Source organism: Microcaecilia unicolor, chromosome 3 (assembly GCF_901765095.1).
Source record: "Microcaecilia unicolor chromosome 3, aMicUni1.1, whole genome shotgun sequence".
Lineage (NCBI taxonomy): Eukaryota > Metazoa > Chordata > Amphibia > Gymnophiona > Siphonopidae > Microcaecilia > Microcaecilia unicolor.
The window spans coordinates 190,929,226-191,067,499 of record NC_044033.1 but is presented as its reverse complement, the minus strand read 5'-3'; the positions used below and the strand labels follow the sequence as shown (position 1 = coordinate 191,067,499).

At 44.6% G+C, this 138,274-nt stretch overlaps 1 protein-coding gene across 3 annotated transcripts; it reads right to left on the bottom strand.

The window, feature by feature from the left end:
- Positions 1–28,132: 28,132 nt before the first annotated feature.
- NCKAP5L (NCK associated protein 5 like) lies at positions 28,133–127,700 on the bottom strand. 3 transcript variants are annotated; one of them, XM_030196842.1, is made up of 13 exons: positions 127,541–127,700; positions 82,461–82,605; positions 82,001–82,108; positions 80,686–80,754; positions 76,362–76,400; positions 74,611–74,730; positions 71,267–71,380; positions 64,777–68,048; positions 49,690–49,840; positions 34,570–34,648; positions 33,887–34,186; positions 30,755–30,897; positions 28,133–29,060 (listed from the first exon to the last, which is right to left on the bottom strand). In XM_030196842.1, exons 3-13 carry the CDS (start codon positions 82,103–82,105, stop codon positions 28,836–28,838), a joined length of 4,617 nt encoding a protein of 1,538 aa, XP_030052702.1. In that variant the 5' UTR covers positions 82,106–82,108; positions 82,461–82,605; positions 127,541–127,700; the 3' UTR covers positions 28,133–28,835. The 3 variants fall into 3 exon arrangements, with proteins under 3 accessions (XP_030052702.1, XP_030052704.1, XP_030052703.1); XM_030196844.1 differs by having other exon boundaries at positions 34,570–34,645; XM_030196843.1 differs by lacking the exons at positions 82,461–82,605; positions 127,541–127,700 and having other exon boundaries at positions 82,001–82,453.
- Between the last annotated feature and the right edge of the window lie 10,574 nt (positions 127,701–138,274).

The following is a 138,274-nucleotide window of genomic DNA, read 5'->3' as shown; positions in this document are numbered from 1 at the left end:
AGGCGCAGGTACTATTATGTCAAAGTGGGAAAAGATAATTATGACTCGAAGGTATTATATCATCTCTTAAATAAGCTAATTGACACCAACACGGTTGTCTCTTCGACCATTGACCACCCGTCTGCTGCTCAGCTTGCACAGTACTTTAAAGACAAAATTGCAAACCTCCGTTAATCACTGCCACCTCTGCTTTTGATGATTTCCTAGCTGTTTTTGAGCCCACCACGGATGCTTTTTCGGCAGGCAGATTCTGGACTACCTTTGCACCAGTCACCATTGACACAGTTTCTAAGGCGCTCTGCAAATTCTCCAGAAAGTATTGTCGTCTAGACACATGTCCGAATTATCTAGTGAAATCAGCCCCATCCTGCTTTCTCGATCACCTAACATCCTATGTCAACAATATGCTTCAGTGTGGCTTATTTCCAGGGGATTATGAAAACATTGTTTTAACACCCATACCGAAAGACTGCAAGAAAAAGGTTGCCGATGTGACTAATTATAGGCCAGTAGCATTCATTCCACTTCTAGTCAAACTAATGGAAAGTGTGGTCACCAGTCAACTCGCGGAGTATATACTAAATTTCAATCTGCTTGCAAATTCTCAGTCAGGCTTCCATGCAGGGCACAGCACGGAAACAGCACTGCTCACTCTACTTACAAAGCTCAGGCAGGAACTTGCTACCGGCAAGAACATACTGCTCCTTCAATTCGATATGTCGAGTGCATTTGATATGATCAATCACCATGTTCTTTTAAGACTGCTAGATGAGTTGGGAGTAGGTGGCAACGTACTCAAGTGGGTGAGGGGTTTCCTCACGCTTAGAACATATCAGGTCAAAGTGAATTTGCACTTATCAACGGCATGGAGTGCAGATTGTGGCGTGCCTCAAGGTTCTCTCCGTCCCCTATCTTTTTCAACCTGATGATGACCCCATTGGAACACACATTAGCTCATCTGGGACTAAATCTGTTTATGCCGATGATGATGTAGTATATATTCCATTCTATTCTACAATATTAGAGATTACGTCCATCGAAAACGTCTTGCAAGTAATGGACTCTTGGGCAAACGCTTTCAAGCTGAAACTTAATGCAGACAAAACACACTGCCTTGTTTTGGCTTCCCAGCGCAAGTACATCCATCCCACTTCTATTGTGGTCAATAGTCTAACCCTTCCTATCTCTGATAGTTTTAAAATTTTGGGAGTAATATTTTACTAATATTTAACATTCGAAAGTCAAGCAAAGGCGCAAGCCAAGATGTTCATCATGTTGTGAAAGCTAAAGTGAGTATGCCACCTCTTCCCGAGACCACTCTTTAGAAATATGGTACAATCTTTGGTGCTTTGTCATACGGACTACTGCAATGGTACATTAGCAGGGTGTAAGGACTATGTTTTGAGGAAACTACAGACTGTCCAAAATATGGCAGCGAGACATGTCTTCAATAAAGCCCGGTTCGATAGCGCGAAGCCTCTTCTTGCTAAACTTCACTGGCTTCCGATCAAGGAGCTCATTGAATTCAAAATTTGCACCATGGTTCACAAAGTCATCAATGGGGATGTCCCAAGTTACATGCTGAATTTGATTGACTTGCCATCCAGAAATGCTGACCAGTCCTCAAGATTATATTTCACCCTGCACTACCCCAGCTGGAAAGGCTGTAAGCACGGATCTATTCAGGCTTCAAGCTTTCCCTTTTTTATCAGTGTGCAACTGTGGAATGCACTCCCTAGAGACATAACCAGTCTGGGAGACTACCTTACCTTTTGCAAGGCATTAAAAACGCACCTGTTTACCAGAGCATTTTCTCCGGGAACAATGTAGAACTATAGCCTCTGCCAGCTGGCATATGTGGGTCCTGATTAACCCTATTCTTATGTACTGTTATATGTAAAGTATCCTTTCTTTCTTGCCCTTCTACTCTACTATTCTCATTTGTATCTGATATCACCCGGAGTCCTCTCTCTCTCACTCCGGTTTATGTAAGCCACATTGAGCCTGCATGTTTGTGGGGATAATGTGGGGGTATAAATACATTAATAAATAAATTATTTGTACCAAATGTAGGCAGGGGAAGCCCTTTGTTTAAATGTCATCTTCCCCTAGAGGGTGCTGAAAGTTTGTAATCTTTGATGAGATGCACAGGAATTTGAACATTATGAACTTGCTTTTCTCATCAATTATCAGAAATCAATGATGAATCCTATGCAATGTCTCCAATTCATTGTGGCAACAATACAAACCATTGTTGTAATTACCACCCTTCCAACAGACTGAACATCATCAATTAGGGATATAGTTTCAATTTCCTATCGCTCAGAATAACAACTGCCAAACCTCTTTTTACATTGAGATCTTTATAATGCCTTTTCAAGGGTTTTTAGAACCAGCAAATACAACCTCTGTCAATACACATTCAGTTGTCTCACAGGCTGAATAAACCCTTTCTCTGGTGGCTTAATGGGCATCAACTTCACAATAAGGAAGTTTTGCCACCCAACCATTCCAATCATAAATCTGACTACAAATGTGTCAATGACGTAGTGAAGGAGCTCACATAACGATCGCCAAACCTGGGGCAGTGAACATCCTGGAAACAGTTTTTGTCACATAAATTCATTAGAACTAAGTGCAAACAGAAACGTCTTCCAGAATTTTAAGCCACCTGCTTCAAGATCAAATGGCCTGAATTCAAACAATCAGGTGGCAATGTTTTATTTAAACAAGCAAGTTGGGACAGGGTCCAAACATCTACATCAAGAGACTAGCCATATATGGAACAAAGCACTACAATTGATTGCATTCTTGATTACTTCATACCTTCCAGGAGTTTGCACAAGATAATGTACAGCCTGAGTCAACAGCTACAGCTCACCAATGGTTCTTACATTCAATTCCTCTTCAAAAATTAGGGTGTCCTGAGCATACTCACCATTTACATCTTGAATATTCAGTATCTACAATACTGGACTATTCATTTAACTTTCTAATACTGGCCTTGCAATTTCTTCAATGAGATCACATTTGCCTGCACTGGAAGAATATCACAAATTTGTAAATAATATCCAAACATCAAGTTACAAGATGTTTCATGACAGGACTCATGAATTGGAGCCCACCAAGATGTCCTCTCCCACTGGCGTGGGATTTCAACTTGTTTCTTCAGCAATTAACCTTACATTCTAAGCAAGTGGCAGGGAAGCAGAGAGAACAAGCTGGGCCCAGGGCAAACAATCTTGAGGGCGGCCCCCCTGCAGGCCCCTCCTTCCGCAGTAGCTTTCTGCTCGCTTGGTCTGTCTCCTGCTCCTGTGCCGGGTTATCGCGTTAACTCTGCTCTGCCAGCCATGGTCCTTCTCAAGGTCTATCAATGTCTGTCTCCTGTACTTTTCCTCATTGGCAGCTACTGGGCTACAAGAACTTCCTCTTCCCTCTGCAGTCTATTGGTCAGACACAGCCAACAGACTGCAGGGGGAAGCGGGAGCTGTAACTAGGATACAGAGGCACTTCCTTTTTCAGCAGCTTGGAGCTTTCTGCCCCAGATCGACAGATTTACAGAAACAAATATTGGGAGTGCTCAGGCACCCACAGAGCTAGTGCCTATGTGGGAGAAGACTTTGGGGGCAGAATTTACAGAATTAGGGGTCTTGTTGGCAGTTAGAGGGAGAGAGAACTGCAGTTGTTGAAGTGAGAGGGAGCTGGGGAGGCTGGAGCCTGGAGCCTGAGGAGATTACAGGCCTTATGATGGGGGAAATTGCACAAAATTACTACAAATAAGCTATGTAGAATTTTAAATTTTGAGCAGAATTGTTTGGGGTTTTTTTTTGCACAGAATTTCCCCCCAGGAATAAATCATAGAAGAAGCAAATGAGTCCTGATATTTTGATGTGTACCATCCAGTGTTTCTACTGACTTGCCCATGTTTGAGAAATGAAAGGGGTTGATATTAGACAAGTCAGAGTCTGAGCAGCACAATGGCAATTGTGGTTGACTGTGCTGGAAGAGTTGAGCAGAGTCTGTACTGTTGGGACAGCTGCAGGAAGAGCATCGTAGTAGCTGATGCAGGCAGAGGCAACTTTTCTGAAGCAAAAGAAGGCCGGATCCTCTGCAAAGTCAATCAGAGAAGCATGGGGCTTTCAGTGCATGACATTTATAAGAGCACAATAGCAGCATGACATGTGAGCAACTAAAGTGGCCCTCGGTCAGGTCATATTCATTGCACAAGTGACTTGAAAAACCAGTTTTGTATCTGGCTCTAGTGGAAACCACTCAAACATGTCTTTGCATGCCTTTCCTTCTCCATTTCCTTCTTAATGAACCTCTTGTGACATGAATGATCAATTCATTTGGATATTTATAATTAGAAGCAGCTGTTGTCCTTCTACCACATCTGCAACACTTTCCACTAACTTTTCATCTTATAAAATGACTTGGCTCCTATGAAAGACATTTTTATAAGATTTGGAAATGTTCCAGGAGGGAATGTATTACAGATGGCAGACAGTTTGGAGAGGAGGTGGTGTCATCAATTAGGATTTGGAAATTTTAGTTCCAATAATGCTCCAGAACTGTCTGATTTCGTGATACAGATTATTTTCAGTAAGAGAGAGTTGGTTACAGGAAAGCTAGTGTGCAGAAGTGAGTGTTGACTTGTAATGAGCTAAATGTTAGGATAAGATTTTGTAAAACTTACAATACCCTTTTTTATATGACGAAATGTAGTACCTCTTGTTGCTTGTGATAGTTTGGTGCCTTCATCCTTGTTGGAGTGCAAGTTGTACCAGGCTTGTTAAATGTAATGTAACTTCCTCCTCCCTTCCTAATCCTTCCCCAGCTATAATCCTATCGAGACAATGGAAACGGTTCCATATTCACACAGGGATCCTGTTGTGTATAGCATTTTCCTTTCACTAGAAGTCCCTTTGTGGTTTTACTTTTACTTTTTAACGTTTTTTGTTTTTACTTTTTAACGTTTTTAAGCAAAAGGGATCCACAAGTATAGTTCAAAAACAGAATTCCAGCTTCCATTCCTGAGGGGGGTAATGAGAAAGCCTAAGTAGGCTGTACAGACTTCGTGAGGATTAGTTCCTTGATCATCCAGAACATTTAACTGTAGCTATTCCTCCAAATGTGGGGCTAATAGTGATCCCTGAGCTGGGTATTTTTATTTTTCTGTGACTTAAAAATCATGCTCTGTTCCACCAATCTGTTCCTAAACACACAGAATAAAGATAAAGGGTCCCTGCCAGGTGACTGAGGACACTCTCAGCAACCCTTGGGTGGAAGCAACCTACACAAACTGAGTAAAAAATGAGAGAGGTTAGTAGTGATTTATATAAATATAGCTGTTTAATGTGCACTCCCCAGGTGAACAAGAATGTACAAAGGCCAATTAAAAAAAAAAAAGACATACAGACCACAAGAAAAAAGTTAAATGATAAATTATAACCAAAAAGGGTAAAGTTTGCCCACAGTTTTGGTTTCAGTAGGTCTTTCTCATGAGTTACCTCTCCTGCTCTCTAGCATCTGTCCTCTGTGCTGCACCTACTACTACTACTTATCACTTCTATAGCGCTACAAGGCATATGCAGAACTGTACACCATACATGAAAAGACAGTCCCTGCTCAAAGAGCTCACAATCTAAATAGGACAGACAAACAGAACAACTAAGAGGTAAGGGAATTAAAGAAGTGGGGATAAAAGGGTACAGGGCAAGTGAGTAGTGGTTAGGAGTCAAAAGCAGCGTCAAAGAGGTGGGCTTTTAGCCTGGACTTGAAAACGGCCAAAGACAGGGCTAGACGTACAAGCTCGGGAAGTCTATTCCAGGCATGAGGTGCAGCGAGATAAAAGGAACAGAGTCTGGAATTAGCAGTAGAGGAGAAGGGGACAGACGAGAGATTTATCCACAGAACGGAGTACACGAGGGGGGGGGGGGGGGCGTAGGGAGAGACAAGAGTGGAGAGGTACTGGGGAGCACCTCCTGGATCTCTTTGTTCCCCCTGTTTTTGGAAGTCATTAGGGTCCCTATTAAATCAATCCTGGTTCTCTTACCTTTCCTGTTTCAGCAGTTGCTCTTCACTAAGTGCCCCTTTTACAAAGCTGTGGTAAGAGGGGCCCTGCAGTGGCGTCAGTGTGTGGATTCACTGTGGGTCAAGGCCCCCTTTTAATGCAGCAGGTGAAAGGCTTTTTTTAAAAAAGGGAAATGGCCCTGCTGTAAGTGAACCACTTGCCGCAAGGCCAATTATCAGGGGAGCCCTTACCACCACCCACTGAGGAGTCTATAAGGGCTCTAGCGCTCACCCGGTGGTGACCGGGCAGGGCGGAAGGCTGCTCGATTATGACCAGGTAAGCCATGGCAGTAGGTCCAATTTGCCACATGCCAACAACGCAGCAATAGCCCTACATCCCTTTAGTGAAAATTTCTCTAAGGTTGCTAAATGGATCCAGGTTCACCCAACTGGGTTGATCTAATCCTGGGTTTACCCCATTGCATACAGGGACTTGTAGTCTTGCTTTCCATTTTTTCCTTAACGTTTAGAAAATAGAACATAATTAATACAACAAAAGCAGATGTCACAGAACATGGTGTTCAAACCGAGTTTGATTTCATTGGTGATTTCTGTTAGGTCATGTCTGAAGGGAATGTATATTGTGACATTGTCTGCATAAATGAACGGGTTGAGGCCTTGCTTTGATAAGGCCTTGGCCAGTGGGATCATCATTATGTTGAAGAGTGTTGGTGATAGTGGTGATCCTTGAGGTACTCCACAGTCTGCTTTCCAAGGAGGTGATATGTTTAATTTTGATTTCACTTGGTATGTTCTGGTGGTAAGAAAACCCTTGATCCAGCTAAGTATATTTCCACCAATCCCGAAGTAGTCTAAGAGTCTTAGTAGTATGTTGTGGTTTACCATGTCGAATGCACTCGATATATCGAATTGGAGGAGAAGTATGCTCTTGCCTGTAGCTATTTCCTGCTTGAATTTGGCCATGAGAGTGATTAGCACAGTTTCGGTACTATGGAGGGGGTGAAATCCCGATTGTGATTCATGTAATAATGAGAACTTGTCCATGTAGTCAGTAATCTGTTTGCACCATGCTCTCCATCAGTTTGACTGCTAGTGGGATAGATGCAACTGGGCGATAATTGGCGAGTTCAGTTGTTTTTTTCTTGGAATCTTTTGGGATTGGGGTGAGAAGGATGTTGCCATATTCCGCAGGGAAAAGACCTTGTTGGAGCAAGTAGTTTAGGTGGGAGTTAAGGTCTGTTATGAAGCGGTCAGGGGCAAATTTTAGCAGGTGGCTGGGGCAGGTATCCAGTTTGCAGTGGGTGCTGGAGAACCTTTTGATCGCCTGGGCAACTCCTCGACAGTGAGAAGCGTGAAGTTTGACCAAGTTCGGTCAGCTGGGTATTCTCCAGGGTTTGGGTCCAAGCTATTGATAAAGTTTTTGGTATCAGTATTGTCCTGAGGTAATGTTTTGCGTAAGTTTGTGATTTTTTTCATTGAAGTATTTAGCGAGTTTGTCTGCAGATGGAATGTCTGTATTGGTTGCAGTGACCGCTGTAGGGTCTAGTAATTTGCTTACAAGTTGGTATAGTTTCTTCGTGTCTTTGAAGTCAGGCCCTATTTTAGTTTAAAGTATGTCCTTTTGGTTTGTCTTATTGCGTATTTGTATTTTCTGTGTATCTGTTTCCATGCATTGAGCGTGTGTTCATCTTTTATTTTTTTCCATGCTTGTTCAAGTTTCCTGGATTGTGTTTTTAGTTTTTCCAGTTCATCGTTGAACCATGGTATAGAGTTATGCCTACGTGAGCTTCTTGTTCGTAAGGGCGCTATTTCATCTAGTATGCTTCTACATCTCTTGTCCCATTCTGTGAGATAATGTGTGGAATCCATTTGTGCTGTCCGTTCATTATTGTATATCTGTAACCAGAAGGTTTCTGGGTTTATTTGGCCTCTGGTGCTGTAGGTTGTGTGATCTTGTGTGCGGTGTGAGCTGGGAAAATAGATCCTCCTATGTGTTTTAAAAGTATTTCTATGTAATTTAATTGAATGTCGCCTGGTCTTTGTACGCTTTGAAAGAGGGAGAAATCAATTTACTTCTACCCATTCTACACCATTCAGGATTTTGTAGACCTCAGTCCTATCCCCCCTCAGCTGTCTCTTCCAAGCTGAAGAGCCCAAACCGCTTTAGCCTTTCCTCATACGGGAGGAGTTCTATCCCCATGATCATTTTGGTCACTCTTCTTTGAATCTTTTCTAATTCCACTATATCTTTTTTGAGATACGGCAACCAGAATTGAATGCAGTACTTCAAGGTGAGGTCACACCATGGACCAATACTGAGGCATAATAATATCTTATTTTGCATCCCTTTCCTAATTCCTTGCATCCTGTTTGGTTTATTGGCTTCTGTCACACACTGGGCAGAAGATTTCAGCGTATTGTATTGACTCCTAAGGTGGACACTAGCATCACGTAACTATGATTCGGATTATTCTTCCCAATATGCATCACTTTGCATTTGTCCACATTAAGTTTTATCTGCCATTTGGATGCCCAGTCTTCCTGCAATTTTTCACAATCTCATGTGTTTTGACAACTTTGAATAGTTTTGTGTCATCTGCAAATGTAATCATCTCACTCTTCATTCTGTTTTCCAGATAATTTATAAATATGTTAAATAGCATTGGGCCCAGTACAGATCCCTGTAGCACTCTACTATTCACCCTCCTCCATTGAGAAAAATGGCCATTTAACCCTACCCAATGACCAATTCCTAATTCACAGAAGGGCATTGCCTCCTATCCTAGGACTTTTTAATTTTCTCAGGAGTCTCTCATGAGGAACTTTGTCAAAAGCTTTCTGAAAAGCCAGATACACTACATCAACTGGCTCACCTTTATCTAAATGTTTATTTACACCTTCAAAGAAATGAAGCAAATTGGTGAAGCAAGACTTCCCTTGGCTGAACCCATATTGACTCTGCCCCATTGTCTATGTGTTCTGTAATTTTATTCTTTCTGTTTCCACTATTTTTCCCAGCACTGAAGTCAGGCTTACCGATCTGTAAATTTCTCAGCTCACCCCTGGAACCCTTTATAAAAATCAGCATTACATTGGCCACCCTACAATGTTCAAGTACTATGGATGATTTTAATGACAGGTTACAGATCACTAAAACAGATCAGCAATTTGATGTTAGAGTTCTTTCAGTACCTTGGGGTGTATGCCATCCGGTCCAAGTGATTAATCACTCTTTAACTTGTCCATTTGGCTCAGTTCGTCTTCAAGGTTCACCGAGATTTCTTTCAGTTCCTCTGGCTCATCGTTCTTAAAAAAACATTTCCAGTACAGGTAGATCTCTTACATCTTCTTTCAAAAAGACCAAAGCAAAGAATTCATTCAATCTCTCCGCTATGGCCTTGTCCTCCCTGAGTGTCCCTTTTGTTCCTTCATGATCTAATGGTCCCACAGATTCCTTCACAGGCTTTCTGCTTCTGATATACCTGAAAAAAGTGTTACTATGAGTTTTTGTCTTCACGACAAGTTTTTCTTCATATTCTCTTTTAGACTTTTTTTTATCAATGCTTTGCATCTAGCTTGACATTGCTTCTGTTGCTTCTTATTTTCATTTGGGTCCTTTTTCCAGTCTTTGAAGGATGCTCTTTTGGTTCTAATAGCTTCTTTCACTACACCTTTTAACACACTGGCTGTCGTTTGCTCTTCTTTCTACTTTTGTTAATATGTGGAATACATCTTGTCTGGGCTTCCACTATGGTATTTTTTAAACAACGTTCATGCCTGATTTAAAGTCTTAACCTTTGCGGCCGACCCTTTCAGCTTCTTTTTAACCATTTTCCTCATTTTGTCATAGTCACCTTTTTGAAAATTGAATGCTTCTACAGTAGATTTTAGTGACTTCACTCCAGATATCAGCTCAAATTTGATCATGTTAAGATCATTCTTTCCCAGCGGATCCAACACCGTTACCTCTCATACCATTCCCTGCATTCCACTAAGGACTAGATCTAAAATAATTCTCCTTCTCAAGAAGCAGTCATTTATTACATCTAAGAATTTTACCTTCTTAGCGCGTCCTGATGTAGCATTTGTCCAGTCAATTTTGGGTAATTGAAAATCACCCATTATTATAATTTTGCCCAATTTGCCAGCTTTCCTAATTTCTATAAATATTTGTTCATCTGTTTGTTCTGTCCCGGTGGATGGTAGTGCAGTTAAAGTAAGAAGACTTAGGAAGATTAAATTGGCGGGTTAATTCTTCAAATGTGAGAAAAGCCTTGCTGTTTAATTTATTATAATGGCCAAATTCCAGCACTTTGCCAATATTTCCAGGATAGACTGAATTGATCTATTTTAAATTTTGGATTGTTCCATATAGAAATATTAGAGGATTACTATCTATTGATTTTTAAATGTTTATTAAATTCTAAAAGAGCAAGACGGCTATCTAGTATTGTTTTATTATATATTGAAAGGAGGGTTAAGGCTGCAGTTAATATAAGTTGCATAAGACTGAAGTTTAGTAATTCATTTTCTATTTCTAACCAAACTGGTTTGGAAGAAAGATTTTGATCAAAATTTAACTACTACTACTACTACTTAACATTTCTAAAGCGCTACTAGGGTTACGCAGCGCTGTACAATTTAACTTAAAAGGACAGTCCCTGCTCAAAGAGCTTACAATCTAAAGGACAAGTGAATAGTCAGTTCGATAGGGGCAGTCTGGATATCCTGAAGGTAAGAGTTAGGTGCCGAAAGCAGCATTGAAGAGGTGGGCTTTAAGCAAAGACTTGATGGGCAGGGAGGGGGCTTGGCGTAAGGGCTCAGGAAGGTTGTTCCAGGCATAGGGTGAGGCGAGGCAGAATGAGCGGAGCCTGGAGTTGGCGGTGGTAGAGAAGGGTACTGAGAGGAGGGATTTGTCCTGTGAACGGAGGTTTTAGGCTGGAACGTAAGGGGAGATGAGGGTAGAGAGGTAGTGAGGCGCAGCAGACTGAGTGCATTTGTAGGTAAGAAGGAGAAGCTTGAACTGAATGCAGTATCTGATTGGAAGCCAGTGAAGTGAACTGAGGAGAGGGGTGATATGAGTATATCGGTTCTAGCGGAATATAAGACGTGCAGCAGAGTTCTGAACAGATTGAAGGGGGGATAGATGGCTAAGTTGGAGGTCGGTGAGGAGTAAGTTGCAGTAGTCAAGGCGAGAGGTAATGAGAGCGTGGACGAGAGTTTGGGTGGTGTGTTCAGAGAGGAAAAGGCGAATTTTGCTGATGTTGAAGAGGAAGAAGCGACAGGTCTTGGCTATCTGCTGGATGTGTGCAGAGAAGGAGAGGGAGGAGTCGAAGATGACTCCGAGGTTGCGGGCAGATGAGACGGGGAGGATGAGGGTGTTATCAACTGAGATAGAAAGTGGAGGAAGAGGAGAAGTGGGTTTTGGTGGAAAGACGATGAGCTCAGTCTTGGACATGTTCAGTTTCAGGTGGCGGTTGGACATCCATGCAGCAATGTCGGTTAAGCAGGCCGATACCTTTGCTTGGGTCTCCGCAGTGATGTCTGGTATGGACAGATACAGCTGGGTGTCGTCAGCATAGAGATGATACTGGAAGCCATGAGATGAGGGAGCCCAGGGAAGAGGTGTAGATTGAGAAGAGAAGGGGTCCAAGGACAGATCCCTGGGGAACACCAACAGATAGCGGGATGGGGGTGGAGGAAGATCCATGAGAGTGAACTCTGAAGATGCGGTGGGAGAGATAGGAGGAGAACCAGGAGAGGACAGAGCTCTGGAACCCAAATGAGGACAGTGGGGCAAGGAGTAAATCATGATTGACAGTGTCAAAAGCGGCGGATAGATCGAGGAGGATGAGGATGGAGTAGTGGCCTCTGGATTTGGCAAGGAACAGGTCATTACAGACTTTAGAGAGTGCTGTTTCTGTCGAGTGTAGAGGGCGAAAACCGGATTGAAGTGGATCGAGGATGGCATGAGAGGAGAGAAAATCAAGGCAGCGGCTGTGAACGGCACGCTCAAGTATTTTGGAGAGGAAGGGTAGGAGGGAGATGGGGCGGTAGTTGGAGGGACAGGTAGGATCAAGTGATGGTTTTTTGGTTAACCAGAAAGAGCCAAAATGGGCAAGGACAAAAATGGGTAAGGAAGGCCCAATGATATGAATAAAAATCAAGGAAACCTACTCTCCCATTTGTCTTTGGATGCTTTTAACATTTTTAATGAGTCTTGCTTTCTTTTGGGAAAATTGAATCTACAAGTCCCTACATGCAATGGGGTAAACCCAGGACTGGATCAACCCTGTCAGGTGAATCTATTGGCAACCTTACTCTTCACAGACACATAAGTCCCTCCTTTTTCTTACAAAGTTTTCCCCTCACAGTCCACATTACTCACAACCCCTCTCTTCCCAAGGCTAGCAGGATGCACCCAGGGGCTGCTCTCTTGGATTGCACCATCCAGAGAGACTCTCAGACTTCTCAACTCCACTTCTCTTCCACTTCCTTGGATGTGGAACACTTCAGCAGCTTTACTTTCCTTCTCAGCTACGAAATCCTTCCTACTGATCCCAACTCCTCCTTCTGGACCCTGTGACCCTGGGATGTTAAACTTTTGGCTTAAACCAGGACTGTCCAACCTCAGCCCTCTCCGTGTCAGGTTTTCAGGATTTTCCCAATGAATAGGCATGAAATCTATTTGCATACAATGGAGGCAGTGCATCAAATAGATCTCATGCATATTCATTGGAAAAATCCCCAAAACCCAACTGGATTGCGGCCCTCTCCTTTCTTATGGAAAAGGTACACTTGCCTTTTTTTTTTCTCCGCTTTGCCTTTGGTAGAAAAGGTCCAATCTCCTCACTGGTCCTTTGGGTAGGCAGCCCACTTCCAGCACCTCTTAAATCTTTGGACTCACTGGGCGGAAGGCACCTAATTCTTCCTTACACTAATTTTTATACTGCTTTCCAGTTTTATAGAAAACCTAGTACTGGGGTTTCCCAGGCTAGCCCACCTTCGCACTATTTGTGAGTGCACTGCTCTGGAATAGAGACTCGGAACATTCCTCCTGTTACTGCCAGGGAGGCACATTTTGACATCCTGCTACACACTCATGAATGGAATTGACAGTAAGGTTCAGAATCCACCCTAGGGTTTACTTTTCCTCTTGGTATTAGTCTTAGTATTCATGACCTTTCAAGTTCAGGTTTATTTAATTTTTGATACACTGCCCTAGGGAAACAGGTCTTTGGAGCAATTTATGTAACTAGGTTCAGTAGAGAGTTAAAAAAAAGTAAATAAGAGGAACTCCATTAATCATAGGCTAGAGAAGAACAGAGCTGAACAAGAAAAGGCACTAAATGCTGAATACTCACAAAACCCCAGCTGTACCACAATACGGTCTTCGTCAGGCCCATGAGAAGGTAACTGACCCTTGACAGAGATAAACAGGGAACGTAGTGGATATAGACCTCCTTGAAAAGGAAGGTTTTAAGAGCAGAGCAGAAATCTATTTAACTGGACATCAGTCTTGGGGGCGGGGGGAGCAGTGCATTCCAAAGATGGGGGCCAAACACAGAAAGCTTTAGAGTGAACAGCATTATGACGTATTTCCCAAAGGCAGGAAATCTGCAGCAGACTGGCTTACGATGAGCGTAAAATCCTAGATGGAGCATATGGAGTCAAACAATGTAAAAGACAGGATGGTGATCTCAAATTGAGAACTTCGTAGATCAAAGTCAAGGTTTTAAAGATAATGCAATGTAGCACAGGAAGCCATTTTTCCTCTTTTAAAATGGGAGCGACATGATCAAATCTTCTTGAGTTAATCAAAAGTTTCATGGCCGTGCTCTGTATCAATTGAAGACAAAGTTTTTCCAAGAGGGTTAACCCATATAGGAGACTTGTTAAAATATTCAAAGTTAGTGATGACAAGGGAATGAATGAATACACCAAGTGCTTCTTTAGTGAATAGATGACGAGCTGAAGAGATCAACCTAAGCTTGTAAAAACAGCGTTAAATGACAGTTGAAATGTGGGAGTGGTAAGAAAGGGTAGAATCAAAAGTGACCAAGAATCTTCAAGGTAGGTTGAAATGAGACCGGGGACCCAGCCAGGTTGATAGAAAGGTTCAAATTGGTAGTAGATACTCAATAAGAAGGAGTGCATGTGTTTTCTCCGGATTAGGTTTCAGCTTCATGGAAAACAACCTATCGGCTATTACAAGTAGATTGTTTTTTAGAGCAGTAATGAAAGAAAGGTTGGTATTATCTAAGGAAGCCACAATTTGATTGTCGTTTGCAAAGATGTAGACTGTCAAGCTGAAGGACAATGTGTTAGGTGAGTTTAGAAACAAAAAGTAGCTGCAATATTGGACAATAATTTGAGAGAAGATAAGGGCATCATTTGGGTCCTTTTGTTTAGGGTAAATACAGGCAACCTTCCATGTTGTAGTAGGGAGCTGGAGTGAAAGTTTTTGTAGGTCATAGAATGAAGGGGTGGCAATAGCAAGGTAGAAAATGTTTATTTGAAAAGGGAAGGAATAGGGTCAATAAAGAAGGTCATTGTTCTAACCTTCTGAAGAGTCACTTTCACATCAGAGAGGGATGGAAGGGAAAAAGAAGTCATGCAGTCATCAGAAGATGGATCCCATATGGGGGGAGGGGAGAGATTGAGGAGGAAGGGAAAGAGAAAGGGGGTTGATTGCAGATCTGAGCACAGTTATCTTGTTATGAAAATGTGCAGCGACGTCAGAAGCAGTAGGGAAGGAGGAAAGAGAGGTATCAGGAGGGGTAGTTAGGAATCTAAATATGTGATAGATTCTAGTTGAGTGAGATGCATTAGTTACCTGAGCCAAGTAGTAGCATTTCTTGGATTGGTATTTAGCTTTTTTATAGTGCGAAGCTAAAATTTAGTAAATACGCCTTGAGGAAGAAGATCAAGACTTGCCAGGCTGTCTCCTGATGGCGTAGTAACGCGGGGGTAAACCAAGAATCTTTACATTTCCTAGAGGTGAAAACAGAGGAAGCATGGATGGGAGCCAGGCTACCATATGCAGTTTGGAGTTCTCTTCATTGCAGAGGAGGGACTGATTTTGTAAGGAAAGCTGTGCAAAAGCATCCTCAGTGAGAGTCATTTGGTCTAGGAGATTAGGTTCAGTATGGTTACTGAAGTTGTGAGCGAGAGTAAGAGTTGGATCTAAGGGCAAGGAGGACTTAGGGACATTCAGGAAGAAGCAGACAAGAAGATGATCTGTCCATGGAAAGACATCAGACAGGTGAAGGGTCGGATGTGAGGAAAGAGCAGGTGAGGATATCACTTTGTCCAGAATAGGACTGGATTGATGTGTAGGTGAGACAACATGTTAAGAGGAGATTGCTAAGGAGATCCAGAAAGCTGGAAGTAAGTGCAACAGTCTGGGAATCAAGATGTATGTTAAGATCTCCCAGAATTATAAAATTATGGGATAAGGTGTTAGTTTGGGCTATAAGTGAAGAAAGGAGCTGGGGGGAAGGGGGAGCAGATAGAGCAAGAAAATTAGGAGGAGAAATAGATTGAAGGGGAAGAGAAGATCTATACAAGACAGCCAAGCCACCTCTCTTTTTATAGGAAGGTGGAGTCTGAAAATTTTCCATTCTCTATACTTCCACGCCTAATACATTTCCTTTGTCCTTCGTGAATAAACATGTGGATAAAGGTGAGCCAGTTGATGTAGTGTATCTAGATTTTCAGAAAGCTTTTGATAAAGTTCCTCATGAGTGGCTCCTGAGAAAATTAAGGAATCATGGGATAGGAGGCAAGGTTCTGGTATGGATTAAGAATTGGTTATTGGACAGAAAACAGATTGTAGGGTTAAATGGTCATTTCTCTCAATGGAGAAGGGTTCAAAGAAGAGCAATCAAAATGATAAAGGGGATGGAACTCCTCTGTTATGAGGAAAGGCTAAAGAGGTTAGGGCTGTTCAGCCTGAGATGGCTGAGATGATTGAGGTCTACAAAATCCTGATTGTACTTTTGGAACAAGTAAAAAAAATTAAGTTACTTCTACTCGTTCTACACCAAAGACTAGGGGACACTTGAGGAAGTTAAATGCAAATAACCTTTAAAACAAATAGGAGGAAATATTTTTTCACTCAATGAATAGTTAAGCTCTGGAACTCATTACCGGAGGATGTGGTAACAGCATATCTCGGTTTTAAAAAGGTTTGGACAAATTCCTGTAGGAAAAGTCCATAGTCTGCTATTGAGACAGACATGGGAAGCAACTGCTTGCCCTGGGATTTGTAGTATGGAGTGTTGTCACAATTTGGTTTTCTTTCTGACCTAGCTTGGCCACTGTTTGGAAAACAGGATACTGGGCTAGATGGACCATTGGTCTGAACCAGTATGGTTACTCTTTTGTTCAGTCCTAGACTTTATTTTTTTTTAACATGTCAAGAGAGGTGAGAGAATGTTTTTCCACTTGGAAATCTCACATTACTCAACAATCAACTTCAGAAACCTCCTTTTACATACTATTCATTTCTCTTAAATTTTACAGGAAAACAAAGACCAGATTCATTCAACTATTTCCTTTAGAGCTCTCCCCACTCATAAGTACATAAGTAGTGCCATACTGGGAAAGACCAAAGGTCCATCTAGCCCAGCATCCTGTCACCGACAGTGGCCAATCCAGGTCAAGGGCACCTGGCACGCTCCCCAAACGTAAAAACATTCCAGACAAGTTATACCTAAAAATGAGGAATTTTTCCAGTCCATTTAATAGCGGTCTATGGACTTGTCCTTTAGGAATCTATCTAACCCCTTTTTAAACTCCGTCAAGCTAACCGCCCGTACCACGTTCTCCGGCAATGAATTCCAGAGTCTAATTACACGTTGGGTGAAGAAAAATTTTCTCCGATTCGTTTTAAATTTACCACACTGTAGCTTCAACTCATGCCCTCTAGTCCTAGTATTTTTGGATAGCGTGAACAGTCGCTTCACATCCACCCGATCCATTCCACTCATTATTTTATACACTTCTATCATATCTCCCCTCAGCCGTCTCTTCTCCAAGCTGAAAAGCCCTAGCCTTCTCAGCCTCTCTTCATAGGAAAGTCGTCCCATCCCCACTATCATTTTCGTCGCCCTTCGCTGTACCTTTTCCAATTCTACTATATCTTTTTTGAGATACGGAGACCAGTACTGAACACAATACTCCAGGTGCGGTCGCACCATGGAGCGATACAACGGCATTATAACATCCGCACACCTGGACTCCATACCCTTCCTAATAACACCCAACATTCTATTCGCTTTCCTAGCCGCAGCAGCACACTGAGCAGAAGGTTTCAGCGTATCATCGACGACGACACCCAGATCCCTTTCTTGATCCGTAACTCCTAACGCGGAACCTTGCAAGACGTAGCTATAATTCGGGTTCCTCTTACCCACATGCATCACTTTGCACTTGTCAACATTGAACTTCATCTGCCACTTGCACGCCCATTCTCCCAGTCTCGCAAGGTCCTCCTGTAATCGTTCACATTCCTCCTGCGACTTGACGACCCTGAATAATTTTGTGTCATCGGCGAATTTAATTACCTCACTAGTTATTCCCATCTCTAGGTCATTTATAAATACATTAAAAAGCAACGGACCCAGCACAGACCCCTGCGGGACCCCACTAACTACCCTCCTCCACTGAGAATACTGGCCACGCAATCCTACTCTCTGCTTCCTATCTTTCAACCAGTTCTTAATCCATAATAATACCCTACCTCCGATTCCATGACTCTGCAATTTCTTCAGGAGTCTTTCGTGCGGCACTTTGTCAAACGCCTTCTGAAAATCCAGATATACAATATCAACCGGCTCCCCATTGTCCACATGTTTGCTTACCCCCTCAAAAAAATGCATTAGATTGGTGAGGCAAGACTTCCCTTCACTAAATCCGTGCTGACTTTGTCTCATCAGTCCATGTTTTTGTATATGCTCTGCAATTTTATTCTTAATAATAGCCTCCACCATCTTGCCCGGCACCGACGTCAGACTCACCGGTCTATAATTTCCCGGATCTCCTCTGGAACCTTTCTTAAAAATCGGAGTAACATTGGCTACCCTCCAGTCTTCCGGTATTACACTCGATTTTAGGGACAGATTGCATATTTCTAACAGTAGCTCCGCAAGTTCATTTTTTAGTTCTATTAATACTCTGGGATGAATACCATCAGGTCCCGGTGATTTACTACTCTTCAGCTTGCTGAACTGACCCATTACATCCTCCAAGGTTACAGAGAATTTGTTTAGTTTCTCCGACTCCCCCGCTTCAAATATTCTTTCCGGCACCGGTGTCCCCCCCAAATCCTCCTCGGTGAAGACCGAAGCAAAGAATTCATTTAATTTCTCCGCTACGGCTTTGTCCTCCTTGATCGCCCCTTTAACACCATTTTCGTCCAGCGGCCCAACCGACTCTTTGGCCGGTTTCCTGCTTTTAATGTATTCACTTCTTGAAACGCAGGCTTGCGCTAGGCATCGCAGCTCTTGACACAAGTTACCATTCCTAAATCTCTCTTCTATCACTCTCTGACTAAAAACATTTCATAGCCCTTATATACCTTTTATCTGCTACCATCTGCTGACTAAAAGGAAATATTACATTCCTTTTCCTTCTCTTCACTACCTGCTATTCCACATTTGGGAATAATACTCGTATTCCTAGTTGAAAGAAACAAATTAATGTGCTTTTAGAGTATTTGACACATTTGATGCACCCCCTAACTTAAGATCTTGTGTTCTTGTAAAAGCTTTTTGTAGAAACATGTATAAATACACATTAACAATATCCTCATTTTATAACGTATAGGACTAGATTCTGTATATGACGCCTAAAAAATCAGCACTGAAAAACATATACCTTGACTTATGCCTAAATTTAAAAATATTTTATAGTATACACCTAAATTTCCATGCGGTTTATAGAATATGGAGCGCCTGTCCGCACGACTTAATGTAGTCATGGACAGTTACTTGGGTGTAAATCCCATCACCTAAATTAGGTGCGGACTGGGTGTATTCTATAACAACATCCATAGATAATAATAAAAATACTGAGGGGCCCTTTTTACAGAGTGGCGGTAAGCCCAACATGGACTTACCGCACGCTCTTCCAGGACTACCACCAGTCCAATGCGGCCGCTGGTGGTAGTCCTGCTCTGAGCACGCACCATTTCCAGGGGAAAAAGAAAACCCTCTGAAATGGCTTGCACAGCAGTAACCCGGCGGCAATCGGGCATCACCGTGCACTGCCCAGTTACCACTGGGTTAAGGTGGGAGCCCTTATCTCCACCTCAATGGGTGGTGGTAAGGGCTTTCCATCGCATGGCCATGTGGTAAGAGTTCTCTCACCGCATGCCCAGTGTGCCTGGGGTCTTTTTACTCACTGTGGTAAAAGGGGCCCTGGCATGCAGGAAAAAAACGGCCCCCACCGTTAGCGCAGGGCCCGTTTCCCCACAGCTTGGTAAAAGGACCCCTGAAAGAGATGAGTGTATTCTATGCAGATGACATCACCATGATTCCTCTTAATTCCTCTTAAAAATAAATTATGGCCCATATTCAAGAGTATTAGATAACGTTGAAAATTGGGCATTAAATATTTAAGTTAAACATGGAAAAGACCAAATTAATTTGGTTCGGTCCTACTGTGTTGGTGTTTCCGTCCAAAAAGATAATGACACGGAATTTGATATTACTCACTCTTTACGAGTATTGACGGTTATTCTAGACTCTAAATTGACCTTTAAAGATCAAATTAAAAGTTAGTCAGGTTTTTGGTTTTTTTTACAAATTAAAATTACTGATACATGTTAGAAATTATTTTCTTTTGATCATTTGAAACTTCTTACTCAAGCCCTGATTTTATCCTTCCTAGATTATTGCAACCTTCTATACCTGGGCTGCACTGAAACTTCCTTCATCCATTTACAGGTTCTCCAAAATACTGCGTCCAAGTTACTTTATCGTGCACACCATATGGAACGAGCTTCTCCATTCTAGATTAGACTCCATTGACTTCCTGTTTGTGCCCAATTTTTTTTTAACCTGTAATTTTTAGAATTCTACATGATTTGACATAAGGAAGCCACTGCTTTCCCTTTGATTGGTAGCATGGAATGTAGCTACTATTTGGGATTCTGTCAGATACTTGTGACCCAGATTGGCCACTGTTGGAAACAGGATACTGGGCTAGATGGACCATTGGTCTGACCCAGTATGGCTATTCTTATGTTACCTGTCTAGGATAATTCTTTCTAGAATTTTATGTGGACGTAATTCTTTAGTGCTACATTTCCCTGCTATCAAAAATATTAGCTAACACCTGAGTGTTTACTGCTTCCTTTTCGTATCAGCTGTCAAACTCTGGAATTCTTTACCACTTGAGATCAGACAGGAGCCCTCCTATCTTAAATTTAGGAAGATTTTGAAAGCTTTCTTTAAGATATTTTTATTGTAATGTTAAGCAAACTTTGTGTTTCCTATATACTTCAGAGAATATTTTTCTCTTTTGCAATTTTTATTGTAATTTGCTCTAAACCTTATGCTATGTAGCAAAAAATAAGTACCTGTATTATCACAGTTTCCCTCCAACATGGGTCTCCTCCGACCATGTCAATCACTGGTCAAGAGAGCCCTCCCCTTGTTCCACAATCTGTGGGGATATTTACAAATCAAAATCTAGTGTCTTAAGAGAGTCACTAGAGGGCTTTGTGATCCTTAAGAAAGCAGAACCCAAAGGGTCTCTATATTAGGGGTCCTTTTGCAAAGCAGCAGTAAAAAGTAGCCTGCATGGGTACATCTTTTAGGCATGCGCGGGCCTTTTTTTTTACCACGGCTGGGAAAAAGGCTATTTTTTTTTAATGGGCTGGGAAATGGGCCTGCACTAATATTAAAACTAGCACGCACCTATTTACAGCCTGAGCCTTTACCGCCACTCACTGACCTAGCGGTATGGGCTCACACATGCGGTTATTTTCTACCACAGGATTCGGTGCACGCACTACCCCGGCAGTAGTGCCAATTGGGCATACGCTACCTGTGCGATAGCCCTCCTGCACCTTTGTAAAAGGGCCCCTTAGTGTTGTGGAGGCCAATCACAACCTGTTTAAGTTGTCCAGGACTGAGTTAATGGTCCGAGCCAATTGGTCTTTTTCTATAGAAATGATTATGATGCAAAGAGAAGATTCATTAACATATGATCCCTAGCCTCAACCCACCTTTCATGCAGTCACCGCCCGGATTCCCTTTCCCAATTAGCACATTTTCAAACTTCTCTTGCTGACCTTTAAATGCATCCATTCTGCAGCTCCCCATTAACTCTCCACTCTCATCTCTCCCTACATTCCTCCCCGTGAACTCCGCTCACAGGACAAAGCTCTCTTGTCGTCCTTCTCCTCCATTGCTAACTCCTGGCTTCGCTCCTTTTCCCTCGTGGCACCTTATGCCTGGAACAGACTTCCTGAGCCTATACGTCTAGCTCCATCTCTACCTGTTTTCAAATCTATGCTGAAAACCCACCTTTTCACCACTGCTTTTAGCTCCTAGCTACTACTCGATTGCCTTGTTCCTTCTCGTACTTCCCTCCCCCTTAACTGTCTTGTCTGTCTGTATTTTTTAGATTGTAAGCTCTATTGAGCAGGGACTGTCTCTTTATGTCAGGTGTTCAGTGCTGCGTGCATCTGGTAGCGCTATACAAATGTTAATAATATTTCTACGGGACCAAAAATAATAATGACCATGTAATCATTTCCTTTTCACTTGGCTAATTTCATTCCCAATCCTGGATTCTGGAAACAAAACAGAACTCTTTCATATTCACAGCTTTCAAAGGAAAGCAGAACAAATTTGCCAAGGATCCTCAGCAACACTCAAATCAATGTTACCTTTTTTGTAACTTCATCCATGTGGAAGGTTCTCGTAGACATCAACTTAGAAACCAACGAGTTAACAGGGCTGTAGGTCCTTACACAAACCCATAACTTAAACACATATAATTAGGATCACATGATGCTGAGCTAAAAAGTGGAGAAGTGAGCTCTCTCCCCCCCCCCCCCCCTTCAAGGCAACTTACTATTTCAAATCTCAGACACGTTTCAAGTGGAAACTTTTGCAATCCAGGTGATATCTTTTGGAACCATAAAAACACTACAATGACTTCCAAAATCCTGAGGAAGGAGAGAGACTGAGGCTGCACTGGGGACAAGATGGTGGAGGAAGAATTTAGCAGGCCCACCATCAGTCAGTTTGGCCTGGGCTGCCGAAATAGCAGTGGAAGTCTGTGCATTACTGGAGAGTGGATCAAAAACTACATCACATAGCAGACAAATTAGACTCTGTGGACAGTAGATTAGAAACGTTGCATAAGGAACTGCAGACTTAACAACAACTTTCAGATGTGGAAGATAAAAGTGCAATTTCAGGAGACCCATAATATGATGTGCAATTACCAGGCTGGAAGAGAAAGTAGATGATCTACAGCAGTGGTTCCCAAACCTGGTCATGGAGGCACCCCAGCCAGTCAGGTTTTCAGGATACCCACAATGAATATTCATGAAAGAGATTTGCATGCACTACCACCACTGCATATAAATCCCTCTCATGAATATTCATTGTAGGTATCCTGAAAACCTGACTGGCTGGGGTGCCTCCAGGACCAGGTTTGGGAACCACTGATCTCAAAAACAGCTCATCATTGTTACCTCCACATGGTGGGCCTTCTGGAATCTGTCCGAGACTTGAATTTATATGAATTTTTGGAAAAATGGCTTCCTTGGGCCCTGAAGCTTCAATTCTTTACAGGGGTCTTGCAGATAGAGCGAGCTCATAGACTTGATCAGCTCAGGTCCACTGAATCTTGACTGAGGACCATTATCTTTAAATTATTAACTTTGTCTACAAACAGGATATTTTGAGAGTTAAACGTGTACTAGATTCTCTTCCATATGAAAATCAAAAAATGATGTGCTTCCAAGATTTTTTGGCTGCAGCATTGACAAAGCACAAAGTTTTTGCCACTGTGTGCTCTCTCTTACATGCTGTCATATTCAGGAGGTGGCTCATGTCCCAGCCTATGAATCTGACCCCAAGATGCCTTTCCCACAAAGGGCAAGAGTTCCTGAAACACCGAGTGCACCAGGGGACAAGGAATTCACGGGCTAGAGGGGAGGGGAGGTTACAGATGCCCAGTAAACTTTGCAGGGGTAGGGTTAGTGAAGAGAGAAGCCCTGAGGAAGATGAGCCTCTCTGGATCCACAACCAGTATGTAACGGCTCCCAGCAGGTTCAAGGGGGTGGAGTTCCTAACAAGACCTGAAAGGCTGGAGGAACCTACTCCTATGGAGATGGAAGGGCCTGTGATACAAGGGGAGGATCAAATGTTAGAAGCAGAGTTTATGGACTGCTCTGATGCAGCCAATTGGATAGAAGCCCAAAGTATGGCGATGTAGCAGGTAACTGGCAATCTCCTTTTCTCACTCACAACTTACAACTTTCTGGTTGACAGCTATGGCGAGGGATAGTGCCTGTTGTGTAAGAACTATCCAAATGGTAGGAGCTGTCAGGAGTCCCCTAGAACTCATAAAGCTGGGAAAGCCCAAACCAGAGAAGAACTGGATTTTTCCAGCCTTGATTTGCATATGACTTGTGGACCATTAAAATCCCTGGATTATAAATTGTTAGGGAAGGAATCCAGGGGTTGGAACTTATCTTCTCGACTTTACAAACTAATTTTAAAGTATACAATATCTTGCTGATGATGATTGGATGCTGAATTTGCCTGGGTGTTGCTCTCATTGGTTGATGAGTCCCAAGTCGATTGTATGAAAGCCAAATGGCAACAAAGAATGGCAATTCTAGCATCTGTGGAGATGGTCCAAAGACAGGGCTTGCCTTTTCTGCTCATTACTTTTTATGCAGAGAAGGCTTTTGACTGCGTTTCATGGGAATTTTTAGTTGCCGTCTTGCAGAAAAAAATGTATAGATTTTTTTTTTAGGGATGCAGTGGGAATCTTGCACTCAAACCCTCGGGTCATTGAATGTGAATGGGGTGCACTTGAGACACTTCAACATAAGAAGGGGCAAAAGACAGAGATGTCCACTCTCCCCACTATTATTTGTTCTTACCTTGGATTCCTTGACTATGGATATTACAGTAAACTCTGTGATTCAAGGAGTACAATTTAAAAACTCTAATTTTAAGATTTCAGCATTCTCTGATGACCTCCTCCTCCTGGTGTATATAGTTAACCCTCAAGTCTCCTTGCCTGCTTTGATGGAGACACCAAGAAAGCATTAGAACAATTATGTGAACCTAGTCAATATTCCCCTGTACAAAGTTAGCCAAATACTGGTGTGAGAAATGCTGCATCAAAACGCTTTCTCAGTGTCTCTTTATGAAGTACTGAGCAGACCTGTCTTTTTCAAGACAAGATTTTCAATCATTGGATTACCTGTTATTTTGATGGAAACATTTGTGGAATATGGAGATTACTCAGGCTTTAAATTACATTTTGCTAAATCTCTGGTACTGACTTCTAAGGATCTGAGTCTATTGAATCTTAAAGGTTTACTGTCAATAAGAGAGACTTTTTGAACTTTTTTTGCACATTTGTGTTCAGTTATTTTTTTAAATAAATTGGTTACCTGTGTGTTGGAATAAGATTAGTTGTCCCCCATTTTTTCTTTTTTTTTCTCAAAATCCAGTCTTCCAGCTGATAGAGCAGGCATGCCTGGTTGTATTTTGTAATATCCTTATCCCATCTTTTTTGCCAGGAGCCCAAAAGCATTCACAAGGGTGTTTTTAGTTTCATGCCTCCCCAACAAAATTTTGCTAATTTGTGTACAGCAATTTCAAAGGTAAAATTCGAAGCGTATAAAACATCTGGCAACTCCATCATCTGGAATAATGAATTCTATAATGTAGGCTCAAAGGAAGATGCTTCCATCCAGACAACATCTTGGATGTAGCCTCAAGAAGATTAGTGATGTTTAGACAGTACTGATGTCATCATACACCTCTAAATATCTAAAAGATTGGGATGCCCATTAAAGCAGGAATTTGTCATTCTAGGTGCGCTGGATATTATCCTTAGAAGGTCAGTGACAGAGTGTAATCTCCATATTCCCTTTTGTTGGAATAAGATTGGTTATCCCCCATTTTTTCTTTGTTGGTTTGCTTTGGGTGTTTCTTTTTTGCTTTTAGATTGGATTTTGGAACATCAGGATTACATACCATTGTTGCTTGAGAAGGATTATTTTGGCCCCTGGAACATGTTATTTGTTGGAGGGGGGAAGCACCGCTGAAGCGGAGGGCTGTGATGCACTATGTCTAAGAGCACACAGGAAACACAAAAAATGTAAAAAGAGGGGGAATTACCAGCTGTACTGTCTTACTGTCCTTACAATATCTATAGCCGTACATCAGTTGCTGCTACTTTCATTCAGCAGTATGCTACTTTCATTCAGCAGTAGCTCTAACCTTTTAGCATCTAGAAGTTATTTCAAATGACTGGGTTGAAAGAACATATATAGAGGGGAAATTACCGATATGGGCTACTTTTAAGTCATATATATATATATATATATATATATATTCATTGCTTATATGGTCTCCCAAAACTTTTAAAATTATTTATAAATAATATAACACTTATCTTTATCTGCTCAGGGGTCAGTTGTCCAACATGAATCATGTTTCACAATATGCTTTATCAAGGACAAACCCCCTCCTATTTAGCCAGACTCATCCTGCTGACATGTTACTTTGTCAAGACTGTTATTTGTGGTGTTTGGAGGAGGGGAATCTTTTGCACTTTGAAGGATGGTCTATGTAGCTGTTAGTTTTGCTTTCAAGTGCTTGGACCTGTGGTCAGTGCTATGGTTTTGTCTGTGATGGCTTCTTGACATATGCCCATCCTTGGGGTGATGGAGTATGGCCGACTCCCTGCAGTCTGCTGTATAAGGACCTCAGGTGATGCCTACTATTGTCTTCAGTGCTGTGTGGGTGGGCTCCAGGATGTTCCATAGAACCACAGAGTTGAACTTTCCTTGGGAAGGAGCATTTTCCCTGTTGCATGGGAACCTTCATTAAATGGCAAGGAGGGAAGCTCTCTGGCACTGTGGTGACAGCCAGTAGATTGAACAGAGGTGGTCTTCCTTTTATGGTCCAGGGTTGCACCAGAACAGGACTTGAGAAGAAGCCAGAGTGCTTGGAGCCACGCTAAGAAGAGTCAGCATGAGGATGCTGATGGAGTGACCTTCCAGAACGAGCGTAGCAGCAGGGCTGATGATGGAAGATGACACGAGCACATCCTGGGTTGCTCCTGTCATCCTCCACCCCTTCTCTAATCAGGTGAGGTTGAGGACAGCAAGGGCCATGTCAGAAGTGGCCTGGACGAATGCCGTCAAGGCCTTGATGGTGTGACAATGTTGCAGAGGGCTTATGAGAGGTGGCATGCCTGGAGACAGTGTAGGCCTTATCTGAAGAGCAAGGCCAGAGGGGTAATCTCAGAGTATGGTTCCTCAAATCTCATGTCTAGGGAGACATTCTTGCACAGTGACAACAAAACTGCACATGTTGGGAAGGTCCCCCCCCCCCCCCCTTACTATTTTGCTGTTCTATGGATCCATTTATGTAGGGGTTGTTTTCTCCTATCTTTGTGTTTTGGGAAGATCCCAGGCACCAGAGGCAGCAATTGTGTGAGTCTGTCATATTCAACTTCTTGCCACATCAGGAGCATTTTTTGAATTTGGGTTTTGTGTTGATCATGTTCAGTGTTGGGCCTGTGTTGGTAGAATGGAGAATAGTTGAGGAGAGCAAGAAAGGATCCATCCGTTAAGGCTATCCATCTTCTTGCACAAAGTTGTGACCATATTTCCCCCCTCCTGTTCAAACACTGGCTCCCAGTCTTTTTACTGTATTGCTCTGACACTCTGGAATGCTCTCCCTCTACCTTCACACTGAATCTTCCCTATCCCCATTTTTGAGCCACATTGAAGACGTATCTCTTCTGCAAATCCTGCAACAGGTTGATGGTGGCTGGTCAGTATGAATAAGCTGCTGATCTTTTTTTCCCCTTATTTTCTTTTGTGATTTCCCCTTTCCCATCATATTTGTCATTCCGTTCCAGTTTATTACATTTTACTGTTACCTGCTTTGATTGTTTGAGAAAGGTGGTATATCAAGTACATAAACATTAACATGGGTATGGCGGATAAAACAAAACTGGACTGGAAATGGATTGACAATGCTTTGGGGGGGGGGGGGGGGCGGGGGTGATCAATACATGCTCAGAAAGGACTCTCTTTTTAAACCTTTCTAAACTTTAGCAGAGCTATTCCATCCATGGCGCCAACATCCCATTTGTTCATGGAAAAATTTTATTTGTCAAACAAAACACCTTGTTTCATTGCATTTTTTAAACAAATGCACAACCTTAATTATTCCTAATGTGAAGCCAGAACACATGATGTGTTTGCTGTCTTTATTTCAGAAGAACTAATCTGAATCATAGTCCCAGTGTTGGCTCTTACAGAAACTAGTATTTTACTCTGGGATGTTGGTGCTTCAACTTAAAGACTACCACTTGATTCTTATTCTTTAGCCTCACTGTGCATTTGGAATTCCTACATAACTTTACTATATGTTAAGTATTAAAATATAAATATCTACCACCAGAACTAGGAAGCACATTGTTTTCAAATGCTTTCATACAACCACAGAAAAGATGCAATTTAACATGGAGTTCACTTTAATTCCTGTTTAAAAGGAAAAAAGCAGAGACAACTGGCTGTTTCACAATAACTTATATAAATAAAAATAAGAGCATCAGTAAAATCAAAATACAAACAAATATAAGAGTCTGAAAGCTTAAAGTCTTGGCAGGATTTATGAATGACTTTTTCCATAGGCACAAAATGGGAGAAAAACAGTTTATAAATGAAGCTGTGCATGTCAGATAGCACCATATGATGGGCCTCAGGACAGAGAGAAGGCTGAGGGCCCACCAGCACCCAAGAGAAGGGCCTGCAGTGCTTGTGAACAACAGAAGCAAATCTCCAGGCCGCAGACAAGGGGGCTCTCCTGCAGGTAAGAAACGAAGGTAGAGGCAGAAAGGACCTGAGATAAATGTAAAATAATTCTTTGTGGAGAACAGCACCAGGTAAGGAGAGGCAAACGGCTAGTGAGGGAGGCAGGCAAGGGAAAGCTAGTAGTGACAGAGCAGCCCACCAAAGTTAATCTTTAAGATGTGACTGGAGTCCAGCTCTCGTAGGATCAGAGCAGATCTCTCATCTGTATTTGAGCCTGGAGCCAACATTGGCAAATATCTTGACAAGAGAAGTAAGACTCGCTTATATTCCGGTGGCAGTAAATTAATTGCTATCAAATTTCTGGTGTGATATTAGCCTGTAGTATCAAGCCTGCAAAACTGATCTGTTGCTGTTGAAAACATAAAATAAAAGTTAACAAGCTTTCCTTTTGATAGGCTAGCACTCCGACCCCTGTTGCATGGGTCTTTACAAGACAACTTACTCTGGTTAACGTAAAACAACCCATTGCAGTCATCAATCTTGCCATTTAACAAGACACCTTGAAGGAGGAGGAGGAAGAAGAACAGACGCTACCAGGGTGAAGCAGCCTTTACATCCCCAAGAGAGGCAGCATTACAGGAACCATGTCTTAGGTTTTCATCCCTGAACTAGCGACTGGTGCTCTGCTATTGTGACATTGTCTGGGCTGTGTCCAGGGCATTATGAGTGAAACAGCCAAGGAGACCAAGGCGCACTAGCCTTGGCTCCCACAGGACGAGAGGCTGTCATACAGGGAGTCACTTAAGGATTCAGAGTTCTCTAACCCAGCCTGTCCCTGGCCTGTGTCTGTAGACCTCATATCAGCGCCTCCTTCCTCTCCCACATCAGATGTGCTGGGGGTTCTGCTGCCAGGAAAGTGGGGTGCTAAATGCAACATGTCACTGGACCTCTTCGCCTCCGATGGGCTTCCTTTGGTGCTCTGTTGGGACAAAAATAATTTTGTAAAGAGGTTTCAGCCACAGACTCCCAGCTTGCCACACAGAGATGAGGCTCTGCTCCCAACTGCCCCTTTTTATGCTGCTGCTGTTTTTGAACTTGGTAAGCTATTATGCTGAGGAAAACGGTTTGCACTATAACTATTCCAGAGACAAATGCAATGGAATAGCATTTCTTTCCCATACAGAGAATCTTTAATTCAGCTTTAATGAATTAACGCATTATTTTCATACCAAAATTTGGAATAAACTGATCTCTGTTATTTGAATTTCAGTGCTGTTAAATGTTTATATTTTTGATTCTGTTTCACGTTAGTCCTATTATTAGGTTTCAATTTGCTATTTTCAAGTTTACCTCATTCACTGTATTTATGTTTATATTTGGTCATTTTACTATTGTTATGCTGTTATCAAAATTGTAAGTTCTATGTTAACTGTACCTGCTGTACCCCACCTTGGGTGAATCTCTTCATAAATCCCAAATAAATAAATAAATAATATAAAACCTAAACTCAATTTAAAAGGACATTTTTAGTAGCGTAAAACACAACACCAAATACAAAAGACCCACAAAAGCCCAGAAATTCAGAAACCTCCATCTTAGGGCAGGAGCAGATATGTACAAACAGGAGGATGTTTTGGGTGTTCTACTCAAAGGAACAGAGGTGAGATGAAGGAGACTGGCAAACTGGAGTACAGACTTGAGCAGAGAATAACTGAAGGGAGATACATCATGATGGTGGGGACAGGCGTTGTGGTGCAGTGGCTGTACAGGAGTGCTTCCCCTAGCTGTTGAGGAGCTGTAGGATTCCCTGGTTTCTCCTCCGACAAGGAACCTTTTGCCATTTAGGTTACGACAGCATGACCCGTAGCTGCAGTACTGCAAGGCTACTGCTAGGGGTCGCAGTCGCCCTTTTCAACCCAGTGCCAGCAGGGGAATAAAGCAACTGGGGATTGCTCTTGTTCATCCCCAGTAGACCTCAAGGATTTCAAATGATTGCCCCTTTCCTGGAAGGCCCCCCTATCATATACCCCCTTTCCAGGGCCTATCAGCCATTACTGGCCTGTCCCTTTAAGATGTGGCCTGGGAGCAATGGGCCATGGTTTAGTGGCCTGATGTTCTTGGACAGGAAAAATAATGCATGCTTTTTGCTGGCATTAATTTTCCAGGAATAACGCAAGCTGCATTATAAAATTTAAATAGCAATGAGGTGTCTGCATGCATCTGCGTGATTTGCATCTTATTACTATGTATCCTGTAGTATCTTAAATGAAACTGTGTTACGGTAATATAATGCACATTTAACGCACAATAAGGGGCAGGTAACACATATTATGGCCATAACATACCTTAATAAACTACCCCCTTAAATGTTCAATAAAACCTTTAAACTAGTATCCTTTTCAAACAAATGTAATACTTAAAGACATTGGGTGTGTCTTGTTATAGACAAAAAGTGCCAACAAATACTACAAAATGTAAAAACAAACATTCCAAAAATCAAGCTCCTACAGCATGCAGCATCCATCTATAGTACATTTTTTTTTTTTTTTAAGAAATGTGTGTGGCGATTCTCCTTCAGACTCCCTGCATCGATTGTCTCCTGGAATTAATTTCTGCTTATCCCAAAGCATCCCACTTCTCCCCCACTCCACTGTGCTCTTCCATGGCTCTTACCCCCAGAGAGCTGTGCAGCACCTCCTCATCTCTGCTGCTGGACAAGAACGTGTCTGTGGAACCAGCTGAGGCTTTCAAGTTGGGGAAGGTCCAGTTGTTGCTGTGTTGGATGCGCTTGGGCTGTGCCAGATGTCTGCTGCACGCTGGCCATAAATACAAGCAGTGAAGGGTTAATACCAAACGCACAGCTCAAATACCCAGCTTAGGTGCTTCCAAAAGGAGAAATAAAAATTGAAGAAAAGGGGACAGAAAATAAAAAAAGACAGCATGAGGAAGAAAAGAAAGGTGGGGAGGAAGGTAAGCATACCATTGAAAGATACAGTTAAGCCACTTGTAGCCCACTAATACCATATCCAAATAGTTCTCAGCAGGTTACAGCAAGACAATAGGACACAATTCGCCTAGGATGTCACAACTTGGCAAGAAAAGAAGATCAAATCATTCTTAAAATTAACAACTGTGTATTTGTTGATCATATATCTACTAAATAAGAAAGCTTTAAGGTTCTTTTTAAGAAGGCCATAGCTGGGTAAGAAATCTCAAACTTGATGGTAAAAATTCCCAGAATCTAACTGCTTGATATGCAAATAGACCTGATAAAAGTTTCTTGGAAGTGATACCCTGGGTACTTGGAAAAGCAAATAGGAGCTGCTATCCTACACCCTAGGTTATCTTCCACAACAGACATCCTAATTTAAAAATGATCCTTGCCTCAACTTTAGGCCAATGAAGCTTGATAAAATAATCTGTAATTTTATCTGATTTCTTAAGCGAGAAGATTAAATGAACAGCAACATTCTGGATAGTCTGGATTTTCTTCAGCAAATATTTTGGCAACCCCAAATAGACAATGTTGCAATAATCCAGTTTACTAAGAATCAGAGACTGCACTACCAGTCGAAAAAATTCTACTGGAAGATATTTACAAATAGCCCATAACTTTCTCATAGTATAGAACAAACTTTTAATTAGTGACTTTATTTATCAGTGGTTCCATGGAAAGTTTATTATTCAGGGTAATATGTAAAATTTTAATAGGTGAGGAATGTTTCATTTTAGACCAATTATCAGATCTGATATTAAATCCTGATTATGTTTAGTTCCCACAAAAAAAAATTACTTTTATCTCTGTTCAATCATATACTGTACACTTTGGAAGAAATGGTATCTAAACGCTCATGGCTGCACATTGCTCTACACCCATTGGGCTAGATTCAGTAAGCGGCGTTCAGTGCTATTCTATAAGGGACACTGTAGGATGAGTGTCTTTTATAGAACGTGTAGCACAGATTCCCATGAGTAAAATTAGGCGTTAGGATTTATGCCTGCTGAAACCAGCATGTGCAAGTTGGGTGCACATCCCCCCAATTCTGTAACACTGCGCATAATTTTTGAGAATAGCCATGCCTCACCCATGGTCTCGCCCTTTCGGGCTGCACATGACAGAATTTAGGCTCGGCTCTCTCTCTCTATATATATATATGATTGTGCAGTCAGCTGCATGTGCCAACTCCAAATTAGTGCCACTGAAACACCAAATTGATTGTTAGCAGCCAATTATTGAGCGTTAATGGCTTAACTTAGTAGCGCACGTGACTCAAGATCGTGTCCAAATTTGGGCGACTTTTACAGTACATAAGTAATGCCACACTGGGAAAAGACCAAGGGTCCATCAAGCCCAGCATCCTGTCCACGACAGCAGCCAATCCAGGCCAAGGGCACCTGGCAAGCTTCCCAAACGTACAAACATTCTATACATGTTATTCCTGGAATTGTGGATTTTTCCCAGGTCCATTTAGTAGTGGTTTATGGATTTGTCCTTTAGGAAACCGTCTAACCCCTTTTTAAACTCTGCCAAGCTAACTGCCTTCACCACGTTCTCTGGCAACGAATTCCAGAGTTTAATTATGAGTTGGGTGAAGAAATATTGTCTCTGATTTGTTTTAAATTTACTACACTGTAGTTTCATCGCATGCCCCCTAGTCCTAGTATTTTTGGAAAGAACTTGTGTACAAGCTTTGATTACCAGTCAACACCAAAAGTGATGCAGTTTAGTAAGTAATAGGCCAATTTATTTATGCCACACACAGAGGTTGATGCAGATAGCTACCGAGAGCTCAGCTGCGTGGTTCCTGCAGGGTATGCATGCACATTATTGAGCGCAGAATGCAGAACGGGGTTAAGTAAGTTATCTTGTGCAAAAACAAAACTGCACACTCCATTAAAATGTATAGTAATGAGCACATTTAAGTATTCTGTATAATGCAGAAAACAGTGGCTTCTGATGCACGCATAGTGCAAGATATTTTTCACCAGCTCCATGGCAGTGTAGAAGGGTTAGTGGAGGATTTCATGCCAGTTTTTGAGATTTAACTGCCGGTTTTCTTTTGCAACCAGAAGTAAGCATCTGCAAGTTTTAAAGATAGACGGGAAGTAACAGATGTGTGACTGTTCGAGGAAAATGAAAGCATATATCAGTGCCTGTTCTTCTGCACCTATGAGCGTCAGAAAATTTCCTGCCCACAAATTTTTGCAAGGCTCATAGTTATACATAGAAATGAGATGGTACTACTGCTCGCATTTTTGATTTTATTTAACACATTTGATATACTGTTCAAGCCTACACATATGCATAGAGCAGGTCACACACAAATATCTGTACAGGTACTTTGTCTCACAAATAGGTTCACAATCTAAGTATTATTTCTATGCGGGGCAATGGAGGATTAAGTGACTTGCAAAGGGTCACAAGGAGCTGTGGTGGGAATCAAACCCAGGTCCCCAGGATCTCAGCCTACCACACACAATTAAGCTTCTACTCCACTCCAGGGGAAATTGAGGGTTGAGTGATGCCCAGGGTCACAAGGGGCTGCAGTGAGAATCAAACCCAGTTCCTCAGGTCTGCAATCCACTGCACCTAACCACTAGGCCACTCCTCCACTCAGGCCAACTTTTGTGCTCGTGTATCTGACACACCCTCTCTCCCCATCAGCTGCAAGTTTTCGGTGCATAAAATCCGAATATATTTAGCTATCTGTGTGCGTGGCTCTACTACAAGCCTTTCTGCATCAGCCCCACATTTAGTAGAAACAAGCATATTATAAAACAGAATCCCCTAGCAGGGTTACCAACCTTCTTTGCATATTTTGTGAACTCTGTTTCCAAGCGCGGTCTCTGGACTGGCCAGCAGTGCGTGGAATGCTGGCACACTCTGATGCTGCCCCGCTGACAATGTTTCTTCCACACTCGGCACTTCTCTCTCCAGGGTCCTTGCTTTCCGTGGGGCTTTGGGAAGCACAGGCAGCTTTTCAGCAATAAGTGGCTCTCTGGGCTTCAGCTTGGGGATGATTTTATTTGGAGTCCCACCACAATAATCTGGAGGAGGAAAAGTTCCAATGCCACTATCCAGAGTCCGCGTCAGGGAACCACAGGCTGAAAGAGAGATTTTGAAAGAAGCTTTGCCTAGCAAGAACAGACTGTTAAATTAACAGTTGTACATCAGAGTGGAAGCAGCCAAAAGCAAATGATGCAGAACTGATCAGATACTGCAGTAGCAGTGAGAAACAGATCACACACACAATCAGGTGATTTTCTCCAGGACATAACTCAGTACATAGAGGATCAATGACAGTGGCATGAACAAATGCAGTTCCAGAATAATTGTGGATGAAGTTAGTGGATAATTGGCAGAGATTACAATTCAAAACAGGACTTAATCACTGGCCTTTACAGAATCAGAAAAGCCACAAATCTTTTCTGCTTGGCAGAAGGATACATAAGATGCCTCTCACCACAGATATGCTGAGCATCCCTACCTGGGAAATTCTGGGATGTGACAGATTCAGCAAGACTCTCATCCGAAGGCACTTCCCCTCTCACCACATCTTTATTCTGCTAACAAGGAAAAGGGTTTTAGAGGAGAGGCCAGAACACAATGCAAACAGGATTTCTGGGTTACTTCTCTATACCAGATAACTAGGTTTATATCAGTTGTCACACTGCAAGAAAGACCAATTGGGAGTGTTCATTAACTTCTAGAACCATCTCTATTTTGGATATAAGCTTTTCAGCTTCATTAGCCACCGAAAAATAATAGTCACTACCACCTCTCCACCCACCCAGCCAGGATACCAAAACAAGGGGAGAATTAAAAAAAAAAAAAAAAAAAAAAGATCACAACCAAAACCACCTCCATAATCTTGGCTGTTCTAGATTAATAAGGGAAACAAATAAAAACAGAGATGTAACCATGCTCCAGTCTGGATATCTGTGACTGATCAAAGCAGTTTCCATTGGATGGGAGTACAGCATTGCCTGAAATACCAACCTATCAAAACTCTGCATCTGAATACACATTAGAGAGCTGCACGAGAACAAGGATAGTGGGATCCCTGCAGATACCACGGGGATCCCGTGGGGAAGGACCATGGTCCACGGGGATCCTGCAGGGATGGACCCGGGTCCTGCGGGGTTCCCGCGGAAAGGAAAGGGAAACAGAGACTACCCTGTATTCAACTCCCTCCCTCCCATCCAGCTCTGGATGTCCTCCCCACACATACCTCACATCACCCTGGTGGTCTAGTGGCTTGCTTCGGGGCAGGAAGGGTCCCACGCTTTCCTGCCTGCTGCCGCTAATCCTTTCGCCGCTTGTTTAAGATGGCTGCCAAGACTTCAAGCGGCAGTCTTACAAGGCTGCCGCTTGAGCTCTTGGTGGCCATTTTAAACAAGTGGCAGCAGCAAGAGGATCAGCGGCAGTGGGCAGGAAAGCATGGGGACCTTGCCTGCCCCGAAGCAAGCCACTAGACCACAAGGGTGATGCGAAGTATGTGTGGGGAGGACATCCAGGGCTGGAGGAGAGGTGGATGGGAGGGAGGGAGTTGAAGAGAGGGCAGTCTCTGTCTCCCCTTCCTTGCACAGCCATCATCACCGTACACTCAAAACAAAGCAAACAAACTTATGAGTTGCTGCATCCATGTTGGTCTTTATTGTTGGTAGCATTTTTATCTCACTTATATTTTCCAACATACCAACACTTTCCATGCTTTTTTACAAGGTCTGCCCTTGCATTCAGTCAAGTCCAAGTATCTTCTTAGCTGTCCCTGTGGTTTAATTATTTCAAAAATGGTATGGGATTTGCGTTACAACACGTATGAGGAGAGACTTGCTGACCTGAACTTGTATACCCTGGAGGAAAGGAGAAACGGGTGATATGATACAGACGTTCAAATATTTGAAAGGTATTAATCCGCAAACGAATCTGTTCTGGAGACGGGAAGGCGGTAGAACTAAAGGACATGAAATGGGGTTGAAGGGGGGCAGACTCAGGAAAAATGTCAGGAAGTATTTTTTCACGGAGAGAGTGGTGGATACTTGGAATGCCCTCCCGCAGGAGGTGGTGGAGATGAAAACAGTAACGGAATTTTAAAATGTGTGGGATAAACATAAAGGAATCCTGTGCAGAAGCTTAGCGGAGATTAGGTGGCAGGGCTAGTGGTTGGTAGGTGGGGCTAGTACTGGGCAGACTTCTACGGTCTGTGACCTGAAAATGGTAGATACAAATAAAGGTCAGGTATACATATAAAGTATTGCATATGACTTTATCTTGTTGGGCAGACTGGATGGACCGTACAGGTATTTTTCTGCTGTCACCTACTATGTTACGTGATAAGTAGAAGAGAGTTAATTCACTGGAGGAAAATGATGAGTAGATGAGGGTATGCCAAGCCATTAGTATGTGAAGAGAGACTACTGAAGTAAGCTTGTTCAGCTGAAACATCAATTTTGAGTTGACAAGAGGAGAATAGTTTTAATGAATGGAGCTATGCCCACAAGTCTAGATGACCTATTTCTTCAGTTTATTGCTCATGTTTGGACTCCACTCAACAATCTGCCTTTGTGTAGCGTACACAGAGGAAGTATAATAACAGAATAAGTTTTCATAGGTAGAGTAATTTGTTTATAAATTGTAATCAGTGTATCATTTGGAGGAGCTGTTTAAAGGGACACCCTAACACTGTTACATTCGTGCAGAGATTTTTTTTTTCTCCTGGTAATGGGCCACTAAAACAGATATTATGCTATATGAATCAAGTGCTCAACATTCAGACATTCTATTTATTTACTTATTTATTAAATTTATATCCCACATTAAATATGAATTAGGTTGAAACCTGGGAGCATTTAAAATCTTTTTTTTTCCTGTGCCTACATTAAAAGAAAAAGATAACATGTGGGAACTTGCTCCTTTTCTTTTGTGGATTGCAGTGGTATATTATAAAAATGCACTTGCCTTTTTTATTTTTACTATTTCACACAGCTCTTTTCCCCTCTGGATCTTGTGTCTTCTTTCTCTCTCACAAACCATGTCTCATTCTTCCAGCTCCTTTCCCCCATCACAGCCCATGCTCCGAGTTCCTCTCATTCGCAGGTTTCTTCTCCACTCACACAGCTACACTCCCAGTTGTTGTCCCCATCACTCAGCCTCTTTCCTTTAGACCTTTCAGACACTTTCAGCTCTTTATAGCAATATTCTCTCTCCCAATCAATAACCTCTTTCAATTCTCTTTACCCTTTCCTAGCCCCCTCTATTCCTCTCTCCACAGCTACACTACCATTGCCTGTCCCAATTACCCAGGCCTTCTCCCTTAAAGTTCCTTTCTGATTCTTCTAGCATTTCACAGCAGTATTCTCTCTTCCAGGTATTAGCACTATTCCTCTCTCTACAGTTCTACTTTCAGCCTGTCCCCATCACCCAGCCTTTGTTCCCTATACAGCTTTTTTCTGCCTCTTGCAGGCCTTCACAACATAATTCTTTCTCCTTGCCAGTAACTCCTTTCAGTCCCCATCTTCCCTTCCTAGCTCCTTCTATCCCTGTCTAACAGCTGCACTCCCAGCCTCTGTCCCCATTACAGCTCTGAGAAGGAGTGGATGGGATAGTGAAGAGCACTCCCTCACTGGTGCAGTTCAGACACCTTACAACAGGTGGTGCTAGTCTGCTGAGGCTGAGTCACAGGGGCAGGGCTCAGACTAGGCTGGAATTAAATGCCCCGAGTTTAAACAGATCAAAGAAACCCTGAGTGCAGAGGACTCCCAGGGTGTTCCTGTTGGCTGCAGTACCTGGTGAGAGCCAGGGGAAGAGGACTGGCCCACTGCAGAAACTGTTACCTTGTAATTGCCAGAAGCAGAGGCTTCAGTGAGGAAGGAAAAGTTTCCATGAAACCTCAGATTTAAGAGAGTCAGTGTTTACTAACTCTGTGAAGTTGCGTCAGAGAGAGAGAGAGAGAGAGAGACTACAAGAGCCAGAATTAAGATTATGACGACAAAGATATTTCTATATAAAAAGAAACAATAAAGGCATATGGTGCAGCACTGAAATACACAATACAGCATTGCAAATAACAAAGCAAGCTCTGGAGCACTGACAAACACATTTTGAACATAACCCTTCCCCCTTCACAGACCCCTCGAAAACTCCCCAACCCCCTCCTACCAGAGAGAATGCAAAACCTAGGAGGTTTAATAAAACCTTACAAGTTTGCTATTGTTTTCAATATTGATAACAATTGTTTTGTTCTGGCCAATATGGCAGTAAGCTCCGCCTACTGTCTTCAGACCAGATAATGGGCAAGATAGGCTCATGCTGTCTCCTGTCATTTAAACCTTGGCTCTTCCCCTCCCCCATTGGCAGATGCAGGCAAGAAGTGCTATTCCAGCCAATAGGCTACAGGGGGAGGCGGCAATTGTAACTGGGACACAGAAGCACTTGCAGCATGGAATTTTCAGCTCCAAATTTAATAAAGTAAAATTTGGGGCTGAAACCTATGCCTTCTTCTATGCTTTACACCTGACCTACCATCTGCATCCCTTAGGCTTGACTGCAGCTGCAGTTCAAGCAACAGTTTTTGAAATTTTAAGACTGATATTCTTCTCTACTACTACAAATCATTTCTATAGCGCTACCAGTTGTACGCAGCGCTTCACAATTGAACATGAAGAAAAGACAGTCCCTGCTCAAAAGAGCTTACAATCTAAATCAGGACAGACAGACAGGACAAATAAGGGATAAGGGTAGGACAGACAGATATGACACATAGGGAAATCTGATTCTGCCTCTAAAAATCTAACCATTTTTGCCAAGAGAGCTTTGCAGCATCTCCTTGTCCAATATCTTAATGTAATGCTTTATGTGAAGACAGGCTAATTTATCTCCTCCTTGTATCACATATCACATCTGAAATTCTGAGAGAGGCAAAACTCCACCCTCTTCATCCAAGAATTGCTCTGTATATGATATAACTAAACTAGTGTTCTTAAACAGGGCCAGTGCTTGGGTCTCTGGCGCACCTCTGCAAACTATCAGTTGGCACCAGCCCCCCCACCCCGGGTCCAGCATTCCCCTTTCTCTCTTCTCCCTCCCTGCATCCTTTTTCAGCCCATGCCTTAAAAGGTGACAAACAAAAACTTTTCCTTTTTTTTTTTTTTTACTTGACAGCTTTTTAATTTATTTCAAAGTTTCCCATATGTAGATATAAATATCAGGAAATAAAATTGAATATCACTAAAACTACTTAAAAATTTAGCTGGTGGAAACAGCACTAATAAAGGCTATACTTTGTGCTCTTTTTTCTACACTGTTCTATAAATACAGTAATATATGGCCAAATTTCAGTGAGGGTATCCTGTTTACTGATGGGTTCTTCTAACTGTTGTTGTAATCTGCCTTGGGAAGCCTGGTGTTATAAAGATTAGAAGTAAAATTAAACTCTTCTTCCATTGGTGTGAGAAATGTGTAAATATATTGCTTTTTCATTTAACATAAGTGCAAAAATAGCTTATGCCCTGGTAGAAAGGAACTCTTTAGGGATGAAAGTATAAGGTAAAATTATGTATCATACCTGATAATTTTCTTTCCATTAATCATAGCTGATCAATCCATAGACTGGTGGGTTGTGTCCATCTACCAGCAGGTGGAAATAGAGAGCAATCCTTTTGCCTCCCTATATGTGGTCATGTGCTGCCGGAAACTCCTCAGTATGTCGATATCCAAGCTCCATCCGCAGGACTCAGCACTTAGAGAATTACACCCACAAAGGGACACTCTGCCCAGCTCACCACCGCCGAAACGGGGGAGGGGAATTAACCCAGCTCATCCCCACACAAGTGGGGGAGGGGAATCCGTCCAGCTCATCCCCGCGGGGCGGGGGAGGGACACCACACCCGCCGATGCGGGGGGATCTGGCTTATCCTGCAACCGCAACCGCGGGAGGAGCTGACTGACCCTAACACCGCCGAAGCGGGAGGGGTACAAAGCTGCCCTACTGCCGCACGAAGCGGGAGGGAGCGCCGGCAGAATTTAAGTCTCAATCCAGCCCCGTAAAACGGAGGGGAGAGGAATGCAGCAGCTCACTGTAACACAAATTCGTCTCAACTCTTGAAGAATCCATTGAAAAACTTGAACACGAAGTCCTCCTGAACAGGAACTGAAGACTAAACTTGAACCTGAAATGCAACCAGAATATAACCAATACAGATATCTGGGAGGGACTATGGATTGATCAGCTATGATTAATGGAAAGAAAATTATCAGGTATGATACATAATTTTACCTTCCATATCATCATGCTGATCAATCCATAGACTGGTGGGATGTACCGAAGCAGTACTCACCCAGGGCGGGACATTGAAATCCCTGACCGCAACACTGAAGCTCCAAACCGGGCCTCCGCCCGAGCAGCCACAGTCAAGTGGTAATGCCTGGAGAAGGTATGGGCAGAAGCCCAAGTTGCCGCCTTGCAAATCTCTTCCAAGGAGACGGACCCGGCCTCTGCCATAGAGGCCACCTGAGCTCTAGTGGAGTGAGCCTTCAGCTAGATATGCGGCACCTTCCCCGCGGCCACATAAGCCGCTGCAATGGCTTCCTTGACCCATCTTGCCACTGTAGGCTTAGCAGCCTGCAGACCCTTACGCGGACCTGCAAACAGGCCAAACAGATGATCCGATTTCCGGAAATCATTGGTCACTTCCAAGTATCTGATGATGACACGTCTCACATCCAGATATTTGAGAGCAGAGTATTCCTCTGGGTAGTCCTCCCTACGAAAGGAAGGGAGACAGAGCTGCTGATTCACATGGAAGCGAGAAACAATCTTGGGCAGGAAGGAAGGCACTGTGCGAATAGTCACTCCTGCCTCAGTGAACTGCAGAAAAGGCTCTCGACATGAGAGTGCCTGGAGCTCGGAAACTCTTCTGGCTGAAGTGATAGCCACCAAAAAGACTGCTTTCAACGTCAGGTCTTTCAGAGATGCCCTCGACAAGGGTTCAAAAGGCGGCTTCTGCAATGCTCTTAGCACCAGGTTGAGATTCCACGCAGGCCCCACTGAGTGCAGAGGAGGGCGCAGGTGATTAACTCCCTTGAGAAAGCGCACCACATCTGGCTGCGAAGCCAGGGAAACACCCTTCAGGCGGCCCCTGAAGCAAGCCAGAGCCGCTACCTGGACTTTAAGAGAACTGAGCGACAGGCCTTTCTCCAGACCTTCTTGCAGGAACGCCAACACTGAAGAAATTGGAGCAGTGAAGGGAGAAAGTGAGCCTGCTTCACACCACGCTGCAAAGATACGCCAAACCCTGGCGTAAGCAGTAGAAGTAGAGCGCTTCCTCGCTCTCAGCATAGTGGCGATGACCTTGTCTGAGAAGCCCTTCTTTCTCAGACGCTGCCGCTCAATAGCCAGGCCGTAAGACCAAAGGGGGAGGGATCCTCCATCACCACGGGACCCTGATGTAACAGGCCCTGCTCCACTGGCAGCCGCAGAGGATCGTCGACTGAGAGCCTGATCAAGTCCGCATACCAGGGACGTCTGGGCCAATCCGGACCCACCAGGATTATCCGGCCCGGATGCTTTGCCACCCGGTCTAGCACCCTGCCCAACATGGGCCAGGGCGGGAACACATAGAGAAGCTCTTGTGTCGGCCACTGTTGGAGAAGAGCATCTACTCCCAGGGATCGAGGGTCCCGTCCTCTGCTGAAAAAGCGCGGCACTTGGCCGATGACGCCATCAGATCTAGGCTCGGCTGGCCCCAGCGCTTCGTGATGTCCAAGAATGCCTGAGCAGATAGCTGCCACTCTCCGGGCTCCAAGGTATGGCGACTGAGAAAGTCCGCCTTGACATTCATGACTCCGGCAATGTGGGCCGCTGACAGCTGTTCCAGGTTCGCTTCCGCCCACTGGCATAGATTCATGGCCTCCTTGGCTAGAGGGGCGCTCTTGGTACCTCCCTGGCGGTTGACATAGGCCACAGCCGTGGCATTGTCCGACAGGACCCGTACTGGCTTCAACGCCAGTACCGGGATGAACTCCAAAAGCGCCAACCGAATGGCTCTGAGTTCTAGGAGGTTGATAGACCACTTTGCCTCTGCAGGAGACCAGAGCTCCTGCGCTGTCCTTCCCAAGCAGTGGGCTCCCCAGCCCGACAAAGAGGCGTCCGTCGTGACGACAATCCACTCCGGGGTCACAAGAGGCATTCCCGCAGACAACTTGTCTGTCTGCATCCACCAGCTCAGCGCCTTGCGCACTGCTGGGTCCAACGGAAGGCGCACAGCATAATCCTCCGACATCGGAGTCCAGCGCTGCAGCAGAGAGTGTTGTAGTGGTCTCATATGAGCCCTGGCCCAGGGCACTACTTCCATCGTGGCCGTCATAGAGCCCAACAGCTGCACATAGTCCCAAGCCCGAAGAGGAGAGGCTACTAGGAACTGGTCCACCTGAGCCTGAAGTTTGACAATCCGATTGTCTGGCAGGAACACTCTGCCCACTTGGGTGTCGAATCGAACTCCCAGATACTCCAGGGACTGAGTCGGGCGCAGCTGGCTCTTCTCCCAGTTGATGATCCATCCCAGGGAGATCAAAAGAGCAACTACCCGGTCCACAGCTTTGCCGCACTCTGCATAAGAGGGGGCTCGGATCAACCAGTCGTCCAGATAAGGATGGACTTGTACTCCTTCCTTTCGCAGGAAGGCCGCGATGACCACCATTACTTTGGAAAAGGTCCGCGGAGCAGTAGCCAACCCGAAAGGGAGGGCTCTGAACTGGAAGTGTCGTCCCAGGACTGCAAAACGCAGAAAGCGTTGATGAGGAGGCCAGATGGGAATATGCAGGTACGCTTCCTTGATGTCCAAGGAAGCCAAGAACTCTCCTGCCTTCACTGCCGCTATAACAGAGCGGAGAGTCTCCATGCGAAAGTGCCGCACTTTCAAGGCCCGATTGACCCCTTTGAGGTCGAGGATAGGCCGGACAGAACCTCCTTTCTTTGGTACCACAAAGTAAATGGAGTAACGTCCCTTGCCAATCTGATTTTCTGGCACCGGAAAGACCGCCCCCAGGCGGATCAGGTTGTCCAAGGTCTGCTGCACTGCCACAGCTTTGACCGGAAACTTGCAGGGAGAGAGTACAAACCCGTCTCTTAAGGGTCGGCAGAACTCTAGCTTGTAGCCGTCTCTGATGACTTCCAGCACCCAAGCGTCTGAAGTTACTTTGGTCCACTCGCCCAGAAACGAGGACAGGCGTCCTCCAATCTGCACTGGGCCATGGACCAAGACCCCGTCATTGGGTACGAGACCCTGGGGGAGGACCGGAGGGCGTACCTCCGGGACGGCGGTCTCTGCGAAAGGAATGCTGATTGGGGGAGAAGTTCCTTTTGAAGGAAGAGGGGGTAGAGGAGCCCGACTTGCCCGGGCGGTACCGACGGGCTTCTTGAAACCGTCCTCTGGAGATCCCGGGGCGAGCACTGGCCCGAGCCCTGACCTCTGGTAACCTCTTGCCCTTAGACGTGCCGAGATTGGTCACGATTTTGTCCAGCTCGACCCCAAAGAGCAGCTTGCCTTTAAAAGGCAACTTAGCCAGGCGGGACTTAGAGGCGTGGTCCGCAGACCAATGTTTCAGCCAAAGCCAGCGCCGCGCAGAGACTGTCTGAGCCATGCCTTTAGCCGAGGCTCTCAAGACATCATACAGTAAGTCTGCCAAATAAGCCAAGCCCGATTCCAGGGCCGGCCAGTCAGCCCTCAAGGAAGGATCCGAGGGGGAAGCCCGCTGCACCAACGTCAGGCACGCCCTGGCCACATAGGAGCCGCAAACTGAGGCCTGCAAACTTAAGGCAGCCGCCTCGAAGGACGACCTTAAAGCCGCTTCCAATCTTCTGTCTTGGGCGTCCTTTAGTGCTGTGCCACCTTCCACCGGCAACGCCGTTTTCTTAGTCACCGCAGTGATTAAAGAATCCACGGTAGGCCAAACAAAGGCCTCACGCTCACTTTCAGGCAAAGGATAGAGGCAGGACATAGCCCTAGCCACTTTGAGGCTCGCTTCCGGGACATCCCATTGAGCCGAAATTAAGGTGTGCATGGCATCATGCACGTGGAAGGTTCTAGGCGGGCGCTTCGTCCCTAGCATAATGGCGGAGCCAACAGGGGCTGAGGGAGAGACGTCCTACGGAGAGGAAATCTTCAAAATGCTCATGGCCTGCATTAACAGGTTGGGCAAATCCTCTGAGCGAAAGATCCGTGCTGCAGAGGGGTCATCTGCTCCATCCGAGCGGGGATCCGTCTCCTCCAAGGAATCCCCAAAGGACCATTGGGAGAACTCAGATACGCTGCCCTCATCTACATCAGAGGAAACAGCGTCCTCTAAGGCCTGGGCATCCACCCGAGGGCGTTTACTTCCGGGGGCCTCAACCCCTTTATCGGACAAGGGAGAAGGGGCAGCGTTTTGCATAAGGAAGGCCTGATGCAGCAGCAAAATAAACTCGGGGGAGAAACCCCCCAGACTGTGCACTTCAGCAGCTTGGGCCACAGCCCTAGACGCACCCTCAACCGGCGCTCGCAAGAGCGGGGGAGAACCATGCTGCGCATCCAAGATGGCGTCCGGCACGACACTCCACGAAGGAGCCGCGCGGGAAGAACGGCGCTTAACTTTAGCCGCTTTTTTGCTGTCGCCCAAATCAAGGGCGGCCATGGCATGAACGTCTCCCAGCTCAAGGGCGGCCCAAGAAGAAGCCGTCCGAGCAGAGTGGCCGGCCAAGATGGCGGAGGCGAGCAGCGGGGGATGGGCGTTTATGGCGGGAAAAACCGCCACGCCGGAGGAAGACCCGGGACACTGACCGGCCTCCAAACTGACACCCAACAAGGGCGAATCAGATTTTAAAACCCCCGCATCCCCGCTAGAAGCGCACACGCGGTCCGGGGAGCGATTCTTCGTGCCCTCGCCCTCCGACGCCATAGGCTACGTGGAGATCAATCGGGGAACCCCCTGCCCGCTATAAAAAGGTAAAAATTACCTGCTTCTCGCTCCGAGCTGTAACGACCTGGTGTCCCAGTGAGTAGCTGCAATAAACGTTTAAATAAACGTCGAAATAAACGCCCTTAAAGACGTTCAAAAATTTTTTTTTTTTTTTTTTAACGGAGCCAGCGGGAGGGGGGAGAAAAGGAGGGACCTGGCGCCACCAGGTTTGCACTTGCTCAAGAAGAGCCCTCAACCCCAGGCACTCAACAAAACCTAAAAATTAGGCTTGGAGGCCTAGCCAGAGCTGCTGCTATGTGTGACCACCACCTTCTGAGATACAGTGGTGGAAATAAGTATTTGATCCCTTGCTGATTTTGTAAGTTTGCCCACTGACAAAGACATGAGCAGCCCATAATTGAAGGGTAGGTTATTGGTAACAGTGAGAGATAGCACATCACAAATTAAATCCGGAAAATCACATTGTGGAAAGTATATGAATTTATTTGCATTCTGCAGAGGGAAATAAGTATTTGATCCTCCACCAACCAGTAAGAGATCTGGCCCCTACAGACCAGGTAGATGCTCCAAATCAACTCGTTACCTGCATGACAGACAGCTGTCGGCAATGGTCACCTGTATGAAAGACACCTGTCCACAGACTCAGTGAATCAGTCAGACTCTAACCTCTACAAAATGGCCAAGAGCAAGGAGCTGTCTAAGGATGTCAGGGACAAGATCATACACCTGCACAAGGCTGGAATGGGCTACAAAACCATCAGTAAGACGCTGGGCGAGAAGGAGACAACTGTTGGTGCCATAGTAAGAAAATGGAAGAAGTACAAAATGACTGTCAATCGACAAAGATCTGGGGCTCCACGCAAAATCTCACCTCGTGGGGTATCCTTGATCATGAGGAAGGTTAGAAATCAGCCTACAACTACAAGGGGGGAACTTGTCAATGATCTCAAGGCAGCTGGGACCACTGTCACCACGAAAACCATTGGTAACACATTACGACATAACGGATTGCAATCCTGCAGTGCCCGCAAGGTCCCCCTGCTCCGGAAGGCACATGTGACGGCCCGTCTGAAGTTTGCCAGTGAACACCTGGATGATGCCGAGAGTGATTGGGAGAAGGTGCTGTGGTCAGATGAGACAAAAATTGAGCTCTTTGGCATGAACTCAACTCGCCGTGTTTGGAGGAAGAGAAATGCTGCCTATGACCCAAAGAACACCGTCCCCACTGTCAAGCATGGAGGTGGAAATGTTATGTTTTGGGGGTGTTTCTCTGCTAAGGGCACAGGACTACTTCACCGCATCAATGGGAGAATGGATGGGGCCATGTACCGTACAATTCTGAGTGACAACCTCCTTCTCTCCGCCAGGGCCTTAAAAATGGGTCGTGGCTGGGTCTTCCAGCACGACAATGACCCAAAACATACAGCCAAGGCAACAAAGGAGTGACTCAGGAAGAAGCACATTAGGGTCATGGAGTGGCCTAGCCAGTCACCAGACCTTAATCCCATTGAAAACTTATGGAGGGAGCTGAAGCTGCGAGTTGCCAAGCGACAGCCCAGAACTCTTAATGATTTAGAGATGATCTGCAAAGAGGAGTGGACCAAAATTCCTCCTGACATGTGTGCAAACCTCATCATCAACTACAGAAGACGTCTGACCGCTGTGCTTGCCAACAAGGGTTTTGCCACCAAGTATTAGGTCTTGTTTGCCAGAGGGATTAAATACTTATTTCCCTCTGCAGAATGCAAATAAATTCATATACTTTCCACAATGTGATTTTCCGGATTTAATTTGTGATGTGCTATCTCTCACTGTTACCAATAACCTACCCTTCAATTATGGGCTGCTCATGTCTTTGTCAGTGGGCAAACTTACAAAATCAGCAAGGGATCAAATACTTATTTCCACCACTGTAGAGAACATACTGAGGAGTTTCCGGCAGCACATGACCACATATAGGGAGGCAAAAGGATTGCTCTCTATCTCCACCTGCTGGTAGATGGACACAACCCACCAGTCTATGGATTGATCAGCATGATGATATGGAACTATATTTGTGGAGGCACTTTCTAGCAGAAATCACCATATTATAGCTTTCTAAAATCATTAACAAAAGGAACTCTGTCTAAAGAGATGTGTAAAAATTGATAAAGGTGCTGAGACCTAGAGATGCATGACAGCTTCAAGGACAGGCCTGAGAGCTGAAATAAAATGTAGCTAGGCATGAGACCATGAAGCTGTAAAACTATGGACAAAGGGAGCAGAAGGAAGGGGGGTTCAAGGGGGAAGGTGAAAACATGCCATGTGCGAAACTGTTAATGAAAAGCTCTTACATAAAAGTTTGAAGATAAGAAAATGCAAACCGAGCAGAACAATGGATAGAGGTTCAGGCTTGGTCGATGGAAACTTTTCAGAGGACTGTCATATGATAATTAGCAATGATGTATTGGGGGGGTGGTAAATATGATCAATATCCAATGAGAAACTTAGGGGCAGACACTTAAATGTAACCAAAAAGAAAGACTATATAACCTGTAAACATTAAGGAAGGGTGTGCCTATTTGCTTTCAGGGGCACCCATTCTTGCAAGAGTGTATTTTGAAATAATAAATGAATTAAGACTTGTTTCACCAATTCTGGTTTCATAAGTTCTTTTTGTATAAGTTCTCAGGTTATCTAGGGGCTATTTATAAGAATTGGGGCACAAAATTGCACCTTCATCTCATCTCTTTTATACAAATGGATTATTCTGTTTTGAGCATGTTTCAAGGACAAGTGGTTTTCATAAGTCAAAATAATAAAAAAAATATTCTCTTTTGTGCAGATCTCTCATTTATTTTAACATAACTAAATGGGCTTTAAGCCCCTAATGCAGTCTGTTGGTTTCCTTATATTTTGTCCTTGTGATGACTTATACTGAGCCAAAACCTGCCCCCCACCCACAGTAATGCTGCCATCCTCCTCCAGCGTACTAAAACCTACCTTGCTGCCTGCCCTGGTGGTGTAGTGGCCTCTGCGGCTGCGGAAAGAATCCCACTCTTTCCTGCCCACTGCCACTACTCCGTCTCCGGTGCTCTCCGCTTTTCTCTTCTGTGCTGCAAGATGCAACTGCCGTGCTTTCCCAAAATGGCTGCCAAGACTTTGGCGGCAAGCCTCGGCAGCCATTTTTAAAATACGGCAGGGTCATCCGCAGCACAGAAAAGTGGAGAATGCCAGAGACGGAGTAGCGGCAGAGTGCAGGAAAGAGTGGGATTCTTTCCTGCCCCCGCAGCCGCAAAAACCACTATACCACCAGGGAGGGTAGCAAGGTAGTAGTATGCAGGAGGGGAATGACGGCATTGCTGTTGTGGTGGGGGGGAGGGTGAGCAAGGGCAACCATGGCAGCCTCTGGCACCCCTCTGCCGTGCATACCTGCTTACGGCGTTCCGCCGGCCCTGTTCGTATAGGGATCTATTTTTTGCACCTGTAAGAAATTTCTGCTAATATGGAGTAGGTGTCCTTTTTTTTGTCAATAGTCTACTTAATCTCAACAGCAAGTCTTGATGGACCAGAATATTTCTTTTTTTGTTGTAGTGTTTTTTGAACTCCCATGCCATTGGCTTAGAAATCGTGGGCCTGTACAAATAATTGGTCTTTGGTGGATGTTGATGAATAGAAGTCTGAAAAGGCTACAGTTACTAGCTTTTCTGAATTAAGGAAACCAGGACCTCTTTCTCCAACATAAGACTAAGATGATACTGAATCATGTCCACCTTGGGCAGTGTCCTCTGAATTTAAGAATACAGAATCATGCCCATCAATACAGACAGCCAACTTCTCTAAAACTCTCAATTGTGTATTCCCTGGAAAGCTGAGGGAAGGGTGAGGCAAGGTCTAAAGCAATCGTCTATGTGTTGCATTCTTTACAAAACAGCTTGATGGGGTCCTAAAATCCAATCCAACTTCCACAAACAAATGGTTGGCCACTGTATAATCTATAGAGAGTGATATGTTGAACAGGCAACGGGAAGGAAAACTGCATTCCTCACCTTTTACTCAAAGCTTCCTTACTGTGGCAGTCTTGGGCAAGGCAGACTTGGCAGCTGAAAACATGAACCAGAGCTGCTGCTGAGTGCTCTTGCCACTATAGAAAGACAGCCTGCTAAGAGTACTTTAGCTCCAGAAGTTAATGGCATCCAAACTAATAGTACCGCTGGCAACTACATGGCTTTTGCCGTGTGAATTGTTAAGCCTTGAACCTTGATCTGGTTCTGGGCATTTGACTGCTGCAGTATTTACTCTGTTTGCAGATTAGCGAAATGACCTCAGCTATGGTTGTTCCCCTGTTCTCGGCTGGGAGAGATGCACAACATGCTTCTTGAAAAAATTTGGGAGCCTGAAGGAGATGACAAGCCCATGCAGAGCAAATTAGTAAAAAGCTCCTGGCTGGTCTGTCTACTGCAGTAGCAACTAATGCTAGAAGTTCACCCTAGTTTAAAGCAAATATAATGGAACCCTTTCTGAAAGCAGCACATCTTATTAACACTATATGCTGAGGATAGTTTGGACGCATTCAGAGGAAGAACCACAACTGACCTGTTCCACTGACAATCTGATGCACAATACAAGAAAGGGTTCTTTTCATCCTCCTACCTGTACCTTGAGCACATACCTGGTCTGGGTTTTCTTCACAGGTCTGCAGACGGCTCATGATCCCAATTCTTGGTGCGTGACAGACCTTTGTGCCCTTGCTGTCCTGTAATGGCCTCTGCTCACTGCGTGGCTCTGGCCGGCTCTCAGAAGAGATCTCCTTCCCATCCACTCTAAGGAAGAGATTCAGAGCTGTTAGTGAGCAGACACCACCCCTTACATCCTCTCCAGCATACAAAGGGGTATGGGGGGGGGGGGGGGGTGAGAGTTTTGGTAAGTGACACTCTGGAATGAAGTATCTGTAAAATCAAAACAATGCCACTAAACAGAATGAGGTGGAAGGGCTATAACCCAGAAGGCTGTCACCGATTTGGAGCACCCTACTATGGCTTTTGTGCTATGGTTTAATGGCTGTCCAGCTACCTTCCTATACTAGAAGCCCTGATGCTTAGGAATCTAAATGTGTGTCCCCTAAAGGACAAGCAATGTGGCAATCAAACAAAGAAGTTCTAGAAAAAGGATTCATAAGATAAACTGAGAAGGCATATTCAAGAGCAATGTCAGGAAATACCATTTTCATGGAAAGGGTAGCGGATGTATGGAATGCCCTCCCGAAATCGGTGAAGAAATACTATATTAATGGATTTCAAGGCCTGGGTTAAGCACAGATGATCCCTAATTAAAAAAAAAAAGTAGAGGTAGTGGAAGAATTAGCTAGCAGCTAGATCTCTCTCTCTGGCAGGCTACAAGTATATAGTAATTACTAGAACTAGAGGCTGTAGCAGAAATGCGGGTGAATATGTAGCCTGGTATATAATGAAAACATAAAGCATGGTGGCTGAATATAAAGAATGTTGCCATTCTATTTTCCCATTCAAGCCAAATGGTTCCATAGTGTTCAAAAGAAATATCCATCGCTGTTCCAGTTGTAAAAGCCGTTTCTGGTGGTGATCCCTTCCTCTTCTCAGTGAGGGGATGTAATTCAATACAAAGCATCAGAGTACTGAAAAAAATATGACCCTTCAACAGACAGTGTTGTGTCAAAGGAAAATTCACTTTTTGTATTGTAGTGGTATTCTGTCTTTTCTTCATGGTCAATTGTGAAGCGCTGCATACGATTGGTAGTGCTATAGAAATGATTTATAGTAGTATTCTTGTGTTCCAATATTTGGACTCAAAATTTTCTTGTCCTACATACAGCTGACTGCGAGGATAGATTATAGAGTATACCACAATTTCTGAAGCCCATGATGTCCAGTGCGTCAATCGGTATATTTTACCATCAGCAGGATTTTTAAATTCCTTTATCTCCAAGTTAACATCACATACCAATCACATTATGCAACATGTTCCACTGAAACAAGATCCCTGTTCACTATATCATGACATTTCATCAAGACATCTGAGGGAGACAACAGTTACTGTCCTTCCATGACTTATGACGTCAAATTTTAACAATTTACTTCTATCGTTTCCTTTCAATATACTGTAGTATAAAAAAAATCTGATTCTTTTCCGACAAGAACATCTAAAAATGATCTCATGCTGATAAAGCATAGTAAACTTTAAATGCTGATTACTCTGATTAAGCCAGACATAAAAAGAAGCTTATAGTTCTTGTTCAGTACCATTCTAGATGAAAAAAAAATGCCATCCATAAATCTCATCCACAAATTTATACAAGGGTAGAATGCAGAGGGATCTATTATATGTTCATAAAAAGACTGGCCACAGATGGTACCATTGTAGCCCCCATGGCTACCCCTGAAATTTGATGGAAATATGAATCATATTGAAAAAAATTCTTTGCGATGATGATGAGCCGGTATTTAAAGTCCAGCAACTCCCAACAAAGTCGGTTCAAAGTGGATTTACAAAATTTAGAATTAAAAACAAGAATACAGATCAATATACTTCTTTAAACAGATGAGTTTTCAGATTGTTAGGAAAGGACATATATGTGGGCATGGTTTTAAGAACTAAGGGCAAAGAATTTCAAGTTTGAACCAACTGATATATAAAAGATAACTAACTGTTTTTTATATCTAATGCCAGATAAAGAAGGAAAATAGAGTAGATGTAAACTTCCCACTCTGGAAGCTAAGGGAGACACAGGAAAAGTAAACAATTTTGTTATATAGTCTGGGCAAGATCCTTCAAAAAGCTTATAAACCCAACACGCCAATTTCTAAAAAATCTGAGCTTTAACAGACAGCCAATGTAAGCTTAGCAGATGGAGTGGCATGATCTGTTTTTTTTTTTTTAACCAAAAATCAACTTGGCTACGCTGTTCTGATGTACCAGGAAATGGGAAAGATCATGTGCTGTTAATAAACAACACAATCCATTACAATAATCCAAGTATGATAAAATGATGGACTGAACCAGAATAGAAAAGTGCTTTTTAGCAAAGAACAAGTACTTCTAAATTGATGTAGCGTTAAGAAATACATCTTAAGTGCATTAACTTGTGGAGTTAAAGATAAGGTAGTAACCAAAAGTACTCCAAGAACTCTAGAAACTTTCTCCACTTTCAACGTTACCTTATTATCTAAAGTTAATTAATTCTGATAGAATGGAAGAGTCAATACAGCTCAGTCATAAAACCTTAGTTTTATCTTTATTTAATTTAAAACCATGAGATAAACTCTGTTGTTCAATTCTGTATATACACTGAGCAATAGTGGAGAATGCAGAAGATAAGTCTGCGCACTTATGTTCTTGTTAATACTTATCACCTGTGTAAGAAACAAATCTGGCTCCCAGCTGAAGAAAACCAAAACAAAAAGAAATCATATAAATGTTAAACAATGAGTGAAAGGAGGGAGCTCTGAGGGACCTCACATGGCGATATCCATGCCTTAGAAAATGTATTGGCCATTTTAACTGTGTAGTGCCTATGAGACAAAAAAAACCTCACCCCTCCAATTAAAAATCTTACCCGAAAGTCCTAAAGTACTTAACTTGTAAAGTAAAATATGGTGATTGATTGTATCAAAAGCAGCTGTAAGATCAAAATGTAAGAGTACAGCTGATTTTCCTCAGGCAAATAAGGCCTTTGCCTCTGAAATGATTGCCAACAATACCACTTTGGTTGAGTGGCAAGGCCTGAATCCAAATTGTAGTGGGTGTAGGCAGTCAAACCTAAGTAATCTAACAGCGATATAAGCTTCTAATAATTTGGCGAGAAGTAGAATACTTGCAGGTCTATAGTTAGTAGGTGAGGTAACATCCAATTTAACGTTCTTAAGAATAGGAGTTAGAATAATACACCCCAACTGAGGTGGAAGGGAACCAGATAGCAAAAAAATATTCTAACTTTACAAGGTGTAAGAAGAGGTGGAAAATCTGTCCAGAGTCTATCAACCGGACATATAGTAACAGTATGTGACTCCTGAAAATCTATGACAGAATCTAATTGAGGTGGAATTGAAGTTCTAATTTTTACATTTTTTCTTTAAAAAATAGGCTGATAAATTATCTGCTGATGGATTAAGATAAAGCATCATTATCTAAATAAGGAGTAGTCAGTTTACAAAACAATTCAAAAAGCTTTCTTTGATGTAAGGCAGTGTCCCAAGTCCAGTCTTAGAGTACCCCTTACCAGTCAGGTTTTCAGGATGTACACAATAAATATGCATGAAAGAGATTTGCATATAATGGAGGCAGTATATGCACATCAAGTTCATGCATATTCATTGTGGATATCCTAAAAATGTGACTGGCAAGGGCCACTCCTAAGGCATGATCTTCAACTGAGCAGAGTAATAAGTACGCTTAGTTCTCTGTAATGCTGTTTTATATTGCTGGAAAGCTACTTTCCAATTCTGCTTCGCAGTTGGATGCTTCTTCTCCATAGATGCTCTAATCTACAACTGGACCTTTTTAGGTCCACAACTCTTTACTATACCAGGGAAGCTGGTGTTTAATTGGTTTAAACTTAGATATAAGAGGAAAAAGAGCATCCAGTGTTGAAGAAAGAAGATAATGCCAACTTACCAAGGGATCAATTATAGTGGTAGGTTCTAATTTAAAAAGAACTGAGTCCCAGACTTGGGTAGGATCTATTTTCCGCCTAAATTGTGTAGTATCCAAGAAAGAACTACGAGTAGGTAAAGAAAAAAAAAAAAGAGCAAAATCAGCAGAATAATGGTAAGACCATGGTACTTATCTCTAATTTATATTTTTAACTTCTAAACATGAGATTGAACCAGATAGAACAGACAGCCAATCCAATGTATGACCCTTCTCATGAGTAATCTGTAAATCACAGACATGAACTGAATAGGTATCTAAAATTGAGAAAAAAAAACCTATCGCATCTTGATCGAGTTGATTCTCTACTTGAAGATTAATATAACCAAGCAACAGTAAAGAATCAAAGCATAATGATTTTTGCAATATAAAATCTACGAATGTCTCACTTTGTTTCATCCGCTGGGAAGTCTATAAACTAAAATAAAACCCACAGAGCAGAAACAGAGGGGTCTTGTAGCCTGCAAGAACACAGGGCGAATCACATAAGACAATTTTTTTAAATGCCTTATATATTTTGTCATAGCAAGGGTAGCTAATTGTATCAAGAAATTAGTTGAAGCCCTCAAATTAGTTCTAGGATTAAGATAAAACTCAAACATGCTTTGTATTACATAGTAAGTGACGGCAGACGAAGACCTGAATGGTCCATCCAGTCTGCTCAAGTCACACTCATTACCAATTCATGATTAAATCAACAATTAATGTGATATTATATACTTGATTATAGTCTTTCTTTGGCATTTCTGGGACATAGACCATAGAAGTCCGCCCAGCCCTGTCCTTAGGTTCCAACTGCTGGAGTTGCCATCGTGTTCCAACTGCTGGAGTTGAAGCCCACTCCAGCCTATTAGTCTTCTCATTTGCAGGACACAGACTGTAAAAGTCTATCCAGCACTGTCCTCATGTTAGAACCACTGAAGTTGCTGTCAAAGCCCTTTCCAGCCCATCCTATACCAGAATGCCATATAAGGGACACAGACCAGTCTGTCCGTTATCGGACCTGGTTCATCAGTCGGAGTTGCCATCTAAGCATCACTTGACGCATCCACACACATGCAGCCATTTAAGTTTAAGTTTTTTTTAATACCTTCCATTTTCTAAATAGAGTTCCTCTGTGTTCATGCTGTGCCTCTTTTGTCTCTACCACCACCCTTGGGAGGGCATTCCAGGATTCAATCACCCTCTCCATGAAAAGGAATTTTCTGACATTACTCCTAAGTATACCACCCCGCAACTTTAATTCATGTCCTCTAGTTTCACTGTTTCCCATTTTCTGGAGAAAATTTTTCTATATTAATACAAGTATTTAAATGTCTATCATGGAGGACCACGTGATGCGATGAGCTGAGCAAGACGTGAATTGCTCTAGCTCCGAGACTCGCTCCCCCAAAACTGCTCAATTTGCAACAAAGCGGCAATTACCACCATCAGCCAAGTCTACAAGCGCGTATGGACAAATATATTCAGAAATCGCCAGGTGGTATGGCGCTGCGCACCGCAAAGAAAGAAAAAACTAAAACGGGAGCCCTGGATGGAGTAATGGCGGAAGGCCCGGGAATCGCGGCAGCGCCATGCAATTTTACAGAACAACAATTGGTCCAACTAACCTCTGCTATTGAAAAAGCTTGGGCTCCGAAATGGTCGGCATTGCATGACAAATTAGATCATTATCAGACGGCGGTGGACGGCTTGGGGATCAGGACGGGAGATCTAGAAGCCAGAATGGCGGCTCTTGAGGATGAGACACGTGGTTATGGGCCGGATATCCACAGTCTGCAAAAGCAGCTGAAAGAACAGTGTGCAAAGCTGGAGGACCTAGAGAGCCGTTCGCGGAGAAATAATGTCCGCATAGTGGGGCTCCCAGAACAATTACCAGAACGGAACTTAGAAACCTGGCTTGAAAATTGGCTAGGGAAAGAATTGGCGCTCACGGATTCGTCCGGCTCGCTGGTAATTGAACGGGCACACCGAATAGGGCGCAAGGTGGAAGCAAACAACAGGCCAAGAGTGGTGGTGGCGAAAATCCTTAATTATAAACATAAAATTGAAATATTACAAGGATTTAAACTTAAGAGAGACTCACTTAAATATGGCGGACGCAACATTTTGATTTTCCAAGATTACACAACCATGGTTCAGGAACAGCGTAAGAAGTTTCACCCATTGTGCTCACAGTTGATCGAGAAAAAGATAAAGTTTGCGTTACAATATCCCGCTAAGCTGCGGCTGTATATTCAGGATAAATGGCAAACTTTTGATAAAGTGGAGGAAGCACGAGCGGCTCTGGCGGAACACCAGTTGCTGGACAGTACTTAGAAAGGAAAGTGAACATACTGTGTAAGAAGGCATAATTGATTGTGAGTAGGGATGATGCAAGGGAAAGTGGGGAGAAATATGCTGTACAAAGGATGGGGGAGGGGGTCTCAAAGCATAGACACGTGGTTTTTACATTTTCGTGGGCATTGTGACCTGGGGAAATGTTTTGGGGTAGAATTACAGGATGGGGTAATGGGGAGCATGGGGAAAGGTCGGGAAGGGAGTGGGAGGGGGGTGGGTAAAATATACACTAGCATGGCTCGGACAAAACAGATCTCCATGGCACAGTATTTCTTCGAGGGCAAGACAGTGAGATGACACAACCAAAGCATGGGGCACGCAGGATAGCAGACAAGGGACAGGAATGGCGCCATACATTAGGGCATCACATGAAATCTAGACCATGCCCGCGCGAATAATAACATGGAACGTGGGAGGGATCTCCTCCCCAATTAAACGGGCAAAAATACTTGCGGCACTGCGGAGACACGGAGCAGATATTGCCTGTTTGCAAGAAACCCGCCTGTCAGTAGCAGAACACAATAAATTAAAGAAAACCTGGGTTGGAGAGGTGTTTGCCAGCTCCCCCAAGGGCCGCAAAGGCGGTGTAGCAATTTTATTTAGAAAAGGCTTGTCGTATAAGGCCTCGTTGATAGCCACAGACCAGGCGGGGAGATACTTGATGTTAAAGGTATGGTTGCAAGGGTTGGAAGTAAATTTACTGGTAATTTATGGGCCTAACAAATACGATCCTGAGTTTTATCAAACAATAATGAAGTTATGCAATCAAAATGAAAACCGCCCATTACTGATAGTGGGAGATTTAAATTTGGTAATGGACCCACACCGGGACTGCACAAATCCAGGCTCCTCGCATTATCAAGGACACAGAGGAGAGACACTACCATGCTTAGTGCGCACACAGGACCTAGTTGACACATGGAGGGCCTTACACCCAACAGAAGTAGATTTCACGCATAGATCTCGAGCCCATGGGACACAAGCCAGGCTAGACTACATATTAATAACACGTGGAGCGTTTTATAGAGTGCAGAGGGTAATTATAGGACCGGAAGAAATATCTGATCACACTCCAGTGTGGCTGGATCTGGAAACTAACATTGGGGAGTCGTGCGGAAAAAGATGGAGATTCCCTGCCTATCTAGTAGCAGACCCAAAATTCCAAAAATATGTTAACAAGAGGTGGGACGAATTTGAGGCAGATAACGCGCAGCATGTGGACCAAGCGTCCCTATTTTGGTCGACCTCTAAGGCCGTCCTTCGGGGAGCCATTATAGCTTATGTCTCTCTTAAAAAGAAGAAAACGGCAGCTAGTGTGCTTTTACTAGAGGCGCAACTGAGACAAGCAAAGAAGGCTTATGCGAGGAATCCAACCCCAATGAGGCTGGAGACTTTGAAAACCACACAGGTATCCCTTAACACATTGCTGCATGAAAAAGAAACACATTCCCAACTGTATAAGAAATATAGCCTAGAAAGATATGGTAATCGGCCGGGGCGCATGCTGGCTCGGGCTATAAAGACCTGGAGCGGCCCTAGAACAATTGATGCGCTTAAAAATCGACAGGGTCAACTAACTAACAACCCAACACGAATAGCTAAAATTTTGGCTTCGCACTTTGCCACTTTATACAGAAAAGAACAGTTAGAAAGCCCACAGAGGATTAAGAGATATTTGGCGCAAACGGGGCTCCCCATACTGACAGCTGAAGAACAGCAAGCCCTAAATGCTCCATTGACGGCAAAAGAATTGCAGGCAGTAATAAAAAAACTTAAGTCATACTCTGCACCAGGGCCAGATGGATTTTCAGGCGAATACTATAAGATGTTGCCACCGAGGGCTGGGGGGGCATTGATTGACTATTTTGAAGAGGTGATAGAAGGCGGCAAGCTGCCCCAGTACGCTAATACGTCCACAATTACTCTAATACTAAAACCAGGTAAATCAAAAGAGTTAGCAGAGTCGTACAGACCTATATCGTTATTGAATGTAGACATTAAAATTCTAGCAAAAATTTTGGCGGAATGCATGGCCGCTGTTCTTCCCAGATTGATAGGAGCGGATCAAGTGGGATTCGTTAGAAATAGGTCCTCGGGTTTAAATGTGCGAAAGGCTCTGGTGGCGATGGCTAGATGTCAGGAAATGGGGGAACCCGCGATGCTCCTGAGTCTGGACGCCGAAAAAGCTTTCGATAAAGTGAGCTGGGATTTCCTCTTTCAGACTCTGGAGCATCTGGGTTTTGGGGAATGGTTTGGAAAAGCAGTAAAAACCTTGTACAACCAACCAAGGGCGGCAATACTGGCAAACGGGGCACTAAGTGAAGAATTTAAAATAGAGCGTGGCACGAGACAGGGGTGCCCCTTATCCCCACTGTTGTTTGTGCTCACTTTGGAACCGCTACTGAGACAAATAAATGAAGTAGAAGCCATAAAAGGAGTGAGTTTAGACAGGCACCAACTCAAAGTACTAGCATATGCCGATGACCTATTGGTGATAATTACAGATGTTAAACACTCGCTTAATCCCCTTCTAGAAGTATTGGCCGGGTATAGGCGGGTGGCGGGGTTTACCTTAAATTTGGACAAGTCCCAGGCTTTGTCAGTCATCCCCGAAATGGCAGATAGAGAAGGGTATGGGTTCCCCTTTAAACAAGCAGATGGGGTGCTCAAATATTTAGGGATATGGTTATCAGCGAATTTGGCACAGGTTTATACACTTAACACACGACGACTACTGAGGGACACCGAACAGGCTTTAAGGGGGTGGGATTCATTACCGCTAAACTTATGGGGAAGAATAGCCCTGTATAATATGTGCATTATACCTAAATGGTTGTATGTATTTCAATTGTTGCCCTTATTCTTGAGAAACAAAGAAGAACGCAGTCTGAATAAAATGTTAAGAAAGTTCCTATGGAGGGGGAAGAGAGCGCGCCTATCACTGAGAACTCTGTGCACCCCAGAAGAATATGGTGGTCTGGGATTAATTAGTATTAAAAATATAACAGCTGCTAGTGGGATGCGGCACATCAATGATTGGTTCCGACAGACATCCTACTTCTCAAACACAGAGTTGGAACTCAGCCTGCTTCCACAGACTCATTTTAGTAACTGTCTACATTCAGGAGGAGGGGACATTCCCGCGATACTGAAAACCACAGGGATCATGAGTTCAGCCAAGGCGAACTGGAAATGGATATGCCGGATGCACCAGTTCTCGCCCAAAGTGACTCCTTTCCTTTCTATTGTGAACAACCCTCACTTCATGCCAGGATGCATCTACCCAGCTTTTAGTAGGTGGAAACAAAAAGGGATGACATATCTGCTACAAGTGCTGACGTTGGAGGGCAAGCTTAAGTCATTTTCAGATTTAAGGACAGAGTTTTTAATCCCTCCAAGAGACTATTTTCATTATGCACAGTTGCAACATTACATTATGACATTGCCATGGACAGACTTGACGGAGGACGTGCAAGAAGAATTGTCTTCAGCGTACTCTTTAAGAGCGCAGGATAAAGTACCGTTGGCATTCCATCATCGCCACATAAAAGATATGACTCCAGAGGTGGATTATAAACGGCTGGCAGAAGCTTGGGGGAAAGACTTATCCACAGACATTACCGAGGACCTGCTTAAAGACTATATTCTGTCAATTAAGAGACGCTCAAAATACGCAGTACACTGGGAAATTCAGTATAAAATTGCGATGCGGATGTATGTGGCGCCTAGGAGGGCGTTTCACATGGGCATGTCCCCTTGGGGGGCGTGTCCAAAATGTGGAGTAGATGGAGCGACGTTGGGCCACATGCTGTGGTCTTGTAAAGGAATACAAAAGTTCTGGAAAGTCATAACATCCCAGGTTTCTAAATTGTGGAAAGTGAAATGGCAGTTAGATGCGAGACTGTTATTCAACCACTTCGGAGCGCCGTGGCGCACCGTGAAAGGGCTGAAAGTATTCTTAGGAAAAACTGTCATAATAGCTCAGCAATGCATAATGGCCAACTGGATTACAAATAAATGTCCAACTTTGCAGGAATGGAGATTGCGCATGATTACTCTGATGCGAATGGAGAAGATGGCATTCAGGGATATTTCATCAAGGAATGGGGAGAACTGGCAGCAATGTTGGTGTTTATTTCTGAGTACACTGACCCCGGCGGCGAGAAGCCGACTTTTGAATAGATAACTATAAAGAGACTGAGTCACGTTGGATGGAGACAAGTTGGTTTGAGATGACAGGGAGGGAGGGGGGGAGGAGGGAATTCAAAGGGGAGAAATAGGGAAGGCTGGGGAGAGGGAGGGGTAAGTCGTGTGGGTTCAAGGGAGAGGGAAAAGGGGGGGGGGGGAAAAGGAATTGGGAACTTGTTAGAAAGCATGATGTTAGCATGGTCATATATGTACAATGCTTAAGCTGTAACAAAAGACTTGTTAATTATAATGTTAATGTCTAGTTCCATAATAAAAATGATTTAAATATTAAATGTCTATCATACCTCCCTTCTTTCCTCTAGGGTATACATATACAGGTCTTCCAGTCTCTTCTCATATCTTTTGGTGCAAACCCCCTACCATTTTTGTCAACTTTCTCAGGACCGCATCTAGCAAGATACGGTCTCCAAAATTGAACAATATTCCAGGTGAGGCCTCACCAGCGACTTTGTACAGGGGCATCAATGCCTCCTTTCTTCTGCTGGTTATGCCTCTCTTGATGCAGACTAGCATCCTTCTGGCTACAGCCACTACCTTGTCACACTGTTTTGTTACTTTAAGATCCTCAGACACCATCACCCCAAGGTCCCTCTCCCTGTTTGTGCTTATCAGCCTCTCACCTCCTAGGAGGTACGGCTCCCTTGGATTTCTAGTCCCCAAATACATCACTCTGCACTTCTTTGCAATAAATTTTAGCTGGCAAACGTTGGACCATTCTCCTAAGTTTTGCAGATCCTTTTTCATGTTTTCCACTCCCTCTGGAGTGTCCACTCTGTTAAAAAGCTTGGCATCATCCACAAAAAAGCAAACCTTACCTTTTAACCCTTCAGCAATATCACTCACAAATACATTGAAAAGAATCGGCCCCAGCATTGATCATTGAGGCACTCCGCTACTCACCTTTCCTTCTTCCGAGTAAACTCCATAGACCACTACTCTCTGGTGTCTGTCTGTCAACCAGTTTCTAATCCAGTTTACCACTTTTGGATTAAATTCCCCGCCGAGACATGGAGGGGATCGCCGGAAACGGCTTTTACAACTGAAAAACGATGGATATTTCTTTTGAACACTATGGAACCATTTGGTTTGAATGGGAAAATATAATGGTAGTATTTTCTTTAAATGTCTCAGATTGGCTCATTTAAGGGTCCTTAACTAGCATCAGGGGCCATTTTTCCCATGTCCCAGCACCCTGTTTACCGCAGCGGGTAAAAAAAGCCCCTAGCACACATGGTCATGCAGTAAGAGAACTCTTACCGCATGGCCATGCAGCAGGGAGCCCTTACCTCCACCCACTGAGGTGGCGATAAGGACTGCCATGCTAACCCAGTGGTAACCAGGCGATTACCACCAGGTTATCACCATGTAAGCCCTTTCCAGGGGTTTTATTTTCCCCCCGGAAATGGCATGCACTCGGGGCAGGACTATCACTGGTGGCCGCTTTGGGCCGGCAGTAGTCCTGGAAGAGCGAGTGGTAAGCGAGCGTTGGGCTTACTGCTGCTCAGTAAAAGGGCCCCTTAAAGTGGAAGTTATGAGTCAATTGGTCTAGAAGTCCCATGGCATCCTCTATATTTAGCCACCATGGGTTGTGCTTTCATTACACGATAGCACTCAGGTGAGTAGCACCTTAGAAGTCAAGAGGTAAAATCTATAGAATGGTTCTAATATGGCTCTTTGGAATATAGGTTTGGATTGATTGGTATTTGGTTTTTTTTGTAGTGGTCCATGATTCCCTGAAGCAATTTGACAAAACGCTGGCCATAGTTGGACACAGACTCCTGTGTAAATCTACAATGAGGCTACCACATAAATATAAAGCCAACTGATACTTATAAAGATCTGATACTTATAAAGCTTTTATTTTTTTTTTCATTATTCTGAAGCTAGGGTAAACACAAGTTCTCTATTAAACCTTTGGACAATGTTGTATAGTAGGTTTTTTTTAACCCTATAAGACTAAAATGAGCAGAGTAGTGCTGTACCAGCTCGTTGAGGCTTTTTCCTCCTAATTTTAAACGGCGTCCTTGATAAACATCTGTCACATGAATGCGTTTCAAAGTAGATAATTCCTAGTAGTTCATGAGTGGAGATGTGTTTTGTGATTTGTTAAGTGTAATATTGCATATAAACAGAAAAGAGGGTAAGTGATTTAATGTCACAGTTTCTACAGATTTTTTTTTAAGTATCATCCTTCCTCTTTAAGAAACAAATAATTGCCCAACTGTAGTAACTTCCCAGATGATCAAATCTGGATGATTAAGACCATCTGAAATGCCATACTGGGTCAAACCAAGGTTCCATTAAACCCAGTATCTTGCTTCAATAGTGGCCAATCCAGGTCACAAGTACCTGACAGGATCCATTCCTTACTGTTCATACCTAGAGATATACGATACCTAGGTAGACTTGAGGAAAGCTATTTACATGTTTTGGAATTTTCTTTCAGAAACTTGTCCAAACCTTTTTAAACTAAGCTAGCTCCTTTTAAAAATTACACAGTTTAATTGTAAATTGAGTGAAGAATATTTTCCACGATTTATTTTAAATGTGCTACTTAGTAATTTCATTGAGTGTCCCCTAGACTTTGTACTTTGCAAATCATTATTTTACTGCTTTAAAATTATATGTAAAGCCAAAAATAAAGAGTAGGAACCGGATCAGCCTCTTCAAAACACTCAGGACTTTCAATGTGAAATTAAAGACGTTTATTTAAGATGACGCGACAGTACTGTATTTCAGCACACATGGGCCTGCCTCAGGAGTCTTGACGAGTATATTTGACAATCACATCTATCCTTGTGTAATGGAAGTGAATTTAAAAGATTGTTTTTCAACCCTGTCTTGAACGACCAGTGCACTTGGGGTCTGTATTGTTGATTAGAAGTAATTCTGTTTAAAAAAGATTAAGTGTTATCTTAAAGGATTGCTTTTCAACCCTGCTTTTGTCCGATAATACACTCTGAAATCTTGTCTTTGAAGATAAGACACAGCTCTAACTAGTTTGGTATGCAAAGGGGAGGATGGCACTTATTTTCCCAAGCCCAGCTTGGCCACCTGGACTTGGGAGAGCATGTTATCACGTTCCCACAGACGTAAGCATAGAAGCACTCTGTAATTTTCCATAGCTCTGAACATGGGCTCAGAGCCTATAAAAGGGAGGGCTTGTCACAGTGAGATTGGGGGTTCATCTGTGAGTAACGTATGGACTGCGCAGAGAATTTGTTGTTCCTGGTCTAAAAAGCTCCTAACTCTCGCTGTGTTACCGGCCCCCCCCCCCCCCCCCCAGCTGACAATAAGAGCCTGGATGATGGAGACCAGTGATGATTGTATGTATAATGTATATTCTTGCTTCCTTTCCTGGTCTAAGAACTCTTTGCATTGCTTAGATGTAGAGACCAGTGATGTAATGATTGTTTATACAGCTAATCCTTGTATATGTGCTAACCATTATATGTTGTATATATATCCTAATCATTGTAGAATTTAGCTCCTCTAATTAAGGTTTCATTTACTCATTACGAATCCAAAAGACTCCACGGTAATCACTGAGCAGTCTGTGTTAGTGAGACAGGCTGTAAATCCATAGCGTTACACCTTGCCTATATGTCTTGCAAAATGAAATAATGAAAAAATAGTATGGATAGCATGTGAGATGCTGCCATTTTTTCAGCATAATAGCAGCATTTCACATGCTATCCATCCTTGTTTTTCACTCATCCACAGTCTTTTTAAAGACCAGCTTATGTTTACTTTGCAAGATGTATATAGCCAAGGATAGATATGTGTCAAATATATGCATCAAGACTCCTGAGGCAGGCACGTGTGTGCTGAAACATGGTACCGTGTCGAGTCATCTTAAATAAACGTCTTTAATTTCACATTGAAAGTTCTGAGTGTTTTGAAGAGGCTGATCCAGTTCCCACTCCTTGTTTTTGGCTTTGTCTATCCCATGGGACTTTGGTGTTCTCTCCACTTTTTGTGGTCTTTATTCACATTAAAATTATATGCTCCACTCCACTCATTCACAGACCTCTATCGTATTTCCCCTCAGCTGTTTCTTCTAAAAGATGAAGAGCCCTAATTTGTTTAGCCTTTCCTCACTGGGAAGCAATTCCATCCCCTTCATCATTTTGGTCCCTCCCCCTTCTCTGTACCTTTCAAAAGAACTAAAACATGAACTAAAACAAAAGCTAAACGCAAAATACATGTTAATGGTAATGCCAAATTTGTTCTTTTCAACATATAGCATGCTGATAGGTAAATCCTTGCTATCATTCCAGCTTTGTGATTCCCAATAAAAGCCTAGAAGTGATCCACCATTCCCTAGTTTCCTATCCTGCACAATATTTATTGCTCCTGGGTATCCCCAAACTCAACATCTGCCTCTATGTTCCCCTCTCACTGAATCAAAATATTTCCCAAGACCCAACCACATCTCCCTTTCTTTACTGTTCCTCTGCCCATTCTAAGGGCTAGCTACCATCACATCCCTCTCTTTAATGGTCAAAGCAATTACTGCTCTCACCTGTTCAGAAGCTGCTGCATGAAACTGTCTGGTCTTGCTTCTTTGGAATATGGAACACTGAGTTCACTTTGTGTCTGCTCTGTATCACACATGATCCCCCGAGATTTCTCAAGAGAAATGCCATTCATGTAAGCCTTCTCTTCCTCTAGTGCCTTTCGAAGATCCTCTGCCTTCTCCATCAGCATGGATATGTTCAGGCTCTCTGCCTCCATTTTCTTTGTGGCTATCTTGACTTCTTTCCTTAAGGGTGATGATCCCACACTCCATTCCCTTTTCTCATCTTTGGTCTTGAATGTGTCGGGTCGCCGGTTTAGCGCCGGCAGTTTACTTTTCTTCAGTCCAAACCAGCTAGCAATGCTGCTGGAGGACTTCTGTTTCCCTTCAGTCACTGGCACTTTATCCTGTTCCTGCAGCCTCAGCATGTTCTCCTTAATACCCTTCATCACCTTCTCTTCTATAGCTGAGTGCAGCATGGAGCTCAGAGGCATGTTATCCGTATTCTTTGCCTTGTGTGATGCCCTTGTAAAACCTTGACAAGTGTTCTCTGGGCAGGTAACACTCTTTTTGCTTGTATTCAATTGCTGTATCTTTAACTTCTCTTCATAGGTAGGAGGCGGCATGGACCCTCCTGTCCGGGTACAGGACCTCATTTCATCACTTAGAGGCCGAGATACGCCCCCTTTAACTGGTGCTTTGGTGGGAGATTTGGAGGGCAGTTTAGTAGGGCTTCCATGGGGGCTTTTAGGATTTTTGCAGAAATTAGGAGTAATTGGGATCTTGGCAGAGGTACGAGATGCTTGAGGTGACCCAGGCGAGCCGAAAGCTACAGTTACTTTGTTTCTAGATACCTCCCCTTTGGCAATATATATTTTTGAAGAGTAATTTTCTGTCTCTAACTTGGACCCAACAGAGTTTGAGTGATATAGTTTTACCTCAATGTCCTCAGAGCAGCAGCGTTCTTGATGCTTTAAGCTATTTACACCTGGTGGCCTCTTGGGGTGCTCTCTAGACTCAGATGCTTCAGAAGTTAAGAACGAACTATTTACAAGTCTTTCATTAATCTCACATTGCCTCACAGTGACCCGGTGTCTTTCTGAATTAGTTTTCATTGGAGATGTGTCTTTCTCTTCACATAGTGCTTCCTTTTTCTCTGCAACTTGGAGAGGGCTCTCGGAACTTTTCACTTTCCCTAGTGCTGTAAGGCGTTCTCTGAAAGGTAGGTATCCAGAGGGCTCTTCCTGTTTCTTTCCAGTTATGCCCCCCATCCTTTTGGATGCTGAGGTACTCCCACTGCTCCTCTGTAGTACCTGAGAAGACTCAAACTTCATTTCCTTTGATTCTGAAGACAACTTCTCTTTCTGTTTATCTTTTGTGCTAGAATATGAATATAATCCCTGAGAACAGCTGGGGGATGCACCATCTGAAAGCAAGGTGGTCTGTGGTGGCACTCCTAGGCACACTGCTGTTGAGTAGTACACAGACTCCATTAACTCAGAGGCATCTACTTTGTCCTGAGATGCCTCCTGATTATCTACATGAGTTGGGCGAAGAAAATGCTTAGACTGGTCCACCTTGGGTGATGAATGCACTGAACTGATGGCAAAACAGACATTCTCATAATTGGGTGCTTTTTGAAAACTCTGGGTCTCTTGGCCAAAGGACTGGAAGTCATGAACTCCAGCCTTGTTAATCCCAGGCACTAAGTACCTGCTAGTCTTGAGAGAGGAACTGCTGCTGTTCCCAAAGCCGATCTCTGAATCCACAGAAACAGTAAGGGATGGAATTCCATAAAGAGACTCATTCTTGCTGGTTTCCTCTGGAACCTGCTCCACCACTGTTGCTTTTCTACGCAGCAAAGGAGAGTGACAAACTTCATAGTTATTTCTACATGGTATCTTGGAACTTCTCGTGAGCTGTGGACTGAGTCGCAGATGGTTTTGACTCTGTGTTCTCTCCCCCACCATTGGGATTTTGAGAAGTTTCAAGAATTTGGATGGGGAAGGAATCTGAGGGGCCCTGTGTTCTTCAGAGTCTACTGTGGAGCCAGGACTGATCTGCAGCTCATTCTTCCCCTGAGAGGAGCAGGAAGGGAAACTGTGCACAGTTTTCTCTGTGATGTTACACGTTGAGGTCTTTTCCCCTACTCCCTGCTGTGCATTTAAAGAATTACTTGAAACATACATGCTAAAAAGAGCATTATTTTCCAGAGATGATTGAGAGAACATATTAACTCTGCATTTTGATGGAGGACTGCAGTCCGAGGTAGAATCAAGTACAGTTTTTCCTGTCTCCTTCCAAGGGTTTATATCCTCACTATTGACCATTTCCTCCTTCACCTTGTCTTCAGTGTTGTGGTGTGATAACCCCTCCACACTCTGGCTATAACAGTTTACTGTCCTAGTGTGGTTATACTTCTCCTCTTGTGGCATTTCTCCCTCTAGCGATTTACTTACAGAGCCAGGATCAGCACCAGTAAAGCCATCTTTGGGAATTGCTTCATCAGACCCCCTTTTCCCACCAATGCTTATTTGCTCTTCACACAGGAGGGAGCTAGTCTGATCCCCATTCAGGGCACTGCGCTTACTCCTTTCTTTCATGACAGAGTACAGATAAGACTCTGTGTCCTCTAGAAGCTGGCCAAAGGCCACCTTCTCTGCAATCACGCTCAGAAGTGATTCAGGAGGACTTTTTTCCAGGAGGTTTGGTTCCCCTAGTTCACAGTTGTCATCAGAAGAGGAAGAGGAGCTGCCAGTAGATTTCCTCTCAGAGTAGCGAGAGGACAACAGCTCTGCCTCGGCCCCATCAAGATCCCTGCAGTCCTCCTGAACCAGAGCCATGGTCTCTTCCAGTTCCTCCTCTTCTCGGAGGGTCCCTGAAGAGTCACTGCAGGCATGCTTCCACTTCAGTATATCTTCTAATCCACTCGGTGCCAACAAGAGGCAAGCAGTCCAAGGCTCATACTCTGGAACCTGGATCCCTGCTGGCAGGAAACCTGCTCCATTAAGGTACTCTGGGGAGCCAGATTCATGCCTGGTACTTCCATCTTGTTTATATTTCAGGGAGCAACTGTTTCTCATGCCCTGAGAGTTCTGTGCTGAAAAACACTGCCCAGGGTTTGACCGAGGGCAGACCATAAGTGGATCCATCTCCTCCAGCTTCCGTAAGACCTCCAGGATTTGTGCTTTCTTTTTAAGGAAAGGAGACAGAGCTTCCATGGATGAAGACGGGGTGTTCAGGATCACGTTACCCATCTGCTGCTTTTCAGGACTCACCTATAAAAATAAAAGCAGATATGAAAAAGTCAGAAAGCAGAAGGAAGATAATAATTAGACCACAAAATGAGGAAAAGGAGAAAGAAAAGGCTCATGAATCCTTTGACTGTATTTACAGAAAGGCGGTATATCAAGTGTGGAAAAAACAAAAACTGAGCAGGATGTGCTAGGCTGATGGGTGTACACCAAAGTTGTGGGGGAGGGAGAGAGTGGAAGAGGAAGCATACAGAAGTATACAATCTGTCCCAAACTACAAATTCTATCCCTTTCTTTCTGTGTTAAACATTTTACAGTGGGAATAATCAATAATAATAATTTGTCAATCTGCGTCCCTGGATGGATGGGTTCGTAACCGTATGTAAATGAGCTACCACCACCACACACTGCTCCAGGGAAGCAGAGGCACACTCCAACCTACTGTACACCACATGCTATCTACTGCAACATACCTTAACTACTATCCACCACGATCTGCCAAATTTAAAATAGTGTCTCTGTCGGTTCTGAAGTGCAGAACTGACTCCACATGTTTTCATCTAATGCAGACTTCCCATTTACATTGCATCAAAAACAGTTTCCTGTAAAATTGGCTTTTGAAATGACAATTAACAAATCACTAGGGCAGACTTTGGAAAAAGTTGGCATTTTCTTGCCAGAACCAGTATTTAGTCATGGACAACTGTATGTGGCATTTTCCCAAGTTCAAAAGACTTCAGATGTAATTATAAAAGTCACAGATGGTCCTGATGCCAATATTTGCTTATAAAATAAACTTTTGAAGTGTGGAAGAAAATTGTCTGCCCCTACTTTTTCCTTTTTGTGTTTTTCTTTTTGTACTTTGTCAGATGCCTTTTGAAAATCCAGATACACAATATCAATCAACTCACCTTTATCCATCTCTTCAAGAAATGTAATAGACTGGTGAGGAAAGATTTCCCTTGATTAAATTAATCTTGGCTTTGTTTCATTAATCTATGCTTATGTATATGCTCTGTCATTTTGTTCTTTGTAATAGTTTACCCTTTTGTCCTGCACTGATGTCAGGCTCACCGGTCTTTAATTTCCTGGGTCATCTCTGGAACCCTTTTTAAAAACTGGCGTTACATTTGCCACTCTCCAATCTTCCAGTACCATGCATTATTTTAAATATAAACTACATATTACTAACAATAGCTCTGCAAGTTCATTTTTTATTCTGTCATTACTCTGGGATATATACCCTCTGGTCCAGCCGATTTGCTACTCTTCAGTTTGTAGGACTGCCCCATTACATCTTTCAGGTTTACAGAGAATTCATTACGTTTCTCCGACTCGTCAGCTTCGAATACCATTTCTGGCACCGGTATCCCACCCAAATCTTCCTCGGTGAAGACCGAAGCAAACAATTCATTTAATGTCTCCGCTATGGCTTTGTCTTCCCTGATGGCCCCTTTTACTCCTCGGTCATCTAGCGGTCCAACCGATTCTTTTGCCGGCTTCCTGCCTTTAATATACCTAAAAAAAAATTTACAATGTGTTTTTGCCTCCAACACAATCTTTTTTTCGAAGTCCCTCTTAGCCTTCCTTATCAGCGCTTTGCATTTGACTTGACATTCTTTATGCCGTTTCTTATTATTTTCAGTCGGTTCCTTCTTCCATGTTCTGAACCAGGGGAGAAACCAGCAGATCTGAAACCAAGGCATAATATGCAGAAGCACTGGCTTAAATCCTAGGCCACATAGAAGAAAAACTAGGACCTAGAAGACTGGAATTCTGAGTGAAGGCTTGAGAATTTAAAATGCTTCAACACACCCTTTTTTTGAATAAAGAGCACTCCCTTATGCAACCATATAGTAAAGGAAGGCACAACAAGGGATCACATCCCTAAGCTTAAGTATAGCTTATGCTGAACTCTAAGTAAACCCGTTCTGGAGGCTCAACCTCCAACTCTCCTGGCCCAACCAACCAGTCCCAAAGATCTCTTGGTTAGGAAAAGGGGAAAGAGCCTAAATTTAAAAAATGACTGGGGGTTCCAGACACAATATAAGTTAAGGGGTCGATATGCAACATGATTTAACCAGCCAGAAGCCAGTTAAATTGCTTGTGAGGGGCTATCCGCTGATATCCAGCGGCACTTAACCAGTTAGTGGTCTGTGGTCTGTCTGAGAGCTATCCATAGAACAAGCACTGGAAAACTAAGGGCTATCAAGCTGACTCTCTGAACAGGCTCACATACCAATGAGGCAATCTTTTTCTGTACTACAAAATGGCTCTCCCCTCCTTCTCTTACCCTGGGCAGAAAAATTCTAGCACATCCCAAAAATCACCAGGCTGGACATGAGGTTACTTCCCAAGTCAGAACTCCTAGGGTCTGGAAGGGCTCTGCTGCTGCAAACAATCCAAACTTTTCTTTATTCTTTTTCTCTTTAAAGCTACCTCTCTCCTGCCAAAACTGGCCTCCAAGCCCGCTGGGTCGACTATGCCTGGGTGGTCCTTCAGACTATACCCCCCCCTTCAGGGCATTATTAGCTGGGGTGAAAGAAGGGAAAGGAAGGAAAGGGAGAGAAGGGCAAGGAGGGAAAGGGAGAAAGGGGCAGGAGAGTCCCAGGGGTGTAGGATGTCTTTTGTCACCCTAACCCTCTAGAAAACTAGACATAGAACAGCTCTACCATGCCTAAAGGAGGTATGCAACCGTTACACAATTTCTCCCCGACATCAGCAGGATGAAGTATCAAGTGCCCCAACAAGGTTAGGCCAGGAAGACTGAGGCCCAAGGTGGCCCCAACATGGGGAACAGCATAGTTCCAAGGTGCCAACCGGGAAATTTTTTTTTTTTTAATGCCCCAAGAACTATAGGGAAGACAGGATAACCTTCCCATCATCATTCTTGTCCACTCAGCCACCCCCAGTCATGGCAAGGCAAAGGGAAGCCCTCTCCCCCAACATCATTCATATTTAAATATTCCCCTTTTTGTTTTCAGCTCTGCTGCCATCAAAGGCCTCAGCAATCACTGCTGAGCAGGGCATCCAAGGAGAGAAACCTCAGAAAGCCAGTGTTGTTCAAACAGCAGCAGCAACAGCTCCCTGTGCTTACTTTGGCCAGTGCAGGAAGCCTTGATCAAAACAAGATGGTGGACTTTCAAACCAGTGAGAAACCCTCTGCAATAGCCACCCTGCCACCCCTAAACACTCCAGCAAGGCTGGGACATAAGATAGGCAGTAGAGAGTAAGAGCAGTACCTGTTTTTGCATTACACAATGCCCCAGGGGGAGAGAGGTAGAGAGTTTGTCCATGGAATCCAGATGTGGGACCAAAGACAAGTTAGAGAGAACTTGGAAGGGATGCACAGGGAGCTGAAATCAAACAAATCATATTATCAGTATCAGACATAGAGCATGTACACACAGTATCAATGCAGCTTTCAACCAGATAACAGATAAAGTGCATAAAAACATTTTCACCCATCACTATCACTTCTGCTTATGTCCGATTGAGACTTGGTCAGAAAGGCGGGGTTTTATTACTTATTTTTAAAGGGTAGACTTGCTCCCTCCTCTCTACTCTTATTCTCTCTTCCTTTGTCCTCATTCTCCTCTCTACTCTTATTCTCCCTTCCTTTGTCCTCATTGTCAAGTCATTTCCCCCTCTACCTCCAACCCTCTTCTCAGCAGCATCTTTTCTCCATCCCACCTCTCCTAGACACGGTAATTATTCATTTTATTTTCTTACTAGGTAAGCAGACCAAACCATAGAGGTGCATCTGAGATGCCAGAGAAGAAACTGGCAGAAGAGATCATCTTTGGTGAATCTCTTCATAAAAGTGATTAATAATTCCTAACAAATACATAAATGTATTTGATGTGCCTGTTGTGGCTCCTCTACCTGTTCTTCCTTCCACTGTAGTGTTTGCATGGCTCCATATTTGAAACTGAAAACAGGAATACACAAAGAAGTAGCTACTCTGGGGAATAGCAGGAAGGTAAGTTCTTTTCATGTGCCTTCAACTGGATGGCTCCCTGTTGCTTTGGGAATCCAAACCCTGGAAGCAAGAGGTGAGAAAGTGGCTGGCCCACCTAAGAATCTCTTGGAAGATCTCACAGATGTAGACAGACTGCAGAAGCACTGAGGCTCACATACCTTATGAAAATAAGTAGGTATACACCATCTGCACCACTAGGTACAGTAATAATGGAGGCCTCATGGTGCAGTCAGTAGCTTGTTTGCCTACTACACCCACAACCTGAGTTTGAATACCACACTAGTTTCTGTCAGGTAGCAGTCCTCTGGTGTCAGACTTGTGAGTTCTTGTACCAAGTAGAGAGCTGCTGAGCCCGGTACTTGGGCCAGGTTCTGCTTGGCGGCTGGACAACCCCGGGTGTCACCTGCGCTGACCGCTGTTCCCCAGAGGTTGAGCCCCTAGGTGCGGGCGGCCTGCAGGACTTACGGGACGGAGCAGGAAGCGGGGTGATGAATGTATCGGCCAGGCAGGCAGCAGTTCAAGAGTGTAATCTAGGTACAAGCAGCAGTCAGTAGGCAGGTGGCAGGCAAGAGAGTAATCTGGGTACAGGCGAAAAGTCAGTAGGCAGGCGGCAAGCAAGAGAGTAATCCGGGTACAGGCAAAAGTCAGAAGGCAGGCAAGAGAGTAATCCAGATGCAGGAGAAAGTCAGCAACGAGGGACCAGTAGATAAAAAGCAGACTACAGAGTTAGAAACACCTACCAAAGTAGCCGAAGCATGGAGTCCAGGGAGAGCTCAGCTGATAAAGTGCTGGCGTCTGACATCAGCAGAGAGAAGGGGCATAGCCATAGGACAAGAGCAGGGGAAGGAGGAACCGGAAGACCAATAGGAGAGAAGCAAGGGAAGCCAGGCAGAGGAAGAGCAGACCCAGGTGGGTGGAAGCAAAGCAATCAAGGAGCCTGGAAGCCAGGCAGAAAGAGAGCAGAGCCAGGTGCACGGAAGCAAAGCAATCAAGGAGCCTGTAACCACTGCTCTCTGAACAAACAGAGAGGACTACACACACATGGCTCAGGCAGTGCCAGTCAAGTGTGCGTGTCAACGGGACCCTGCGCAGCCCGAGGACACCGCTTGCGTTGAGGTAGGGGACATGACATCTGGTCAACTGAGCCTTCCATCCAGTTTCAGTTGATAAATTAGTACCTGGCCTCAGCCTGGAGGTAAAGATGACTGGGAAAGACAATGACAAAACACCCTGCTAATAATCTGTGAAGAAACTGTCACACAATTGGTGGCCTCAATAAGTTGTTCGTGACTTGGTACCCACATACAAGGGACTGCTTTGACCTTTATAAAGTAATAAACATTCCTGTCTTTCCCATTTACCACACAACATCATGCGATATGATGCTCGCCAACAAGCATTCTTCGGAGTAACCTCCACACTCTGATATGCATTCCCTGAAAGGCTTCGCTTAACACAAGACTATCTCTACTTTAGGAAGCAGATGAAAGCTTAGCTCTTCAACCAGGCCTTTAATGGAAGAAGTAACTACCTTGCTAGTCACTTACACACACCCAAGGACTAAAACAGCCTGCACATACTATAGCAGGACTTGCTTATCCACTCCTACTCTAACTGAAATTATATTCAAGCACCTTTCAGACTTCATGCACGACTTTAAATTAGTCCCCTTATTTTTTATTTTTTTTTTTAATAAGATTGTTTTTATTCAACATTTCCAATACAATACACTTAACTGCAGCCACAAGGCTACCAACTCTCCAAAATTCCTCAAACTCATCTAGTCCCCTTATTTTCTAATTCCCTATACTCTGTCAATATGTTCCATCTTTGCTTACACCCTAAGCTATTAAAATGTTTTATTGTGTTGACACTGTAATGTAGCATACTATGTCATACCTTGTACTGTTGTTTGAATATTTTTACTACTACAACTGTCTATTGCCTATGTTTGACTTATTCTTGCTGAACACTGCCTTAATTCCTTCAAAAAGGCAGTAAATAAATCCTAATAAATAAACACAGATAATTACCCATCCTCTAGTCCCTGCCACCCCCCTGTGTTTGAGATACTACTTGCAGCACCACTACCACTACAGATAGCTGCACAGCACACACCCCCTAAACTCCAAGGTGCTTAAAGAGCAAGACTGCTCCCCAGCAACAAGACAAGCATATGCTACCTCTCTTCCCTGCCTCCTTTCTCAAGTAGGCAACACATCTATACAAGACACTCTAACCTCACAAATAGAAAAGAAACAGTGCTGTTTTTGCTTCTATTATATTATCAATCTCAAAATAAGAACAGCCCTTTCATGATGGCAAACTAATTTTTTGTGTCTGACTGTCCTATTTAGAGAGAGTCTGCAGCTCCCAGATCCAAGTCAAGGACACTGCCGCTGCCCCACTCGTCGACCTTGCTACTTTCAGTTTAAGTAGAATTTCTATTACTTCTGATTTGAATAAAGCTCTATTGTGCAAGGAGTGAGGGAAAAGCAAGAAGAAAGAGAATGGCAGAGGGTGAGCAAGATATCCTACTTCCTTCTGCATCAGAAGTAGCAGAACAAAAAATGCACATAGTATTCATAATAGGCAGAGTCCTACCTGAGGAAGTGATCCGGAAGTGATCTGTAGCTTCTGATGGAAAAGGTCGCTCAGGGTCCGATTCTGTCGCTCCAGCTCATACACCCTCTTTTTCAGTTTGATGCATTCTTCTCGCAAGTCCTGGAGAGACAGGAAAGCTCTTACAGAGTAGTGCTGATACTCTGTATATGTGGTTAGGGTCTCCTTAGATGCCTCACATCAGTTTCCTGTTCCTTTCCATCTCTTGGAATCACCAAAATAGATTCTTATTATAGCACCTTTCTGCTATATGCCAGGAAGAAGCAAACTCTACCACTACCATATAATCAAGAATCTCAAACTGGCAGACAGATTTACATTTCTGTGGCCCCTAGGCACTGCTGGAACCACTTTTTTTTTTGTTATATTTGTACCCCGCACTTTCCCACTCATGGCAGGCTCAATGCGGCTTACATATACAGGTACTTATTTGTACCTGGGGCAATGGAGGGTTAAATGACTTGCCCAGAGTCACAACCTTAAAAAGGTTGAATGTGGCCTAGGGAGATTAGTATCTTGGTGGGCTAGCCCTCGTGTTGTAGTTTCTGCTGTGCTGTGAAAGCCAAAAAGGGTATGGGTGGGCAGGATAATATCTCAAAGGACCTCTCTGGCCATGTGTGGACCACCAGACAGGTGCTGTGGCCTGGATCTACCATAAGATTTTGAAACACAGAGCTCTGATGCTCCTAGAGTTTTGACAAACTAGGTACAGGCCTAGTAAACTTTGCTGAAATCCAGGGTTGTCAATGGGTATACAGGGGAAAAAAAAGTCAAATTTTCCTACCCTCCTATACCAGGGAATATACCAAAGAAGGGATCCACTAAAAAAGGAGGATTCCCCCATCGCCAAGTACATATTTACACATCTACAGCGCTGAGATCTGAACCCCCTAGGATGGTCTGTATTTTAGCACAGTTTATACTGAAACAAGATTAGATCCTAATCTAAACCCTGATGAGAGAGATAACCTCGTTGGATAAATAACATACAAAATTACATATTTTGATTATTCATAGAACAAAAAAAGATGCAACAAAAAGCTCTCAAATGTCACAGAGTTGAAACAGCTCTATATAAAAGAATGGGCCAAAATTCCTCCAGGGTGATATGAAGGACTAATCAACATTTAAACTATTTCTGCATAAGGAGGTGCCACCAGTTATCGAATGAAGGGTTTATGTAATTTTTCCACACAAGGATATTCGTTGTTGAACACAGGTGACCGTTTCAGAAAAAAACATGACTAAAGTCACCAGGCTTCAATGATGTTTTTCCCAGAGACAGTCTCAAATAATCAAAATACATCCTTTGTAATCTGAATTGCTCCCATGGTGGTGCTATTTTTCCCATCTAACAGGATTTAAATTTGGACCTCATCGTGTTTTGAATATAAACAGTGCTTAAAAAAACATAACATACTAATGGGGTTCTCAGCACTGTATATCAAAGAATCTATATTTCTGGGAAACAGAGAATCTCTTGTACATGCCTCCCTTTCCATTAGGCAATATATGTATTGAAAAGGTTTATTAAATACTTGTAGATATAAAGAGAAAAATAAACATATACAAGTAGTTAAGGGTCACTTTCCTATAAGGGAGACATTTTAGGGGCTCTTCAGAGATCCAAAAATGCCAAAGTGGATACAGTCCAACAGAGGGATGGGGTAAGTCTTCCCCCTCCGTCTTTGGGTGGTGTATAGAAAATAAAAGTCCTCAGAAATCTTACATACCTTCTGATTCAAAAGGGCCTGGACTACATGGTTGGCAACCTATAAAAATAAGAATCACCTGTTTATTTCATGCTTTCCACCAGATCATCTCAGAGCACGTCACAGCAGATCAAAATATACACCAAACAGGTATAGAAGCAGCTGCCCCAGTTAAAAGGGTCACTAAATATAGCCCTTCCTGTGAATTCCTCAATCCCCACAGAATCAACATGGGAGATGGAGGAGGGGGGCCAGCTGCATCAGGGCCCTGAAGAGAGAGATCCCGAGGCTACCGGCAGTACCACTATTATAAAAGACAATGATAAGCAGCCCAAAAGTAAGAGGGTCCCTGTGACAAGACATCCTGGTGAATGTCCGTCCTGAAATGAAATTTCAGCTTGCTTCCTTTCTTTCTTGTCACTACATGTCATGCTTTAAAATAATCACTAAAACAAATAATCCACAAACTCACTGGTAAATGTTCTTTATAGCACAGGAGTTTGGTGTGACCTCTGCTATATTTCTGGAGCCTTATGTTTACGAATATCAGCACTTAACCAGCCAATTGTTGACTCCGTCCCCAGAACTATATTAAACTGTACCTGCTCTATAGTGCCTTGGATGAATCTCTTCATAAAGGTGGTTAAGAAATGCCAATAAATAAATAAAATGTTCAGCAGCACTAACCGGTTAAGTGCTGCTGAAAATTAGTGATTAGTCCCAGAGCTGTTTCTGGTCAATTAAATTGCTTTCAATACCAAACTGCATGCATTTTCTGAATATTTTGAGCTTTAATTTTATAGGTTTTTGAAGGAGACAACCATCATGACATAAAATATTCTATTTGCCTACTCCTAGCGGAGATTGGGTGGCGACACTGGTAACTGGGAAACAAAACAGGAGCTGGGCAGACTTCTATAGTCTATGCCCTGATCGTGACTGAATAGATAGGGATGGGCTGGAGTGTAAATTTTAAGGGGCTTCGACGTTAGCTTCAGAACTTAGTACAAGAACAGTACTGGGCAGACTTCTACGGTCTGCGCCCTGAGAAAGGCAAGGACAAATCAAACTCGGAGTATCACATACCATGTAAAATGAGTTTATCTTGTTGGGCAGACTGGATGGACTGTACAGGTCTTTATCTGCCGTCATTTACTAGGTTACTATATGTTACTCTACTCCTGAGGTAGAACAACTGGTGGAGACGGTATCTTCTGACAGTCCGAACCTGACGGGGATCTTGGAAAGCTCTACAGAGGAAACTGTTACAAGAACCTCTCTGCTAGTGACCTCTGTATTTCTTAAAGATAAAGATGTACTACTTAGATTATATTTTAGACCTAAGGATTGTATCTTTTTAGGAGGAAAAGTGTCTATATTTCCAGATGGACACAGATTAGGCAGAAGTATCATCCTTCCTTGCACTATTCGGTCTTGGAACTGGAAGCAACAGTGCAGTTAAGTTTTCCTTATAAATGCCTACTTTTATGTGCTTAGAGCAGCTTGTCAAACTGTGGCAAGGTTTTGAAAGAAAGCCACTTTGCGTCAAGCTGGAAAAGAAACGAATGCAGCGGAAGAGTGAACTTACCTTTACAAAGAAGATTAACCAGACTCAAAATAGTCTGGAGGGCCTTTCTGCAACCTGCAGCAAAAGCTGCTAGGAAAATTGGTGGGTTTTTGTTATATTGTAGTATCTGCTCCAATGCTGGGCATGGATTTCTCAAGGTTTTTAATAGCTAGCAACCCTCTGGCTTATGAATAGCATGGGACAAAAAAAAAAGCAAAAACAGAGGAAGGAAGGATCTCTCTGTACAAATGGAGGCCAATATTCAGCAGAGCAGGCAGTGTATAATTTTAAAGTATCTAATGTAGACAGTTTCAGATTATTCATATATTCAGCTGTGCTTTCTATTTAGGCAGTACTGCCGAATATACCAGTACTAGTAAAAAAGCCCCGTTTCTGATGCAAATGAAACGGGGGGCTAGCAAGGTTTTCTTCTGTGTGCATGTGGGAGTGTGTGTGTCCCTGCCCTCTCTCCCTTCCCCTCTGCTCTCTGTCCCCTCCCCCCTCGGAGTCGAGTCCTTCAGTGTTAAGTTTCCTGCTGTGCTGTGTTTGTGTTACAGAGATAGTGAGGGCTTCTGCCCTCTCGCCCCTCCCCCCTCCGAGTCCTTCACTGTTACAGAGAGAGCGATTTGATTTCCTGCTTTGCTGTGTTTTCCTTCACTGTTTGTGTTACAGAGAGAGCGAGGGCGGGGCAGACACTCATGGGGAAAACGGATATCTCTCCCCCTTCACACTTCCGGCTGGAGGCTTCATTTAGAACGTTGGTGGTGCCTTTTATATATAGAGATAAGTGAACATTTAAAGGAGACATTTCACATCCCTGTTTTGTGCAGTCCATCTAAATGTACAATGTATTGCTGCTTATGTGTACAGATTATGGAGATGGGCACTTCTTCTTAGGTACCTCAATGCTGTGCGATGAGAGCTTATTCTATATTGACACCTGAGCACCCAAATGCTGAGGCAAAATACTAGAATAAGCCAAAATTGGGGCGCCTACAATTTAGGTGCCCGAAGTTACACTAACTACAGAGCTGGTATAATTGCGGGTATCTAAATGTGGCCATTGCATGCATAACTTACAGTACTATGTAAGTGGCAGCACCGTCCTCGTCCCTCCCCTGCTGCAACAAGCACAGAAGTAGGGGTGGACCAAAACACCTCCCAAGGCCAAATGTAGATAACCAAGTCTTTACTAGCAAAGTACTTTGTATAAAAAGATCCGAAATGGGACAGTGTTTTGGCAGGGAACCGCCTGCCTCAGAGGTCCTGTACACTGCAGTAACGAGTACTGTAATTGGGTGCAGAATGGTCACTGTACAAAGCGTAAACAACCCTGAATCGCAATATGACCGGCAAAGGGCAGGAAGTGAAAAAAAAACATCAAAACTCAGTCCCGTGTTAGGTGTTTCTATACAAGGTGCTTTGCTGATAAAGATTTGGTTATCTACATTTGGCCTTTGGAGGATTTTTGGTCCACCCCTACTCCTCTGCTTGTTGGTGTTTATGTAAAGGTTTTTTTCCTGCTTTTTTCTTCTTTGAATATTCCTCCCCTGCTTTGCCCATGTGATGCCCTCTTTACGTTTATGTGCTATGCCACTTACATACATTCAGTGTACACTTACCCACGAGTGTGCAGGTATTCTGTGGCGTTAAAATGTCAGTGCCCAGTTATAGTCTTACCTCCTCTATGTGTAAATGGCAGTGGCATTCCTAGCGTCAACGACACCCGGGGCGGATCGCCGATGCGCCCCCCCCCCCCCCCGGGTGCAGCGACCCCCCCCCCCGGGTGCACGCTGCTGGGGGGTGCTGCGGCGCGCGCCTGTCGGCTGCGAGTTCGAATCGCTATGCTAAATTCTCTCGTTCGCTGCAGCTCCCTCCCTCTGCCCTGGAACAGGAAGTAAACTATTGCGGGGCAGAGGGAGGGAGTTGCAGCGAACGAGAGAATTTAGCATAGCGATTCGAAGTCGCAGCCGACAGGCGCGCACCACAGCACCCCCCAGCAGCGTGCACCCGGGGCAGACCGCCCCCACCTTGGTACGCCACTGGTAAATGGCACATTGTCTGCCCCCTTTTCAGCCACAAAATTCTGGACCTATAGTTTATTAGAGCCAGGATTATACATTCAGTGGCCCTGGTGTTTAAAAAAAAAAAAAGTTTCTTCCATCAGTGCCAGCACTGAATGCTAAAAGCTTTTCAATGCTGGCCTTACTGTATCTATATTCTTATATGTAGCAGTAGCTCTGGTCAGAGTCCCTCCATGATAGGCAGAGCCAATGATTAAATATGAGAAATTGTGCATCTTCCCACATGCTCTTTATCTATCTTTAGTGCACTGATACAATTGTTTTTCAATCTGTGGAGATTACATATGCTTTCATTGTAGAAAGACTTTCTATCATTTTGTCCTGCTCTCAGAATCAGGTGTTAAAAAAATTAAGATTTTAAAAAGTTGGGGGTGTGGTTACCATAAGAACTGCCAAGCTGAGCCAGACCAAAAGGTCCATTCAACCTGACACCTTATAGCTGCAGCAGCAAATATTTCAAGGCATTGAAGAAACAGCATGTGTAGACCACCCCCACCGAAGTCCGATTAACCTCTGTCTTGGATCAAATACCTGGCACCAGCAGCACTCTGACTAACTAGACAAGGGGTGGGGGATGGGTCTGCAGAAAAAGGAAGAGGATGTAAAGCTCATTACCACAGAAGGGGAAGGGAAGAGTGTCAGTGTGAAAAGGGGCAAGAGGAGGAGAGAAAAAAATAGAAATGTAAATGGTTACCTCATCCAAACAGCGCTCATATGTTTCTCTCTGGTTCTCGTTGGCCTGAGCAAGTGCCGAGTTTTCTGCCTACAAAGAAAGAAATTGGAAACCCATGACAGTGGGAAGGAAGCAGATATCTGATGAGATTATGATGCAGAAACAGGAAAAGGGAAAAAAAAAAAAGGACACAATTTCAGTTCTTCAGTGATCCTCTGCTTAGTTTATCTGCTGCAACACATATCAGCTCAGCTTTGCCCTCCAGACAACATTCTCAGCACGACCTGACGCGGTTGTGGGACCCCTGCGCCACACACAAACATGATCAGACCTGTAAGAGTCTTTTCCCTAATTCTAGAAAGTTGAATGCCCAAATCTGTGACTAGTGTGCAAATGTGCATGTGCAAGTTATAGAATAAGGTCAGCTGTGTGTATAACAATTTAATAATGAGCAGTGATAGGCTATAATTGGCACCAATTAGCAGTTACCTGCATAACTGCCCTTAGCTCAGTATTCTATAAATTGTGCTAATTCCAGAGCGTGCAACTTCAAGGTGATGTGTGGACCTGTGAGGAGCATGGGAAGGTCAGGCAGTTATGTGTACAGGTTATAGAATACTAACATTTACGCACCTCAAATTGGAAAAGATATGGCTGATGGGGGATATGATTGAGGTCTACAAAGTCCTGAGTGGTGTAGAATGAGTAGAAGTGAAGCGATTTTTCACTCTTTCAAAAAGCACAACTAGGGGACACTCAACGAAGTTACATGGAAACACTTTTAAAACAAATAGGAGGAAATATTTTTTCACTCAATGAATAGTTAAGCTCTGGAACTCATTGCCAGAGAATGTGGTAACAGCGGTTAGTGTATCTGGGTTTAAAAAAAAAAAAGTTTTGGACAAGTTCCTGGAGGAAAAGTCCATAGTCTGCTATTGAGACAGACATGGGGAAGCCACTGCTTGCCCTGGGATTGGTAGCATGGAATGTTGCTGTTAACTGGGTTTCTGCCAGGTACTTGTGATCTGGATTTGCCACTGTTAGAAGCAGAATACTTGGCTGGATGGACCATTGGACTGACCCAGTATGGCTATTCTTATGTTCTGTCTACCAGTTAGGGATGAATATTTACGCCAGCCACTGAGCTAGCATAAGTGCTCGCACCTAAAGTTAGGCACTCAAACACGGATTTACTTACTATTCTATAATGGCAGTTGCATGCACAACTGCCGTTACAGAATTTGCACTTAGCGCACATCATGCCAGTGCTTAACCTTAGGCAATCTATGGCAATCTATACAGACTTATCCTCCTTTTGCTCCTGCCTAGGACTTACCTCCAGAGCTCGAAGCCTGTCCAGCAATTCATGGCTCATTCCTGGCTCAGAGGAGCCTTCTCCTGGCGCCAAGCACACACTCAAGTCTTCTGTGGCCTCGGACATGTCCTACAAAACAGTTTTCCTTAGGAACTGCTCATTGAACTGTTTGGGGGACTTTTCAGGTGAGAGATGGTGGATGGAAAGGAAAAACAGTACAGTCCCTGGAGGGTAATTGGTGCAAGGAGGCTGGAGCTTTCTTATCATATGCTGCTGACCATGGGCAACGCTGCCCCTGTATTAGAATGGTCCCTCTCCAGATTTCTCTGTACTTCTGATTCCCTGCTCCAGAACCTCTTCTGGATTTTAGCAAGGATTTTTTTGCTAAAATCAATGGCACATTGGCAATGCTCAACTCTTTGATTTACGTAACAGTGTCTGTGTGTGTAATGTGGGAGGACAGATATACACAGACACAAACCTCTCAGTCTGCAGGCTGAGTTTCTCCAACTTGAGTCCCAAAACAGCTGTATCTGCACTCAGGCAATGAGACAGTCTCATTCCTCTTCACCTTACTGATGTTTCTCAAGCTCTGGCCACAATCAATCTCAACTCAGCTCATCCACCTGCAAAAAAATAAAGAAAAATGCATAAAACCTCTAAACCTAAGAAAAGCTGTACAAATTCCTAGTGACTAGCCATGAGAAACTATGACTTAAGATCTATGGGGGGGGGCGGGGGGGGGGCAGCAGAAACATAAGCATTTATGCAGTCCTCTAAAGGAACTTGAACAAGGATTCTCAGATCAGTCTTCAGAGCAAACAGCCAGTCGGGTTTTTCAGCATATCCACAATGAATATGCACGAGATAAATATGCCTACACTATTTCCACTGACGGAAGCAGTTCCTGTGGGGTTCCCGTGGGGACGGAAGCAGTTCCTGCGGGGTTCCCATGGAAGTGTATGCTGCACTTGTGCTAGCCTCTCACCTACTTTAACAGCACACATTCGGAAAGTCTCCATTAAGGAGGTGGTAGAGATGCAAATAGTGATGAAATTCAAAAAGGCATGGGATAAACACTGAGGATCTCTAATTAGAAAATGGAAGTTATAAAAAAAACTAAACTTAAATGGCTGAATGTGTGTGGATGTGTCAAGTGACATTTAGATGGCAATTCTGGCTGTGATGAACTAGGGCCGATACCGGGAGACCTGTATGATCTATGTCTCATATATGGCAATCTGGTTTAAGATGGGCTGGAAAGGGCTTAGACAGCCACTTTAGTGGCTGGAACATGAGGACAGTGCTGGACAGACTTTTACAGTCTGTGTCCAGCAAATGAGATGAATAGGCTGGAGTGGGCTTCGAGGGCAACTCCAGCAGTTGGAACATAAGGATAGGGCCAGGCAGACTTCTGTGGTCTATGTCCCTGAAATGCCACAGAAAGACCATAATCAAGTATACAATATCACATTAATTGTTGAGCTAATCATGATAATGATTATGTCTATTGGGCAGACTGGATGGACCATTCTGGTTTTTATCTGCTGTCATTTACTATGTTACTATTAATCCTCTCTGCTCCTGGGCTGATGCACAGACCTCAGCTCTGACATAGGCACGAGCATCAGATGTCACCTGACCTACTGGCATGTGCATTTGGCGATCTCTTAGCACACAGTGCCAGTGAATCACAGAAGTCTTACATGTGTGCACCAGAGTGTTCCAACTTCCTTGCTTGCGGTGCTGCGGCTTGAACCCAGAGAGAGACAGAGAGCAGAAAGGAATGTTTTTTTATATGTACTATTAAATTCTTGTGGGACTGCTTGGGGACAGGTTAAATTCTGGCGGGGACAGGTTAGATTCCCTACAGGGACAGATGGGGACGGGTTAGATTCCTATCCCCGTGCAATTCTGTAGTCTGGAGATGCTAGACAGAGGTAAAAGATGATGGGAGGGGCATGGGAGCCTAGAAGAGGACTAAGAGGTCTTGGCACTACATGTTACTGTCTCCCACAGGCTCAACACTATCTGCCAATGAATTTTGCTCAATCCATGTTGCAGCCTCTCTGAGACTGCCCCCTAATTCTCATGTTTATGATGCTGCCTGCCTCCCATCCCTCCCTCTCTCCCAGCTGAAGCTAAGTCCCTTCTTCCCTTTCCAATGCTGCCACCCTCTCTCCTTCCCCTGGCTTTCTCATCTCTCCCTGTCTTAAACTTCCCCCTCCCTCTCTCCTTCAGACGTTGCTTCCTCCACCTTTCACTCTCCTCTTTTCAGTTCCATCCCTTTACTTTCTCCCTGCTCTTTCCTTCCTGTTGCTGGTTTCCCTCCTAATATTCTTTCCTTCCCTAATATTACTATGGTTGTTCATCTCTTTCTTCATTTACCCTGCTGCTGCTGCCTTCCCACTCCCCCCCCCCCCCCCCACCCCCACAAAAGCTGAAGAGGAAATGGTAAGAGTGATAGAATGAGGAAAAGAGGACATATCAGGAAAAGACAAGGAAAATGAAATGAAGCATTCACTGAAGAGACAGAGAACCAGCTGAAATGGAAAATAAAGAATCAAAAAACCAAAGAGATTTAAAAAAAAATAAAACAGCAGAAACACATGAAACTCACTATACCCAGATACTCCGCACTGAATATTTGGGTATATCTTTAAAGTTGCAGAGTGTGTTTAAAAGAACCACTGAGTCTGCTGTTTAAACAGTGCCCCCCCTCCCCCGCTACACATAAAGCTCTAGGAGTTGCACCTTTAACCCTTTAGTGTCCAGTGTTCCCATATGGCTTATTATGGGAACAATGGACACTAAAAGCCCAAGGCTGTTTCCCTCATTCATGCATAAACCTGTTCTCAGAGATGTAGATATGCCTCTCCCACCCTTCAGTTTTTCTGCACAGACAAAACAATCTAGTTTTTCAGACACCACTACCTCTAAAGCTTTTACACTACTACTACTACTACTACTTATCTCCTGCCTGGCATTAAGGGGACCAGTTTTGAGCTGACTGACACCCTCATACTATTCAGGACATCATAGTGCTGAGCTGCCTGGACTCCCCCTCCAGAAAGCAGAAGGAATTTACAGCTAGACAGATGGTGCTGGTCTAGGGAGCCCCCATGAGAGGCCTCAGAGACTGTAAATTTGCAGCCCTTTCTTTGGAAGTCAGAGAAAGCGCTCCTTAGCTGGGATGTCCATAGAGATGTTTGTGCTCTTTTGTCAGGGTTATTCAGTCAAGGCATTCAGTGTGGGGGTCAGAGATCAAGCAGTCCCAATATATGCTCACTGTTCATCCCTCCAGCTGGCACAAGACATCAGGATGTAAAAAGGTGCAAGGGGCCTAGCAAGAAGGTAATGCCATGCCCTAACCTGTGCCTATAATATCTTTCGTGCCTTGAGGAAGACTAGTGGGAGTCTCCAGCACCAAGTAATATTACAGAGTTCAAACACTGGGCTGGAATAAAACATATAAACAAATAAATGTAGGCAGATAAAGACCATATGGCCTCTCCAGTCTGCCCATCCATGCCATCTACTCTCCCTATTACTCCCTTAGAGATTCTATGTACTTGTCCCAAGATCTCTTCAATTCAGATACTATTTTCATCTCCACCACTTACACCAGGAGGCCGTTCCACAAACTCACCACCCCTTCCGTGAAGAAGTATTTCCTTGGGTTACTTCTATACCCTTTCAACTTTCATCCTATGCCCCCTCATTCCAGAGCTTCCTTTCAATTGAAAGAGACTCACCTCCTGTTATTTTATAACACAATAGTGTTTAAATGTCTCTATCGTATCTCCCCTCTCCTGCCTTTCTTTCAAAGTAAACATAGTGAGTTCTTTAAGTCTATCCCGCTAAGCTTTATGACGAAGACCACTGACCATTTTAGTAGCCACCCTCAGGACATCTTTTTGAAGGTGCCTTACGTCCTGCACCGTGCATGTAGCCCCGTGCAGGACGTAAGGTGTCAGAAATAGATGATCCCACAACGAAGACGCCGGAGTTGACCGGCGCTGAAGAAGACTCTTCGGCTGGCGGATTGGGGACCCCTGCCAGCAAACAAGGTACCTGATGCGGCGGCGGCAGGGGGGGGGGGGGGGGGTGGGGGTGTGGCCCAAAGTGGCGGGGGGGGGGGTTGCAGTTGCAGCAGGGGGGAGGCGGCTAAACAGTGCCCCCCCACCTTGGGCTCTGGCCCCCCCCCTCCCGCCGAGGTCTGGCTACGCCCCTGCTTTAAGCTATACAACTTTCTCAACAAGGCATCCAAGGCTCTATCCCATCTACTGCTTTCTTCAGTATGTTCTACTCCACTGTACATGCAGCTCTCCAGATCCCCTCTGTGACCCTCATGTCCATCCAGCTTCATGTTTAAGGATGAGTTTAAGGTCTATCTCTCTTACTTCTGTCTATAACCCGGTAAGTCTTAATCCTGAGCCCTAAAGTGTGTTAGTTCTAACATCTGTACATCCATCTTTTGTCCTCTATGCAACTGCCCCTGTTAAAAACTTTTCTTCCACTGACATCATTCATGTTTTTGTCTTGTCTCTCTCCAGTACGCTCGGAATGCTGATGCTCACCTCCTCACCCATGGCACAAAATCCCATGGGCTACATTTTTTTCCAGAATCCAATCTCCGAGTGACCTATCCACAGGATCATACTTTTATTCAACATCTTCTCCAAGTACTCCTGTCTTCTAATTTACCCTACTCTATCCCAGCAGATACTGTAACCACAGGTGGGGGCAGACACTCCCTCTTATCTAAGCCACCTCATCTACTTTCTTTTTGCAAGCTGTGTCTCAACTTGTCTCCCTTGTTTCGGGCAGCTCATTGTATCCTGGCTGAGATGCCAGGGGCTGTTTTTGACCATTTCATATGTGAAAGGCAATTCTATAACTGGATGTTCGCATTTACATATCACTTGCATATATAAATGTGATTTATGGGTTATTGCTCTTTATATACCACCCTTCCTTCATAGATAGCAAAGTGATTTACATATTAAAACAGAGAGGTGTGGTAGCCGTGTTAGTCCACTCTTAAAGGTTATCAACAGAAATCAAACAAAATAAAACATGGAAAAGAAAATAAGATGATACCTTTTTTATTGGACATAGCTTAATACATTTCTTGATTAGCTTTCGAAGGTTGCCCTTCTTCCTCAGATCGGAAATAAGCAAATGTGGTAGCAGATAGTATATATGAGAGAAACATCAAAGCATTACTTTGACTGTCTGACAGAGTGGGAGGGTGGGGGTATGCATGGGGACATCAAAGCATTTCATTGATATTGTAACAGAATGGGTGTTGGTAGGTGAGAGGAGGGTAATAAACAGAGAAATACAGCTTTATGTTTTATAATGAGTTAGAAAACCCAGATCTTTATTAAGTCCTGTTTGTTGGGTGTCAAAATATTCAATCATTCTTATTTCAAGTATTTTGACACCCAACAAACAGGACTTAATAAGGATCTGGGTTTTCTAACTCATTATAAAACATAAAGCTGTATTTCTCTGTTTATTACCCTCCTCTCACCTACCAACACCCATTCTGTTACAATATCAATGAAATGCTTTGATGTCCCCATGCATACCCCCACCCTCCCACTCTGTCAGACAGTCAAAGTAATGCTTTGATGTTTCTCCCATATATACTACCTGCTACCACATTTGCTTATTTCCGATCTGACGAAGAAGGGCAACCTTCGAAAGCTAATCAAGAAATGAATTAAGTTATGTCCAATAAATTCAGAAAGGAATGCCATTTAAAATAGAAAGAAAAAGAAAGGCGAGTAGGCTTATATCAGGTATGGCTAAAATAAAAAACTACCTTAGCACCAGATTAGAGGAGAGTCAACCTGTGGTAAACACAGAACCACCAGCACTGCAGCCATCAAAAGACTTCTTAAATTAAAAAAAAAAGTTCTGATATCTGCCCAATTCAAAGATGGTTCAATTCATAAGGGCATGGAATTCCAGAGATGTGAGACACAAAAGAACAAACTCTCTCGTGGGACATCAAGATGAGCAGTGCGCACAGGAGGGAGATGTACAATCTACTGTCATGTAATAAACGGAGGGCTGTTGAGGGAGTATGTCAGATAATGAGTGAGCACAGTCACAAGAGAGAGAGTAAAACAACATACAACAAAAAAGCAACACTGGGCCTTCAGGATTGAGATAAATGACATCCTTTAATGTAAAAATGACCCAACACGGGCCGTGTTTTGGCGTGCAAACGCCTGCCTCAGGGGTCGGTAGAAAAGAGAACCAACACCATAACAGCAGTGTTGCTTTTTTGTTTCTCTTCAGATAATGAGTGAGGCCAGATAAGAAGGTGGCCCTACATGAGTGGAGCAGTGGCCTAGTGGTTAGGGTGGTGGACTCTGGTCCTGGGGAACTGAGATCGATTCCCACTTCAGGCACGGGCAGCTCCTTGTGACTCTGGGCAAGTCACTTAACCCTCCATTGCCCCATGTAAGCCGCATTGAGCCTGCCATGAGTGGAAAAGCGCGGGGTACAAATGTAACAACAATAAAATAGATACTATTGGAGAATCTACATGGAATGTTGCTACTATTGGAGATTCTACATGGAATGTTGCTATTCCACTAGGAACATTCCATGTAGAAGGCTGCGCAGGCTTCTGTTTCTGTGAGTCTGACGTCCTGCACGTCCTGCCTGCGCAGCCTTCTACATGGAATGTTCCTAGTGGAATAGCAACATTCAATGTAGAATCTCCAATACAGAAGCAGAAGCCTGCGCGGCCACATTGGTGATCTGCAAATAGTAGCAACAGTGGAAGAGTGGCCTAGTGGTTAGGGTGGTGGACTTTGGTCCTGAGGAACTGAGTTCGATTCCCAGTTCAGGCACAGGCAACTCCTTGTGACTCTGGGCAAGTCACTTAACCCTCCATTGCCCCATGTAAGCCGCATTGAGCCTGCCATGAGTGGGAAAGCGCGGGGTACAAATGTAACAAAAATAAAATAAATAAAATAAAAGTGCTTTGTGTGCGAGGGTCAAAACATTGTACTGGATGTGAAATTAGATGGGTATCCAGTGCTGTTGCTTCAGAAATGGGGGTGAGGGGGTAACATGGTCATGCCTTTGGGCAAAACAAAGTCCTCAATGCTGTGTTCTGAACTGTCTAAAGTGTTCAGAGAAGATAGAGGGCAAGCCTAGAATAGATATTACAGTAATCGAAGCAAGATGAATGAGGGAATAAAGCAAAATCTTATGAAAGGCTATATCCAACTAGCTATGAACACAGCGAAGCTGACAAAGCTCAGAAACATTTCTTTACTGTTGAAGATATCTCACTAACAATGACTATACCGAGGTATATTCAGGAACTAATGTGCTAGGAGTACCAGACAGTGTTGGAGAAGATGGTGAAATAAATGTTCCTTTAGCTTGCCAACAGATACTTGTTTTGGTAGGGTTAAGTATAAGGTGATTATTTAGAAGCCAATTTGTCTAGGCATGATTGCATTTTGCTGAGATCGAAATTTAGCAGATCAATATAATCGATGAGGAGGATATCATTGGCATAATAGAAGGACTCAGTGTCATGATCTTGGACAAGAACTGTAAGTTGCTCAAGAAGATGTTAAACAATAAAGGGACTAATACTGAGCTTTGTGGGACATCATACAGAATGGACTATGTGGTTGAGGGAGCAGAATAGGTAACCACAGAAAATGATCTAGAAAGGAGGTGAACTATTTTAAAATAGTACCTGTGATGGCAAAGTATCAAGTCGTGACAAAAGATGTAGGTGAGTTATTCCTTATATATATTTGATGGCTTTTTCATTCCTGGATGTTACTTTTGAGAGCAATGGTAACAAGAAAAAAAATTTTTCAATAAAAATTTATTGTTGCAAAAAAGAATAATGTGATCCACAAGACTGAAGGCAGCTGTTAAGTCAAGGGAAATGGTTAATGCTACTTCCCCCCAATCAAACTCCGAGTGGATATTATTTAATATTGCAATGTAGTCTATGCTGGTATTTTGAAATTGGAACTCAAATGACTTCAAACTCTTCAAAACACCACAGACCTAAGATTAGAAAGTTGCTATGGCTTATTTCGTAAGAATCGTAAAAAAAAAGTTTTTCATGAATACTTAGTAGTACAAGCTGCATAATTCACCTAATTTATACTGATCTGTGTAAATTGTATCTGTAATTATGCAACTGTATATTTAAGCATTATTGTTTTACACTGCTTTGGACCCATTCGAGGAAAGTAGCGGTATATTAAGTGCCAGATTAGATTATGCAAAGCAAAATATAGAGATCATATCTCCCCTCTTCTTAGAAAGATTCACTGGCTCCCTAGAGTAGAGGATTCGGTTTAAAATTGTAACCCTGGCTTTTAAAGCTCTGCACACTGGCTTACCAGATTATCTAGCTAGCCAAACAATTCCCTATTCCCCCTTTCCGATTGTTAAGATCTATAAATGATCATAGACGTGTTCTTCCAGGTCCCTCTTGAGTGTAATTACAATTTACGAGATAAAGTGCTTTCTAGTTTCTGGCTCCATTTTTAGGGAACAGATTCTCTCCATCACTTACCCTTCCCCCTTTTATAAAGATGTGAATGGGCTGCGTTGGCCTTACCAGCAGCCGCTAGTGCGGCTTTAAAAAAAGGGGGCCTTAGGTTTTTAAACCAGATTTAAAATTAATAAAGGAGGATTCAGACCTATCTTTTCTCTTTGGCATTCAACTGATAGCTGCTTGAGATCTGTGGACGATTCGCAATTGGCCGATATGTTTTAAGGCAGTTTTGCCAGTAGGTTTCTCGTTTCCCCTCTTTCTCTTGGTATGTTTGTTGACTGTCTGATATACCATCCTGTATTTATGGAGTTCTTTCCTGCTTTTATTATTCTTTTTTTTTTTTTTTTGCGATTGTTCATTGTAAGGGTGGTTTTATCAAATCTCAATAAACATAAGCAAAGCTGTAGGAATGGTTTCTGTAAGATGTTTGGGGCGAAACCTACACTGGCGTGGGTAAAGAATGTTGAGGGATTAGACAAATTGCAGAAGTTGGGAAAGAATACTTTCTCAGTCAGTTTTGAAAGATAGCACAAGTTGGATATTGGACAATATTTGGCAGGTAGTGAAGGATCTCCAGTTTCTTTTTCTGAATTGGTCGAATGAGCATGTGCTAGTTGGGTGCTTGCCAGAAGAAAAGCTGTTGTAAATCAGTATCATTGACAGTGGGATCAAGGCATGCTTCGTTACTAATCAAGAGGAAGGTATTGGATCCAAGGCGCAGGATGTAGCTTCTGCAGTAGTGATAAATTTAACAAGAGGTAAGCAAAGTCATGTTAAAGGCAGACCATGAATGGGCTGGTAAAGTCATTGGAGTGGGGGAGAGAGGGACCGCAGGTGAAGGAAAGTGTTGGCCACAACAGGGGTTGATTAGGGGTGAGAAATCAGAACACAATGAAGATATCTTCTGAGAAAAATACTCAACAAGATTATCTATGGTGATATCTCAGAATGAACAGGACAAAGAGAGGTAAGGTCGAAGAGGACAGAAAACAATGTTTTCGGTTGGTTAACGGAATTGGTAATTGTTTGCAAACCATTGATCTAAATGAAGTTATTTTATTAACAAATCAGATTTTCAAGATATCTGCAATGAATACTCATGAAAGAGATTTGCCTGCACTGCATTGTTGCAATGCAAATCTCTCTCATGAATATTCATTGTGAATATCCTGAAAATCTGACTGGCTGGGGGTGCCTCCAGGCCCAGGTTTGGGAACCACTGGTTTAGATCTTCTGATTTCAGCATTTATTTATTACATTTGTATCCCACATTGTCCCACCTATTTGCAGGCTTAATGTGGCTTACATAGTACTGTAAAGGCATTCGCCAATTCCGGTATAAACAGTTACACAATGATATTGTGGTAGAATGAGGTTCATGTAGAACAGACATATTAGGGAATTGTAGAGAGGAAGAGTTACGTTATGTCCATTACGTGCTTTGGTTTCGAAGTGTTGCAGGGTTCAGGCATTTAAGTTGGGTCGGTAGGGTATGCCTTTTTGAACAGGTAAGTTTTTAGTGATTTCCGGAAGTTTAGGTGGTTATACGTTGTTTTCACGGCTTTTGGTAATGCGTTCCATAGTTGTGTGCTTATGTAGGAAAAGCTGGATGCATGAGTTGATTTGTATTTGAGTCCTTTGCAGCTTGGGTAGTGGAGGTTTAGATATGTTCGTGTTGATCTGTTTGTATTTCTGATTGATAGGTCGATGAGGTCTGTCATGTATCCCGGGGCCTCGCCGTACATAATTTTATGAACCAGGGTGCAGATTTTGAAAGCAATATGTTCTTTGATTGGGAGCCTGTGCACTTTTTCTCGGAGAGGTTTGGTGCTTTCGAATCGCGTTTTTCCAAATATAAGCCTGGCTGCCGTGTTTTGAGCTGTCTGAAGTTCCTTTATGAGTTGTTCTTTGCATCCCGCATAAATTCCATTGCAATAGTCTATATGGCTTAGAACCATTGATTGTATCAGGTTGTGAAATGTTTCCCTCGGGAAGAATGGTTTTACGCGTTTGAGTTTCCACATTGAGTGGAACATTTTCTTTGTTGTAGATTTCACATGGCTCTCTAGTGTAAGGTTGTGGTCGATTGTAATGTCGAGGATTTTCAGGCTGTCTGAGATGGGGAGGGTGTAATCTGGGGTGTTTATATTTGTGGGGTTGTTCGCGTTGTATTGGGATGAGAGGATGAGACAGTGTGTTTTTTCTGTATTGAGTTTTAGTTGAAATGCATTTGCCCATGAGTTCATGATGTTCAAGCTGAGCTTAATTTCGTTGGTGATCTCTGTCAGATCATATTTGTAAGGAATGTATATTGTGACATCGTCCGCATAGATGAAAGGGTTAAAGCCTTGGTCAGATAAGGACTTGGCTAGTGGGGTCATCATTAGGAGGATTTGTAGAGGGCAAGGGACGATGGAGTTTTATGTTTTCTCCAGCAGCTTTCATAAGTTCGGACTTAGCGTCTTAAAAGGTGGAGTCCATCATGGAACCAGGATTTACTTTTAAGTACTGAGGTGTTAGGAGATCTGAGTGGGACCTACCTCTGAAATGCGAGACAGAAGTATCTGGTTACACTCAATCGTCCCAGGGAAATGCCAAGAACTCATATAATACAATGTACTACAACACCTCATAGAGCCTGGCTAAGCATATATGAAGTGATATTTGCTTCTACCCACATACATATTGATAAATTTGAGGAAAAGATCTCAGACACCCTGCTGTAATCTACAAATTGTGCTTATAACTAGGGTTGTGTCAGAAAATTATTGGTCAGAGAAACCCCACTAAACAGCACAGCTGCTTAAATTAATTCAATAAAGCCACGAAACATAACAGCTGCTAAATTACTGATGCTGTCATAGCACATTAACCAATGATATCATGTCAAAAGGTTTCACCACGGCCATTTAGCGCGCATTTCTACATTTTGAAAAAGTGTATTTATTTATTTTCCGAACTTCTACACCACTTAAAACTAAGCGTTTTACAAAATACAAAAAGCATAAAACACAAACAACCAGACATTAAAACAGGATAAAAAAAAACAACATCAAAATATTAGCTCTTCTCAAATATGAAGCGCAGATTTGGAAAGAATTACCCGTCACTGAAAGGTTTATCAACCTATTTATCTTTTAGAAAGGGGTTAAAAACCTTTTTTTACCAGATAATAATTTGGTTACTTTGTTGTAATTATGTACTACATACACTGTAATTTCCTCCGGTATTTTCATTTGTTAACAGCTGTGAATCCTATGTGGAACAAAAGTCAGTATACAAAACTCGAATAAAATAGAATAGTATTACAATAAAAAGTACCATTTCTCTTAGACATTTCACAGAATAAAAGCTACAAACGAGTTTTTAAGAGCCGCTTAAATTGCACTATACCGGCACATAAACGCAATTGTCCCGCCAATGCATTCCACATCAGTATCCCAGCTATTGAAAAGGCAGCAGTTCTTGTCGATGTTCTCCACAATAGAAGTCTAGTGCAACTAACTATACATTTGTTTCCAGAGTAATGTGCACAATGCATTTACTGCTGAGGCTGCATGAAAGTTGGATGTCTTCATAACCCAACGAAACAGATGTGAAACGGAGGCCCCATTGGGTTTTCAAGATAAGCCACCATTGCAAGGGGTGGTTCTGCCACTTATGCACACCCTTGCACCATTTACACACCGCAGTTACACCAGTTCTATGGCCAGAGCCGGTCTTAGCAAGTGCGGGGCCCTGTGCAGACCAATTTGGTGGGGCCCCATCCTAGCCCCGCCCCTACCCTAGCTCCACCCACCCTAGCTCCACCCCATTGATAAGATTATTCCATTTTTAGAAATTTTTTTATTTATGAAATTTCAAATAAAGACAAATGAAGCTAAACTTGTACAAAAAAAACTGATTGAAATAATAAGCACAATGCTATCATCATGAAACCTCCTCTCCCCAGAAATTATTCAGTTCAAGTCCACTAGAATTAGTAGTTCCAATTCTCATAACAAAGGAGAAAATAAGGAAAAATATTAAGAAAAGATCCAGCACAGTGCTACAGTGTACAAGGTATGCCAGGAATGCTTTATCTGCCTTTGGCTGGAGAGAGGTTGAGTGACTCGATGCGGTCCCGGTCCGGGTCGGAGCAGAGGCACGAGGCAGAGTTGAGGCACACTGAGCGGGGCCCCCTTAGGCATGGGGCCCTATGCGGCCGCCTTGGTCGCCTCTGCCTAAGACCGGCCCTGTCTATGGCTAGTATAACTGTGGTCACATACGTTCAAGGCTTGCTGATGTTGGGTTATGCTAACATTGTATAATGGAATCTAATCACCCAGATGCTGTTAGAGAATAGGCTCCTTCTGCACTTATAGAATTACCCCCCCTATTAGCCTAAGTAGAATGTACCCCAAGAACTGCCTACCCTGAATAAATATAGAGCTTTCTTTCTCTGCTCATCAAACTGTACCCAGGTCTCATCTTTTCTATCCATCTTCTCCTTCCACTACACCAATTGACTATGCTAACTTGCAAGAAGACATACTGAAACAGAAATTCAACCCTTCATATTCCCCAGGGTCCCATGTGCTATCAGAAATCCGTCATCCAGCACCAGCCCAGAGGGGAAGGAAGAGAAGGCAGCAGGAGAACAACCAGACAGGAAGGCAATAGCATAAAACGGAAAAGCAGAAAGAAAAATAAGCACTATTGATAAACAAGAGTTTAAAAAGGCACATTAAAAAAATACCATAAAGAAGTTTTCTTCTTGCACCAAAAGCTTTTTTGGTCTGTGCTTAAATTTGCAAATATTTTTTCTGTCCCTTTGAGATCAGGGTACAGTTTCTTATTTGACTTTATGCCAAACCGAAGATATAAAACCAATCCAGCACTAACATGATCTGCTCTGCCATTTTGATTCATTTCATATACCCTGGCATCGCTGTATCCCTTCTACCAGGCCTCTAATACACTTATTATATCTGTTATCTTAATTAACTGCCACACATTCTAAATAACATTTTTTTTAACTACCATTTACATAGATGTTTTCACAACCCACCATTAGCAGCTAATTCAATTAATCTGCAACCATTGAGATTCATCTGCTCTTCATTTAAATCCCCTTCCTCTGAGTTACCTCAGCTTTTCCCACATCCTCTCTATCACACATAATCCAATTTCCTTGTTTTTAAGAGCACTCTGTGAAGTTATGTCACATCGAACTATCTACTAAATGAGTGTTGGCTTTCCCTCACAATCTAGTTTTAAAAAACTGCTCTCTTTCCTTTTTTACTGTTAACACCAGCAGCTGGGGTCCATTCCGGTTATGCAACACCTTCCCTCCTGCCAACAGTCCCCCATTTCCTAATGAATGCATCACCATTTGGTCCATGCATGTGGAGCTGGGAGCATTTCTGAGAATAAAATGCAAAACCTCCAAGGCAAGGGCAAAAAAACATTTTTTCACTTAATAGGTAACTAGGTTCTGGGATTTGTTGCCTAGATTACATAAGTACATAAGTAATGCCACACTGGGAAAAGACCAAGGGTCCATCGAGCCCAGCATCCTGTCCACGACAGCGGCCAATCTTCCCAAACGTACAAACATTCTATACATGTTATTCCTGGAATTGTGGATTTTTCCCAAGTCCATTTAGTAGTGGCTTATGGACTTGTCCTTTAGGAAACCGTCTAACCCCTTTTTAAACTCTGCCAAGCTAACCGCCTTCACCACGTTCTCCGGCAACGAATTCCAAAGTTTAATTATGCGTTGGGTGAAGAAAAGTTTTCTCCAATTTGTTTTAAATTTACTACACTGTAGTTTCATCGCATGCCCCCTAGTCCTAGTATTTTTGGAAAGCGTGAACAGACAACACTTCACATCCACCTGTTCCACTCCACTCATTATTTTATATACCTCTATCATGTCTCCCCTCAGCCGTCTCTTCTCCAAGCTGAAAAGCCCTAGCCCCCTTAGTCTTTCTTCATAGGGAAGTCGTCCCATCCCCGCTATCATTTTAGTTGCCCTTCGCTGCACCTTTTCCAATTCTACTATATCTTTCTTGAGATGCGGCGACCAGAACTGAACACAATACTCAAGGTGCGGTCACACCATGGAGCGATACAATGGCATTATAACATCCTCACACCTGTTTTCCATACCTTTCCTAATAATACCCAACATTCTATTCGCTTTCCTAGCCGTAGCAGCACACTGAGCAGAAGGTGTCAGTGTATTATCGACGACACCCAGATCCCTTTCTTGGTCCGTAACTCCTAACGTGGAACCTTGCATGACGTAGCTATAATTCAGGCTCTTTTTTCCCACATGCATCACCTTGCACTTGCTCACATTAAACGTCATCTGCCATTTAGCCGCCCAGTCTCTCAGTCTCGTAAGGTCCTTCTGTACTTTTTCACAATCCTGTCGCGAGTTAATGACTTTGAATAACTTTGTGTCATCAGCAAATTTAATTACCTCACTAGTTACTCCCAGAAGCTCCCTCCTGCACTCTGTCACTGCTACCCACACGTGACAACCGATGCCTGCTAGGCACCTCTAATATACTATCTACATGATGCTCAAGATCCTCTACCTCCATATTCACAAAAGACAGCATGTGTCAAACTTGCAGAACAAAGTGGAAGAAGGCACAGAGTCAGATGTGATATACCCTAAGGCAGTGGTTCTCAACCCGGTCCTTGGGGCACACACAGCCGGTCAGGATATCCACACTGAATATTAAGGAGATCAATTTGCATGTACTGCCTCCTTGGTATGCAAACCTCTCATATGCATAGTCATTGTAGATATCCTGAAACTCCAGAAACGAAATTGTAAAAGATGCAGAACACACAGCAACAGGTTTGAAAACATTCAGTGGGATAACTAGCAGAGGACAACAGTTCAACCCAAATCATCATTAAAATTACTTCACTGTGTTTCCAAAAGGGCAGTAACTGGGCCCACAAATACCAGAAAATGACTTTCTGAAATGAAGAAAACCTCAATACATAGTTTAATATACAATTATATGTAAATCTATGAAAAATGTGTTTCAGTTGCTGCAGGAATCCAGGAGCTATATTTAAGTGGGATCCAGGCCTGAGAGAGCTGGAGAGTTCCAACTTCACTAGGTTTTAAGAGTGATTGGGAACTGCTGACCCATTTAGATGGCAGTTTGTGGTGGGTGACAAAGACCAACTGCAATTAAAGCCCAACAGTAGGTTCTGCCAGTCACACAAACTCAAAGATGCATCAGCACATACTATTACCTTCAAGGAGGTAGGTAATTTTCAAATAGCCTTTTTACTCAGGTAGCTGACTTTTGGAAACTGCCCTCATATAAACAAGGGGTTAATACTGGGCAGCAAGATGTACAATTAAACATTTTCACAGGAGTGTTCTGGGAGGGGTGGAGTTGATCATTGCCAGTGAATTTAATTATAGAAATGCCAAGGAGGGACCTGAAAGTTAGTGGTGGGGGAGGGGTTGGCTGAATTCAGCTAGGGGCCTGAGAACCTTGGAAGTGGCCTGAGACGTGTGTTAGGCCCTTTCCTGCTGTGGTCTGTGCAGGAGGGAAATGCAGGTTGTGTGTCCAGCAGCTAGAAGTCTGAGTTCTTCAAGAAGACGGTTGGTCAGGCTAGCTGCTGCTTTGTACTCTGCCTTTATAGACGTAGTGGTTGGTGTAGTTATAAATTGTCATGATTTTCCTCTCCAGTAACAAGAGGCTATTTTTACCTATGTTGTGTCTGAGCAGGAACTCTGGCTCCATTTAGCTTCTGAATGGGTTCTTTTTTTTTTCTCTGTTTTGTCCCTATTCGGAAGACGTTTAACGCACGCTCATGTACTGGGTCTCTGGTTTTATTTTTTCCTCTCTCTGCCCTAGTCGATGGCCTTCAGGCATCAGGAATAAATCCAAAACTTCTGGTTAGTTGCCTGTCCTGACTGGATTATTTACTTTTCACAAAGAGACATCAGAATGCTCATAATTGCAGTCCTTGCTAGTAATGTAAAACAGAGCAAGAAACTGAGATGTGTATGTGCATGTATGTACCAACTCATTTCCACACATATGGGAATTCTTAGAGTGTACGCATTTGCACCCCACCCTCCTGCATATGGTCCCTGTTATGTTGTGGGAGCTGCACATTTCTCTAGAACCCCTCTAAAATTCTGTCAACCTTGCTGAGAAACAGCCTATTGTGGAAACCTGGAACTGCCGGAGCGATCAAGTAATTTTTAAATACAGGAAGCTTTCCTGCCACCAAATATCCTACTTGCCCCATTTTCCTTCCTGAGTAAGTGTAGCATCCGAGGGGAGCAGGCTGAGTAGCCAGGAGAAAAGGGAACACTCTTGCTTGAATGTAAAGGCTAGGGCTGCAGTAAGAGGCTGGCTATTACCATCTTGGATTAATAAATTAGGGCTTTGTTGGGGCTAGAACAAGTTAGGACATTGTGGAAGTAATTTTATAAAGAATTTTTCATACATTGAAAACTAACAAATTACTCCAGGGGTTCTGGGCATAAAAGTACATGAGAAGACAAGATGAGTATTTTTGACAAGGTCTGCATTTGGGCATGTTCTGGGCAGAGTATGGGTAATTTACACAAGCACTTTATGTGGTAACATTTACACCTTCTTCTAAGCAATTAGTCACATTTTCTGCCAATTAATCCCTAGTATTTTATACAGACACATAGGTACCTACTGTATGTGTCTTTATAAAACAGGTTACAAACAGGGGCCTACGTGACCTTTACACATAGACCTGTTATAAGTTAGCCTCCACAGCTCAACCGGCAGTTGTGGGTGGGTGGGTAGCTAATTTGGAGGCGCTGTCCTAGGGCGAAGTATACTAAGGGGTTACTTACCCAATAAAGAAACATTTTTTAAGTGGGGGAAGCCAAAATAGTAGTACAAATTGAAATATTCAGTCTCTGACATTGTCTTCAAATAGGTTAGTTTTGCACATACCATGATAGTAATTAACTTCACTTCTAAACCAGAGTATGTGGAGTATGATCACGGTCTCTCAAATTTATTATTAATTCTCTCCATAGTACTTGCATCGGATCAAAGAGAGCTTCTTTCCGAAGTTCATAAGATGCAACGTGTAGGTAACTTATCTAGGGTGTGCTTAGAAATTCCTTTTAAACAGGTCTGTGGCACATTTTCTTGTGCCAATTCACAGTGTAATCATTTGGGACCAAAATCTCTATGATCACTGCTGTTCTGATGTCTCTCTCTTTTACACTATATCCAGTTTCTTCACATCTAGCTTTATATTGGTTAGGATGGGAATATCCCAAGTGACCACAACCTCTTCATTCTCCACAATTCTCTTAGGACCATGATCCTAGTGTTTTTCTGGTACAGCAATAATGTAATATTTACAAAGTTTCCAGAGGATGAGATGTGTCACTTATTTGCCTTTCTGTGCAGAGATTTTCTGCCATCAGAACTTTGCAGCCAGTTACAAGATGAGTAATCATTTCCAGATATTTCTTACAGAATCTACAGATGTCTGTTTTAACAGTTTTTTCCTGTGCTTCTTGTGAACCATCGTCCATAATCTGCTATCCTTGGCTGCGACTATCACTCATCCCTGGATTTCACGTCACCTCTCATTAACCATTCATGTAACATAGTAATTGATGGCAGATAAAGACCTGAACAGCCCATCCAGTCTGCCTACTCATTATCAAGTTATGATTATACCAACAGCGAATGTGATATAAAATGCTTGATCATCGTCTCTCTTTGGCATTTCTGGGACCTAAGCTGTAGAAGTCTGCTTGGCCCTGTCCTTAGGTTCCAACTACTGAAGTTGCTTTGAAGCCCACTCCAACCTATCCAAATCCATCTTGTCATCTGTGGGCCACAGACCGTAAAAGTCTGCCCAGCCCTGTCCTCATGTTCCAAATTACTGAAGCTTCTGTCGAAGCCCCCTCCAGCCCATCCTAAACTGGTTTGCCATATACAGGACCCAAATCATACAAGCTTGCCCAGCACCAGCCTTAGTTCTTCACAGCCTGTCACCAGCGAAGCGCCACTCGACATGCAAACACATACACAGCCATTTACGTTTTGGTTTTTATGCCATTAATTTTCTAATGAGAGATCTTCTGTGTTTATCCCACACCTTTTGGTACCAACAAGAAGAATACAATCAAACGTCAAGGAAGAAAATACCATAATGTACTAACATTCAGGAATACTAGAATTACAGTTAATGTTTAATTGGTACTTGATATACCGCCTTTTCTAAAGAGGTCAAAGCGATTTAGTTACAGTAACAGGACCTGCCCACCAGGGGATGTACTATCCTCTCACACCGAAGATATGTCTCCAAGTTCTGCCCAGGAGGGAAGGGTTAGGACAGCTGTTGTAGTTGGTGACTCGATCATTAGGAATATAGATTGCTGGGTGGCTGGTGGAAGTGAGGGTTGCCTGGTGACTTGCCTGCCTGGTGCAAAGGTGGTGGACCTCACGTGTCACCTAGATAGGATTTTCAGGCTGTCTTGGTACACGTGGGTACCAATGATATAGGAAAATGTGGGAGAGAAGTTCTGGAAGCCAAATTTAGGCTCTTAGGTAGAAAGCTCAAATCTAGAACCTCTAGGGTAGCATTTTCTGAAGTGCTACCCGTTCCACGTGCAGGGCCCAAGAGACAGGCAGAGCTCCAGAGTCTCAATGCGTGGATGAGATGATGGTGCAGGGAGGAGGGTTTTAGATTTGTTAGAATCTTTGTGAGGCAGCATCCATGCAAAGCACTGGAGCATTACAGTTCAGAGTGAAGAACCAGCCAGATGCACTAAGTATCTGTGTCAAGTCACCTTTTTCTGCTAGCCAAAATGAAGATATGATAGCGCACTCTAACCACATTGTCTCCAACATAAATTTATCTAGGGTAGATGACATAGGAAGGTATCCGACGTATAGGCCTGCTCTATTTGCACACATAGTTTAATTTTCAATGAAGACTGCCAGTCCCAGATGTGTCAGATTTGTGCAGCTACATAATATGTATATGTCAGGAACTCCCAGACCACCCAACTCCCTTCTATGCACTAGGATAGCCCTGTGGATTCTCAAACTCCGGTTACCTAAAGAAAGTGAATTAAGAGCCTCTGCCAGCGCTTAATAGCTAAAGGAATCAGAATGGGTAAAGACTGAAATAAATATAAAAATTCTGGCAGTACATTCTTTTTAAGGATAGCCATACGGCCCCCACCAGGAGAATTCTCCCTTGGACCAGTCCCTAAGATCCAATTTGAGTTTATGCACTAAAGCTGCATAATTTGCCTCAAACATTTGCTGAGGATCTCGAGTAAGGTATAGGCCCAAATATTTTAATTTACTAGAGACACATCTAAAAGGGAAAATTCTCCTTTATCATCTTCCACTCCAATTCCTCTATATTAATATTCATTGCTTCTGTCTTGTCTGTTTGCTTTAAAACCAGATACCTGCCCATACAAAGACATCTATACATTAACACAGGCAGAGCTGTATGATATTGAGTGATGGATAGAATGACATCATCAGCGAACATAGATATTTTGTGGGCACCCCACCAGCTATAATACTTGCCACATCATTCAACATTCTCACCCTTTGTGCAAATGGCTCCATAACAAGGGCGAAAAGTAGGGGAGATATGGGGTACCCTTGCCTAGTATCCCTACGTAGCAGGAAAGTGTTTGTGTACTCCCCATTGATTTTTTAAACATACTTTGGGATTATTACATAACAGCTTTAGCCAACTGAGGTATCCAGGTCCCATTCCTAGTTTCTGCAAGTGACAAACAAAGACCCAGTGGACACGACTGAAGGCCTTCTCCGAATCCCACTTGACATTATCTGTAGTTTGTCTAACAAGAATAAACCCAGCCTGATCCAGATGTACAATAAGTGGCAGAATAGGACTAAGACGGTCGGCAAACAATTTAGATAAAATTTTTAAGTCAACTTTAATGAGCGATATAGCGAATGCTACATACCTGTAGAAGGTATTCTCCGAGGACAGCAGGCTGATTGTTCTCACTGATGGGTGACGTCCACGGCAGCCCCTCCAATCGGAAACTTCACTAGCAAAGTCCTTTGCTAGCCCTCGCGCGCCCGCGCGCACCGCGCATGCGCGGCCGTCTTCCCGCCCGAAACCGGCTCGAGCCGGCCAGTCCAGTATGTAGCAAGACAATACACTTCAAGGGAAGACACAACTCCAAAGGGGAGGCGGGCGGGTTTGTGAGAACAATCAGCCTGCTGTCCTCGGAGAATACCTTCTACAGGTATGTAGCATTCGCTTTCTCCGAGGACAAGCAGGCTGCTTGTTCTCACTGATGGGGTATCCCTAGCCCCCAGGCTCACTCAAAACAACAACATTGGTCAATTGGGCCTCGCAACGGCGAGGACATAACTGAGATTGACCTAAAAAATTTACCAACTAACTGAGAGTGTAGCCTGGAACAGAACAAACAGGGCCCTCGGGGGGTGGAGTTGGATCCTAAAGCCCAAACAGGTTCTGAAGAACTGACTGCCCGAACCGACTGTCACGTCGGGTATCCTGCTGCAGGCAGTAATGAGATGTGAATGTGTGGACAGATGACCACGTCGCAGCTTTGCAAATTTCCTCCATGGTGGCTGACTTCAAGTGGGCTACCGACGCTGCCATGGCTCTAACATTATGAGCCGTGACATGACCCTCAAGAGCCAGCCCAGCCTGGGCGTAAGTGAAGGAAATGCAATCTGCTAGCCAATTGGATATGGTGCGTTTCCCTACAGCCACTCCCCTCTTGTTGGGATCAAAAGAAACAAACAATTGGGCGGACTGTCTGTGGGGCTGTGTCCGCTCCAGATAGAAGGCCAATGCTCTCTTGCAGTCCAAAGTGTGCAGCTGACGTTCAGCAGGGCAGGAATGAGGACGGGGAAAGAATGTTGGCAAGACAATTGACTGGTTCAGATGGAACTCCGACACAACCTTTGGCAAGAACTTAGGGTGAGTGCGGAGGACTACTCTGTTATGATGAAATTTGGTGTAAGGGGCCTGGGCTACCAGGGCCTGAAGCTCACTGACTCTACGAGCCGAGGTAACTGCCACCAAGAAAATGACCTTCCAGGTCAAGTACTTCGGATGGCAGGAATTCAGTGGCTCGAAAGGAGGTTTCATCAGCTGGGTGAGAACGACATTGAGATCCCATGACACTGTAGGAGGCTTGACAGGGGGCTTTGACAAAAGCAAACCTCTCATGAAGCGAACAACTAAAGGCTGTCCTGAGATCGGCTTACCTTCCACTTGGTAATGGTATGCACTGATTGCACTAAGGTGAACCCTTACGGAGTTGGTTTTCAGACCAGACTCAGACAAGTGGAGAAGGTATTCAAGCAGGGTCTGTGTAGGACAAGAGCGAGGATCTAGGGCCTTGCTGTCACACCAGACGGCAAACCTCCTCCAATGAAAGAAGTAACTTCTCTTAGTGGAGTCTTTCCTGGAAGCAAGCAAGATGCGGGAGACACCCTCTGGCAGACCCAAAGAGGCAAAGTCTACGCCCTCAACATCCAGGCCGTGAGAGCCAGGGACTGGAGGTTGGGATGCAGCAGAGCCCCTTCGTCCTGCGTGATGAGGGTCGGAAAACACTCCAATCTCCACGGTTCTTCGGAGGATAACTCCAGAAGAAGAGGGAACCAGATCTGACGCGGCCAAAAGGGAGCAATCAGAATCATGGTGCCTCGGTCTTGCTTGAGTTTCAACAAAGTCTTCCCCACCAGAGGAATGGGAGGATAAGCATACAGCAGACCTTCCCCCCAATCCAGGAGGAAGGCATCCGACGCCAGTCTGCCGTGGGCCTGAAGCCTGGAACAGAACTGAGGGACCTTGTGGTTCACTTGAGATGCGAAGAGATCCACCAGGGGGGTGCCCCACGCCCGGAAGATCTGTCGCACCACACGGGAATTGAGCGACCACTCGTGAGGTTGCATAATCCTGCTCAACCTGTCGGCCAGACTGTTGTTTACGCCTGCCAGATATGTGGCTTGGAGCACCATGCCTTGACGGCGAGCCCAGCGCCACATGCTGACGGCTTCCTGACACAGGGGGCGAGATCCGGTGCCCCCCTGCTTGTTGACATAGTACATGGCAACCTGATTGTCTGTCTGAATTTGGATAATTTGGTGGGACAGCCGATCTCTGAAAGCCTTCAGAGCGTTCCAGATCGCTCGCAACTCCAGAAGATTGATCTGTAGATCGCTTTCTTGGAGGGACCACCTTCCTTGGGTGTGAAGCCCATCGACATGAGCTCCCCATCCCAGGAGAGACGCATCCGTGGTCAGCACTTTTTGAGGCTGAGGAATTTGGAAGGGACGTCCCAGAGTCAAATTGGAGCAAATCGTCCACCAATACAGGGATTCGAGAAAACTCGTGGACAGGTGGATCACGTCCTCTAGACCCCCGGCGGCCTGATACCACTGGGAGGCTAGGGTCCATTGAGCAGATCTCATGTGAAGGCGGGCCATGGGAGTCACATGAACTGTGGAAGCCATGTGGCCCAGCAATCTCAACATCTGCCGAGCTGTGATCTGCTGGGACGCTCGCACCCGCGAGACGAGGGACAACAAGTTGTTGGCCCTCGCCTCTGGGAGATAGGCGCGAGCCGTCCGAGAATCCAGCAGGGCTCCGATGAATTCGAGTTTCTGCACTGGGAGAAGATGGGACTTTGGGTAATTTATCACAAACCCCAGTAGCTCCAGGAGGCGAATAGTCATCTGCATGGACTGCAGGGCTCCTGCCTCGGATGTGTTCTTCACCAGCCAATCGTCGAGATATGGGAACACGTGCACCCCCAGCCTGCGAAGCGCCGCTGCTACCACAGCTAGGCACTTTGTGAACACCCTGGGCGCAGAGGCGAGCCCAAAGGGTAGCACACAGTACTGGAAGTGGCGTGCGCCCAGCTGAAATCGCAGATACTGTCTGTGAGCTGGCAGTATCGGGATGTGTGTGTAGGCATCCTTCAAGTCCAGAGAGCATAGCCAATCGTTTTGCTGAATCATGGGGAGAAGGGTGCCCAGGGAAAGCATCCTGAACTTTTCTTTTACGAGATATTTGTTCAGGGCCCTTAGGTCTAGGATGGGACGCATCCCCCCTGTTTTCTTTTCCACAAGGAAGTACCTGGAATAGAACCCCAGCCCTTCTTGCCCGGATGGCACGGGCTCGACCGCATTGGCGCTGAGAAGGGCGGAGAGTTCCTCTGCAAGTACCTGCTTGTGCTGGAAGCTGTAGGACTGAGCTCCCGGTGGACAATTTGGAGGTTGAGAGGCCAAATTGAGGGTGTATCCTTGCCGGACTATTTGGAGAACCCACTGATCGGAGGTTATAAGAGGCCACCTTTGGTGAAAAGCTTTCAACCTCCCTCCGACAGGCAGGTCGCCCGGCACTGACACTTGGATGTCGGCTATGCTCTGCTGGAGCCAGTCAAAAGCTCGCCCCTTGCTTTTGCTGGGGAGCCGCGGGGCCTTGCTGATTCGCACGCTGCTGACGAGAGCGAGCGCGCTGGGGCTTAGCCTGGGCCGCAGGCTGTCGGGAAGGAGGATTGTACCTACGCTTGCCAGAAGTATAGGGAACAGTCTTCCTTCCCCCGAAAAATCGTCTACCTGTAGAGGTAGAAGCTGAAGGCTGCCGGCGGGCGAACTTGTCGAATGCGGTGTCCCGCTGGTGGAGAGACTCTACCACCTGCTCGACTTTTTCGCCAAAAATGTTATCCGCACGGCAAGGCAAGTCCGTAATCCGCTGCTGGACTCTATTCTCCAGGTCGGCGGCACGCAGCCATGAGAGCCTGCGCATCACCACACCTTGAGCAGCGGCCCTGGACGCAACATCAAAAGTGTCATAAACTCCTCTGGCCAGGAATTTTCTGCACGCCTTCAGCTGCCTGACCACCTCCTGAAAAGGCTTGGCTTGCTCAGGGGGAAGAGCATCAACCAAGCCCGCCAACTGCCGCACATTATTCCGCATGTGTATGCTCGTGTAGAGCTGGTAAGACTGGATCTTGGACACGAGCATAGAGGAATGGTAGGCCTTCCTCCCAAAGGAGTCTAAGGTTCTAGCGTCCTTGCCCGGGGGCGCCGAAGCATGTTCCCTAGAACTCTTAGCCTTCTTTAGGGCCAAATCCACAACTCCAGAGTCATGAGGCAACTGAGTGCGCATCAGCTCTGGGTCCCCATGGATCCGGTACTGGGACTCGATCTTCTTGGGAATGTGGGGATTAGTTAATGGTTTGGTCCAGTTCGCAAGCAATGTCTTCTTCAGGACATGGTGCAAGGGAACAGTGGACGCTTCCTTAGGTGGAGAAGGATAGTCCAGGAGCTCAAACATTTCAGCCCTGGGCTCGTCCTCCACAACCACCGGGAAGGGGATGGCCGTAGACATCTCCCGGACAAAGGAGGCAAAAGACAGACTCTCGGGAGGAGAAAGCTGTCTCTCAGGAGAGGGAGTGGGATCAGACGGAAGACCCCCAGACTCCTCGTCAGAGAAATATCTGGGATCTTCCTCTTCCTCCCACGAGGCCTCACCCTCGGTGTCAGACACAAGTTCACGGACCTGTGTCTGCAACCTCGCCCTGCTCGACTCCGTGGAACCCCGTCCACGATGGGGGCGTCGAGAGGTAGACTCCCTCGCCCGCATCGGCGAAGCTCCCTCCGCCGACGTAGTCGGGGAGCCTTCCTGGGAGGTGGCCGCGGTCGGTACCGCACGCGGTACCGACGTCGGGGACCTCAACCTGGGCGATGGGCCAGCCGGCGCCACGCTCGACGGTACCGGTGGCGCAAGCACCGCCGGTACCGGAGGGGTAGGGCGCAACAGCTCTCCCAGAATCTCTGGGAGAACGGCCCGGAGGCTCTCGTTTAGAGCGGCTGCAGAGAAAGGCTGAGAGGTCGATGCAGGCGTCGACGTCAGTACCTGTTCCGGGCGTGGAGGCTGTTCCGGGCTGTCCAGAGCGGAGCGCATCGACACCTCCTGAACAGAGGGTGAGCGGTCCTCTCGGTGCCGATGCCTGCTGGGTGCCGAATCCCTCGGCGACCCAGAGCTCTCGGTGCCGACACGGGGAGGAGACCGGTGTCGATGCTTCTTCGATTTCTTCCGAAGCATGTCACAGGAGCTCCCCGGCACCGACGAGGAGGACGTCGAATCCACCCGTCGCTTCCTCGGGGCCGAGACTGAAGAAGGTCGATCTCGGGGGGGCTGTACCGCAGGAGCCCTCAGGGTAGGCGGAGACCCACCCGAGGGCTCACCGCCACCAGCAGGGGAATGGACAGCCCTCACCTGCACTCCACCCGATGCACCACCGTCCGACGACATCAGCAGACGAGGTCCTGGTACCACCGACGTCGATGCAGCTATCCGATGTCTCGGCGCCGATGCAGAGGCCCGATGCCTCGATGCACTCGATGCAGGGGCGGCCGAGGAAGATGGTCTGGACGCTGACGACGTCGATGCACTCGAAGATCCCGGTGCCGATGCCGACGAAGAGCCCGAGAACAACACGTTCCACTGGGCTAGTCTCGCTACCTGAGTCCGCCTTTGAAGCAGGGAACACAGACTGCAGTTCTGAGGGCGGTGCTCGGCCCCCAGACACTGAAGACACGACGAGTGTCGATCAGTGAGCGAGATAACCCGGGCGCACTGGGTGCACTTCTTGAAGCCGCTGGAAGGCTTCGATGTCATGGGCGGAAAAATCACGCCGGCGAGATCAAAAGCCGAAATGGCGAAATTTGAAGCACCAAATTTAGAGGGAGAAAAAATCTCGACCGAGGCCGAAAAAAGGCCTACCCCGACGACGAAAGAAAACTTACCGGGGCAAAAAAGCTGGAAGTACGGGGAGGATTTACACGAAACCCGGCGGGGGGTTTCCGGAGCACTTCCCGACTAGGACAAAGCTTTCCCGAAGGAAAAAAACACGTTCAAACAAATTGGACGCGCGAGGTCGACTTTCCGGGGCTCGACACGGCGAAAACACGACCGTACCGAGTGCGGACAAAAGAAGACTGGCCGGCTCGAGCCGGTTTCGGGCGGGAAGACGGCCGCGCATGCGCGGTGCGCGCGGGCGCGCGAGGGCTAGCAAAGGACTTTGCTAGTGAAGTTTCCGATTGGAGGGGCTGCCGTGGACGTCACCCATCAGTGAGAACAAGCAGCCTGCTTGTCCTCGGAGAAAGGACAGTACGTTCCTGTAACCTCTGCTTGTTATTGGATATATAAGGGAAAAAAGGGGGGGGGGAGGCTTTGGGGAGGGAAGGGGGGTAGGGAACAGGGAGGGGAGGGGGAGTAGTTTAGGGGGGGAAATACTAATATCAATAAAAATACAAAATGTGAAGATATGCCAATTGCTGTTATGGAACTTGCTTATGTAATGTGAAATGTTACAGCTGATTATGTTCACTTAATAAAAATGATTGAAACATAGGACAGTACGTACTGCATGCCTTGGGGTCTCTCCCAGGCTTGCACAGGATTATGATACCCGCAGTATTCATGTCTGCCGGCAATGTACCACACCCCTTAGGGTTACTGAATACCCTTGCCATGATGGGAGCCAGAAAGGTCCGAAATATCTTGTAAAATGCATTGGAGTAACTGTCTATCCCAGGTGCTTTGCCAGTTGGAAGGTTCTTAATAGTGGGGAGTAATTCAGCTACCGTAATTTCCTTATCCAGGGCCTTGACCCATTCATCACTCAAAGAGGGCATGGGTATCTCTGACAGATACTGAGATTCTGTTTGGGTCTATGAACCCATCTTTTGCATATAGGTGCTGGTAAAATTCTAGGAAGCTCTGTCGAATGAGCTTTTTTTTAAATAACAGACCACCCTTTGCATCACGGATTTTTGTAATAGGATTGCATAACTGGATCTTTTCAATTTAAAGGCCAAAAATCTACCAGACTTATTTGCCCATTCATAATGGTGCTGTTTAACTACGTCTAACTGATGGGCAATATCAGCCAATCTGACCTCCTGCAGTTTTGCTCTGAACTTAGCCTCCATTTTAAAGGAGAAATTCTTACTAGAGCTATATCTCTCAAGAACTTTTATTTGGTGAAGGAGCTCCTGTTCTTTAGCTTGCCTCTCCTTCTTGAGCTGTGTTCCCTATTTTGTGAACACGCCCCCTAAGCACCGATTTTAGCCCTTCCCAATAACCTACATCCCCCCATGTCATTAAACGGCATATGTTCCAGGATGTTTCTTTCTATATCTTGTCTAACCTCCTTATTCTTTAAAAGGAATTCATTTAGCTTCCAAAACTTCCTGGAAGGGCATTCATCATACAACATAAATTCCACCCAAATGGGGGCGTGATCGGACCAAGTAATAGGTTCAATAGCACTAGATATTAATTTAGGGAGCAAGAATGGATCTCCAATAAAGCATATCAGTAGGACGCACGTACTGCAGAATAAAAGGAATAATTCCTGGCGTCTGGATGAAGCGCCCTCCATAAATCTAAGTTTATAGTCTTTGAATAATCTGGCCAAAGCTCTTTTTATTCCTTTAGGATGAGGGGGCCTAGATGGCAAAGTGTCCACTAGGGGATTACTATCTAAATTAAAATCACCCCTATCAATAAGTGCCCCTTTGCATGATTGTGTAAGAACTCCATGAATTATCCTATAAATGTTGCAAGATTCTCACTAGGAGCATAAATATTCAACAAGGAGATCGTGATCCCCTGAAGCTCCCCATTAATCAGAAGGAATCTCTTTATTTTTAGCACTATTTAAAAGCTGCCAAGGCAAGTTTGATGGATCAACCCACCACTCCCCTCTGTTTTTGGCCACCTCTATTAGAGCTAAAGAAGGATGTTTAGGTAAAAGATGCGTTTCTTGTACAAGTGCTATATCTAGACATAAACGAGAGTTCTCTAAAGATCAAGCGCCTCTTCTGTGGGGAGTTCAGTCCTTCCACATTTAAAGAACCCACTCAAAGCTTATTAACCTTCTGCACTGTAAAAAATAAAGTACGCTGAATTGAAGCCTCCACAGAATGGCCTCTTCCTCCACAATCACACATGTAGTCAGTCAACACATCCCTCCAGTGCAGGAAAACCCAACTCTTCGAACATCCCCCCCACACCCTGTAATCAAGGCGCACTACCCAATGTGCGCTCAGAAGAAATGACTAACTACCCAACCAACAGTCATGTCATCAGGACAGAACTCAATATACCTATTAATCCCCTGTAGAAGGCTCAGGTCCTTAACAGTAGAGACTGCATCTCTCCGTAATAGCATCACTAAGAACACAGCAATAATAAGATAAACACTGACCATAGAAAGGAAACGTTGATACAGTCAGGCGATAGTCACCATGATATAAAAGCTTATTGGTAGAATACCCGATTATACGGAAGTAAAACCAAATTATTAAGATGGAGACTCCAGCTGCAATGAAACTCCTCTCCCAGGAAAACGGCTGAGACAAAATTGGAATTCATATCAGAGGATGCAAAGGTCATATTTTTAAGCCAGCTCGTCCCTGGGTGGATGATTCAGATTCCCGTATGGGAGTTTTGCGATCCGACAGCCTCGCTAAATGAGAAGCTCCCTCCTTCTTATGCTACTTGGAATGCACTGGTGGCAGGGACTTTTATCCCACTGTTGCCCAACATCCTCTAGAAGGGTTCCTCTGCACCATGCTTCATCAGCCGATCACGCCCTTCTTGTTCACAGTGAAAATCAGAGCAAAAGGCCCACTTATATCTAATATTCTCTGCTCAAAGGAATATAGTCTGTGGCGGCCCTACCATTAGGTCACCTGAGGCAGGGGCCTCAGGTGGCACTCTTTTGGAGCAGAATTCCCCCCCCCCCCCCCCCATGCCCTGGCATTGCCCCTGCCCTTCCTTCCCAACATTTACCTTATTTTCTTGCTTTCCAAAAGTCAGGGGGAGGGGGGCAAATTAAATCGGCGAGACCTATTTTCTAGGGCTTCAACCTTGTCCTATAATGCATGCAAGTCAGTGCAACTGGGTTCCAACAACGAGTGGTGGTCAGCAATGTCCTCTTCGTGCCAGGCTACACGATTTTCACACTCTGCCTTTCTCCCAGCGTTTAGATTTCAGATTTTAAATTTGCTACCATTCTCTGTATGTCCTGCAGTATCAACTTTTGAGTTCAGAGCCACCAGGGGTCCCGGATGAACTTCCCCTTCGTACCTCCTCCTCTGAGCTCGGTTCTTCCTCCGCTTCTGAGTTCAGTGTCGCCATTTTGCTGAGAGCTGCTTCAGTGCTCAATTTTCTCAAATATGACTGATCTCTTGAACTGCCCATACTGTGAGGTGTCCATTTTTTTCTTGGTATGATCAAGTGGTGTATAGATATCAGCCACTTTCATCCTCCCTACGGGGAAGCAAGCACGTGCACAGAATTATTGGTCAGAGCTCTAGCCCGAAGCCACCATCTTCATTGGTGACATCACTTCCTCCCATCCCATGCCTTTTGATCCACATATGATTTGTGGAGTAACGCTTTGTATTTCCTGCTGTACTTGTGCATTTGGCACTTATTTCTCTTTGCTGATCTAGTTCTTTGAAGAGATTTTTCTCTTGCTTTGCAAATTCTGTTGCTTCTTCCTTTGTGTACTGGTGGACTCTCACTCGTTCCTTCCACTTGTGCACATGATGGAGATTAATTCTGCATGTTTCCTTTTATTTTTCAGCAGCTTTTGCATATTTCAATGTGAAAATGCTATTAGGTATGCCTGGAGGCCTATGATAGTAGCTCTGTAGGTATAATCTATTTCTGTGACATCCGTTCTTGTGAGCCTTCTACTCAAGCAGCCGAAGCTGCCGCGACCTAGACTACAGGGAGAGGAGGCACTTGTGTACCTAAAGCAGAGCTTGGAGCTACAGCAGAGCCACCCCCTCCCCTTCAGGCAGTAAGGGGGTGCACCGAGCAGTTGCGGAGCTGCAGTCTATGTGTGCACAGCTGTTGGTTCTGCTAGTCACCTGCCCTCTCTGATGTCAACTTCCTATTCCAGGGTAGGGGACCAACAGAGTTGACATCCTCGTGCATGTAGACTGCGGTTCCACAGCTGCCCTATGCATCTCCTTACTGCCTGCACCCGGAGAGGACCCTGCTCTTAGTATACCACTGACAGGAAACTTGAGGGAACCATGCATTTTCCCATTGAATCCAATCTTTGCATTAATAAATTACTAACAATTGGCCTTTGAGGACTCCGAGCATTGACCACAGAGTGAGTTGATTACCTGTTATTCTTTCTTCATTATTTTTGCTTCTAGGTCTACTGTATTATAATCATGTGTGCTTTCCTATATCAATTATAGTTCTTTCATTTTTCCTTATTTTTAGTATATTGTGAACTTTTTTGATCTGTGTGCTAGCAAAGGTGATATATCAAGTATAAATAAACTAAAGCACTACAGTTCAGCATGTTAAGGGAGTGGAGGAGTGACCTAATAGTATAGTGGTTTGCGGACCTGGAGAGTTTCATTCCCGCTGCTGCCTGATGGCTAGCAGTGGGCTGAAATCCTGGGGAACCAGGTTCAATTCCCTCTGCAGCTCCATGTGACCGTAGGCAAATCACTTAGCCCTCCATTCTCCCAGGTACAGCAGTAGTACAATGTAAGACTGTGAGCCCACTAGGGACAGACTCAGGCCCAGATGCACTAAGTCCATGCTAAAAGCCCTTCCCTTACTGATCCCTGGTTGCTGCTTACCGATTTTGTAAAAAAGGGGCAAGCATGAAGGAAATCACATGCAAATGAGCTGCTGGCTGTTAGCACATTTGATGCGATCTCCTTCCAGCCAGTCGGTCAGCTGAGATTGCGCAGAGCAGCAAAGCGTTAAGCATGGCTGCTCTGTGCATATCACAGACGGCTTCGTACACACAGACAAGCTGCGTGTATAATAGCCATCTACAGCACTTGCCTGCCTGCCTTGAAGTGCCTGCCTGCCCACCAATCACAGCGCATTTAGCTGACACTCATGCTCATTTTCAAAGCACTTAGCCTCCCAAAGTTCCATAGAAACCTATGGAACTTAGCCTCCCAAAGTGCTTTGAAAATATGCATAACTGTTGTCATCTAAATGCGCTGTGACTGGCAAGAGAGACCAGGACTGTGCAAATGGGTCAGGAAACAAAAACAAAAAAAATGTTTTCTGTCGGAGGTCACTTCTATTTCAAATGAGAAATCACTTTCTTTAAGAGATGGGCTTGTATTTTCCCCTATTCCCTCCTCTTCAAGTGCTTCTGGAAGAGAACTTCCTGCCCTACAATGCCAGCACAATATAAGACCAATAGGACACAAGGGAGACTTCCAATGGGCACCGAACAGCTCCTGAAGATCAGCTTCTTTGCACCAGCAGCCCACCCAGAGATTAACGAGAGCTACAAACCTCCCGTTAGAACATTATAATAGGAATTAGCTCATTATAATAGCTTTGCATTCCGTTTTCGTTATCTGCTACTTTGACAGGAATATGGCTCGAAGAACCCCTTTGTACATGTCTCATTTTACTACTTGCTTGCTAAACCAGCTAGAACTAGTTTAAAAACCACGTCGCTGGCTTGTTAGGTTTAGTGCATCTTGGCCACAGTATCTGTAAAATGAAACTGTAAACCGCTTAGGTGTAAGCAGTATATAAGGTAAAATTATGTATAATCATACCTGATAATTTTCTTTCCATTAATCATAGCTGATCAATCCATAGACTGGTGGGTTGTGTCCATCTACCAGCAGGTGGAGATAGAGAGCAAACTTTTGCCTCCCTATATGTGGTCATGTGCTGCCGGAAACTCCTCAGTATGTCGATATCAAAACTCCATCCGCAGGACTCAGCACTTAGAGAATTACACCCACGAAGGGACACTCTGCCCAGCTCACCACCGCCGAAACGGGGGAGGGGAATTAACCCAGCTCATCCCCACACAAGTGGGGGAGGGGAATCCGTCCAGCTCATCCCCGCGGAGCGGGGAGGGACACCACACCCGCCGATGCGGGGGATCTGGCTTATCCTGCAACCGCACCGCGGGAGGAGCTGACTGACCCTAACACCGCCGAAGCGGGAGGGGTACAAAGCTGCCCTACAGCCGCACGAAGCGGGAGGGAGTGCCGGCAGAATTTATGTCTCAATCCAGCCCCGTAAAACGGAGGGGAGAGGAATGCAGCAGCTCACTGTAACACAAACTCGTCTCAACTCTTGAAGAATCCAAGTGAAAGAAGAACTTGAACACGAAGTCCTCCTGAAGTAACTGAAGGCTAAACTTGAACCTAAAATTCAACCAGAATATAAACAGTACAGATATCTGGGAGGGGCTATGGATTGATCAGCTATGATTAATGGAAAGAAAATTATCAGGTATGATTATACATAATTTTACCTTCCATATCATCAAGCTGATCAATCCATAGACTGGTGGGATGTACCGAAGCAGTACTCACCCAGGGCGGGACATAGAAATCCCTGACCTCAACACTGAAGCTCCAAACCGGGCCTCCGCCCGTGCAGCCACAGTCAAACGGTAATGCTTGGAGAATGTATGAGCCGAAGCCCACGTTGCCGCCTTGCATATCTCTTCCAAGGAGACGGATCCGGCCTCTGCCATCAAGGCCGCCTGAGCTCTCGTGGAGTGAGCCTTCAGCTGGATAGGCGGCACCTTCCCCCGCGGCCACATAAGCCGCTGCAATGGCTTCCTGGACCCATCTTGCCACTGTAGGCTTAGCAGCCTGCAGACCCTTACGAGGACCTGCAAACAGGACAAACAGATGATCCGATTTCCGGAAATCATTGGTCACTTCCAAGTATCTGATGATGACTCGTCTCACATCCAGATATTCAAGAGCGGAGTACTCCTCTGGGTAGTCCTCCCTACGAAAGGAAGGGAGACAGAGCTGCTGATTCACATGGAAGCGAGAACCAATCTTGGGCAGGAAGGAAGGCACTGTGCGAATAGTCACTCCTGCCTCAGTGCACTGCAGAAAAGGCTCTCGACATGAGAGCGCCTGGAGCTCGGAAACTCTTCTGGCTGAAGTGATAGCCACCAAAAAGACTGCTTTCAACGTCAGGTCTTTCAGAGATGCCCTCGACAAGGGTTCCAAAGGCGGCTTCTGCAATGCTCTTAGCACCAGGTTGAGATTCCACGCAGGCACCACTGAGTGCAGAGGAGGGCGCAGGTGATTAACTCCCTTGAGAAAGTGCACCACATCTGGCTGCGAAGCCAGGGAAGCACCCTTCAGGCGGCCCCTGAAGCAAGCCAGAGCCGCTACCTGGACTTTAAGGAAACTGAGCGACAGGCCTTTCTCCAGACCTTCTTGCAGGAACGCCAACACTGAAGAAATTGGAGCAGTGAAGGGAGAAAGTGAGCCTGCTTCACACCATGCTGCAAAGATACGCCAAACCCTGGCGTAAGCAGTAGAAGTAGAGCGCTTCCTCGCTCTCAGCATAGTGGCGATGACCTTGTCTGAGAAGCCCTTCTTCCTCAGACGCTGCCGCTCAATAGCCAGGCCGTAAGACCAAAGGGAGAGGGATCCTCCATCACCACGGGACCCTGATGTAACAGGCCCTGCTCCACTGACAGCCGCAGAGGATCGTCGACTGAGAGCCTGAACAAGTCCGCATACCAGGGACGTCTGGGCCAATCCGGACCCACCAGGATTACCCTGCCGGGATGCTTTGCCACCCGGTCTAGCACCCTGCCCAACATGGGCCAGGGCGGGAACACAGAGGAGCTCTTGTGTCGGCCACTGTTGGAGAAGAGCATCTACTCCCAGGGATCGAGGGTCCGTCCTCTGCTGAAAAAGCGCGGCACTTGGCCATTGGCCGATGACGCCATCAGATCTAGGCTCGGCTGGCCCCAGCGCTTCGTGATGTCCAAGAAACGCCTGAGTAGATAGTTGCCACTCTCCGGGCTCCAAGGTATGGCGACTGAGAAAGTCCGCCTTGACATTCATGACTCCGGCAATGTGGGCCGCTGAAAGCTGCTCCAGGTTCGCTTCCGCCCACTGGCAAAGACTCATAGCCTCCTTGGCTAGAGGGGCGCTCTGGTACCTCCCTGGCGGTTGATATAGGCCACAGCTGTGGCATTGTCCGACAGGACCCGTACAGGCTTCAACACGAGTACCGGGATGAACTCCAATAACACCAAGCGAATGGCTCTGAGTTCCAGGAGGTTGATAGACCACTTGCCTCTGCAGGAGACTAGAGCCCCTGCGCTGTCCTTCCCAAGCAGTGGGCTCCCCAGCCCATCAAAGAGGCGTCTGTCGTGACGACAATCCACTCCGGGGTCACCAGAGGCAATCCTGCAGACAACTTGTCTGTCTGCGTCCACCAGCTCAGCGCCTTGCGCACTGCTGGGTCCACGGGAAGGCGCACAGCATAATCCTCCGACATCGGAGTCCAGCGCAGCAGCAGAGATAGCTGTAGTGGTCTCATATGAGCCCTGGCCCAGGGCACTACTTCCATCGTGGCCGTCATAGAGCCCAACAGCTGCACGTAGTCCCAAGCCCGAATAGGAGAGGCTACTAGGAACTAGTCCACCTGAGCCTGAAGCTTGACAATCCGATTGTCTGGCAGGAACACTCTGCCCACTTGGGTGTCGAATCGAACTCCCAGATACACCAGGGACTGAGTCGGGCGCAGCTGGCTCTTCTTCCAGTTGATGATCCAGACCAGGGAGCTCAAAAGAGCAACTACCCGGTCCATAGCTTTGCCGCACTCTGCATAAGAGGGGGCTCGGATCAACCAGTCGTCCAGATAAGGATGGACTTGTACTCCTTCCTTTAGCAGGAAGGCCGCTATGACCCCCATTACTTTGGCGGAGCAGTAGCCAACCCGAAAGGGAGGGCTCTGAACTGGAAGTGTCGTCTCAGGACTGTAAAAACGCAGAAAGCGTTGGAGAGGAGACCAGATGGGAATATGCAGGTACGCTTCCTTGATGTCCAAGGAAGCCAAGAACTCTCCTGCCTTCACTGCCGCTATAACAGAGCGGAGAGTCTCCATGCGAAAGTGCCTCACTTTCCAGGCCCGATTGACCCCTTTGAGGTCGAGGATAGGCCGGACAGAACCTCCTTTCTTTGGAACCACAAAGTAAATGGAGTAACGTCCCTTGCCAATCTGATTTTTTGGCACCGGAACGACCGCACCCAGGCGGATCAGGTTGTCCAAGGTCTGCTGCACTACCACAGCTTGACCGGAGACTTGCAGGGAGAGAGTACAAACCCGTCTCTTAAGGGTTGGCAGAACTCTAGCTTGTAGCCGTCTCTGATGACTTCCAGCACCCACGCGTCTGAAGTTATAGTGGTCCACTCGCCCAGAAACGAGGACAGCCGTCCTCCAATCTGCACTGGGGCGTGGACCAAGGCCCCGTCATTGGGTACGAGACTCTGGGGAGGACCGGAGGGAGCACCTCCGGGACGGCGGTCTCTGCGAAAGGAATGCTGCTTGGGGGAGAAATTCCTCTTGAAGGAAGAGGGGGCAGAGGAACCCGACTTGCCCGGGCGGTATGGAGGTATCGGGACGAGTACTAACCCGAGCCCTGACCTCTGGTAATTTCTTGCCCTTAGACGTGCCGAGATCGGTCACGATTTTGTCCAGCTCGACCCCAAGAGCAGCTTGCCTTTAAAAGGCAATCTAGCCAGGCGGGATTTAGAGGCGTGGTCAGCAGACCAATGTTTCAGCCAAAGCCACCGCCGCGCAGAGACTGTCTGAGCCATGCCTTTAGCTGAGGTTCTCCAGACATCATACAGCAAGTCTGCCAAATAGGCTAAGCCCGATTCCAGGGCCGGCCAATCAGCCCTCAAGGAATGATCCGAGGGGGAAGCCCGCTGCACCATAGTCCGGCACGCCCTGGCCACATAGGAGCCGCAAACTGAGGCCTGCAAACTTAAAGCAGCTGCCTCCAAGGACGACCTTAAGGCCGCCTCCAATCTTCTGTCTTGGGCGTCCTTTAGGCCGTGCCACCTTCCACCGGCAACGCCGTTTCTTAGTCACCGCAGTGATTAAAGAATCCACGGTAGGCCACAGATAGGCCTCACGTTCACTCACAGCCAAAGGATAGAGGCGGGACATAGCCCTAGCCACTTTAAGGGCTCGTTTCCGGGACATCCCATTGAGCCGCAATTAAGGTGTGCATGGCATCATGCACGTGGAAGGTTCTAGGCGGGCGCTTCGTCCCCAGCATAATGGCAGAGCCAACAGGGGCTGAGGGAGAGACGTCCTCCGGAGAGGAAATCTTCAAAGTGTCCATGGCCTGTAACAACAGGTTGGACAAATCCTCTGGGCTAAAAAGCCGCGCTGCAGAGGGGTCATCCGCTCCATCCGAGCGGGGATCTATCTCCTCCAAGGAATCCGCAAAGGATCGTTGGGAGACCTCAGACACGCTGCCCTCATCTACATCGGAGGAGACAAAAGTCCTCCAAGGCCTGGAAATCAACCCGAGGGCGTTTACCTCTGGGAACCTCAACCTCTTTATCAGAAGAGGGAGCAGGGGCAGCGTTTTGCATGAGGAAAGCCTGATGCAGCAGCAAAACAAACTCGGGGGAGAAACCCCCCAGACTGTGCACTTCCGCAGCCTGGGCAACAGCCCTAGACGCACTCTCAACCGGCGCTCGCAATAGCGGGGGAGAGACATGCTGCGCATCCAAAATGGCGTCCGGCGCGAAACTCCGTGAAGGAGCCGCGCGGGAAGAACGGCGCTTAACTTTAGCCGCTTTTGTGCCGTCGCCCAAATTAAGGGCGTTCATGGCATTAATGTCTCCAACCTCAAGGGCGGCCCCGAAAGAAGCCGTCCGAGCCGCGTGGCCGGCCAAGATGGCGGAGGCGAGGAGCGGGGGATGGGCGTTTATGGCGGGAAAAAACCGCCACGCTGGAGGAACGACCGGGACATTCATCGGTCACTAAACTATCACCCATCAAGGGCGAATCAGGTTGTAAAACCCCCGCATCCCCTCTAGAAGCGCTCCAGCGATCCGGGGAGCGACCCTTGCGCCCTCGCCCTCCGACGCCATTGCCACGAGGAGAAGAATCGGGGAACCCACCTGCCGCTATAAAAAGGTAAAATTAACCTGCTTGCCGCTCCGAGCTGTAACGAACTGGGTACCCAGTGAGTAGCTGCAATGAACGTTTAAAGAACGTCGAATTAAACGCCTTTAAAGACGTTAAAATTTTTTTTTTTTTTTAACGGAGCCAGCGGGAGGGGGGAGAAAAGGAGGACCTGGCACCACCAGGTTTGCACTTGCTCAAAAGAGCCCTCAACCCCAGGCCTCAACAAACCTAAGGATTAGGCTTGGAGGCCTAGCCAGAGCTGCTGCTGGTGTGTGACCACACCTGCTGAGATAGAGAACATACTGGGGAGTTTCCGGCAGCACATGACCACATATAGGGAGGCAAAAAGTTTGCTCTCTATCTCCACCTGCTGTAGAATGGACACAACCCACCAGTCTATGGATTGATCAGCTTGATGATATGGAAATACTGAAATGAATGAATGAACTTAAACAGCGAGCATTTCCTACCATCTCTTTAATCTCTCTCTCTCTCTCTTTTTATTTATGCACTAGTGAAAAAAAGGCCCGTTTCTGGAGCCAATGAAACGGCGCTAGCAAGGCTTTCCTGTGGCCCCCCCCGACCCCCCCACCGTCGTCGATGTTGGTGAATTGTTCCACCTTCCGCCCTCAACGTCATAACGGTTGACGCGAGGGCAGGGCCCAGAGACTGTGTTTTTCGAGGCTTCAGAGCTTCGAACATACGAACCTTGGCTTCAGTGACGTCAAGAAGCCAATAGAACGTTGAGGGTGAGTTTTATATATATAGATATGCAGATAGCAGTTCAGTAGTGGGAGGGGATATCTTGTGCTGAGTGTCAACATGCACACTTATCTGCCCACTGAGGAGAGAGATGTGAACACAGTGTAAAGACCACTTTAATCTCAGAATAGTACTGTTCCTGGAGATGAGCTTGACAGGGGCTGGAGTAGCTGAAATACATAGAGGAGACCTTCACGGTCATACTACTGAGCCCACTTGTTAAATTCTGACACTACTTTCGGAGTGACAAGGTCACCAGAAAGAGAATATTACCTTGGCATGGCAAGAGTAGCCAGGACATGTCTTCCAGGTGATGATTCTTCTAGCTCCCAGTGTGTATGCTCAGCAGGCTTGGAATAGGATTAGGATGGCTGCTGTTGGTGATCCAGTCATTAGGAATGTAGGTGGCTGACTTGCGTCTGAGAGGATCACTTGGCAATTTCCCTTCCTGATTTTCTTTTACATAAACATAACATTCTCTGCTTGCCTCCCCACCTTCTGCACCTCTCCTATGTGGCAGCAAGGAGGTGCAATCCCAGCTGCTTTCCAGCACAGGAAGGACACTACTTCAAGTTGTGCATTCCTCAGCTGCTTCTGGCCCAGTATATCTGCTTTATAATACACAGATTGGGGAGGGGGGGCTCCCCCTCGCCAGAAGCAGAGAGAGAAGCGTAACTTGAAACAGAGCTCTCCTGCTGTGCTGGAAGCAAGCCGGGATCTCGTCGAAGCAGGGAGAGATGTGCTAGCCATTATTGGTGCTGGTTGCTTGATTCCTTGGAGAAACAGGGAATCCTACGGAAAGAGATCGATTTTGAAGGCCCTCCCAATGCCACAGAAATCACTGTGGGTCCTGCTGATAACACATCTGGTTAGTTCTTCCCAACCCTGGCTTCAACTGATAAATCAGATTTTCTTACTTGTTTTTGTGTCTTGACTAGATTGTAAGTGCCACAGTACACAGACTGTCTATATGTCTCTGATCATTGCTGCATATGCCTGGTAGCATTATATAAAATGATTATAAATATCTCATCGAAGGGCTTCATCCCTGTGTGCATATTGAAGGGAGGGAAAACATGGCAGAAGGACCAGGGCTCAAAATGTCTGATTGAGGAAGGAGCCAACAGCACCCAGAGTCCTGAATATCCTGTTAGATCTTTCTCCTCTTCCTTTGCTCATCAAGTTTCAGGGCATCAGGTTCACAGGCTGATGTAATAAAGAGCAGAAGCCCCACTAAGCTCTGCACATTATGGCTGCCCCATGCAGAAGGGAAGTTTAGAACACCAGAAATCTGTGCATAAGGACTTGAACAGCTCACTAAATCCAATAGTAATGAAGATATTAGTTAATCAATCCTGAATGCCAAGAAGTAGGGATCGGGACGTCAATAGCACAGTTTTCCAACGCTGGGCTTTAACACAGTCTGAGGAGCAGTAAAATCTTAGCCCATGCTTCGGAGGTTAGCATTAGTGAGATCTCCTGCCTGTATTTTTCTATTTTCAGCAAGCATGAAAGACCTGCAACTTTTTTCTTGCTTTGAAAGTGATGGGTCAAAAGAAGAAAATGAGGAACTGAGGCGACTGTCTTGCCAAATGCAGGGTTAAAAGGGGGACGTGCTGCCGCTATGAAATGAAGGATAAAGTGCTCAACTGCAAAAATGTAAACAGTATACCAATAATATTTATGCATGGAATAATTCTAGACACACATGCACTTGATGTTTGCTCGACTCCACGTGCTGGTACAAAGTTTCTGTGCATGAAATATTGATTCTACTGCTAACATACGTTTCCATGGCAATAGGCAGGCTCTCCCTTGTTTGTGGGCAAATTATTTGCATATGATTAGGTTATAGCATTGAGTACAAACTTACATTTTTACATGAGAGGAGAAACTCTGAGGGACAGTCAGAGCACATCTCCTCAACTTCACCTTTCCCTTGCCTCAGAAAGGTGGCAAGGAAACAGCAGCAAAAAGACAACCAAAGCAAGATGTCACTTGCACCTTGAGAGACAGGAAGTCGAAGGTGACTGGAGGGAAACTGAAAACTAGAGGCGATACTTACAGTCCTTATTGTCTATTACATGCTATCGAGTTGATGTCGACATGGTGACCCTTTGGATAGCTGCCCTGAGCTGTGTCAGTCTTCAGTCGGGTGGCTAATCGTTTGACAGAGTGTCATCCATAGCTGCTGTTGCAATCAGTCCATTACAATGGCCAGCCTTCCTCTTTTGCGCTGACCTTCATCTTGTCACGCATGTCTCTCTCTCTTAGATCTCTCTCCTCACATGATGTGTCTGAAGTATGAAAGTCGATCATTTGTTCTTCCAAGGGAAAGCTTAGGTTTGATCTCCTCCAATAGTGATTGATTTGTTCTTCAAGTCTATAGTATTCTTCACCAACACCATAATCCAAAGTTATCGATTTTCCCCGTCTTGCTTCTTCACTGTCCTACTTTCACAACCATATGACTTACTGAATACCATAGCATATAGATCCTTAAAAAGGGCAGGCCAAATATGTTTATGTTTAATAAAACTTGTTATAGATCACATATTCTGAGGAGCTAACCAGTTTACAACAAAAAGGCTAAAAACAAAGTCAAAACGAGAATGACAATTTAAATAGGAAGGATACATACATTCATTCCAGATCAACCATACTAGGTAGAAGTTGCTGCACTCCAGGGACACTGGCAGTCATTTTTGAAGAGCTATTCACATTTGAGATGTGCATAAATTGGTACTTAACATTTATCCAGGGCTACGGGGAGGGGGGGGGGGGGAACAAAATTCCCTGGGCCTGGCCTCCAAGGGGGAGGCTGGTACCAGCAAGATTCTTTCCTACTTGCCTGCTTCAGGGTCTGTCTCTCTCCTCCTCCTGTTGTGCCAGAAGCCAGATGATTGTATTAACGCGATAACCTGAGTCACCTGGGTCATCGCGGTAATGCAATCATCCAGGTCCCTGCACACAGGCGCAGGAGACGACAGTCCAAGGGAGGAGCAGATACAGGAAGGTAAGGCAGCAGAGGGAGTGGGGTGGCAGCCCTAAATGTGAGGGGTGGCTCGAGTGGTGGGGGGGGGCACGACCAGTCAACAGTCCTGCCCCGGGCAGGGTTGCATCTCTCGGCGGCCCTGCATTTGTCTAGCATAAACGTCGTAAGTTCCCAGTTACAAGCAGGATAAGCATGTCTCAACCTAATGGCATGCAAATGGCAAGGGGTGTGTCTTAGCGTGTTTTCGATGGGACAAAGTCACGCCCAGAAAGATAATGTTTATTCCCCATCTCAGGAGCAGAATAAATGTATAAGCCCAGACACCTGGACATGAGGAGGTACACCTGCTAAGTTCTGGCAAGGTGCTGGTTTGGGCAGAGTGAAGGCTGTACTTATCTCCTGCCCAAACTGACACCCTGTTAAAGCATGTTCATGTGCCCATTCCCACACAGCATGCCCCCGGTACTAAGCATCTCCTCAATTGATGGCTCCCGTAATCTCTAGTGGTAGTCTCACAAAACTACCTCCTGGGGTCCACCTTCAATAAAAGGCTGGGTATGAGTGATACAATGAGCTTGTCTGGGGCGGGGGAAATTGGAGAAGAGATGAACCGTCTTTTGTCATCGACAACCAACGTGTGTCCTTGTTCATTTCAAAGACTTCTCCACCTTCCCACTGTCGTTTGCCGACTATGCTCTTACGTGAGATTCTTTTCGGGTTTTTTTTGCTTCTTGTAGGGGAGGGGGAACAGCTCTACAGAAGGCCCCCTTATACTGAGGGGAGGGGGTTCTGATACCAGGGGGTTATCAGAAGCTACCTGTGTAGGTTTTACAAATGGCAGTACACATGTTTGTGCTGCCATTTGGCTGCTATTTTGCGCACACACATTTAAACCCTAGCAGTGTCCTCAACAATTTCTTAGATGTTTACGGTACAAAAATAGCTCCTCCTTCTGTGTAAGGATTGCACCCTTAGCTTACATGTTTCTCACCTACCTTAAAACTTTTTTTCCCAGGACGGGGATCTGTGAATTTTAGACGGGTGGCTAAATGTGCAGACCTGCTCTTGCAAAATATATAACATTTTCTACAAGTTTTCACTGTCCACATCGATATTCACCCATACACGAACTATCTACAATGGCCGCTGAATATCTATAATCTATTAACCACATACCATTCACTACCCTTATAGTGAAGAACTTTAACATTGCAAGATCCACTAAGCAATAAGTTGCCTGCCACAAGATGAAAAGTATCCCTCTTCAAAACCCCAGCAGCAACACCATTAAGCACATTAACGAAATGAGTGGAGCCCCAGATAGTCCTAAGATATGGGCTATTTTACTAAATTGAGTGCAGTGCAACTGAAGAGGGAAGGAGCAGTAGTCAAAATGCCAGAGCCTACTTCAGGGCTTCCTAAACCTGTCCTGGAGAGCCTGCATCCAATTGGGTTTTCAGGATCTCTACAATGAACATGTCTAAAAATCTGTATATTCTGGGTCTCTAATATATGTAGATTCCATTGTGGAGATCTGGATGTGAGATACCTAGGAGAGGTTTGAAAATCCCTGTCCTACCCACTCAATGCACGAGATAACTGCCTGCCTCAGGATAGGATGCTCACAGAGCACTCAGAAGCAGTTTCTTTCCAAGACTGGTGCATTATGGTTATAATCAGTAGCTGCTTTTGCTATTTAACAGTACTGGTGGGAAAAGACCATCAGACCAGATTTTATTTGAAGCTAACAACCTCCCCCCCCCCCCACCAAAAAAAAAAAAAAATAGGGCCTTTTCACTTAGAAATGACAACTTAGGCAACAAACTAAGAAACAATTCTACAGCCACTGACCCAAGCAGTGCCAATAGTATCCGAGGGGGCACACGGAAAAATGCAGCGCCATATTAAATGCCATCGGTGACTCAGTATTAACACTGACAGAGAATGAAATCTACAGAGTACATGAACAGGGCCTGGACTGACTACACACCTTGTTACGTTTGCTTCCAGCCTTCACTGTAAATTTCAGAAATTTTTCTCCCATGTGCTTAGCATGCGAGCTATTGGAGAAAAGATCCCAAAACCATTCCGCATCTTCAGTACTGGCAGCACTCGACTTAGATCTTGCAAACTCTCAGGTTATGCTCCAGTGCAGGATTTCCAGACATGGAGTGGAAGGAGGGGGTAAGCAAAATTAGCTGGAGGAAAGGTTCTAAATTGCAAGTCAGAAGGAAAACATGACAGATATGTATCTATTTGAGTCAAAGGCCCAGAATTAGGATGCCCTTCAGGACTAAGTGTCTGTCAGCCAAGGGTATGGCTAGCCCTCCAATTTGGGGGGGCAATGCATTCCCCCCCCCCACACACCCCATGCAAGCTAGCCATACCTTTACTGCCAGCCGAGGCCCTGCCAGTCAAATATAGTGCCTCCGCTTCCCTCCTTCTCGGCTGCTTCCTTCCTGCAGAAGTCAGCGGCACCAAATGGGTTCATTCAGGGCATATGACAGGAATAAACCACACTTGTAATATGCTGGGAATGACCTCTATCTCTCAAATTTACTGCTAATTTGTGCCAAAGGCATTCAGAGAATGTAAAATGTACAGAGAGCACGTGAAGGTATATTTTTAAGTTGTTTTTTTCTTGTCTTTTTTTTTTATTAACAAAAAACCAACCCAAAAACATAGCACCCAATATAAAAGGAGGTTATTGTTGTATTGTTTCTGCCACATTTTCTTGCTGATGATCTTCTGTCTCTCCACAGAGCATAAAAGTCATTTGTTACTGACACTTGTATTAGCAATGGCTTTCTTGGGTTTCACTTTACTACTGAGAGCAGTTTTCCAGCACTGAGCTGTCTAGTGATAAGCAGTAAGTTCCCAAAAGAGACATGTCTTTTTTCCAGTGCTATGTACAGTAACACAGTCTATCAAGTACCAATGACACTGCTTGCCCTCCTCCCCCTTACAATTTCATTCATCATTCAGGCTCATTCCCCACCTATTACTTCATCATGTGCACTACAACTCCACTCCAAACCTGATCCCTCTTGACACCATTCTAGTACAGACAACACCACCAGTAATAAGTTAACCAATTGCTGAGCCTAAAAGAAAGAAGAGCTGAGTAGCTCCATAGAAAGCGGGCCTTGAACCAGTCAGGTCTTGTCTGCTCACGAGAGGAATTCTGTCAAAGCATTAAAATAAACATTCAAAGTGGATCCCATCCAAGACGGGGGAAAAAAAAAGACACACAAGCCAAGGATTTTATGCTATTCTCTGGAAGGGTTCCCCATCTGTGAAGAAAATGCTGAAACAGCAAAGCTTCCATTAAAATTGAGGAAGAAAGACTTAGAACTGGAGAGTCTGTGAAGCAAAAGGGTCAGGGTCCAGGGTAATAGGAAATAAATCTCACAACCATCCCTCCACCTCCAATATAAATATACAGTTTACACATTTACATCACTCAGCACAAGCTAAATATCTAAATAGGTATGACTGGGAATTAAAAAAAAAAAAAAGAAAGAGAGAATATAGCCGACAGGCATACTTCACTGCTGTAAATATTGTACAAGAAGGAATGATGCTGAAAAAGGGAAAATTCATGAGTAACATAAGGAAGGAATCTGGACACACGAGCGTGTCTTTTGTTGGGGGGGTGGGGGGCGGTAACTATTCAAGAAGGCCCGGACAAGCACAGAGGGTCTCAGCAAGTCGAAGTGAGGTTAAAGCTACAAATCAAGGACAGTCTTCAATACTGACATGGGCCTTTTGGACCTTATGTACCACCTAGTCTTCTCTTTAAACACCAGATCCTCAGCCACCCACTCTCACAAACTTACGGATCCCCACATTAATACCAACCCCAAAACACTGCACTTCTTTAACTACCTCATATAGCCATACTCACAAAAATCAGCTCCAGCAAGCTCCAGCATCCCCCAATGCTCTCAAATCCGCAGCTTTACCCCCTCCTCCAATAAACAGACCCAGACCAGAACGGCAAACTGAAAGCCCACACAACCTCCCCTCAATCTTCAAAGCAGATCCGTTCACAGACCCCCCCCCCCCACCCAAAAAAACAAAACAACCAAATCTTCTGGCAAACCTCAACCCTCCCAAACCCAACTCCTTGTGCCCCCCCCCCAGGCCAAGCCTTCTCTGCATCCTTCCCCCTCCAGTCCCTATGCCCGCCCTCCCTCACCATCATCTCGGTGGAGGCACAGTTCGAAGGCAGTGGGTCTCAGCGGCTGCAGTGACGGCTGCAATGATCAGTCGAGCACGGTGGGGACGATGGCCGAGAGGCGCACAAAGGCCGAAACTGGGACTGCCGTCAGCACAAGCTACAACAGCTGCTTGGAGCGCTTCATTCCCAGACGCGCGGCCCAGACACTGCCTGACGTCACGCCCCTCCCGGTGGGCCCCGCCCCTCCCGGTCTCCTCCCAGCCAATCCGCGGCCGCTCCAGTCCGGGGCGCTTCCCAGATGGTCCCCGACTCCCCGTTTGTAATTGTAGGGCTCCGTCCGCTCCGGGAGTTCGTGCGCGCGCTCGCCTGCCCGCAGCTAGTCCTTAGGGTCGGGGACTGTGGAGCTTTAGCAGCCCCCTCTTAGTGCCTCACAACCATCTGCCGGGCCCGGATTATTCTGGTGTTCGTGCAGAAAGAGGCCGCAGGATTAGGGGGGATACAAAAACAAAACATAAAACACATTCCTGCCGCAGAGCGCACGAAGAACTGAACTGTTCTCAGCCGTCTTTCCAAAGCAAAACAAAGCCAAAAAGTCACGTATGCCAGAAAAGGAAGCGGAAGTAATGTAGAAATGCAGAGGTCCGCTTGACTGCCAGCCACTGCTGCTGCCCGATAGGGAACATAACATCGGCCTGATTCAGACATAGTTATATTCTGTGCGCTAATAAGGGGATTTAGTGGATTAGAGCACAATGCTGTTAGTCCTGCAGCAAAAGCAATCACCTATGTTCTTCCTACATACATGACATGCGATTGCGAACAATCAGCTATCTCCAGCAGCGATCATGCCATTTAAACGTGTAGATAATGAACCAAAATTCTCTCTACGCTCCTCCGTACGTATTTAAAATACAGGAATATTGGGAAAGGATTTCCCCCTTTATTTTTTTTTCTTCTTCAGTAAATGAAATTGAGCACAATCTCCTCTCCTCTACCATGCAACAGTCCCTGAAGTTAGCGGTAACCGTAAGCAGTACCCCGTATTCCAAGGACCTTCTGTACCATGCACTCTCAGTACCCCTCGATCTGCTGCAGTGCAAAAGGACTTGCACCAAGGAGGTTAGATTGAGAAGCCGTGCAGCGTTCCTGTATCACTTGAACGCGGCAACCCCGTTATCTCCAAAAACAAAATCTTTCTAGCGGTTCTAGCAAACACAGAACGAATGCCAGCTGAGTCATAGCGGTATTCAGTAACCTCAGCTATATATCCTGAATCCTGGAAGAACATTAATAGTGCGATTATCTTTAAATTACCCATTTGGCCACCATACATGTGCCTCTTGAAAACACATACTGAAAATCCAGCCAACGAAATTCTCCACCCATAACATTTCTCTTTTAAACTCTCAGTAGTAGGCTAGATCACTGAATCGAAAATATATCACTCACACTGTACTGCATAGAAGAGCAGCCTACAACTATAAAACCTTTTTTTTTCCCCTCACACTAAAACTATTCTATGGAGAACTAGCCAGTGGGGGGAAATATCTTTTGATACCCCTTCCGTTTCAGTGCTTTGTCTAGGCTAGGAAGGTTTCCTCCATATAAGTTCCCTAGTGGGTTAGTTACAACTGCTGGGAATTCAAGAAATGTGACTGAGCTCCAATTGGTTAAATCGATGTGGTAATTGTCTATTGCACCAACTGGGAACAAGGTGCGATGTTCGAAAAAATGCTTGGAAGAGCACATACCCAGACCTCCAGCCCGAGTTAAATGTATAATACAGGGGAAACCTGGTAAAATACCTGACTAATTGCATCTCGAATACTTAGTAAGTAGGACAGCTTAGCTGGCAACAGTACTACATATGCATAGAAACATTAAAATAACCTAAGTATACAGGTGGGCAAATACTTGATATAGGTACAACATGGTTCCTACACAGAAGGGAACAGAAGGATTTGGAAGTCCATTTAAAGGAACCGAAGTGTATGTCCTATAAAACAAAACAAAAAAAAAGAATACCAAACATAACTACAGAATGCATAGCAAGGTGGACGCCACAACTGCCAAAGTCAATGAAAAACAAAAGCAGCAGGCACTGCAGTGGGTTAAATAATAAATATTTATTTACATGCCATATACAGTGCTTTGATTCTAGCAGCGAGACAGCAAGTCCAAATAGCAGAATGCTGCTGCTTTTGTTTGAGCTGCACATGGGGAGACATCACAGGAAGTGAGCATGGGAAAGGACAAGAGTATGCACAGCATACACAACATAAGAAAAGCTAAAAGGCAACAGCTGGAATTTGCCTTCCTTGGATTATGCCACATGGCTGATAAAGAACCAATAAAGTAGGTTTTACCACTCAGCTAAATAACCAAGTGAAATTTACCATTCAGTTAATCCAAGGGATTCATATACTTATGCCTGGCATAGACTTCCTGGACCTATACGTCTAGCTGTATCTCTACCTGTTTTCAAATCTATGCTGAAAACCCACCTTTTCACTGCTGCTTTTAGCTCCTAGCCACAATTGCCCTCCCCTTGTCCCTTCCTCCCTTCTCACCCATTACTTCCCTCACCCGTAACTGTCTGTCTGTCTGTATATTTAGATTGTAAGCTCTTTTGAGCAGTTAGTGCTGCGTGTGTCTGGTAGCGCTATACAAATAATAATAATAATATACTGCCTTCCCCTTCTGTTTACAATAGTGGAATGGTTTGCCCAAACACCAGCTGTGAAATGGAGTCACTGCACCCAAGCTGCTTTCCTGAAATCTGAAGCAGCTGCAGACTGAGGTACTCTTATATCCAAAGACTAACTCAGATGGTACTAGCACATATTTGAAACATTGCAGGCCCACTGCTGTCAGGTGGCATTACTTTCTCCAAAGACTAGGACGACAGTAAATTCTCACATATTGGTGACATCATCCAACAGTGCCCTGGCACAAACACTGACCAGCATTCTTGCAGCCCTTGGCGACACCATGCTGTGCAGGTGCCTTTCTGCCCAGTGTAAGTGTGTGGGACCAGCAGTCTTGTTGTACCTGCAGAGCTGATAAGTCATCTGTGCCAGCACTTTTGTGCTTCTTTCATGGAGTTTTTTCTCATATTTTAAATGTTTTCTTTTATTCCCTTATTAATTCTTAGTTTTTTTCAACCTGTTTACATTTTCTTTATTTTTGCATGGCTCCCTTAGCCATCTAACCAGTCAGGACTCTCCCACTGTTTTCATCAAAACTGAGTTGTTTAATTTGGCTGTTTTGTCCAATGTCCCTTAAAACGCCCAGTGGTTTTAAGAAGTATATTAGGTGCAGCAAAACCATTTCTGTGACTGACACTCACAATGGTGTTTCATACCGCCTGTCACCTCTGTTCTAAAATGCAGAAGAGGAAACAGAAAAGTAGAGACCTAGCACAAGGAAATTTTGGTGCTTCTAAGTCTGGTCCCATTGGCATTGGAAGCATTGGGTCCTATGGCTGGCAGAGCTGACACGCTGAGGCCTCAAAGGCACTGGATCCCAACAATGGTTCTGCCTCAACTGATCCTCAAGGCCCATATCTCATCTGTCTCCCATGCGCTGACACTGGTGCCTCAAATGAGCCAGCATTGGCCTCAAAAGAGGCAGTGCTTGTCTCCAGCCCATCAGGAGAGGAAGTTCCCCTGATGTCCAAGATGAGACCTGTCCCTTGACACTCTGGCGCTGAGTCTAGACATCAGTCTAGTCAACTGAGGCAGACACAGACTCAGCATCCTCAGTGGGAACATTGCAGAGTCTGATTCAGACTATTCCTAGGTGTCTGAAGCTGAACCAGAAGAGGTCTTAGAGGAGGGCTCCCTTTCTCTACCATTAGAACCCTTCCCACCTCAGGAAAGGAGGAAGTCCCCACCAGTTTTGTTTTTTTTAGGAGGTTGAGGATGAGCCCAGGGCTGAGATTTTGGACATCCTTGACTATGAGGATCCTGCTAAGGAAGCTGTGAGTGCCTGTGCATGGCATCCTGCGGCAGGTGCTGATGAAGAACTGGGAGACCCCTCTCTCTGCAGCCAATTCCATGGACAGCAGACTATGTATAGAGTCTAGAAGGCTCCCAGATTCAAGAAGAAACAGTTTCCACATCACTCTATAGTAGTCAAATCTGTTCTCAAAAGGGGTTAATGGTTCTATAACCCATGACTCAGCACCCCTGAGGAAAGATGCTAGTACTTTAGAATATTTTTGGAGAAAGGTTACCAGGCCTCTCTGCTAGTGTCCTGCTTACAGACCTACACGAGCATTTACTTACGGAACTTGGGGCACAGTGTAGAAGAGTTTTGCAAACTCTTTAGCCTTAGATAAGGCTGCAGAACTCAGAATTATCACCAAAAGCACTGGGCTCAGGCAACTTATGATGCTTTCGATGTAGTGTCCTAGATTTCTAAATTAGATATTGGCTTGCGCAGACCTGCCTGGCTGTGTCTATCAGGCCTAGAACTAGTGTTTCAGGAAAAACTTGCAGATGAACCGTGCCAAGGTGACAACCTGCTGCCCATCTGTTTATTCTGCCCAGCATACTCTGGGGTGACTCCTAGGTCTACCCCGATCCACTCAGGGCCTCCACTCCAGGTGCCTAGTGCACCCACTGGCTGCCTACCAGGTGCTAAGAACATAAGAATAGCTATACTGGATCAGACCAAGGGTCCATCTAGCCCAATATCACATTTCCAGCAATGGCAAATTCAGCTCACAAGTACCTGACAGAATCCGAATTAGTAGCACCATTCCATGCTACCAATCCCAGAAGCAGTGGCATCTCCCATATTCATCTCAGTTATAGACTACGTACGTTTCCTCCAGGAACTTGTCCAAACCCTTTTTTAAACCCATATATGCTAACCACTGTTACCACATCCTCCAACAATAAGTTTGATAGCATAACTATTCTTTGAGTGAAAAAATATTTCTTCCTGTTTAAAAGTATTTTCATGTAATTTCATCAAGTGTCCCCTGCTCTTTGTACGTTTTTGAATGAGTAAAAAATCGATTTGCCTCCACCTGCTCCACACCACTCAGGATGCTGTAGACCTCAATCATATCCCCACTTAGCTGTCTCTTTTCCAAGCTGAAGAGCCCTCACCTCTTTAGCTTTTCCTCATATGGGAGCAGTTCCATCCCCTCTATCCTTTTGGTCACTCTTCTTTGAACCATTTCTAATTCTGCTATATCTTTTTTGAGATACGGCGACCAGAATTGAACGTAATACTCAAGGTGAGGTTACACTATGGAGCAAGATACAGAGGCATTATAATATTTTTGCTTTTTTTTGGCCACCACTGCATACTGGGCAGACTTCAGCATATTGTCTACAATGACACCTAGGTCTTTTTCTTGAGTGCCGACTCCTAAAGTGGATCCTAGAATCAGATACCTATGATTCGGATTATTCTTCCCAACGTGCATCACTTTGCATTTGTCTACATTAAATTTCATCTGCCATTGGATGCCCAGTCTACCTGCAATTTTTCTCCATCCACATACGTTTTGACAACATTGAATAGTTTTGTGTCATCTGTAAATTTAATTACCTCACTCGTCATTACAATTTCCAGATAATTTATAAATATGTTAAATAGCACTGGTCCAAGTACAGATCCCTGCAGCACTCCACTATTCACCCTCCTCCATTGAGAAAAAGTCTATTTAACCCCACCTTTGTTTTTTGTCCAGTAACCAATTCTTAATCCACAGAAGGACATTGCCTCTTTTCCCATTTTCTCAAGTAGAGGAGTGTGGTAGCCGTGTTAGTCCACTCTTAAGGTTATCAATAGAAATCAAACAAAATAATACATGGAAAAGAAAATAAGATACCACCTTTTTTTATTGGACATAACTTAATACATTTCTTGATTAGCTTCGAAGGTTGCCCTTCTTTGTCAGATCGGAAATAAGCAAATGTGCTAGCTGACAGTGTATATAAGTGAAAACATTCAAGCATTACTATGACAGTCTGACAGGGTGGGAAGATGGGGGTGGGTCGGAGGTATGCATGGGACATCAAAGCATATCATTGATATTCTAACAGGATGGGTGTGGATAGGTGAGGGGTGGGGTGATCAACAGAGACATACAGCTTTATGGTTTATAATGGGCTAGGAACCCCAGGTCCTTGTTAAGTCCTTTCTGTTGGGTGTTAAAATATTCAATCATTCTGACTTCAAAGGTCTTACGTTCTTGTATGGTTTTAAAGTTACCTTTCAGTATTCTCACTGTGAAATCACTGTACAGTGTCCTGGTTCTGTGAAGTGCTGTCCCACCGGGGTGGGGGCCCTACTGGCTGTATTGTTCATGTGATGTCTATGTAAATTGAATCTTGCCTTAAGCATCTGGCCTGTTTCTCCAATATAGCATCCTGCGTTACATTTTTTACACTGAATGATATATACCACATTGGAAGATGAGCAAGTGAAAGATCCCTTTATGTTGAATATCTTTCCTTTGTGGGTAACTGTGAAATATTTTGGCATAGTTTGCAACTGGATAAATTACAGGGACGTGTGCCCTTCTGTTCCTTTTCAGTCTGTGATGGAAGTTTACTTCTGATTAGCTTGTGTTTAAGTTGGGTGGTTGTCGGGAGGCCAGTACTGGTGGGGATGGGAATATCTCTTTCAGTAATTCATCCTCCTGGAGTATAGGTTGTAGATCTCTTATGATTTTCCTCAGTTTTTTCCAGCTCTGGATTGTATGTCACTACAAGCGGGATTCTGTCTGTGGATTTTTTTCTTTTTGTACTGTAGCAGATTCTCCCTGGGTGTTTTGAGGGAGGAGGCAATATTCTTGGAGATTATTTTGAGGTTGTAGCCTTTCTGTTTGAAGGATGCACTCAGGCTTTTAAGGTGTCTGTCTCTGTCCCCTGGGTCAGAGCAGATACGGTGGTATCTTGTGGCTTGGCTGTAAATGATGGATCTTTTTGTATGTGAAGGATGGAAGCTGGAGTTGTGGAGGTAGCTGCATCTGTCTGTGGGTTTCTTGTATATAGATGTTTGTATACAGCCATCACTGATTGAGACCGTGGTGTCCAAAAAATTGACTTTTTCTGGGGAGTAGTCAATTTTGAATCTGATTGTAGGATGGTATGTATTGAAGGCAGAATAAAATTGTTTCAGAGTTTCTTCACCCTCCGTCCAAATCATAAAAATGTAATCGATGTACCGGTAGTATTTTAGAGGTTTGGTCTGGTGTGTATTCAGAAATGATTCTTCCAGCTCAGCCATAAAAAGGTTGGCATATTGGAGTGCTGTCCTGGTGCCCATCGCAGTGCCCATTATTTGCAGATAGATATCATTGTTAAAGCGGAAGTAGTTGTGAGTTAAAATGAATTTGATTAATTTTGTAATAGTTTCTGGTGAGTATTGATGGTCCAGTGTGGATTTTTTTTAGGAGTTTTCCACATGCAGCTATGCCATCCGCATGTGGAATGTTGCTGTATAGTGATTCTACATCCATCGTGACCAGAAGGGTGTTAGGTGGTAGTTGCTTGATATTTTTCAATTTATTCAGAAAGTCTGTGGTGTCTTGTATGAAGCTGTTAGTTTTGTGTACGAGAGGTTTCAGAATTCCCTCTATGAATCCAGATATTTCTTCCGTGAGTGTGCCAATACCTGATATGATTGGTCTGCCAGGGTTTCCCGGTTTGTGGATCTTGGGTAGCATCTCTCATGAAGTACTTTGTCAAAAGCTTTCTGAAAATCTAGATACACTACATCAACCAGCTCACCTTTATCCACGTTTATTCAAACCTTCAAAGAAATGAAGCAAATTGGTGAGGCAAGACCTCCTTTGGTTGAATCCATGCTGACTCTGTCTCATTAAACCACGTTTGTCTACGTGTTCTGTAATTTTATTCTTTATTATAGTTTCCACTATTTTGCCTGGCATTGAAGTCAGGGTTACCGGTCTGTAATTTCCCAGATCACCCCTGGAACCCTTTTAAAAAATCAGCATCCACATTGGACACACTCCAGTCTTCAGGTACTATGGATGATTTTAACAACAGGTTACAGATCACTAGCAGATGATCAGCAATTTCATGATTGAGTTCGTTTCGATACCCTGGGGTGTATACCATTCGATCCAGGTGATTTATCATTCTTTAACTTGTCAATTTGGCTCAGTACATTTTCCAAGTTCACCAAGATTTCTTTCAGTTCCTCTGCCTCTTCACCCCTGAACACCATTTCCAGTATAAGTAAATGTCTTACATCTTCTTCCATAAAGATCAAAGCACAGAATTGATTTTAATCTCTCCACTATGGCCTTGTCCTCCGAGTGTCCCTTTTGATACTTCCTGATCTAACAGTGCCACAGATTCCCTAGGAGGGTTCCTGCTTTTGATATACCTGAAAAGTGTCACTATGAGTTTTCGTCTCCATGGAAAGTTATTGTTCATAGTCGCTTTTAGCCTTCTTTATCAATGCTTTGCATCTATCTGGCTTGACAGCGCTTATGTTGCTTATTATTTTCATTCGGATCCTTTTTCCATTTTTGGAAGGATGTTCTTTTGGCTCTAATAGCCTCCTTCACCTTACCTTTTAACCATGCTGGCTGTCATTTGTTGTTCTTTTTTCCTCCTTTGTTAATAAGTGGAATAAATCTAGTCTGGGCTTCCACTATTATATTTGTAAACAATGTCCACGCCTGATTTAAAGCCCTAACCAAGCTTCCCTGTTTCCCAAGCACATATTTGTGGAGGAATATCACCTTCTTTGGAGGGGTCCTCAGTCTCGCTCACCATCAAGGTTATATCAATTTTTGTCTGCCATATATGGGTCGCATAGCCTCAGTTCCTCATGTGTTTCTCCTTGTCATGTGATTTACCAGAAGTGCATACCAATATTTGCTATTTACTGATCATGCACGCCATATACAAGCAGCTGTAGGGAGAAATGAAACTTATGCTGATGACAGCAGATCTGAGTGTACAGATGCCATGCTATTTGTTTGACTCAATTTCCTCTTTAACCTATAGTGCAACCCCCCTCCAATTTCATCCACTCTATCATGGCAATATAATTTGTACCCTGCTAACACAGAGGGGAATAATCGAACGGCGCCGGCGAAATACATGGCCGGCGATGTATTTTGGCGCTGCCGCAAACAGCTGGCCAGACCCGTATTTTCGAAAAAGATGGCCAGCCATCTTTTGTTTCGATAATACGGTTCCAGCCAGCCAAATGCCTTGGATTTGGCCGGGGTATGAGATGGACGGTGTTGTTTTTTAACGATAATGGAAAGTTATGTCGGCCATCTCAAACCCCGGCCAAATTCAAGACATTTGGCCGTGGGAGGAGCCAGCATTTTTAGTGCACTGGCCCCCGACATGCCAGGACACCAACCGGGCTCCCTAGGGGTCACTGCGGTGGACTTCAGAAAAGCTCCCACGTGCACAGCTCCCTTACTTTGGGAGGTGAGCCCCCCAACCCCCCCCCCCCCCCAAAAAAAAAAAAAAAAAAAAAACACTACCCACAAATGTACTGCACCCACTAAAACTGCTCCAGGGACCTGCATACAGCCTCTAGGACTTATTGCTGCTGTATAACTTTGGCACACCAGTTCACACCTGAAGACTAATCTCTCTGAAAAAGTCCTTTCTTGAAATAACCATGTTTACTCACAGTTAACTGCAGATCAGAGGTTGTGCCCCATTGGCAAAGAGTCCCCTGATACAAAGATGAGCAGTAGGTCAGAGCTGGCACAATGGTGTACAATGCCCTCTTTCAGCACCATTCAAGGTAAGAACTACGTTCTCTAACGTGGGTAACACATGAAAGAGAACTAAAAATGGCCACTACTGCATGGACTACAACAGGAAACAAAACAGGGCACACACTGACCCAGTAAGCAGGGGGAAAGCACCAGGGGAGTAGAGCCTACCAACTACCAATACCTACACCCACGACAATGCATTGCTGATGTGACTCTGCAGTGCAAATAACAGAAAAGGTGTCACACTCACCCCAGAGCCACATCACAAGCAGGAAAAGGCTGTCGGAGGACAGAACACATTCTGCTGTCATGGAGGTGGGTACAGCATTTGAGGCTGGCATACAGGCTGGAAAAAAAAGTGTTTAAAGTGTTTTTTTTTTGGCGGGAGGGGGTTAGTGACCACTGGGGGGGTACGGGGAGGTCATCTCCGCTTCCTTCTGGTGGTCATCTGGTGAGTTGGGGCACCTTTTTGAGGCTTGGTCGTGAAAATAAAAGGACCAAGTAAACCCAGCAAAATACTGCTTAACGGCGTTTTTTTCCATTATCGGCAAAAGCCGGCTATCTGGTAGCCACGCCCATACCCGGCCATGTCCCGCCTTCGCTTCGCCGCCGACACGCCCCTTTGAACTTTCACCGGCGAGGCGATGGGAAAGCGGCGATGCTGTCAAAAAAAGCAGCTTTCGATTATACCAATTTCGCCAGCCATCTCCCGATTTGTCAGGAAATGGCTGGCGATCACTTTCGATTATGAGCTGGACAGTGTCCCATTGATTGTCCTCCTTGCACCAGGTCTCTGAAATGCCTATTATAGCTACCTCTTCATTTAGTGCTATATATTTAAATGATCTCATATTATTTTTAAGGCTTCTAACATTTATATATAGACACTTCAAATTGTGTTTTTTCCTTGCATCTACAGGCTGCTTTGAAATTAAGCGGGATAATTTGCATCCTTTACTCAGTTCTCCCATTGAAACCTATCAGGATTCCCTAAAGATCCTGTTTCA

Bases quoted from the DNA above. Each gene is read 5' to 3' on its own strand.
- NCKAP5L (XM_030196842.1), bottom strand. From the start codon at position 82,105: ATGTCCGAGGCCACAGAAGACTTGAGTGTGTGCTTGGCGCCAGGAGAA. The intron at 80,755-82,000 runs GTAAGTCCTAGG...CTTTCTTTGTAG, and splicing joins ACAGGCTTCGAGCTCTGGAG to GCAGAAAACTCGGCACTTGC. The intron at 74,731-76,361 runs GTATGTAAGATT...CTGTCTCTCCAG, and splicing joins AGGCCCTTTTGAATCAGAAG to GACTTGCGAGAAGAATGCAT.